Here is a 144,179-nt window from a genome sequence, read left to right on the forward strand (position 1 = left end):
GCATTTTGTGTGAGCATAAAGATGATGGTAATAGAGAAAACTCTTTTTCCATCTTGTGAACCATGCAAATGAATTTCCATTTTCATTTTAAAACAAAAAATGATTTCAAATCATTTTAATTCAAATTTTGATTTTCTTAAATTAATTTAATATCAAATATTAAATTAATTTGTTTCACAATAATCATTTTTATATATTTAAATATTTATACTCTTGTTCCGTTTAATTTGAACGTTTCAAATTGATTTCTCAAGCTACCCTAAAGCTTATCCATTTACGAGCTAGTAGGGGGACCTTGTGAACCTAGACTCCAACGATTCGAGATTAATCGGCTAAACTCATTAGTCTGATCTGACCCCCATTCGTTAACTAATGGGAAACTCCACTATTGCCCATAATTGAACTTCCCTCACTGTAGATATATTATGTCCTCTTAATAACCTTAATCAGTAATTCAATCATTCACAGGTTGTTCATAATCACAGCTAGGTCAAAATACTGTTTTACCCTTGTAACTACATCTCGTTCCTTAAGTACCTACTGATCCTCTAATGAACAATTCTAATTCATAATCTTTATGAATCAAATCCTTTCTCTATCATGAGAAGGCAGAGTCTCGATTGTTCAAGACCTGGAGTCAGTACTTAAGAGAACAACCTATCTGCTAACCCTAAATAGGGTAGGAGTGAATTCCATCTTGCAAGGCTATGTTCCCAGCTATTCATCTGGTCTTATCCTCAAAATAATAAGCTTATTGAGTAGTGTTGTTGGACTACTCTCACCGTTTGCAGATCAAAGGATAATCCCAAACAAACAAGAGTTCATAGCTAGCTCAGGATTAAGATCGAGTTAACCTAGGTTATATAATAAATGAAATAGTCAGTTTTAACAGTAGACGGTTATTATAAAGAAAAGTGACTATTTTCGTGGTCCACTCTATATGAAAACTCATTGCGTAAGATGTCCTCGTTCTCATGTCTCAACATGAACGATTTGTGGATCACATCGTTTATAGCACCTTACAACTTCTTGTAACAACTACAGAGTGAGCCGCATCCAATAGTGTTACCAGGATGAGATATCCAATTTCATCCATATATTTATTAGGCCATTTAGGCTATATACTGTCAGCTCGATCTTGTTTATGTCACTACATAAAGTTACAGCATTCAGACTATAGCCAATGATGCGTTTATTGGATTTTCATAATAAGATGCAAAATTAACAAGTCATTGTTATTGATAAAATAAAATGCATAACACGAACTGCGAGTTCTAGGACATTCCCAGCAACCCATTCATCTCTGCCACATTGAAGTGGACCATTATGTTAAGCACGTGTTCATGAATAGAGGTATCTTCCTCCATTTTGGAGTTGAAGATGTATTTCAGAGCCTCGTGCTTGAGCTGTCCAGACGGTTGTTCGAACATCCCCTGTAGAGACTCCATGATCTCACGTGCTGAGACCAGGGGCTCATGCTTATTGGCCTACTCATCGCTAAGACAGGCAAAGATATAGGTTCGGGCCTTCTCGTTCGCCCGTGTCCAACGCTCGTACGCCTCTCGAACATTTCGAGCGGCGTTAGAAGCTGGAATAGAAGGACGCTCCTCCATAAGGGCAAACATGAGATTCTCAATGATTAGTATAGCCGTGATCATATGTTTCCCACTAGCATAATTGTTGCCAGTTAACTTATCGGCGCTAAGCAAAGCAATTATGGCTGTAGCCATTTTAAAACCATTGCTGAAAAACGAACAAACTTTTACAAGTCTTTTGCTAAACCACGTTTTAACACCAATTAGTTTTAGCAAAATAATTACCAAGTACCCTAAGTGATAAAGATTTCTATTTCGCAATGATGCCCCAGCGAGGCAAAACAAACATCACCGGTGGGGTGATCAGATGCCCTTTCACTAGGTTGAGACACTCCATCAGGCAGAACCAACTCTTCGAACTGAACCTAACAACCACTATTTGTTCGGTTCATAACTGTTAACCCTTAACAATTTTGCGTAAGTGTAACCCCTCATTTTCGGCCCTAGAGTCCCGTTCTAATGCACCTACCGTAGGGAAAAAGCATATTAGGACCAGAGACTAAGTAACCTTATCCTATACAGAAGATAAAAAAAAACGTGCAAAACTGTCATCCTATAGGGGACACTCCTAGGGTGCCTTAAGGTGATGCACAAAAACTTTATCCAACTTAACGAGAGAGACCGTGGGATATGCTGTCGTACGTCTCGCTCCCATTTACAATGAACATTCTCTCCATCCACCTTGATATTGACCTACCCAAACACCATCTTTTAAGGGGACACACCTAGGGTGCCACGAGGTCGAGGATAATCAGGTGTGGACAATAAAAGGAGAAATGCGAGAGGTTGAAATGAAGCATCAGATGCCTCAAGTACCTCTCATTGAATATTCTACCTAAGGGTTCATTAACCTAGACAATCTGGCTACTGATTTTAGTCTAAGTCAGTTTAATCCGCTAAAAAACAACTCTTGTCTTTGAAATTAAACAAGTTCAAGTAGTCACATTAAACTCTTTAATGGATTATCCTTAACCTTGCATGCATGCATCAAATCTATCTAATTCACCTTTCCAGGTAGGTTCCCAGGTAGGGGTGTTCTGTTTCCATTGCCTTAAATACCCCAACCTAGATAGAACCCGTCTTAGACAAAAGGTCCCTTATAGAAAGATTTGCTACACTTTGAAACCTTTTATTAGTCAATTTAATCCTATTAAACTGATTAAAAGATTAAAGCCTAAGGTTGCTAATCACATTAGAACCGTGATCTTAGGTCTATCTCATCCAAGTTTTAAAACACTTTTAAAACCATGATTTAAACCTAAGTTAGCATCCATGTCTTCCTTATAGATTTTAGTTCTAATTTGCTTATAACCATTATAAAAGAAACAACTAAAACCACATTGCCACATAACTAGGTATTTATAACTTTTATAAATTTAACCTATGTGCCATGCTTCATGCAATGTCCGTTCATTACTATACATAACTTTTACATACAAGTAACGAACCAAGCACACATGCTTTCCATACCCCTTATACTATAACACTTATAATATAAAGATGATGCATGCCAATACTTTATTCATGCATAAATATGACTTTTATATTATATGATGAATGAACATGCTCTTACATAATTTAAATCATGCTTCTCTAAATCATAACACTTATAATAAAGAGATGATGCATGACTAATACATAACCTAAAGTGGGATTTCTTCTATATGACATACCATACGACTTATTAATAAACATACATCCTATGCACATTCACAAAGATTAATGGATCGGGATGAACAACCAAAAAAACCAAAAATAAAAATTCTATCTATTACATTTCCATCAAGCAAACCGGTTCATAGGCGAACTGGGTTTTGAACCATCGGGTAAAGCTCCCCATCGTTTAGTAAACGTGGTTAGGTATACGATCGTTTAGCTACGATCGAGTACCAGTAACTATGCGATGAAGCATGAGGTACCTGATCATTTAGCGCACAAGACAAAAACACGTGAGTTCTAAACGATCGTTTATACGACAACGTAACTGAGAAGTTCGATCGTCTAGACGATCACTCAACAAGCACTTAAGTAAACGATTTACTCCGTAGTCGTATAGTCAGTAACTAAGCAATGAAGCTTGCTGAGCTACACGACGTCTAGTGCGCACGCATAAACCAGCTCCCGAGTATTCGATATTCTACGATCATCTACCCCATCGCTTAGACGACCCGACCAACGTTTGGTCATCTTCATCCTCGAAGAATAGCAACCCTTGCAACGAAGCTTCTTCATAAACGACTCACAAACTCAAGCTCTTTGAAATTACAGACTCGATAGAAGATAATATGCCCAAAATGCAAAAGCCCTTACAATTAAATTCAAATGTAAAAGAATTTAAACAATCCGAGGCTTCATCCCAAGAACTCCATTAGTCCTACATCGACAAACAATTTAACACTTAAACATAGAGCAGACATGCTTTTACCCATTTAGAAAGTAAATGTAATTCTTTGCATCAATGAATTTGGAATATCAGAAACTAACTCTGATACCAATTGAAGAAACTCTTATACAAGAGTACCTCTGAGCGGAAGCGGATTGTTCTAAATACATTGGGAAAGAATTACCGCATTTACAATCCAATAGACAAGTTATGCAACATACAATAAATTATTGGCATGCTTTGAACAATTAAACAATAAGAGAACGAAATACGTACCAGTTGAAGAACTCTTCTTCAGAAAAATCTCGTTCTCTCCAAGGAATGCTCCTCTCACTCTCACTGGGAAAGTCCAAGCCAATCGTTCACCAAAACACCTGATCGTCTACTCACGAACGACCTTTATATGAACACAGCAATGGGGATGACACCACTATTGGGATTGGTATACTAATTCTTCCGGAGTCTCGTTGTTTGTAATGGTACACATTGTTTGATGAATAAAATAAATGTTATTTAATTCTGACATTTACTTATATCTAATAAACAAATCTCCTTGGTTATCTTATGTGAACTTAAGCATGTATATGTGATATACAAGTGGATCATGACTTAAGTGATAACCTAAATAGGTCTGTAGTATAAGGATTAAGGCTGGATACCTGATCCTTGTGACACTACGGATACGACCCCCTTTGTAGAGGTTTGCAAGTGTTGTAAACTACTATGGATAGTAGATTCTAACCATTCATGTGGAGACGTGCGAGTGAGGGTGTCCTATACAAAGAGTTTGTATAAGACCCGGACCACGAGATGACTAGACTCTGTATATAACGCTGTTGATACCAGAGACTTACATCTCATCTAAACGACCATAGGTGACACGATCTCAATCCTGAGTGTTTTGGGAACTCCCGCCTTTGAGGGCGGTCCTTTGATTAGTATGGGTGAGAGTGTCTAGATTGCCAACTCAACATGCCTACCTTTTTTAGGACTTGTCTGATCTGGGAGCTGGGAACTCAATCCACAAGATGGATTTTACTCATTTCCCGAAGTAGGGATAAGTAGAAAGATTACTCCTTTAAGGGTTGATTTCGAGGCTTGAACATAGTGGTCACAACTTCTCTTTGGAAGAGATGACTCAGTCTTAGTAGGACTATCTTATGTTCATTAGAGGGATCAGTGGTACGTAAGAAGTTAGATGTAACTACATGGATATGACGGTTATTGGCCCAGCTGTACTTACGAGTGACCTGTGAAGGGCTGTCGTACTTCTGATTAGTTAAGATGGACACATAATATATCTGTGGTAAGGAGAGTTCAGCTGTCGGTCTTTAGTGGAGTGCCTGACAGTTAACAGATGGTGGATCCCGTGACTAAAGAGTTTAGTCAGTTATTCACGTACCATTGGAGCTTCAAGCTACAGGTCCATAAGGTCCCTTTGGTAGCTCAATGGATTCAGTTGAGGATCAGTTCTTGGTGTTGATTTGAAATGTTAAAATTGACAAGAGGTAATTCGTTTATATATGATATGATCGGTATAATGTATGAGATACATTTATCGGATGATTAATGTAAATGAAATTTACATTAAGTACCATGGAATAGAAAAAGAACTATGGTTCATATGTTTTATGAGATGAAATATTAAAACTATAGGTTATAAATATAGTATGATAAGTTGGTTATCATTTATATTTATAATAATATTATTATTGGATAATTAATTCTTTTTCTCTAATAACCAATTGAGTGGGAGGTTATTGGTGGTTCATGGTAATCGTGAGATAAAAGGAAAATTATTTTCCTAATTTTAGTAATGTTGAATGTTGAATTTGTGAATTTTCTCTTAAAAAAGAATCTCGCAGAAGTTGTCAAGTAAATAAGATTTACTAAGTGACAACTTGATAAACGATCGTGTAATGTTTTGTAAGCGACAAACACGGAACTAAGCGATGAGCTAAACAATCGCTTAGCTTTTGCTAGATGATCGTTTAGCTTTTGCTAGACGATCATTTAGCTTTTACTAGACGATTATTTAGCTTTTGTTAAACGATTGGGCATCGACCTATATGATAGGTTTTTTTCTTCTCCCACTTGCTCAATTGTTTACACGATTGTAGTTTCCTCTGTCTTCTGCTTCAAACCAAGTCCACACAGAGCCCACCCTCTGGATTCTCACACCGAGAATACCAAGGTAGCCTTCTTGGTGGTGTCATACTCAACTCGACAATGTTGATGTTATGTGGAGGTTGTTCATGTTGTTGGGGTGCTCATGACCGAGGCGATCGCTAAGTTCGAGTGCGAGGTGTTCGTGCTGTGTAACGGTCATGTTGTTCGAGCGTTCGTGAGTAAAGAGCGTGGATATGAGTCTACAAACGTGCGTAGAGATTTCTCCTTCATTTCTTGTTGTATCATGCTGTAATTTTTGTAATGAATGCATAACCATTTGTTTCTGTTTTGACTATAATTGTAATCTTCATACATGATTGTAATTTGGAATGATCTTTTCTGCTGCTCATGGAAATCCTCGAGATCGATTTCCTTTACACTGGATAGACGATCTATATTTAATCTAAGTGCCGATGATGATAGTGCCAAAAATGGTAATAGGTCGAATAATGATGGGGGTAGTTCTGAAAGTGAAAGTGACGGTGATGATCATCGTGGAGATGACAATGATGAATATGGAAGGGTGGAAGAAGGGACATACACACTTAGTGATGATATGTTCCATGATGTGGTAGGGGACGAACGCGATGAGGACGAGTTGAACCCCCTGATGTCCATCTTGCGGACTCCCGTAGAGAGTGATTTATAGATGAGGAGTGTTCTGAGTATGCTGCTCGCAGGGAAGGAGCCAATCCCGGTGATTCTATTTATTCGTACCTGCGGACCATTGAAAACTCACTATTTTTTATGGCCATATATCGAGTTTAGAAATTCGTGTATCCAATTTGGAGGAAAACATGACAAACATGAAAGGACAATTGTTGGCCATCCTGTCACTATTGTAGTCTATGTGCAAGGTTTACATTTACTATCATTTTATGCCTTTACGTGTTTACTTTTTACATGTTCGTGAACTCATCATTTTACTTTACTAATTGAAGGGTTCCACGGTGAATGAGGAGATGACAAGGTCACCCATCCCATTTGAGATCCCGATACCAATAATGTGACTGCCTTTGATACTCTCGCCCCCCTGTAGAGCCTCAAAATACCACCACTTCACCTACTCTCATCCTTCCTTTAGAGCCCGATACCACAACAATATCACCAACTGACATCGAACCTATAAAGGCTGACGTCCCACAAATAGATCCCGACATGTATGCCTTACTCACCATGACACATACAGAGGCCGACATGTCTAACATCCTAGAGGTCGACACTTCTGGGATTGTTACGACCACAGAAGGAGTTACACTAGTGAGTAATTTATTGATCAGTAATCTTTGTTTATATTTTTTATATTTCTTGATGAGTAACTTTTTGTTATCTGTTTATGTAGGAATCTCGAAGAACTACTCGTAAGAGGAAAGCTATTGATAAATATACACCTTCAGCTCAAGTAAAGAAGAAAAGTGTGGTTAAGCAACCTCTCCCAGGTGTAGCTACATCACTATCCAGAGCGATTGTCACATACAACGTAGCACATGATGTTCCACACAATATCATTCCAGAAATGATGGGTTGGATCTCAAACGAGAATACCGACAACGAGGTTCGAGAGAACTCCTTTAAACCACTTGCCAAACAATTCTTCAAGGAATTGATTTCCCCAGTTTGTGGGTCGAGTGCAATGTAAGTTTCCTAGTCTTGACTTCTTTACAGTTGGATATCTTGTACTTTTATTGACATAGTAATTTTTTGTACATACCATAAATACTTTATTTTATTTTATGAAAGAAAATTTTTATACCCGGCCTGACATGTGCATGCACAAGTTCACCATCTTGCCAATTGGTGTAATAGTAAATTTTGATATATTTTGTTGTGCAAAGTCATTTTACTATGGTATATTTCGTTATTTAACTTCTCGTTTTATTTGGAAGAGTCACCTTAATGCTTGTGGTGGGGTATTTAAACGAATAAAGAATAAGACACTTCTGGAGGCTGCCCTAGCATGGGAGGATGAAAACACGTACAAGGACTACATCATCGGTAAATTTGATGTTAAATGGGCAAATATGGATTTCGTTTATACGACAATGAATATCAGTGAGCACTGGATGGTCCTTGCAATGGACATTAACAGAGGCCACATATTCGTGTTCGATTCACTTCCGTCATACACACCAATGACAAAGCTGGTGAATTGGCTAGAGTCATTGACTGTCACGGTACCATCTCTATTTCACCACTGTAACGTGGATCGTTCAAAGCCGGACCTATCCACAGCTCGTTGGAAAATCTCGGGACCTATGAACGGCGACGTACAACACTGGTCGCTTGATTTTGGCATCTTTGCAAAAAAATTACTAGAACACCTGCTGACTGGTGTTGATCCGTCCGTAATCACTCAGGAGAAGATGAGTGAATATATGATGCAATTAGCGTGTCAATCATGGGAGAACACTCCATATTTTTTATGTGTATAGAACATGTATTTTTTGTGTATGTAAAAACATGTATTTTTTATGTATGTAAAACATGTATTTTTTATGTATGTAAAACATGTATAAAATAATGTTATCAAAGTTCAAAGTTCAATATTATACCTTTTATCAAAACATGTATAATGGAGCTACTGCTCTATTCATTATATCAATGGTATATAAAACATTATATCAAAGTTCAAGGTTCAATTTGAGAGAGCGAGATTTTGAGAGAGAGTGATATTTTAAGAGAGAGCGAGATTGAGAGAGTATGAAGTATGTTATTGTTTTTTGTTACAAGTACGAAGATTCAGAGAGCAAGAATGAGAGAGTATGAAGATTGCTATTATAGAAATACTCCAGCTTGTTATTGTTTTTTTGTTTACAAGATGAAAGTATGAAGTATGAAGTGTTACAAAATGAAAGTATGAAGTATGACGTGTTACAAGTATGAATTATGAAAAAGTATGAAGTATGTTACAAGTATGAAAAAGTATGAAGTATGTTACAAGTATGAAAAAGTATGAAGTATGTTACAAGTATGAAAAAGTATGAAGTATGTTCTAAGTTTGAAAAAGTATGAAGTATGTTACAAGTATAAAGTATGAAAAATTGATCAATGGTATTTATAATAAATGAAATGTTACTAGTTAGTTATAAACTAAACTAGATGAGAGGTGTTTGTGTCACAGTTTTTAGCATTTTCAGCACGTCGTACGATTATAAGCGGTTCGTTACAATTTTGGCGGTTATGCCCATAATTCCCACACCGACCACATTTCATTTGTTTGTGAAATTCTCCTTTGGATGGTATTCTTCTCACTCTCCGTCGACTAACTTGTGGCACGTACTTCGGAGGAAGGATATTATTTTCTACATATCCAAAAGGTCTCTTCCATTCAGATATGTGGCCAAGTGGATTTATAGGCTCCGCATACGCAGTCATTAGAGAGTCCACTATATAAAATCGACTGCAAAGACTCTGGATGGGTATATTTCGTTCCTTGGCAGCAACAATTGCATGCAAACACAAGATACCAACTGAGTCTAATTCCTTACATGTGCATTCCTTCATGTGAAGATTGACAATACTGTCCAATCGATTATCTCGCACGTGAACCTGATAACAATCAATAGGCTCAACCCAATATCGTCTGCCCTTATCGGCCTCACTTGCCAATTGGGTTTCATAGTTGTCAAAGTGCAATGTCGTTCGAGATGTCCAGTAATTCCTCTGTTCGTAGAACCACGATTGAAGCATTCCTTTAACATGTTCAATCAAGCATACTATGGGCAATAGTCGATACTCTTTAGCTAACGAATTGAAACACTATGCATTGTTGGATGTCATGTTATCATATCTTTGTTCTATTTGATAAACCCGTGTCCACCTTTGAAGGCCAATGTCTTCCAGATATTTTGTGACAACATCGTTTCGAAAACTACGGAGTTCGTCCCATTTTGTCTAGAACTCTATTATACAAAATGCCCTTGATGCATCTCTAAATATCCCAACAACCATGCTATCCTTAAAGTTTGTAACAAGATTTTGTTCTATGTGCCATGTGCACAATCCATGAAATGTTGTGAGAAAAAATGAATGAATAACATTGTTGATAGATACCATTCGATAGTGCGACCCATCAACATTTATCACATGCCGACAGCTTGCGAAACCTCTAATACAAGACCCTAATGCCATAAACATATACTTGAAATGTATCTCATCTTCAAGTTCGATCTCAAAGACTGTACCCGAATTCTCTATTTTTAACACTTCTCTATAAGCATGTAGTATGGAGTATGAGTATTCTGGAGTACCTTTAGTGAGATTATACACGACTTCCTTTGCACGCCACACTTTATCATAATTTATGTTCATGCCATAATCTCTCCTCATATCCTCAACGATATGACAAGGTTTATAAATATGTCATATTCCCATGAACTTATCTTTAATCAACTGATAACAACCGTAGCAGTTGCTTGTCAATGGTCGTGATTCATAATTCCAATGGAACTGTGTGCGAACTGCAGTACTTTGTGATCTTTAATATATCAGACTCTTCCATTTTCACTGCACGAATGCTCCACTTACATGTCTCTCCAATACATTTGATAGTGAACAGATTTGGTTGACTTTCTGACCCTAAATTCAAATTTTTTATTGATGGACAGAATAGATAATCTCATTTTCAAGTCCTTTTTGCTCTAAAATAGTTGACCAATTTCAACGTCCTCTGTCCTAGATGAAGAGGTACCAGGCATAATCAACTATGCCCTATGACTTGAAAACACAGATGGTGGAACCACTGAAGCTACTGTAGAACGATGCATATCTCCATGATCACGATCCATTTCATTAAATCATGTTGGTTGCTCATTAACATCCACTAAAGAACCACAACTTTGCTCTGGATGACCACAATCCATATAATTGAATCTAGATGGTCTCTCATTACCAACAACTGAAGTACCGCCCAATTCTGAAATCAATCTTATTGGATTAGTGCGGTCGTTGTCTAGTGATAATGCTGATGGTACAACGTTGGTAGACAATGGAATAGCATCCCCTTCCTGACAAAACTGATATGATTCCTCTATTGTCTGTCCACAGTCGTATCATCATAACTCACATTTCTAAACCCCGTTCTAATATTTTCGTTCTCATTCGATTTCAGCATTACAGATGTTGGCTTTTTGGCCCTTAATCTCAAATTAATCAATCAATGTTTTGATGATAACAAACTCAATTTTTAATTACTGAAAATCTTAGTGTTTTAATATGTCCATAGAGTATAACCTGAAACAACGATTCCAACACTTCTTGAATCACTCAAATCGGAGCTAAAACGAAGACGATATGATCGAAACAAGTCTATAGAGAAAATACCGTGGTGGATGACGTGACATAACCATACCATTTGCATGTAGACATGTGGCAGCATATTGGTTGAATGGCGGATCATTAAGAGATTAACATATGATGAACATTTGTTTTTTTTGGATTGATTTAAAATAAAAAAACGAAATTTAAAAGAAATTTAAAAGAAAAATAAATTTAATATTATTTTATGTTTGTATCTAACGGCTAGTTTTTTACACATGGTATATTTTTTATTTTTGGATTGACTTTAAAAAGAATGAATTTAAAAAGAAAATGAATTAAAAGAAAAATGAATTTAATATTATTTTATGTTTGTGTCTAACGGCTAGTTTTTTACACATTATATATTTTTTATTTTTTGTTAATTTTAAAAAGAAAATGAATTTCAAAAGAAAATGAATTTAATATTATATTTTGTTTGTATTCAACGACTAGTTTAGTTTAAAATCTCCACCATTGATTTTTCTTTTCCAAAATCCAATGGTCCAAATTAATTGTGTTTCTAAAAAAATTTCCATCTCTATATAAACCATCTTCTTCTCCAAATTTTAAACCAACAAATTTTACATTTCATAATCCTCCAAAACTCAAAAGTTCCATTGTTGCTCTCTCTAAGTTCACAATTTTTTAATTTTTTTCATCTTATTCTTGAGAGAGTGTTATTGTATTGTGAGGATAAATTTGTTGAGTGCTTAAACTTGTAAATACACTCTAGTGAGAGTTGTATTGTATTCTTAAAAAATTCCAACATTTGTAACGGTTTGATCCTAAACCGTGGAAAGGATCGGGTTTGCTCTTGAACCCATAAAAGGAGCGGTGGTGTAACGGTTGGGCTCTAATCCGTGGAAAGAGTCGGAAAGATTTTTCAAATTCTCAAGATGCGCTTGGGGAGTGGAGTAGGTCGAGTTTGACCGAACCACTATAAAAATTACAGTGTCTTCTTCTCTAACTCTTTCCTTTTTATTTTTGCAATTAATTTAAGCAATTTATTGTATGTTTTAGTTTGTTCTTATTTATTTGCTAAAATTTGATAGAATTAAATTATCACATTTTTGTCCTCTTATTTGTTGCATAAATTGAAATTTTCTTATTATTTATAAAAAGTGTATTAATTAGTTTAATTGGGTTATTTAAAAAAAAAGTTTAATTAAACCTATTCATCCCTCTAGGGTTGCCATATCGATCCAACAACAGATAACTGAAGTCTACTAAGGTCTTCTCGGAAAAGAAGGAAGCGAACATCATCATCATTCCTTATGTATTTTGGAGGAGCTTCATATTCAAGCTTATATTTAACTTTCAGTATAAGATCAAACTCTGAAGAACTGACATTTGTAACCCTGTAAATGTGAAATTTAAGTTCTTCATACTTCAATGAAGCAGGCACAATGATTCCTATCAACTGTCCCCCAATATATGAACTTTCATTCTCATCCCAATCACCTCCATATCGAATAAGTAGACACTTTTCCGTTATCCTATAAAGCAAGAGAACATTTGTCATTAAGTTTTACAAGCAATTGAAGTGTAATCTTAATCTCGCTATCTCTCTTAATCTCGCCATCTCTTAATCTTGCTTTCTCTCTTACTCTTGCTCTTTCTCACTCTCGTTCTATCTCTCACTCTTTCTCTCCCAATATAAAATTTCATAATGTTAACTTTCCAGAAATAACATAGCAAAAATAATTAAACAGATTCAAAATAATGAAACTTCTTTCTGAAAAACTTGTTCCTTTATGAAAAAACCTCGTCTTGGAAATCCTTGTTCGAAAAATCTCCATTCAACAAAACACCATAAAAAAAGTAGAGAAGTAATCACCATTGAAATGAAGTTTAGAGTTTAAAGAAATCACCATTGTATTGTGTTTAGGTATTATTGATTTGAGGCTTTCGTCGTGAAAATTGTCAAATCATTCATACATTGACGAGCAATCACATTAAATCAGTGAATTTCAAACGAGAGCGAGAGTGTTCAATCAAACGAGAGTGAGACTTATCTCGTGAGGCTGGTGTAAGGGCAATTTACATAATTTGGTATGGCGATGATGTCAGTAGATGGTCAATTGACGTTATTTTTAAAAATGGGTCATCCATACAAATTTTCCAATATAACTAGAGTTCGAGAAAGAAGGAAGAAAATGAAATATTAAAGAAAAAAATATGTAAAGAGTTATAATTTTTCTTTTTCCAATTTTAGAAAACCATGTTTTGAAAAATCACATGAGATAATATTTTGACCCAAATTTTAAGGTCAAATTATCAAATAATCCCACCGATCTTTTTACCATGCACTCCAACTACACATTTGAATAAATTAAAAATATATTTATATTTCAAAGGTAAATAAAAATAAGCGTTTGTCATGTGATAAATTATAATTGATAACTAAATGGACTAAAAAAGCATGGTGGCAACCCACCAATTTGTTTCTTCCATATTTGGTGCAGAGATGTTCATGAGACATGAAGAAGAAGGGGATAGCTTCCTAACCACCTCATTCATTTCCCATCTTACTAGATATATTTATGGTTGGATTGCTATTCAAACTTAATTTGTGATTGTTGTAGTTTTTAGAGTAATCAAGGCAACTGTGCTTTTAAAATAATCATTTGCAATGTGAAGTAAATTAGTGTTAGGTAAACTTAAACATGAAAAAATTAGTTTGTAAATAAATATTAACTTGTTTGTTTTTGATATCTAACTAAAATTTATCTACTATTAAAATCTGCATTTTTGTTTATACTTTTTAATGTTGTAAATGATTGTTTAAAATGTCGGATAACTTATTTTTAAAAAGTTGATATTTTAATATTGTAAAGTTGATATCTATAAATAGTCTTACAAACCAACTTAGGTGACTAAGATTTTGTTTGAGATTACTATAGTTTTTAAAATAATTGCTGTTAACTATGCTTTTAAAAATATCATCTGTGAAATAAATTAGAATGGTGTTTGATAAATTTAATTTTTAATTAAAATATTAGTTACGTATTTAATAAATTAATATTTAATTTGTGTAGATTTACTTATATGAATAAAAAAGGCCCATTATTTTCGTTATTTTCATTTCGATAGTTGATGATGGTTTTTTATAATATGTATTTTTAAAAATTTTATAAATTTTGAATTTTAACTAATTTTGTTTAATCTAAAATATCGATAAAAGTTTGAGAACAAATAATCATTATAAAAATTGAATTGATGTGACAAAATATATTAATTTAGAATGATATTATTATAATATATTTATTTAAATGATTAACAAAGTAACGAAACTTTTTAGAAAAGTTGAATCTAAAATTTCTACTATTAACTTTTACACATTAGTTAAAATTTAAAATGATCATGTTAGATCAATTAATAATTTGATTTATCAAACAAGATAGGTGGTTAAGATTTTATTACAAGGGATTGCAAATACAATCACAAATGAAGCCTAAGTGGAAAAAGAAAAATGTGACACAAAGTTGAAGAATCAAATTTATAGTTCAATCAAGAAATTATGTCGAAAATCACTCTGTATAAATACATAAAAGACAAAGAAAATTGTCAGAAATAGTAAGTTTAAGCTTTCACCTTACAAAACTAGCATCTTTTTTAGAACTTAGAATAGTTTTTTTCGGTCCATTTCAGGTGAGATCTACCACGAGATTTTAGTTAAAAAAATCAATTTTTTTTCCAATTTATCGATTGTTTGGGCTTTCTCAGTACATCCCGCCAAATTATACACTGAAGTTTGAGTAAGAAATGCAAAAAAATCCAAAAATTATGTAATTTTCCTTAATCTTTCTAAAGCTAAAAAAATCACAGTAATTGATAAATTATCAATATATTAATTTAGAAATAATATAAATTGGAGGTAAGATTTGCAATATTTTATATAAGATTTGAGAAATATTGTAAGAGAAAATTTGGGAAGAGGTAACTAACACCGAGATTCTATATATTTAAGTTTTCTCGTTGGAATCTCAGGCAAGATTAACATTGAGATTATAAGTATATACCAAATAATAATAATAATATTATTATTATTTTGTAAAATTTGATATTTTCCAAAATTTAAAAATGTCGAACCAATTCGAAAAATGTAATTTGAAAATATATAATATATGATATAAGGGTGGGAAGATTACATAAAATAAATTAGCAAATGTTGGTGTAATCAAGCGAGATGTATCTAGAAAACCCAAAACAATCTACAACTTAGGAAAAGTTGATTTTTTAACTAAATCTTTGAGGTCGATCTTGCCCGAGATTAATCGGGAAAAACTATTCTTACGAGTTTTAAAAAAACGATGCTAGTTTTGTAAGGTGAAAACTTAAGCGTCTGACAATTTCCTGATAACATGTCATTTTCGAGAGATCAAGAGTTTGATCCTTATCCTTGCAGTTATTATACTAAAAAAAACAAAATTTTCCACTCGATAACTTTATTTTTCTGGAAATCTTTCTCATTTAAGGCTTCCAAAGTTACTAAAAAAGAAAAAAACGAATATGAATTTATATTCCTAAACTTTGGATTTTATCGTTTAAAATTTTAAATTAATAATTGTAATAATATAAATACTAACTATTATAATTGTTATCCAAAACATGAGATAGACTATAATAGTCCACTCCACTAACTTCAAAGTTGACCCAAACACCATTTAGCCTGTTTTGTTTCACAAGTTTTCCATTTGATTTCATATAGACATTCAATATCATCGTTTGTTTAACAAAATTTCGTAACATCGGCAACTTTAAACCCCATCTGACATGTGTTTTTTAATATTCAACAAAATGGTTGGATTTTTAGATAAATAGTAAAAATATAGCACAATTAATTAAATAAACCAATATAAATTATTTATTACTATTACTATTACTATTACTATTAGTTTATTATTAATTATAAATATATTACTTGTACTTAATAAATTTCATTTAATACATTTACAATTAATATTTTATACTATCTTAATCATGTAATATAAAATACTTTTATTAATTATAATATTATAATTATATCCATTGAGTTATTTTTAGTAATAAATTTAAATAATTTATTTATGTTTAACAAATATTTAATATAAAATTATTCATTTATTTTTTATTTTAATTAATTAAATAACTAATTAATATAATAATCAAATAAAGAATGCTAAATTATTTGATGATTACATTAATTGCTCATTACCTTTAATTAAATAATTATTTAATTTTGATTTTTATATACAAAATAGTATATTTGAATTATCATGCACATCTAAACACATTGATTAATTATTCAAGATATTTAAAACCTAAACACTCAAATTTTAAATATTCAATATCTATATCCATAAACAATATAAGTGATGCAAATGAAATTTACAAAAAAAATCCAATACTTTTGTGTTGGATAAATATTTATATATTTTTTTTCCAATTTTCCAGACCGTTGGATTATCTCTTCCCTCTGTAATCCTGACACGAGGTTGATTCCCACGAAAACATTGTACACTATACAAGTATTCCACGATTTGAAAAAGCCAATGACGGAAGCGAAAAATTTAAAATTGCATTCTATTGTGATTTGGAGTCCGATGCTCTAGAAACTTCTCTCCCCTCGAGGATATATATAGTGGTTAGCTTTGATACCCAAAATCTCTTCTAACGCGTCTTACATCTATTATCGAGCCTGAGAGCTAGCGATTATTGCCGCGAATCTCCGTTCTGTAGGTCGCTGTGATTGAGTGAGAGTCGAGAAGAACGCGCGGGTTACCTTTAGCTTTGATTTGGGTTCTGTCTTTGCTGATTTGTACGGTAAGATCTCTCTCTGTCTTTCATTTGATGATTTTTTCATGTCCTTTTGTTGCCTGAGATGAAAAGGTGGGGTTCTGATCTGCATTTGCATTCGATTCTGCTTTCGATGATTTTTACGGGAAGAATTAGGTCTGGTTAGTTTCTTCGATTGTTTCTTCTGTGATGAGAATATGCGTATGATACCAATGGAGTATTTTCTGTAATTTTCTTGGAAGTTTTAGGGGAAATTTGAAATCTGCATGACTTTTCGTTGTCTGAGATGATATTTTCAGGGTTCTGATCGACACGTGCGTTTGATTCTGCTCTCTATGATGTTTATGGCAAGAATTATTTTGTGGTTGTCAAGCCGATTGTTTTTACCCTATGATTAGTATATTAATAGGATGCAAATGGAGTATTTTCTATAATTTTCTTGGTAATTTGTTAAATTAGAGTATGATCGGAGAAGATGGTATTAACTATATTTCTTTTCACTGGAAGTCATGGGTCGGTTGAATTGCAAATTTGGTTCCTATGGGATAAAAGTTAGAATTTAGCCCATATGGTTTATAATTAGAATCTAGTCCGAACACTCATAAAAGAAAAAAAAAAACTATCTATGAGGTTTTATCACATCATTAGAACCAAATTCTAGCTTTTAGACTAAACTCTAACTTGATCAAATTTGCAATTTGACATTTCCTTTATTTTATTTTTATTTGCCTGGGTTCTGATGAATACTCAATTGACAGTTCCTTGTGCTGTTGTGTTCGAGATGATATTCATGCTTAATAATACTATTATCATTACGGTCTTCGTTGACTCTTGTGCTTTTCTTTTGTAAAACACCGTTGAATTTAGTTTTTTTCTTGTCTGGTCTGGTTGTAGATGTCGTGCTCCCGAAGGTCTAGGTATTCCCGCTCCCCATCATACAAACGATCGGTCTCAAGGTCCCTGTCGAGGTCAAGGAGCCGTTCAAGGTACTTCTTGTCAGGAACCATTTGCTTGCTCGGTTTTCCAACCTTCTCTAAATGTTATGTGTGATTCATTTATTCTTATTTTGTGGATTCTTAATTCGTTTTTCAGGAGCCCTTCAAGTGATGTTGAAAATCCTGGGAACAATTTGTACGTCACTGGGTTGTCACCTAGAATAACTAGACGAGAACTCGAGAAGCATTTTTCTGCTGAGGGAACAGTATGTTCTTGTTCTCCTTTTCTTTTCCTTCAAACTTTTTTTTTCTTGGTTTGTATTCTTAGTGCCCGTGTATATATTGTCTTTTGTGTTAGCGATTTAAATTATGGACTATTCTCAGTTCATGTATGGATGTTTTTATCCTCCAGGTGCTAGATGTTCATCTTGTGACCGATCCATTAACTAGAGAATCTCGTGGATTTGGATTCATTACCATGTCTAGTAATGATGAGGCTGATAATTGCATCAAATATCTAAATCGATCTGTACTTGAAGGTCGTATAATTACTGTGGAGAAGGTAAAAAAAAATTGAACCAAGTATTTCTTTCATAGACTTGTGGTGTCCCCAATTATTACTGTTGTTTTGTTCTGTAATCTCAAATATTTACGGCATCTCTGGATGGTTTGTTGTTAGATATTTGAGTTTTTTTGCTTCTGTGCACTTGAAGTTTTTTTGGCAGCAGGTTAGCTGTGTGTAGCAGCTCTTCATCAAACTCAAAACTACAACTAAACAAACAAACCAAACGCATGAAGTCTCAGAACATTGGGGTTGTATGCCCTGCATTTCTCTCTATTTCTGCCAATTGAATTATATGTTATTCTAGTATTTTAGCTTTTTTCTTGTCGTTCTAATGCTGGCTCTGGACACTGTGACTTGCACCTCTTCTGGTACTTCTCTTGGATGGATGATTGAGTTGTTGTCTCATTCTTTTATCTTTAATTGTTTGGCAGGCTCGAAGACGGAGAGGTAGAACTCCAACTCCGGGAAGATATCTTGGACTTAGAACAGTTCATGGTGAGATTTTAATATAATGTTTGACTTATTGCTGTCAAATATCTTGATGTTTCCGTCTAATCCTCACCATTCTAACAGTGAGGCGTAGGTCGCGTAGCTACTCTTCTCGGCGTTCTCCTAGCTACTCTCCATATAGGAGAAGCTCTAGCCGCTCTACTGATTATTCATCGAACCGTAGCAGGAGTAGATCCCATTCCGTTGACCGGCACCGTAGATCATATGGTTCCTCATACAACTATCGATCATACTCTTATAGCCGGCGAAGATATGATTCTCCAGACTGTAGACGTCATAAGTCATACTCTCGATCCCGCTCACCGTATCGTAGAAGGCATCGTGACAGGTCATACTCACCATATGATGATTATTCCCCTGATCCTTACTACAGAAGGCACAGGTATCGGTCAGTTTCCCGAAGCCTTTCACCAAAGGCAAGGATTTCTAGTAGACATTATTCCCGAAGTTACTCTCCTGAGCCTAGGAGAAGAACGTTGAGGAGGAGTTACTCTCGCAGCCTTTCTTGGGAATCAAGGAGAAGTTATTCACGAAGTATTTCCCCTGAACGAAGCAGGAGATCATGGAGCAGCTATTCATACAGTGTTTCTCCTGAACGAAGCAGGAGCTCAAGGAGTCGATCTCGTAGCAATACCTCAAGACGACATAGCTACAAGCTTTATGAGAGCCGACGCAGGAGTCGATCGAGAAGTCGAAGTGTGACTTCAAGGTCTGTTAGTCCTGCTTGATTCACTGTTTGGAATTTTTTATGGGAATCAATCAGCTGCAGTTCAGTCATTCTTTTGTAAACGACTATGTAAAAACTGTCTCCGGCACTGCGGTGCCTTCGTTGTGGGGTAAATACCTTTCCGTTTATGAGGGAAAAGTATGCCAGCGGGGATATTGGCTCTCTAACCATCTTGAAGGAGCTGTTAAGTTCTTAATAGGGGTGAAAAGTTCGGTTTAATTTGTAATTTTGATTCGGACTCACTTGGGTTGGAAGTTGTGATTGTGACTATCTTATATGAATTTTTAAGATTCCGAACATCTATGGTTGGAGGTCTGGTTAACCTCAATTTGGAATTTTGTTTTTCTGTAATAGCAGGTTGTCCTGTCCTGACCTTAGCTTTTTAGGGGTTTATTTAAAAGATTGAGCTTAGCTATGTAAACCATAATTCATCCGACATTCTGACCACCGAGTATTGTAGGTACTCAGCGATTGTCATTTGGTATAAAGCGGTATAAAGAGGTTCAAGGATAAAAGACATCCGAAAATAACATGGTTTGTAAAGATGTAGACGTAAATGAAGGGAATAAATTATGGTTTATTTACTTTATAAGTAACCTTATATGATTTTAGTTATATAAAAAAAAAAGCATTGATTTCAATTAAATAGTAAAAAGAAGTAAATTTTTATTAAGCATAAAAAATATGAATGTAGGAAAAGAGAGGACAAAAAGAAAAAAAAGGGAGAACACTATGATACTTTAAAAATAGAAGTTAACAATAATTACTTGAATCATGTTTTAAAATCATGTTATGTAAAATAATGAATGAATACTTAAAATATTATTAGTTAATTAATTAATAACTTTTGTAAATAAGTAATTACATCCCTTTAATAAATTTTTATGTGTAAAAATAGATTGAGTAAATATTTTAATAGATCATTACTAATGTTCAAAATAAAACTATAGATAAAATGAGAAGTGGACAAAATTGAAAACCCCGTCTTAAAAGGGAAGAAAAGATGATATATAAGAATGGGTTATTACCAGATAATGTATTAAAATTAACTGTGTAACAAATATAGATCTAAGCTTACATGCATTAATTTCCATCCAACGAAACCTTCAATCAAACTATCCCTAATCTGAATTTTGTATACATCACTTTCATGTTCGAATAAACGCAGTTAGAAATATTCATTATTACTTGGTTTCTCCCGAGTATTTTGCATATTCTTAAACGAATGGACAGAGTCAGTTACTAATATTCAAAGCCAGCGTGAAACTTCTATGCTATTTCCTACATCGGTGGGAAATTGTGTTATCTATAACAATCTTTCACAGAACCAAGCTCCTCTAATCAAAGGAGATAATCCTAGATAAAGCATTGTTACAATTTACAATCTCCACTTCACTTGGCTCGTTGGTGACTACAAAAATTGTATGATTGTCCGAGAAGAAAAGATGGGCTATACACGTAGAAATTTAGGACACTAACCTAGAGGCTGATGTGATGCTTCGGTTTTCCATCCCACCACAATTGTGCAAACAGAGTCCAGTATGCTAACCAGTTTCTTCAAAATTTACCCTCTTGCCCGTAGAGAAGAGGATGTAGAAAAGCGCAGCCATGAAATAGAGGCAAGAGGTTAGCAACAGAAATCCTTGGAAAGAGCCCACAAGTTCCACGAAAAAACCAACCCCAACTGTTCCAACAATAGCAGCAAATGTCCCAGCAGTGTTAGACATACCTGAAATACAATTCGGTGTCAATTTTGGATCCAGTAGTAAGCAATAAGCAAGGCAATTGTCTAGAAAAGGCACTGAAATAGGCAAATAAGACTTTGATTCAATGGAGAAATTATCTGGTTATATATGACGAAGTAAGTTCAAATAGTAACATACCGTGAAGCACACCGGAATATTGTGGAGCAATCTCCTGTTAAGCAGAGAAATGGAGGTAAAAGTTTAATTATAAATTGGAGGTTAATTAGAAATCTCACAGATTTGATTGTTTAGGGTCAGATTGCCCACCTGAAGGTTCACGAGGAAACCCGAGTGACTGAAAGATTTCAGCCCAACTGCCAAAGTCAGCCATGCGGATGCAAGTGATGCACTTCTGGCTGAAGCGAGGCCAATCAGAGCAATCCCAGGGCCAATGAAACCTATTGACTGGGGTAGGGAAAAAGCATGAATATGAAATTTTAGTGGCTGAAATTAAAAGAGGCAATTGAGGACAAATGGAGAAGTGGGGAGGGGAAATGAAGGCAACAGAGGCAAATAGAAGAGAAGGTGCTACTAGACTGTTTTTTCAGTTTCCATACTATCGTTTGATTGAAAACTGAACACTTCTGTTCTTACTGAGGTGAATCACAATTTTATACAACAAGCAACTGTTATATCGATAACAATTGAAATAAACACCAAAGGGGTGTTTGGTGGCCCGTAATGAGATGAGATTGTAATGTAATATAATAAAAAACTCATGTTTGGATTGAGCGTTTTGGGCCCGATTTGTAATACAAAACTTATTATGTTCCCACAGTTTTTAATCCAACTTTTTTTTTTTTTAATGTTTTTACACTTCACGATCTCATTTCATTCCGTCTTCGATTACTCACACTTTCCAACACTCTTCTGATTTCAGTAATCCTGATTATATTCCAGTTCTCCAAACAGTCTCTAACATCCAATATCCCAAAACCTGACCAACAAATTTCCATGCTGGATGGAAAAATATATTTTATCGAGGTAAATTTTGTGTAGTAAAGTCTGTCTTCAGGCTTGTGAGTCTCCCATTTGTTATGTTTTATAACGAACTTATTTGGATCATGAGGAAGGTAGAACAAATCTGTTTGCTTCAAGTCTTTTGCTAATCAAGAAGGGGAATGGAAACCACTAAATCCTGGTTTATATATATATGTGATAAGCCTAGAGTCCTAATTTGCATCTAGGAAATCGAACTTATTGAGAAAATTAAGATCTGAAAGGGTAGCAATAACTTACTACAACACGATATCACAAAAGAACAAGAAGTAGCTATCAAAATGCACCCAAGACTCTACTAAGTACCAAGTATTTCCTAAATGACTGGCAATTAAAAGGTACAGAAACGATGTAAAGCTAGCTTCTTAGGAAGCCAAAGCAAAGTGCTGCTTGCGTACATCATTCCAATTCTCGGTAAAATATTTCATTTTTAACTGAAACTATTTATCTTTTTTCTGAAAACAGACAGGTTGCTAGGGGTTACAATTTAATGAAAGTTGCTTGTATAGAAAAATAGAAAATGTTCACCTGCATAATCTTTCGAGTCAAAGTAACAGATGTACCACTTCGTATTAACCCATCTGACCACAATCCACCAAAATATCCCATCAGTGCCATCACACCCCATGGAACAGCACTAAACCATGCTGCTTGTCTGAGGTCAACATGGTACACCTGTTATGGAAAAACACTGATGATTCAAGAAATTCACAGAGAACTTGATATGTAGAACTTATAACAAGTTAGGTTATAGTTCCTCACTGAGTTGAAGTAGATAGGCATCCAAGAAAGAATCACGAAGAATCCCTGCAGGAAAAGAAATGACGTTAAAGTAAAAGTAGCACATAAGTTACATGTCCCAATGCCTAAACACTTGGTTTGCAATACACATAGAAATTATATGAAGATCATAAAAGTGTAGGGAGGTGGCATAAGTTTACTCTAATCAGGTATGGGTGTGTGGTATATAATAATAGAAATAATAATCATAAAAAACTAAAGATGTATCTATTGTAGCTAAGATGGACTTATCCATCTCTGTTATGTACAAGCCACATAAAAAGTTGGCTACTAGATCAGCCAATATTTTCAGTAAAAGCACAGCAGATGGGATCCTGGGTATTAAATGGACGGAAATGAGTTTGAGCAGTACCCAACTATGCATAGCATTTGCAACGATAAGAGACCATGTTGGCATTTTAGATAGTAGACGCTTGAAAGGAGGAATCACAGTTGTCTTGGGTACGTTCTCCACCACTAAAGGTTGTTGCCTCTTGTTCAGCACATATTCCAATTCGTATTTGGATATCTGAAGATTCCGATCAGGAGTACTGGATATTGCAGACAACCATACCAAAACCCATAAAAACCCTGACAACCCAAAAATGACAAATGGTCCAAATATACCAGCTTGAGACATTAGGATTGGAGAGAGCATGAGCCCTATTGCACTTCCTAACTGAAATCCAGCCATTGCTATGCCAACAGCCCTGGCTCGTTCTGTTGGAGGAAACCATCTACACAAGAAAGAAAAGAGTTTATACCATAATTTGGTTCTCGATCATCTTAAATTACAAATTAGGAAGCTGATATTCAAATAATTCATTGCTGGCCTAAACTCCATTGTTAGTTTAAAGTAAGCAGAAAGTTCAGAATCATTATTACCTAACAACCATGTTGTTCATACAAGGTAGGGCCACACCTTCAGCAATGCCGAGCAAAGCACGCATGGCAAGAAGTGCCCATAACGAAGTTTCAGCGGCCCAAGGAGTCAAAAATGTGGCCAGTGACCACAAAGCCACCCCCCAGGCCATGATCATCTTACCACCGTAGTAGTCCACCAGCGCTCCGCCAGCTATTGGTGAAACAAAATAACCCCAAAGGAACGATGACTGCATGAAGTCCGATCGTTAAAGAATTGCAGGTGATAACACTATTCTAATCATATACTCGCGATTCTAACAATCTAAGTGATGGCTATCCTGTTAGACTCCTATTAGAGCAAACTGGAGTCTAATGTAGAGATAAAAATCTCGTACTTACTGAGAAGCAAATCATAAATCAAGAAACGTAAAAGATCGACCAGCTAATGGTTAATTAGCGACGGCTGAGAAATTGTCATTAAATATCATATCAAGAAGCACAGTAGATGGAGAAATGCGCAATAGAATGTTGTTTCCGTTGATTCTGAATCATGAATAGAAGGAGAAATGTGCAAAACAATGACTATTTCTTTCAATTATATATCTTACACCTAGTGAACCATCTCGCGGAAATGAAAACAGAGGAAGAAAACAGAAACGGTTCTGCAGGAAAATCAATTATCGAGAAAAACAGCTACCTGAACTATGCCGGCGAACGATCGACTCCAGCCATTGGATAAAGACAACGGAACAATTGCAACCGACATCACAACCCGATCAGCGTTACAAAGCGCGAGAGCCAAAGCAAGCATGGCCACTACCTTAACCCTCTCAGACGTGATAAACTCGAAGAAACTCGGCGCCTCGATATCCTTATCGTCAGCAAACGAACCGAACTGAGCATCGTTCGAGGAAACACCGATTCGAGATGGAATAACGAATCCAGAAACCGGTGAAGAACCATTCCGAAGTCCGAAAACGGGGACATATCCCGTCGACGAGAGGCTTCCAGTACAATTTCCACTGGTCAATTGGAGAGAGCTTGAAGGCAATTTGAATTTCGCCGGTGCAGGTTTGATTGGCTTAAGGCTCCGGTCATCGGAGAAGCGCCGGCAGCGTACCGGCATGCTAAGAGCGATTGCAGAGTTCATAGTGATCGAGAGACGGAACTGATACTGAGACTAGCCCCGATACTGAGTTGGAGGGCGGACTCCGCTTGGTATTTGCAGTGATTACCGAAAATACCCCTCTAATGTTTCAGACTTATGTGGTAAGTATTGTAAATAAGTGGATTATTGAGGGGTGTAAGACTGAACATATGTATTTCTATAGTATATTCTATCATATTGACCTTGACGGCTGCCCTTGGTAGTTGGTTGATGTGTCGTCGAGGAAATGTAAATTCCACCTAAATTACATATCTAGTCACTTTTTTATCCCCTTTTCTCTTTAATATTTTATTTTCAATATTTTTATTTTAGCCAAATCGAGTATATCTCACAAACGAGTGTGTTAATACCTATAGGGTATGTGATCCGAATTCTAACTAATTTTCTTTAATATTAATTGGGGGTGAAGGGATTTGAATAATGAATCCGTTGTTCCTTAGTATATGCAGACGTCAGTTGAGGTAAATTCTTGTTGGTTAACTAAAAAGTTTATAATATTAATATTGAGGTCAAATGTTTGATTATCCAGTTTCACGAATAGTAAAAAAGAATAAAATCCATATGAACCTAACTTGGTAGATTAAATATAGTAACCATTCAAACGTTACACTTGTCAGAATATAAAAACGTAACCATCCCAGCCTAGTAACTGAGATAACATTGGCATGATCATGTGTTTTTCGGGTAATCCAGTCCAACCCAAAATGCAAGTTCGAGGAAACAATCCCAATACCCAATATAATCTGTCGAATGTGCACATGTCGAAAAAATCCCATTAGATGTGCTTGAGACACACTAATATTTTCCTAGGGTACAACTTCAGTTTCTAGTCAAATCCTTATAAACATGTTAGCAAGCAAAATCAAGGTTAAAACAATCATTCAAGTAAAACAATGAAAAAACGAGTGATTTAAATCCAAGAAGACACATTCCCGATTATGCCAAGTTTACCAAACCATACATATATATTCAATATCATATATGTATATACAACAAAAAAATATTTGAAAATAAACCACTCACAGTTCACCAGCAGGAATTTTTCTTTCCTGAGCCTTTTCCACTTTCCTAGTTCCTCCCTGATCCGAGCCTGTATTAGTCCAAGAATCAACTTAACATCCTAGGTTTAGGGCTTAAAATTAACTTTAGAATACCTTCTTGATCCTAGCCCTATCTTACCAATCTCAACAGACACTAATCTAGACCTTAGAACGAACCAAAACAACTATAGGTGCAGGAGTTGCCTTTCTGCAGATTGGTTGGGTGCTTGGTGTAACGGTCATGCTTGTCCAGGGCCTGTTGCCCATGGCCGCATGCCCAATCCAACCCCTTTCTAGCTTACTTTCATATCCTGTATTGTATTAGTGTAGTTAGCTTGCTTTCTTTACATTTTCATTGTAAGTGACCACTCGCCCTTTTGCATATGCAAGGGCGCCAGTTGGCTTTTTGTTCAGAATGCACTATATGGGGATAAGACTAACCATCATTTCCTCATACCCGGAGTAGTACTCTATAAAGCCGTTGTTGTTGCTTATTGCTTTCTAGTCTACTACAATCTTTCTTTCTTTATTCACACTCACAAATCTTCTTACGAAAACCTTTTCTCCAAACCCGTTTTCTAAAACCGTTTTCCCTAAAACGGGGGTGGAGGTTGCAAGAGGCACTCGGTGTGCCATCGGCAGTCCGTAATCGAGTTGGCTGGCTTGTTCGTGAGCGGGAACAAGTGCCGCACAATCGCTAAGAGAAGCTTCCGAAAGAGCGATTGTGACAGTTGGTATCAGAGCCAAGGTTGGCTTATAGAGAGAGATCAGTGATCATGTCGGCGACGAAGAACCTGAACAAGTCCCATGTGGACAGATTGGTAGAGATGGAAGAACAAATGCTCTACCTGAGAGAGGTCCCAGATAATGTTCGTTTCCTTGAGACTCGGCTACAAGAAGTTGCCGAGAAAGCCGATGGAATTGATGCGGTGGTAGGCCGCCTAGACGGATTACCCGTCAGAGAATTGATGATGAGGGTAGAGACCCTCGAGACCAAGACAGTACGGTCCGGCAGCTTTGAACGAGGCGATAGCTCCTCGGGCTCTGTTGCCCACATAGAGGAGCGTGTCGAAGAGCTGGACAGCTCCCAAAAAGCAATACTTCAGATGGTAACTGACTTATCTGAAGACTTTCGATCGGCCCTGGATGTCGTCAGAGCCGAGATAGCGGATGTGAGTGCTAGAGTGAATCTCACCATCCGAGCGGTAGGGAACCAAGCCCCACCTGGGGGAGCAATGGCAGTGAGCCGAATAAAAATCCTAGAACCGAAATCCTTCTGTGGGGTGCGAGAAGCGAAAGCCCTGGAAAATTTTATCTTCGACCTTGAGCAATACTTCAAGGCGACGAACACAGTGACTGAAGAGTCGAAAGTCACAATAGCAACGATGCATCTAGTTGAAGATGCGAAATTGTGGTGGAGATCACGATTTACAGACATACAGGAAGGACGCTGCACTATTGATACTTGGGATAGATTGAAACAAGAACTTCGTTCGCAGTTCTTCCCTGAAAATGTCGAGATCTTGGCTCGACAAAAACTTCGAGAGCTAAAGCAAACAGGTAACATCAGGGACTATGTAAAACAGTTTGCAGGACTTATGTTAGACATACGAGATATGTCTGAAAAAGACAAGGTCTTTTGCTTTGTGGAAGGGCTGAAACCGTGGGCAAAATCAAAACTATATGAACAGAGAGTACAGGATCTCCCCTCTGCCTACGCGGCAGCTGAACGGCTGTACGACCTTAGCACTGACTCGCAAGATGTGAGGAAACAATCAACTTCCTCCAATGGGGGAAACAGAAACAGCCGTTCCAGTCCTCCCCGACCTGGGGGAGGAGACAAGAACACAGGGGGGGACCGTAAATCATCCCAACCGAGATCAGGAAACAACTGGCGGGGGCCGCCACAACAGCATAACAATTACAATCGCCCCCTATCTTGTTTCATATGTAGAGGGCCACACAGGGCGGGCGAATGTCCAAATCGAACTGCGTTCAATGCTTTTCAAGCCACATTGGCCTCTACCTCCGAAGACAAGGCTGAACTGGAGGAGACGGTAACCGAGCCAGTGGCAGAAATTGAGAATCCCAGGATGGGGGCATTGAAATTCCTATCTGCACTTCAGAAGAATATGGGAAAGGCGACGGAGCCACTAGAGAAAGGTCTCATGTATGTGGACGCTTGGGTCAACCAAAGATCGGCCAAAACCACGATGGTTGACTCTGGGGCTACCCATAACTTCATGGCTGAAAGGGAAGCTCGCCGCCTGAACTTGAATTGGGAAAGAGATGCAGGGAAGATGAAAGCTGTGAATTCCGCAGCCCTACCAATTACGGGGATAGCGAAGAAAACTCCAGTGAAGTTAGGAGATTGGAAGGGCTTCGTTGACTTCGTAATTGTCAAGATGGATGATTTCGACGTGGTACTGGGAATGGAATTTCTGCTTGAACATAAAGTCATACCAATGCCCCTTGCCAAATGCTTAGTCATTACCGAATCTACACCGACCGTAGTCCAAGCCAGTATCAAGCAGCCAAATGGGGTGAGAATGATCTCAGCCCTCCAATTGAAGAGGGGCCTGGCCCACGACGAACCCACGTTCATGGCCATCCCGATAGAATCAGTTGAGTCCACTGAAGAGGAGATCCCCCAAGACGTTCTATTTGTCTTGGAAGAGTATCGGGACGTCATGCCGAAAAGCCTGCCCAAGTCCTTACCCCCACGAAGGGGGATTGACCATGAGATTGAGTTGTTGCCAGGGGCAAAGCCGCCTGCCAAGAATGCATATCGGATGGCCCCGCCAGAATTGGCTGAGCTTCGGAAACAGTTAGACGAGTTGTTAGAGGCAGGATTTATTAGACCGGCAAAGGCTCCTTATGGAGCCCCAGTACTGTTCCAGAAGAAGAAGGATGGGAGCCTCCGGTTGTGCATCGACTATCGGGCCTTGAATAAGCTCACAGTCCGCAACAAATATCCCCTTCCTATCATCACTGACTTATTTGATCAGCTTCACGGTGCTAAGTATTTCTCGAAGCTGGACCTACGGTCTGGATATTATCAGGTTCGAATTGCTGAAGGAGACGAACCCAAGACGACCTGTGTCACGAGATATGGAGCCTTCGAATTCCTCGTGATGCCCTTTGGCCTTACCAATGCTCCAGCAACGTTCTGTACCCTAATGAACCAAGTGTTTCACGAATACCTCGACAAATTCGTCGTAGTATATCTTGATGACATTGTGGTCTATAGTGCCTCGTTGGAGGACCATCGGCGTCACCTCCAACTAGTCTTTGAAAAGCTGAGGAGAAATCAGTTGTATGTAAAGAGAGAGAAGTGCTCCTTTGCCCAAGAGCGCATAAATTTCCTCGGCCACGTGATTGAGTGTGGTCGGATTGGTATGGAAGAGGGCAAGGTGGCCGCAATTAGAGACTGGAGGGTACCATCATCCGTGACCGAACTACGATCCTTCCTCGGACTAGCCAACTACTATAGGCGGTTCGTAGAAGGATTCTCGAGAAGAACAGGGCCGTTAACCGAACTGTTGAAGAAGGATAGCCAATGGAGCTGGACTCCTGAATGTCAAGCCGCCTTTGAGGGCTTGAAGAAAGTGATGATTGAGGGGCCGGTCCTCGGAATTGTCGACGTGACCAAGCCATTTGAAGTAGAGACTGATGCTTCTGACTTCGCGTTGGGCGGTGTTCTCCTCCAAGACGGACACCCCATCGCGTATGAGAGTAGAAAACTAAATGATGCAGAACGGAGGTATGCCGCCTCCGAGAAAGAGATGTTAGCAGTAGTTCACTGCTTGAGGGCCTGGAGACAGTATCTCTTGGGGGCCAAGTTCGTGGTCAAGACCGACAATAACTCCATTTGTCACTTCTTCAACCAACCGAAGTTGTCGTCCAAACAGGCACGGTGGCAGGAATGTCTAGCGGAGTTCGACTTCCAATTCGAACATAGACCGGGGAAGAACAACCAAGCGGCTGACGCTCTTAGCCGAAAGAGCGAACATGCGGCCCTGTGCATGTTCGCCCGCCTACAAGCAAGTACGTTGAGTGCAACAGTACGAGAAACTGTCAAAACTCACTTGACAAATGATACAGCAACGCAGGCCATCTTACAGTTGGCCAGGGAGGGGAAGACACGCCAGTTCTGGGTGGAAGATGATCTACTATACACCAAAGGCAATCGCCTCTACATCCCCAGATCCGGGGAGTTACGAAGGTCACTGATGAAGGAGTGTCACGACACACCGTGGGCAGGACATAATGGTTGGCAGAGGACTTATGCCCTTCTGAAGCAAGGCTACTATTGGCCAAGTCTTCGAGACGATGTCATGCAATTTACCAAGACTTGCCTTGTCTGCCAACAAGATAAGGTTGAAAGGGCGAAATTAGCGGGTCTGCTGGAACCCCTACCTGTGCCCTTTAGACCGTGGGAGAGTGTGTCTCTCGACTTCATCACCCATTTGCCCAAGGTGGGAGAGTTTGAATCGATCCTTGTTATCATCGACCGGTTCTCGAAATATGCCACGTTCGTCCCAACGCCGAAAATGTGCACAGCCGTGATGACTGCTCAGTTGTTCTTCAAACACATCGTGAAATTATGGGGTGTCCCCATGAGCATTGTTAGCGATCAGGACGGAAGATTCACTGGGACATTCTGGACAGAATTGTTCAGAATATTGGGATCATCACTGAATATCTCCTCTAGCTATCATCCCCAAACCGATGGACAGACGGAACGCTTCAACAGTATGCTCGAGGAATATCTGCGTCACTTTATCGACGCTAGGCAGAAGAACTGGGTCCAGTTGTTAGATGTGGCTCAGTTCAGCTTCAATAGCCAGCAGAGTTCCGCGACCGGAAAAACACCCTTCGAAGTCGTGTGCGGCAGACAGCCACTCATGCCACACTTGGTGGACCACCCTTATGCAGGCAAAAGTCCTCAGGCACATAACTTCACTAAAGAGTGGAGCGAAACCTCTGAGATCGCTCGCGCCTACCTAGAAAGAGCATCGAAGAGGATGAAGAAGTGGGCTGATAAGAAGCGGAGGGCCCTTGAGTTTCAAGCTGGGGACAAGGTCCTGATCAAGCTACGACCGGAACAGTTTCGTTTCCGAGGCCAGAGAGACCAACGGCTAGTAAGAAAATATGAAGGTCCAGTGGAGATAATTGAGAAGGTCGGGAGAACCTCATACAGGGTTCAGTTACCCTCATGGATGAAGATTTATCCTGTCATCCATGTGAGTATCCTGAAGCCCTATCATTCCGATCCCGAGGACGAACAGCGAAACATGCTAAGGCGCCCACCGGTCACGATGAAGAGTTCTGCTGAGAAATAAGTTGCACAAATCCTGGATAAACGTACGCGCCGTATTGGAAGACCCAGACGTGAACTGACAGAGTTCTTAGTGAAATGGAAGGATCTCCCCGACGAAGAGATCAGTTGGGAGCGGGCCGAAGACTTGAAGAATGCAGCTCCAGCCATTGCAGGTTTTGAACAAGGTCGGTTGACGGGGACGTCAACCAATTAAGTGGGGGAGAATGTAACGGTCATGCTTGTCCAGGGCCTGTTGCCCATGGCCGCATGCCCAATCCAACCCCCTTCTAGCTTACTTTCATATCCTGTATTGTATTAGTGTAGTTAGCTTGCTTTCTTTACATTTTCATTGTAAGTGACCACTCGCCCTTTTGCATATGCAAGGGCGCCAGTTGGCTTTTTGTTCAGAATGCACTATATGGGGATAAGACTAACCATCATTTCCTCATACCCGGAGTAGTACTCTATAAAGCCGTTGTTGTTGCTTATTGCTTTCTAGTCTACTACAATCTTTCTTTCTTTATTCACACTCACAAATCTTCTTACGAAAACCTTTTCTCCAAACCCGTTTTCTAAAACCGTTTTCCCTAAAACGGGGGTGGAGGTTGCAAGAGGCACTCGGTGTGCCATCGGCAGTCCGTAATCGAGTTGGCTGGCTTGTTCGTGAGCGGGAACAAGTGCCGCACAATCGCTAAGAGAAGCTTCCGAAAGAGCGATTGTGACACTTGGTACTCCTCTTCAACGTAAGGTAGGCATGCTCAACGCATGGTGAGCTCACTTTAATGCATAGGCCCTCCCCGAACACCTCAATTCTTTCAAACTCTCTCTTTGTAAGTCTTCTTGATGAAACTTTGAGTTGTGAAATGAAATAAGGCCTCTTTAGGGTATTTATAGGCATCCAAGAGGGTTCTTGTCATCCCCCTATGTCCCAACACATGACACTTCACTTGCATGAAAAGTTTATGTGTCAACACCATGTAAAGCCCAAAGCATCACCCTTGTCACCTCCTCTTTGCATGTAGGGCTTAAGTGTCTTCATCATGCATAGGCCAACACGTAGATTCCCTTGAGGTGGTACTCCAACCTTTTGCATATCCCCCCATGTGTCCACCTCATTCTTGGCTCGATTCAAGACTTCATTTGGTCGAGCCACATACCTCATTTAATTGTCAAATTGATTTTTAATGCTCAAGAAACTTTGGTCAATGCATGGTATCTTCATGTTGGGCACATGGTGTCTTCACCATGCCTCTAACTCTACTTAAGTCGTCCTTCCTTGACTCTTGTTTAATTTTCATAGCATGGTTTCCTTCAATGAGAGTCCATAACACTTTTACTCCTCCTTAGTCTCTTCTGTGCGTCAACATAGTCCCCTATGTGCCCACTTTATTCTCTATGCACCCAACATTCCAACCCGTAGGGTTTCCTTCATTTGTAGTGCCATATGTTGTTCAACACTTAGCCCAGTTCTCACCACAACATCCTCATACACTCAATTCTTCCTCTATGCGCCCAACTCTTCCTCAACTTCCTTCTTCCTTAGTTTTCATCTCCTCCTCATAGCCTAGTTCTCTCTTTTGAGCTCATAACATAGTTATACGTCCACTTTACCTCTCCTCACTTCAAGGTATACGCCCAACCCTCTTTCCTTATGTGCCCAACCTCTCGTGGTTGTGCATAGTTCAATGCATGGTTCATTAAATACTTAACCAACTCTTTCTCTAGAAGTCCACCTAATCCTAATTCTCCTAATGAGATCCTTCCATGCGTTAAACACCTTTTAGTATGCGCCCAATCCACTTTTCCATCTCCCACAATGTGTTCAACTTAAGATAATGTATCTAAGGTTAGACCCCTACTTCTCATAGCATGATGCTCATATCATTGTTTTTTATTCTCCTAACATTGTTTCTTATTCTCATAGCATAACTCTCTATGTTCATAGTATAACTCCTCTTTCTTGTAGCATAGTTTCCCTCAATCTCATAGTATAGCTTCCAAGATGTCTTCCATGCATCCTAGGTGACTTCCTTCCCCTTATAATACTTTAAGGCAAAGGTTTTCTTGGAAGTCTCTTATGCGCCCAAGTTGCCGCATGCATCCAACATTATACGCTCAAGATAGTGTTCCTATGCTACGAGTTGAACTGAGTTTATGCTATTATGCTATGACATCACTTGCTATGCTATAAATATACCAATTATGCTACGACTTTTTTGTTGGATTTTATGTCCTAAAACTCGTAGTTTGTAAATTAATAAACATATTCTATTTTGTTTTTCGATAAAGTTGTTATTGAAATTGTAATCTTGAATCCAATAAACTAAGGTCCTGAGGCTATTTAATATAGTTTGAACTTTATGTAGTGACATAAATGTGGATCAAGTTCAAATATATAGCGAAAATGGTCTATAGTATATGAATAAGGTTGGGCACCTTATTCTGGGGACACTATGGATGCGGCCCACTTTGTAGTTAGTACAAACGATGTGATCCTGAATCGTTCATATAGAGATTTGTGAGTGGGGGCATCCTATGTAATGAGTTTGCATAAGACTGAACCATGAAATAGTCACTTTTTACGTTCTAAATGTCGTTTTATGTATAAAACTGACTATTTCGTTAATTGATGACATAGGTAACTTAATCTTAATCTTGAGCTAACTATGAACTCCTGTTCACTCGGAATTATCCTTAGATCTGCATAGGTGAGGGCAGCTCATTATCGCTGGCCCAATAAGCCTCCCATTTCAGGGGTAAAATCAGGTGGATAACTGGGAACATATGGTGCAAGACGGAATTCACTCCTACCCGTTATAGGGATAGTAGATAGGTTGTTCCCTTTAGTACTGAATCCAGGTCTTGAACAAATGGCCCCACTCTCTCCTTGGCCCGAGAGGGATTCGGTTTATAGGTTGGACCTTAAACCAATTGTTTTAGAGGATCAGTGGAACTTAAGGAATAAGATGTAGTCTCGGGGGTAAAACAGTTTTTATGACCCAGCCGAGATTACGAACAACCTATGAAAGATTAGCTTACTAATCATGGTTATATCAAATGGACACAAATATATCTACAGTGAGAGGAGTGCAACTACGGGACTATAGTGGAATGACCCGTTAGTTAACGAATGTTGATTAGCTCCGTCTAAAGAGTTTAGCCAGCTAATCTCAGATCGTTGGAGCCTATGATCTATAGGTCCATTAGGTTCCCCTACTAGCTCATATGGAATTAACTTAGAACAGTAGGATAGAATAATTCGAATTGTTCGAATTAGGTGAAGAGAGAGAAACCGACAAGTATATGCGATATAATGGTCGGTTTTACAGTTTAGAGATATAGCTTTAATATTTAAATATGATTTAAATATCAAGAATATGAATACATTCATATTCGGAAGCTCGAAAATAATGAAAATGGTCAAAGATGTAAAAAGTCAACGACTTTTGACTTTGAAAAATCAAACTTTGACCGACCTTATATTCAAATGTGATTTGAATTTCGAGAAAATGAATGTGGATTCATGCTCGGGAGGTCAAAATTAGTCAACACGAAAAAAATCATAAAAAGTTAAAATGTTGACTTTTTGGTCAAAGTTTGACTTTGACAAAATGACTATTTTGCCCTTTGACTAAAGTTAGTGGGAAAATCCAAACTTTTGTTGGATAATTCCACTAACAAAATAGTGGGCTAGGTGTTGGCTTATAGTGGAGACATTAAGCCCACTTAGATAGTGGATTCTAAGTGTTGGGTTTTATGAATTGATTTCATGCAATTTTGCATGGTCTTTTTCTATAATAAATATGAGCTTTTCAATTTAGTTGAAATTTTTTTGACATTTTTGCCAATTTTAGTTTTCAAAATTGGGCTGGAAAAATAAAAACCCAAACTCAAATTCATTCTTATTTTCCATCTCTTTCTCTTTCTCGATTTTCTTCATTTATCGGGTTCCACAATCCGGTTCTGAGTCCAGAGGATAGTAGGTCAACTCTAGTGATGGTCCGAAAGAGTTCGGGTCGAGATTCAACGAGGAAGAGCGGTTTTTTGGGAGCTTCAAAAGTTGTATGCTATCCATTTTAATTTACTGTTTTTTCCTTCAATTGCATGCTTTTTTCCTTTAAATTAAAAGCAATTAGAGTGTAATTAGATCCTTATTCCGCTGCGTATGTCTCGTGTTCCATCATTTTTCACCTATGCTATGACTTAATTCTCCAACTATGCTATGAGTTGAGTCCCTCTAATAACACTTAGCCAAAATTCTCCATTCTCTTCTATACTAATGGATTCAACTCCCGTTCCCATAGTATAGTTTAGACACTTTGCCAAATTTTAGTTTTCTTAACTTAGCCTACAAGTCCTTCTTAATTTCATGGCTCAAGTGTTGACTTGGCTTACTTTTTAGTTTAGATTGAGGATTTACATATTGTGAGTGCATTGAAAGCATGATTCTATTTTGTTGGGTTGAATTGCTATAACTTGCTATGGTTGGACCGTTGAGAGTGTTCTAAAAACTTGTGTTTATGTTATAGAAAATATGATATCATGTGAAAGTTTTGTTATGTTTGATTGATGCTTAAACTGTTGAGACTGTTCTAAAAACTCATGAAATATGTTACTATAATTATTATATTATTTTGTGGCTTGATATGAACTTGGACGATGTATGCTGCATGTAGACTGATGGTGGCTGTTAGCACCCTTATCAGATCGTGTTCATTCCCTGAGTATGTTTTGGTATTCTTATGGGATCGCTACCTCGATTATGTTATTGTGTCTCTTTGTAGTCACTTCCTATGAAAGCGTGCCTTCAAGTTCGCCCTTTATATCTATGCCTATGCCTATGTCGGGATGCGCACATTTGTCGTGATAGAGATACTAACCTGTACACCTAGTGGGCCCAATAGTGGATCCCTACTAGGTATTTTTATACTCACTCTTTTATTTATATTTTTTTAGGTAAAAGAAAGGACCAAACGGTGAATGACAAGAGGAATCCGTGACTGGGTCTTGGGACTTGACATCGCTTCCACACTTATTTTCTTAGATTTACATGCTTTGGTTTAGGGGTCAAACATTTATTATTCTTTGGTTATTTATTTATTTATTCGTTTATTTATTTGTTTAAATAATTTATTTCAAACTTGAGTTAGGAGTACCCCAAACAGTGAACTTATGTTTTTTGAGATTTTATATTAGAAATTTATTTTATGAAATTCATTTGGATTTAGTTGGATTTTGTGAAAAAGAAAAAGTCGTTTTGAGGTTTATGTATGTATGTAGTAACAATCCTATATGTCATTACAGTTGGTATCAAAGCTTAAGTTTTTAGGTTCTATAAACTGACTTATTATATAAGTCTAGAGTGTCCTATTGGCCAACAACGAATTCTTCATTGTTGCCAGGTACGTTCTTAAAAAAAAATATAGAATACTATGCACAAGATTATGTTGGGTTTATGATCGTAACTGGCATATTCTCTTTAGGAAGGATTTGTTAAAAATTGGTTGCGTATGATTGTCAGAAATGGTATGAACTAGAGGAAGAGGTAGTCGTGGTCGAAATCCTAAAGGCCAGAATCAGGACCTTGAAGTTCAGAATATTCTCGTACTAGTGAATCCACCGCCTAGTGACCCTTTTGGGTCAGAGTGGCAAGGTTTCCAATAAGAAGTCGGACTCGGAATAAGACTGCGCCTCCACAAGCATAAGATTCCCAAGCTTAGGACTCTTTTGCATCGGGAGCGTAGGAGGGTGGAGTCGGTGGGAGTTAGAAAGTTCTGGAAGCTTCAACCCCACTTGATGGCCAAGTTGATGAGGAGGTAATGAAAACACAAATTGGGGAACCTGTTACATCATCTTTGTTGGGGAGGATGCAAGAACTAGTTCGCAGCGCAGTGGCAGAGCAGGTAGCTCAAACTAATCGGACTCATCAAATTCAGACACAACAAGTATCACCCTCGCAAGTCTAGTCAACACAGGTGTAGGTTCATAATCAGAACTTACAAGACTTGCCTTTGAAAGTAAAGCATTTGCAAGATTTTAGAAAGTATAACCTTCCTACGTTCAATAGGCCACTGAAGAACCCAACTAAGGTGGAGTTGTGGTTGTCCACAGTGGAGACAAATTTTCAATATATGAAGTTCCCTAAAGATCATAAACTTCAGTGCGTCGTCTTCTTACTCATTGACAATGCACAATATTGGTGGCACTCGGCAGAACGAATGATAGAAACTAATGGTGGGCAGACAACTTGGGACCAGTTCAAGGAACGGTTCTAAGAGAAGTATTTTTTCGCCTATGAGGTACAACAAGCAAATGAAGTTTATGAATTTGAAGCAAGAAGTTATAACCGTGGAAGAATATGAGGAGGAATTTGATAAGCTTTCTTGCTTTGCCTCTGACCTAGTGCCCATGGAGGCGAAGAAGGCCGTATGAATTGTAAATGGACTAAGAGATAGAGTGCGCGACATAGTGCAAGCTTTTGAGCCGACTACCTATGCGACAACATCTCGTTGTTGGGAATGTTCTGGAACTTGCAGTTTGTAAATTTTGTGTTAAGCATTCTATTTATAAATAAAATATTATTGAGTATTTTATTCAAATAAAGTTGTTGATATTTCATTCTATTATGAAAATCCAATAAATATATCCATAGCTATAGTATGAATACTTTAACTTTATGTGGTGGCATAAATAGGATTAAGTTATAGTATATAGCCTAAATAGTCTATAAGTATATGGATGAAGTTGGGTATTTCATCATGGTAACACTATTGGATGCGGTCTATTTTGTATATTGATACAAATGATATGATCCACAAATTATTCATGTAGAGACATGTGTGAAGGAAATCGGATTCGAGATTTCCATGAGCAGTGGAAAAAAAATTATTCCAAATTACAATCATGAATGAACATTTCATTTATAGTCGTACAGAAACAAGCGGTTATACAATTAGTACAGAAATTACAACATGAATAACTACAAATGCACAAAGGGAAAACTCTACGAACATTTGAAGATGCGTCTCCACGCTCCTTTACGCATGACCACTCGAACAATAGCAACCTTGAACGCTCGATCTACACGACCACAACAGAGCACGAACACTTCGCGCTCGTCCTCAACGATCGCCTTGGTCACGAACTCCTTAGCAACACGAATGACCTCCATAGAACCTCGACGGTGTCGAGTTGAGTATGACACCACCAAAACAAAGCTACCTTGGTATTTTCAGTGTGAGAATCCAGAGGATGGGCTCTGTTCGGACTTAGAATGAGGTAGACGAAGGAGGAAATACCGATCGTGTACGCGACTGGGCAAGTGGGAGATGGCGGAGACCTATCGTATAGGTTGATACCCAATCGTTTAGTTAAAGCTATGTGATCGTCTAGCAAAAGCTATCTGATCGTTTAGCTCATCGTTTAGATCGATCTGTCGCCTATAGACACTACACGATTGTTTAATTTGGGCAAGTGATCGTCTAGCAAAAGCTATGCGATCGTTTGGTAAATACTGTACGATCGTTTAGCTAGCTCAAGCTGTCGTTTTGTAAATCTATATTTACTTGACAACTCCGTTAGTTTCTTTTTGCCAAGAGAAATCTCAAAAAACTTTTATGAAAAACTTTTCAACAGTTACTAAAATTAGGAAAACCATTTTTTTTTTATCTCACGATTACCATGAAAATCCAATAACCACCCACTTAATTGGTTATTAAAAAAAGAATTAATTATCCAATAATTAATATTATTATAAATATAAATGATAAGCAACTTATCATACTATATTTATAACCTATAGTTTTAATATTTCATCTCATGAAACATATAAACCATAGTTCTTTTTCTATTCCATGGTACTTGATGTAAATCTCATTTACATCAATCCTCTACTAGATGTAACTCATACATCAAACTGATTATATCATATATAATCAAAATACTTATTGTCAATTTGAATATTTCAAATCAACATCAAGAACTGATCCTCAACTTAATCCATTGAGCTACTAAGGGGACCTTATGGACCTGTAGCTCGAAGCTCCAACGGTACATGAATAACTGACTAAACTCTTTAATCACGGGATCCACCATTTGTTAACTGCCAGACACTCAACTAAAGACCGACAATTGAACTCTTCTTACCACAGATATATTATGTGTCCATCTTAACGAATCAACAGTGCGACAACCCTTTACAGATCGCTCATAAGTACAGGTGGACCAAAAACCTTTATGCCCCTGTAGTTACATCTGTCTCCTTAAGTACCACTAATCCCTCTAATATACATAAGTCATAGTCCTACTATGACTAAGTCTTCTCTTCCAAAGAGAAGCTGTGACCATTATACTCAAGCTCTGGAATCAGCCCTTAAGGGAGCAATCTCTCTACTTATCCCTACTTCGGGAAAGGAGTGAATTCCATCTTGTGGATTGAGTACCCAGCTCCCAGATTAGACAAGTCCCCAAAAAGGTAGGCATGTTGAGTTGGCAATCTGGCCACTCTCACCCATACTAATCAAAGGACCGCCCTCAAAGCCAGGAGTTCCTAAAACACTCAGGATTGAGGTCGTGTCACCTATGGTCGTTTAGTTGAGATGTAAGTCTCTAGTATCAACGACATTATATACAGAGTCAAATCATCTCGTGGTCCAGGTCATATACAAACTTTTTGTATAGGACACCCTCGCTCGCACGTCGCATGAATGGTTAGGATCTACCATCTGTAGTAGTTTACAACACTTGCAAACCTCTACAAAGCGGGTTGTATCCATAGTGTCACTAGGATCAGGTATCCCATCTTAATCCTTATACTACAGACCTATTTAGGTTATCACTTAAGGCATGATCCACTTGTATATCACATATACATGCTTAAGTTCACATAAGATAACCAAGGAGCTTTGTTTATTGGATATGAGTAAATGCCAGAATTAAATAACACTTATTTTATTCATTAAACAATGTGTATCTTTACAGAACAACGAGACTCTGGGAGAATTAGGACACCAATCCCAATAATGTGAGTGGGGGCATCCTATGTAATGAGTTTGCATAAAACTGGACCTCGAAATAGTCACTTTTCTTTATAACAATCGTTTACTTTTAAAACTGACTATTTCAAACTAAAATGACCTAGGGTAACACGGTCTTAATCCTGATCTAACTATGAACTCCTGTTTATTTTGGGATTATTCTTTGATCTGCATAGGTGAGAGTAGTCCAACAACACTGCTCAATAATCCTTCCATTTTGGGGATAAGACCGGGTAGATAGCTGGGGATATAGCTATGCAAGATGGAATTCACTCCTACCCGACTAAGGGTTAGCAGATAGGTTGTTCTCTTAAGTGTCGATGTCTAGTCTTGAACAACGGGGCCCCGTCTTCTCTTGGTAGAGAGGGATATGATTTATAAATGGTATTAGAATCAGTTGTTCAATATTGAGTCAGTAGGAGCTTAAGGTGCAAGATGTATTTGCAGGGGTAAAATGGTAATTTTGACCCAGCTGTAAATACGAACGACATGTGAATGATCGACTTACTGATTATGGTCGAAATGGACAAAAATATATCTATAATGAGGAGAGTGCAACTATTGAGCTATAGTGGTGTGCCTTGATAGTTAACGAATAGTAATTAATTCGGTTTAAAGGGTTTAATTGATTAATTACAAATCGTTGGAGTTCATGATCTGTAGGTCCACTAGGTCCCTCTACTGGCTCATAATTAGAATAGCAAATTGAGTATTAATTGAATGAATTTTGGAATTAGAGTTATGAATTTGAAATGTTCAAGTTCAATTATTAAGGTTTTTCAATTTATTGTATTTAATACAATTAATTAAAATCGTTTAATTTAGTTGAAGTTAAACAAAATTGGAGAATCAATTAATATTCAAATTATGATTTAAACATGAAATTGAATCATATTGGTGGAATTAGTGTTTTATTGATTTAATATTAAGATATAAGTTAATATTATTTTAATTAAAAGGTTTAATTGAAATAAAATAAAAATTACTTTTATATAAATTAATTTTTAAATAATTTGTAAAAATGATTTAAAATAAACTTGTTTTATTTAAAATAAAAATAAAAATCAATTTTTGAAATTGATTAAAAATCAAAGAGAAGTGGAAAAATCCATTGTCTCTTATTGATATATCATCAAATTCCACCAAATTAACTCCAAGGAGGAGCTGCCCTCCTTGCAGCCTTGTGTGTTTGCAAGAAATCAGTCTATAAAATGCATCTTCATGCATGGATTTGTACAGAGCAACTGGGATTTCTAACTGTTATGCTGAAGAGTTGAAAGCCCTTCTCAACCCACCTAAAGTTCATCATCTATTCAGCTTCATTTGAGTGTTTCCACCATATATTCCTTCTCGAGCCTTGTGGAGAAGATCTTGGTGGTGGTCTTGTTGAAATTTTAATCTCAATCTTGAAATAATTTTACTGAATTCGTGGATTAAGTCTTTAAAGGTAATGTTTGCTTTAGACCCTCTTTGAATTTTACTTGAATAACATGTTTAAAACTTAAATTAAGTATAGTTAGAGTGCTTATTGATTCTGATTTGTTCCGCTGCATGTTAGATTACTTTTTCATTCATGTAGTAGCTCGGGTAGGTTGCCCATTAGGGGAGGCATTCTTGAAATCATTGGTAATGGAATCTAGCTTGGGCCAGAAAAGAAATGTAGATTTTAAAGCTCCCTAAGTCACCACGACATTTTATGCAACAAATTTCTTAAATTGGAGGGATCTGGAGGGGTAGACCCGTATGTGTAAGAGTTAACTACTAACATGCGAAAGCATTCTGAATTCTAAGCACTCTAACTACATTAATTTTAAGATTAAAACATGCATGTTTAAAAAGGAAAAATAGGGTTTCAGTAAACAACCTTTGTAGAAACACCAAATTGATGCAACCCTTGCTTGAATTTGATCACGAACTTGTCGTGGACTATCACTAGAGTCTTCTCCGCTATTCTCCGACCTTAGAATGGATTGTGGGATCCTTTTTGTACCAAAATTTGAAGGGAATTTAGAGAGGAGAGAGCCTTTTGGTGTAGGATTTTGAGAGAACTTGTTTTAGCTTCAAAAGAAAAACTATTCAACCCTTTTCTCAACTAATTTCTTTCTTATTTAAAGAAGAAAGACATGTAACTCAATTGCATGTAATATTGACACCCAATTAACACAAATTTAGTGGGATTCATGGTGTTAATCAAAGTGGAGAATGTGAGAACTTTCCACTAAGTTGAAATTCATTTATAAATTGAATTTCACAAATTCAATTTAAATGAATTTTAATTTTAATTTAAAAATAAAAATAAATTCTAATTAATTTTTAAATAAAATTAACTTCTTTTAAATAATTTTAAATAAATTAATTTAACAATTAATTTTAAATAAAATTAATCTTAAAAAATTAATTAAAAAATTTAATTAATCAAAATAATTTAATATCAAATATTAAATTAATAAAACACCAATCTCAAATGTGAATTTCCATTCACATATACAATATTTAAATCAAATTTAAATATTTACAACTCTCCAATTTTGTTCAATTCAATAATTAAGCTATATAATTACGTTAACTATATTGTATATAATTAACTATAATTCCCTATTCCGAATTTGAACGTTCCAAATTCTCATCACACAGTTCTAGGGTTTAGTCCGATATGAACTAGTAGAGGAACCTAATGGACCTACAGATCATGAGCTCTAACGATTCGAGATTAACCGTCTAAACTCTTTAATCTAATTAACCAACATTCGTTAATTATCGAGACACTCCACTAAAGCCCAATAGTTGTACTCTCCTCACTATAGATATATTTCTGTCCACTTGATTTAACAAGGTTAGTAAATCATTCATAGGTTGTTCGTAATTATAGTTGGGTCAAAATTACCGTTTTACCCTTGTAATTATATATTGCTCCTTAAGTTCCACAGATCCTCTAATGAACAATTGGTTTATGGTCCAACCACCAAACTAAGTCCTTCTAAGGCCAATAAGAGGGTAGGGCTCCTTGTTCAAGACCTAAAGTCAACACTTAAAAGAGCAACCTATCTACTATCCCTAGAATCAGATAGGAGTGAATTTCGTCTTGTAGAACTATGTCCTCAGCTATCTACTCGGTCTTACCCCTAAAATGGGAGGCTTATTGAGTCGGTGATGTTGAGCCATTCTCACCCATGCAGATTAAAGGATAATCCTGAATAAATAGAAGTTCATAGTTAGCTTAGGATTAAGATTGAGTTGCTTAGGTTATCGAATTGAAATAGTTAATATTAACAGTAAATGACATTATAAAGTAAAAGTGACTATTTCGTGGTTTGGTCTTATGTAAACTCATTGCATAGGATGCCTCATCTCACATGTCTCCACATGAATGATTCAGGATCACATCATTTGCATCAAATACAAAGGGGACCGCATCCATAAGTGTCCCCAGGTTAAGGTACCCAACTTTATCCCTATACTATTGACTGTTTTGGCTATATACTCGAACTTGATCTACTTTTATGTCTCCACATATAGATCAAGTATTTATGTTATAACTAGGGGTTCTTAGTTTATTGGATTTAGGGTTAAAAATGTGCAATTCACATATTCAATAATATTTTTACTGAATAAACCTCAATAACAACTTTATTGTAAAATAGAATATTTTTAATGTTTACAAACCACGAGTTTTAGGACATACAACTCAACAGTATGCATATTCTATGGAAAATGCCACTAAGGGCGTGGTTTGGTTGGCACAGAGACATGTTGTAGATGCAAGCAAGCGAGGCATATAGTTGATCAATGCCTTGGTGTTCAGATTGGAGGTGGTCAGTCTTCAAGTATGCCTCATGGGAGATCGAGTAGACAGAAACAACATGGTCGAGTCTATACTACGACTCAACTAGAGGTTGATATGCCAGGCATGGTGGTGATAGGTATGCTCCCAGTATTGGGACACTATGCCTTGCTGTTATTTGATTCTGGCTCATCTTGTTCATTTATATCATCAGTGTTTGTTAAGCATGCTATGCTAGAACTAGAGTCTTTAAACTATATTTTATCAATTTTTACTCCATCTAGAGAAATTATGTTAGCAAATGAGAAGATAAAAGCATGTCAGATTGAAATAGCAAACTATGTATTAGATGTGACTTTAATAATGTTGGACATGCGAGATTTTGATTTGATAATAAGCATCAATTGGTTGGCTGCCAACCATACCAGTATTGATTGCTCCCTAAGAACGTGGTTTTTAACCCTTCTGCGGAAGCTAACTTTAAGTTTAGAGGGGTCGGGACTGTGGTCTTGCCCAAGGTAATTTCTGCTATGAATGTCAACAAGTTGCTTAACAAGTATCTTGACCAATGTGCTTGATCTAGAGGCTCTGAGGTTACTTTGTCTCCTAGGATTGGCACCATATAGAGAGATAGACTTCACTATTGAGTTAGAACTAAACACTACTCTTATATCTAAAGCTCTGTATAGAATGGCTCCAGTAGAATTGAAAGAGCTTAAGATTTAATTGCAAGAGTCACTTGACAAGGGTTTCATACGTCCAAGTATGTCATCATGTTGTGCACCAGTGTTGTTTGTAAAGAAGGATAATCCGTTACGCTTATGCATAGACTATAGAGAGTTGAACAAGGTAACCATCGAGAACAAGCATCCTCTCTACAAGATTGATGATCTGTTCGACCAATTATAGTGGGCTACAGTTTTCTCCAAGATCGCTTTACGTTCAAGGTATCATCAGTTGAGGATAAAAGCAATGACATTCCTAAGAACGCTTTTCATTCTAGATATGGATATTATGTGTTCATTGTGATGACGTTTGGCTTGTTCAATGCTCTTGTTATATTCACGAATCTGATGAATAAGGTGTTCAACGATTTTCTTGACACTTTTGTGATACTCTTTATTAATGATATTTTGGTATATTCCCAGATAGAAATGGAGCATGGGGAACATCTTAGGAAGGTCTTGGGAATGCTGAGGGAAAATAAGTTGTATGCTAAATTCTCCAAGTGTGAATTCGGGCTACGATAGGTGTTCTTTCTGTGGCATGTGGTGTTGAAAGATGGAGTTTCGGTGGATGCCATGAAGATCGAGGTAGTTATGAATTGGCCTCATCCTACCACAGTCAGTGAAGTGCGTAGTTTCCTGGGGCTAGCTGGTTATTATCGTCGGTTTGTAAGGGATTTCTGAAAGGGAGTTTCTTTTGTTTGGAGTAAGGCTTGTGAAGAAAGTTTTCAGGATCTTAAATAAAAGTTGGTTTTTGCACCAGTTTTTACAGTGTCAGATGGATCAGGGAGTTTCGTTATTTATAGTGATGCCTCTAAGATGAAGGGATCGAATCCCAAGCGGAAGTGTCTAAACGCCTTACATTTAGAAATTTTATTTTTAAAGAAACAAAAACAATAAAATAAAACATGTAATTTTAGGATAAACATTCAAAGAAAACATAGGCATGCTTGAAAAAGGAAGAATAGGAGAAATCACAACATACCTTTGTTGATTCCTCTAATTTTCTTCTTCCACCATTGTTAATAATCTCAAACTTCTCTAACGTAGAAGGACACCACCAATGAGGTCACCTTGCTATTCTTTAGGATTCAAAGAACTTGGAAGTGTGGTCTCCAAGAACTTTGAGGAGAAAAAGGGTAGAGAATTCTAGGAAAAGTTAGAGAGAAGGTGGAGTCTAGTTTTTGTATGATATCATAACCTTACCTAAAATGGCTATAAAGATGTATTTTTATGGAGAAGGGTTAACCCCCTCTCCAAGAATTTCCTTTTATGCCTTTAGTGTTAATTAATTAAATAACCCTTATTTAATTAATTGACACATTAATTAAATAACCATATATTAAATCCTATTTAATATACATTTAATTAATCATCATAAACATCATATATTCATGCTAACCTCCAATCTCCATTATTTCTTAATCAATTAATCAACCATTAATTAATTAATTAACTATTTTAAATCATATTTGATATGAAGTTAATTAATATATAAATATCACATATTTATATGTATACATCTCTTTATGAATCTAATTCATACGTATCTAATATTTGAATCTTATTCAAATATCTCTCTCTTACATAATTTGGATTATAGATCATATCTATAGTTAACCATAATCATTCCTCGTTAATATCCTTTTGTGAGCTAGCAAGGGGACCTTATAGACCTACAGATTAGAAGTTTTAATGATATGAGATTAATTGATTAAACTTCTTTAATCCAATTAATAAATATTCATTAACTACCGATCACTCCACTAAAGACCGTAACTGCACTCTTCACACTATAGATATATTTATGTGTCCATGGATATAACCAATTAATAGAGCGATGACCCTTCACAAATGCTTATAACTACAGCTGGGTCAAAATACCGTTTTACCCCTATAGTTACATCAACTCCTTAACTACCACTGATTCCTTTAATGAACAAACAGTTTGTAGTTCAACTATAAACTAACACCTCTTAGGCCAGTGAGAGGTTGATACCTTATTGTTCAAGACTCGGAATCAGCTATTAAGAGAACAATTTATCTATTTTCCCAAGGAATGGGAATGAGTGAATTCCATATTGTGTAGTCATATTCCTAGCTTCTTAATCAAACAAATTCTCAAAATGGTAGGCTTAACGAGTCAGTTATCATGGTCACTCTCACCCATACAAATCAAAGGACTGCCGTTATAAATAGGAGTTCACAACTCACTTAGGATTAAGGTCAAGTCTCCTATGGTCATCTTAGTGAAATATTAGTTTCTTCAAGTAACGGTGTTATAGAGAGAAATTAATTATTTCGTGGTTTGTTCTATGTATAAACTTCTTTATACAGGATATAGGATCCCCCACTCACATGTCTCTATATGAACAATATGGTTCATATTGTTTTTAACACTTACATCTCATGTAACAATTACAAAGTGGGTCGTATGTGTAGTGTTACCAGGATAAGACACCCAACCTTCATCCATTTACTACATACCTATTAGGTTATTACTTGAACGTTAACCACCTGTATGTCAACCACATACTGTTCAAGTGACATCATATAACCTTGGATCTTAGTTTATTGGATTGAATTAATGTTGTCTAAATGTTAAATAAAATACCTATGATTTTATTAGATAAATAATTTGTATAGATTTAGGACATCAATTCGAACAATCTTCCATTTGTCCAAAGCTAGTGAAATGTATCAATATATAATAAAAGATGAGTGGGAAAGTAAAGTGTCAATATACAATACAATAAACTAGGACATACAATATACCCAATAAAATCTCCCACTTGTCCTAACTTAGGTGACTCATATCTCGTAGACCTAGACCTTCCAAGTGACCCTCAAATACTTTAGCCGTGAGAGCCTTTGTAAATGGATCAACAATATGTGCTCTGAGGCAATCTTTGTGACAATCACATCTCTTCGTTGTACAATCTCTCTAATAAGATGATACTTGCGCTCTATACGCTTTCCACATTTGTAGCTAGGAGGCTCCTTGGAGTTTGCCACAGTACCACTGTTATCACAATAAAGTGTGATAAGCAAGGACATATTTGGAACAACTTCCAAATCTGTGAGAATTTATTTGAGCCAAACAACTTCTTTAGAAGCTTCGTAGGTAGCTACATACTCAGCCTCCATGGTGGAATTTTCAATACAACCTTGCTTAATGTTGCGTCATATTATAGCTCCTCTATTAAGAGTGAACAATGATCTTGATATGGATTTCCTTGAATCTTTATCACTATGAAAATCAGAGTCAATATATCCTGTAAGGATTTCCTTGAATCCTTATCAGTATGAAAATCAGAGTCAGTATATCCTATTTGTTTCTAGTATGTATTTACTGCCTTTTTAGTATTTCTCTTTATTTTGATACATTTACATTATGACCTCAATGATAATACTTGTGCTAACCAACATTTAGATTTGTTAAGATAGGCATTTAGAACTCAATTTTAGGATCTCATCCTTTGGATACATTACTTGAAGTTAGTATGCGCGTAAGCTTTACCTTAAACCTCATTTGCAAAATTTTTCTAAGGATACCTCATAACTTGATATCAATAATGAAGACCTTGTTACCTTCAAAATTTAGGGGGTGGGAGAGGTTTAAGTTAATGTGTTTAAAATTTGAAAATTTCCTTATTACTCACATTCTATAAAAAAAAAGTTTAGTTGTGATTAACACTTGCTCGCATGAAACTTATGGAGGCAAGCCAAAACGAAGGTGGGTAACCATGATAAACACAAGCATCATAATAAATAAATTGCAATTCCAATGTCTAGGCTCAAGAAAAAATCCGGCTAAGACAAGAGTTGAGTTGTAAAGGGTACTCATTCGTAGTTGGATGTCTGCATGACACCTGTGGGAGTAAACCAAAATGAAGGCGAGTTACCCAAATCAACGCATAGATTCTAGAAATAAACATAATATACATACAATAAAAGTAGTAAAAAGGAGCCTTTTTATTTTTGAAACATTAGCGCATCGCTAAAAAGAGAGATAAGATTGTCTGGAAATAAGTAAGGGTGTTTTGAAAAATAAACTTGTTGCATTTAAATTAGGGAAATATTTTCATAGGAGAGTGAATAGAGCTTTGAGGTGGATTGCTAGTGTGATAAATTTTAAAACTAAGAAGCATGTTGAGAGGTCAAGGTAATGCATCAATTTGAGTTGAGATATATGTTAAGACTTTAAATATATGCTTTAGGACCAGGATTGTTCTAAATTTAGGGGTGTGATAACTTGTATAAATACAAGTTATTGTATCTTTTTATTTAGAATAATTAGAAAAAATTAGAGGAAAATGCATTAACTCGATATGAAACTCATGCAGATAATTACACATTGCGTTCATGCATTACAAAACTAAAAAGTTTTGAAATTATAAAATCTAACATCTTTGAATGAAATGAAGTAAAATGTTGACCAAGGAAATAAAAGTTGCAGCTATTGACGCATTGAAAGTGATTAGATTGATGCCCAATCTTGCACGCAGAGGACCACACATTAAGCAGACAACATAAAAGAAAACGACAAAGCGCGTGAGCGGTGGATGTCAAATCAAAATGCAAGTTGGTAGCTGATTTGAGATATTCACAGTAGAGTCAATGAACTTATGACGAGAGTAGTTGTCGTAGCAGAGCATGGAATTAAATGCAAAGGTATCGGCGAATCATTAGAAAGAGGCAAGGAAACCTCCCTTCTTGATGCCTATAAATAGCCCATAAAAAAATGGCTAAGGACAATAGACTTCCCATCGAGAGATAGGTTGAAGCTCTGCTCAAACTCTACCTCAGTCTGCCATTATCACCACTCCTTCAAGCTTTTCCTTGATGAATTCCGAGTTAGAACTCAGTCTTCTTCTCTGAAAAAAGAGAGAGAGCCCCATCGCCATCATTACAGCCACCATTCAAGCTGTAGGAAGCAAAATATTGTGACTGGCGACTTGACACTTTCATTCTATGTTCTTTATCATATTTTTCTTTTCATTTACATTTGTATTAAGTAATTGGGTTTGAAAACTCATTCTTCTTAATATAAATATGATTTCCTCCACATTCCATCCATTCATGTCTATTCTCTCTTTCATCACGTGCAACTGATTTCCTAATGGGTCGAGAAGATTGCAACTAGCATTTTCACAAGTTATGCATGAGTCAAAGTTCATCTTGTTAATGTGTGTTTATTACATTGCTTAGATCTATATGATAAATTAATTTAACTAGAAATAATCAATTGCTTGAAAGAGTAAGTGATTATGGATCTCATTGACAAGGAGAGAAGTAGCTTTAGAGATAAAGTCAACCTCTTTTGTGAAATTAACCATCACATGCACTCTAGAGATAAAACAAATGTGGCATAAAAACATCGAGAGATGAGTGATTCATTTATGAGTTAATACATGGATGCAGACTCATGCATTGCTTAAGAAAATACCAATAAGCCTTCTCAACCCTGTTTTAGTTAGTTGTACGAAACATTCTCAATGCATATTTGAAAAACTCATCGAATTAAGATCAAACATTAATTTCAACATATCTCAGTCGACAGTCCCTATGTTCGACCCTGGACTCACCAGGATTCTATTTAAGCTTGCACTTGGGTCTTAATAGATAAAACATTTAAGATTCATTATTCATTTCCATTAGTAAGAAAGACACGATATAAGACTCTAAAATTACTTACCACTCTGAAACGCAACAAGTTTTTGGCACCATTATCTGGGACTTCAATAACTAATCTGTGTTTGAAATTTTTGTTTTTGATTTTCGCAGCCACTCAATAGCAAGGGTATTGTGCATTTGACCGAGAAGTGTTGCAAAACATTATATGAGTGAAGGAACCACGCCTGAGCCATTGTAAAACCTTAAATTGAGTGGACTTTTCATAGAAGAATTAGAATAAATCGAAAATGAAGACAGAAGAACAGAACTAGACTCATGGAAGATCAGTAGAACGATCAGAATGCGGTCAACAATGCGGCCAACGATGCAGTCAACAACAAATTGGCACAAGCTAATCCCATACTTCTTGTAAATAATAGGAATTTATCTATAAGAGAGTATGTGTCACCTAATTTATACGATTTTTCACCTGGAATTATGCGACCAATAGTTGGAAGGGTCAAGTTTGAAATGAAGTGAGTAATGCTCCAAATGATCCAAGCAGCTGAACAATTTGGAGGAGCGCCAAACGAAGACCCTCACACCCCTTTAAAGACCTTCATTGGGATATAACACATTTGTGATCCTAAATATCACTGCAGAGGAGATTTGGTTGTTCTTGTTTTCGTTCTTTTTAAAGGACGAAGCAAGACAATGGGTCTATGCTTTAAAACCAGACAAAATTACTTCTTGGGAGCAGATGGTAGTGAAATTTATGAAGAAATTCTTCCTACCTACTGAAAATGCAAAAAGATGAAGAGAAATTACCAACTTTCAACAAAAGGATTGGGAGACTCTGAGTGACGCATGGGCAAGATTTAAGAGATTAGTGAAAAATTGGCCGCATAATGGTCTATTGGATTGCGTGTAGATGAAGATTTTTTATGATGGACTTACTAAAGCGTCAGACTGCAGCAGACTCTGCTACGGTAGGGGGCCTATTAGAAAAGACATATACTAAGGCAAAGACCATTTTTATGATGGAAGCTCTATAGCAAATGTCAACCTACATTAAATTTCTGAAAGACATATTGTCCAAAAAGAGGAAGCCCTACTCAATAGGTGGAATAGATGTAGGTCGCGTTTGTGTGACCTTGAAGCAAACATTAATTTGATGTCTTTGTCAATCTTCAAGAAATTGGGGATTGAAAAAGCTCAACCTATAAACTCTTCAACTCATTGATCATTCAATTACATATCCCAAGGGCAAGACTGAAGATGTTTTAGTTCAAGTAGACAAATTCATTTTATTATCTTGGACTATGAGACCGAAAAAAATATCCCAATCATTCTTGGCAGTTCTTCTCTATCCACCGAGAGGTTTTTTCTTATTTATTATTATTTTTTTAAATTTTTATTGATGTTCACAAAGGTGAACTCACCATGTACGTAAATGACCAACAAGTAAAATTCAATGTATTCAACGCATTAAAGTGTCCTGACGAGCTGAAATCATGCAATCTGAAAGAGGATGTGGAATGGACCAGTGAGGTGGATGGAAGTGAATCGGAACTATCAGTAAAAAGTGAAGAAGAAGAATATTTGGATCAGTCTATGCGTTAAGCGACCTAAAAAGAAAATTTGAATCCCTTGATCTTGACAGTAGAGAAAACCAAGAAGACAAAGTCATCTTTGGAAGAACCACTAATTCTAGAACTAAAAGCACTATCAACACATTCGAAATATGCCTACCTAGGAGAGAACAATACGTTGCCAATTATTATCTCATCCTAGCTGAGCACATCAAATGAAGAAGCACTTATGAAAATCTTGAAGAAGCATAGCAAGGCTATAAGATGGAGACTCAAGGATATTCAAGGTATAAGTCTGACGTACTGCATGCATAAAATACGACTTAAAGAAGAACATATAGGATCTGTACAATGCCAACGAATGCTAAACCCTGCTACGGAAGAAGTCAAAAAGAAATAATAAAATGGTTCGATGCAGGAGTCATTTACCTTATTTCTGACAACAAATGGGTCAATCCTGTGCAGTGTGTCTCTAAGAAGGAGGGATGATAGTAATTGCCAATAGTAACAACAAGCTCATATCCACAAGGACAGTTATTGGGTTACTGAAAGCTCCATGCATCTACAAAAAAGGATCACTTCCCCCTACCTTTTATGGATTAAATGTTGGACCGCTTAGCTGGCAAGGAGTTCTTCTGCTTTTTGGATGGATATTATGGAACCTTCGTGTTTCGACGCATGCCTTTTGGCTTGTGTAACGCATTGACCTTCCAACGGTGTATAAAGGCCATTTTTCAAAATTCTTGGAGCACTCGGTTGAAATTTTCATGGATGACTTTCCAGTATTGGGAATTTTTATGATGAATGCTTGATGAATTTGGAGGTTGTTCTCCAACGCTGTAGTGGAAACAAATTTGGTGCTGAATTGGGAAAAATGCCACTTTATGTTAATCGAAGGAATAGTTTTAGGACACAAGGTTTCAAAGGATGGGTTGGAGGTCGATCCTGCCAAGATCGATGTGATTGTTGAACTTCCTCCTCCAACGAACGTTAAGGCATTGAGAAGTTTTCTAGGATATGCCAGATTTTACAGGAGTTTCATCAAGGGATTTTCCCAAATAGCTAAGCCTCTGAACGCGTTGCTTGAGATTAACAAAACTTATCATTTTGATGAGAAGTGCCATCAAACCTTCCATACTTTAGCTAATGCATTGACGACTGCCCTCATTCTGATTACACCTAATTGGACGCAAACTTTTGAGCTGATGTGTGATGCCAGCGATGTAGCAGTGGGAGCAATGCTGGGTCAATGCAAGAAAGATTGGTTCACCTGATAGCGTAAGCTAATAAAACTCTAAATGATGCTCAGGAAAAATACACATCGACAGAAAAAAAGTTACTAGCCGTAGTTTTTGCAGTGGAGAAATTTCGCTCTTACTTATTAGGGTTCAGAGTTGTTATTCATATGAACCACTCGACTATCAAGTACTTGATGACAAAAAAGGATGTGAAGCTAAGACTTATTCAATAGGTCTTGTTAATACAAGAATTTGATATCGAAGTGGTTAATCATAAAGCCATTGAAAACAATGTAGTTGACCGTTTATCTAGACTTGAGAATGATGCGACCAAAAGAAGAGAACTTGAAATTAATGCTCAATTTCCAGGAAACATTGTTGAAAATTGATGACTTTGCACCCTAGTTTGCAAAATATAGTAAATTACTTGGTATGCAAGCAGTTCCCAGAAGAATTCAACGCTCAACAGAAGAAGAAGCTAATACATGATTGTAAATTTTATTACTGGGATAAGCCTGACTTATATAAGCGAGGATCAAATCACATTTTTAGACAATGTGTACCAGAGACTGCATACTTTCACATTCTATCGCAATCTCATGATTCTCCATATGAAGGCCATTTTGGAGGCCAGGGAACTGCTGCCAAATTCCTTTGGAGTGAGTATTACTGGTCCACTTTGTTCAAAGATGCTCGAGAATATGCGGTGAAATGCGATCGCTGTCAAAGAATAGGGAATATATCAGGATGCAACAAAATGACTTTAACAATGATCTTGAAAGTCGAATTATTCGATATATGGGGTATTGATTTTATGGGGTCATTTTCCCCATTTCGTGGGCATCAATATATTCTCCTAGCAGTAGATTACATTTCCAAATGGGTGAGGCCATCTCATGTGCCAATAATGATGCGGTGACTGTTTGAAAATTTCTCCCCAAGTGCATATTCACTCAGTTTGGCACACCGCGTGCACTAATCAATGATGAAGATTCTCACTTTATTAATCATATCAATGTGCAACAAGGGGTAGTAACCACTTATCATCCTCAAACCAATGAGCAAACTTAAGTGTCCAATTTCGAGATCAAATCAATCTTAGAGAAGGTAGTCAACGCCTCAAGGAAACATTGGGCGCAAAAGCTTGATGAAGCACTATGGGTTTGTCGCACGACATACAAGATGCCTATCGAAATGCCCCCCCTGAAGGAGTATATCAGCATGCAGCAAAATCAACAAGGATCAATAAGCATTCTAGTTCATTAATTTGGTTGTAAATCAAGCATGCTCATACAATAATAAGAGGGTTTCAAGTCATACCTTTGTAGAACCTCTTGAAACTCGAATTCAACTGCAAATTTTCTCTAATTCTTCTTGTGAACCACCTCAAGGTCTTCCCTACTATTCTCTTGGAGCCTTAGGTTGAGTTGAAAATAAGCTTAAATGAAGGAAATTTGGAGAAGAAGCTCACTGATGCAACTTGAAGAACACTTCTTCAACCTTACAAGTTTTAAACAAAACTTCAGCAAGTTCATCAGCTATTGCATGCCCGATCTCCACTTCCATCTTCTCTATTTATTGCAGGACATTCATGCAAAGAAGAAAGTTGCATGAGGTGCAGCTTATGCTTAAAGATTGAATCAAGATTCAAGTGGACAAATGAGTGAGTTATTTGAAGGCGTCAATGGAAAAATCCAATTTTCCACTTTGTGTTTTTCCAAACTTTTCCAATTTTCAAATTGATTTCCAAAATCAATTTTGATTTCAAAATTGAAATTATTATTAATTTTAAAAAATTAATTTCATAAATTATTTTTCTAATAAAATTAATAATAAATAATTAATTAAATAATTTAATTAATTCTAATTAATTTAATATCAAATATTAAATTAATTTTACACAAATTCTACCTTTATGAATTTAATATTTAAATCATATTTATATATTAATTAATTCTCCAATTCCATTTAATTCCAAAATTAAACGCGTAGTTATATCTCATATAATTACTAATTCCCTTAATTCTATTTTGAATTTTTCAAACTTATCACACTACTATAAGGCTAATCCATTTACGAGCTAGTAGGAGGACCTCGTGGACCTACAGATCATGGGCTCCAATGATCCGAGATTAATTGGTTAAACTCTTTACATCGAATTAATCCTCGTTCGTTAACTAATGGGTCACTCCAATAAAGCCCATAGTTGCACTCCCCTCACTGTAGATGAGTCACTAATGGGCTTCACATGATTTAACCATAATTAGTAAGTCGACCTTCACAGGTTGTTCGTAATAACGGCTGGGTCAATATGTTGTTTTACCCCCGATATTACGTTTTGTTCCTTAAGTTCTTACTGATCCTCTAATGAACAATTGGTTTGTGATCCAGTCACTAAACCAGATTCCTCTCAGCCCAGTGAGATGGTGGGGCCCCATGTTCAAGACCTAGATCCAGTAGTTAAGAGAACAACTTTTCTCCTATCCCTAAATCGGGTAGGCGTGAATTCCGTCTTGTACCCTATGTCCCTAGCTATCTACCCGGTCTTATACCTGAAATGGGAGGTTTATTGAGTCGGCGCTATTGAGCCAACCCTCACCTATGCAAATCTAAGGATAATCCCGAATAAATAGGAGTTCATAGTTAGCTTATTAAGATCGAGTTAACTAGGTCATCTAAGTGAAATAGTCAGTCTTATACAATAAACAGCATTATGAAGTAAAAGTGACTTATTTCTTGGTCCGATCTTATGCAAACTCATTGCATAGGACACCTCCACTCCTTATGTCAGTACATGAATGAATCTGGATCACTTCGTTTGTAGTATCTTTACAATAACTTGAAACAACTATAGAGTAGGCCGCATCCAACAGTATTACCAGAATAAGGTATCTAACCTTAGTCATGTACTATAGACCGTTTTGGTTATTTACTCGAACTTGATGCATCTCTATGTCTCTACATAAAGTTCAAGTATTCATATAATAGCCACAGATTTTAGTTTATTGCATTTAGACTTTTACGTATGCAATTTATAGATTCAATACCTCTATTGAAGAAATCTTGAATAACATCTTTATTGATAATAGAATATGTTTAACTTCACAAACTACGAGTTTTAGGACATAAAACCCAACACCCCCATGCTCTTATGTTTAGGAAAACCTGCAACTTACCACTTGAACTTGAATACAAAGCACATTAGATCTTGAAGAAGTTGAATTTTGATCTGGAAACTGCAGGAGAATCACTTAAATTACACTTAATGAACTAGAAGAATGGAAACTGAATGGCTACGAGAATGCCAAAATTTACAAGGAGCGAACAAAGTGTTAGCACGACCAACACATCTATAAGAAATCATTAATTATAGGTTAGAAAGTTCTCCTATTCAACTCATGTTTGCACTTATTTCTAGGAAAACTTAAGTCCAGATGGCCCAGACGTTTCATCATTAAAGAAATTTTTCTTCATGGTGTTGTGGAATTGACAAATGAGGATGGAGCCAATGTATTTAAAGTAAACGTTCAAAGAATTAAGCTCTACTATGGAGGAAAAGTAGATCGAAACAAAGCTTCCATAGACCTTGCAGACTCAGAATGAAAAGGAACTCATGGTCTCTGCATTGAAAATAATCGCATCTTTTGTCTCTACTTTATTGTATTTCTTTGCTTTACTGCTTGATCTTTTTTTTTTTTTTTTTTTTTTGGAATTGGCTGCTTTGTGAATTGGTAGTCATAAATTGTGTTGGTAAATTTAAACTTTGATTTATGGGGAAAACAAAATCGAGTGTTGCGTTGGGCATTGGTGCATTGAGTTATCATTCAGCGCATCCACATTGCTCAACGCAGGAGAGGGTTCCAAGGATTTTTGAACCGTTAGTAGAATTTGAAAGGATGTCAAGGCATGCGCCACCTGACAAGGGGTCACGTTTGCCTTCATTTAATGAGTTATCGTTACGCTGACATCGTGTGCCTAAAACCACGCACTCACTAATATCTTTAAAAATATCATCCCTCTCTTTCTTTTCCTTTTTCATGTTCCCTTTTTCAAAATTTCTGAGCTCTCACATCGTCTTAATCTCCAACGACTTTCCGACGATCTTTTAGGCACCATCCCCTCTGTTTTTCTTCAACTCTCTCACCACAAGCTCAGATGGAAATCCAAGGTAACATTCTTAAGCCCTTTTCTGCCCTAACCAAGCCCTCTTCTACCTCAACCCCAAATCCATCCTTTTTCACCCTCCCAATCTCTTCTCTGTCGATTTCAAGTGACAATTTCGACGAGTAGAATCTGTTTTCCTTCAACCCAACCACAAAACATCCGATGGATTTGTACATTTACACGCCCTAATCGCCGATCGTTGGAAATTTCCACCATTCGGTTATCTTCCCCTACCTCACTCATCCAACCTTCTCCCCAAATCGCTCATTCTCCTGCCTTACGTCTACCTTCCCCTCATGATCTTGAACCCCTAGCCATTGTTTTCCCTCCAGAACTAGCCCTATCATGTTCGTCTTCACCTAAGGAGGAAGTAGGGCAAACTAGACTATCCACAGGACCACGCGAGGAGAAGGTCCATCCCAACAGTCTTGATTTGGGAATACGTCCATTTCCATCATCTACAAGTGATTTGGTGGGCACCAGCAAGGCAATGAGAAGAGATGAAAGGGATGTCTTTGGTTAAATCCTTGCAAACATGAAACCGCTAGAGAACTTGGATGATGAAGGTGTAATGAATCTGCCAAGTAAAGAGGTGACTGAGAAGAAGAATTCTGAGAAGAAGGAAGAAGTATCATTGCATGGGTTTGTCCATACGGCGAGTTGCCTTGAAGAGCTCCCATCTAGCAAGTTGAGCCCTATTCGCTGTAAGGATGGGCATGTCATGAGGATGTTTTCAGTGTTTGAGAAGAATTGGGCTGAGAAAAAGAAAGCTACTGAAAAAGAGAAACTGGCCGCACAGTCAACAAAGAAAAGATCGTTTGAAGAAGAAAAGAAAGGAGCCAAGGCGACAACATCTGACGCTCACCTTATGGAGTTAGAAGAGGAAGAGGAGGTTGTGCCCCTACAAAGAAAGATAAAGAGAAATAAAGACGCTAAGTCTTCTAATGAAAGCATCAAAGTAGAGAAGATGAGGCACAACCCTGAAACAAGAGAAGAGATGTCCTCCCTACATCCTTTGTGGGGCAGATAGTGGCCGAATTGACTGAAAAGAAAGAGAAGGTGAAGGTAGACATCCAGACATTAAAGAAAGATGTCCAAAACTTCATCGTGACAACCAATTTCGAAAGAGAGGTCTGCTATGAGGAAATTGAGGAAGCAGACACTGTGGCCAGAACTTGGCCATATGTGACAAAGGACAAGGCAGATGAATATGCCAAAGAGTTGGACCTCGAACTACGCGAGGAAGGTGATGTAGAGAAAAAGGATAAGGCCCAACGCATTGCGAAGAATGTCAAGAAGACAAAGGCAGAAAAAAAATAAAGAATTAGAGAAGGATAAGAAAGAGGCTACCAACAAAAAAGAACAAAGAGAAGCAGGTGGTGAGTAAGAAGCCTGCGAAGAAAAAGAAGAAGAAAGAGGAAAGAGAAGGACGCATGATGTCTGCTAGCCTTGAGAGAAGGAGAAAGGAGGAGAAAGGAAAAAGGAAAGGAAAAGATAGATGAAGAAGATGCACCGAATGGGGCGAGCAAGGGTTGAAAAAAAACAATTTAGTGACCTATTGATGGAAATGGGGTTCTTCCCCAAAAGTACCCTGTTGCCCGCCTTCATCACATACATCATTGACACATTGGGATGGTGAGACTTCTGTATAAGCCCCTAAGTAATTAAACTTAACGTGGTGCATGTATGCCCCACCGAGTAGATCACCGCGTCAAAATTAATGACACCAAGCTGTCCTTCGGCGCCAAGGAGGTGAACGCCCTATTCAACTTGCCTGGTAACCCTGAGGAAGAGGGAAATAGAATTAACGATGAGCCAACACTAGAAGAAATGAAAGATGCACTGAAGGTGTTGGCCAAACCTGGGTCAAATTAGAAAACCTCCTCCAAGGGAATCAAGACGCTAACCCCAAGTTGCCTGACTAATAAGGAAAATTTATGGTTATATTTCATCAAGAAGAAGTTGATTCCAACGCATGACCACTCTATATCAAGGGACCGAATGATGGTAATCTACTGCATTATGCGATGCATCCCCATGGAAGTTGGCCATATCATCGCTTCCCAAATTTGGGCTATGTTCTTCAAGCCTAGAGGTTAGCTTTTCTTCCTTTACACTGTGGTGGGGCTGTGTGCCAATGCAGGCTTGATCGAAGATGAATAGGGGGTGCCTGTCAAAGGAATTATCACTAATAACATCATCTGGCAATTGTTAAAGGACTCACCATATCAACCTAAGTTTGTTAAGCCTGAAGCGATAAAGAAACGACCTTTTCACTCCGAGACCATTTCCTCCCCACAACCTCCACAGCCCAAAAAGTGGAGGAGATTGATAAAGAGGGATTTTGAGATCCAAGCGTCAAGCATTGTGTTAAAAGTAGTTAAAGAAGAAGATCGGCTCCGCGCACCTTCTTCACCAATATAGGAAAGCAGAGATATCATCTCACTGCCTCCTCAGGCAGATGATTGTATATATATAATCTTCTTCTCTTCGAATTGAAGTACAAGAAGAAAAATCTCCTTCGTTGCAACCTAGGCAAAAGACTCATTCTCCGCAACAAGAAGATTTCGGGGTTGAGATACTTTCTCCCTCTCATGAAAAATTAAGAGAAGAGTCCCCACGGCTGGTGGTTGACCTCAATGCACTTCCTCCTCTCTTTCTCTTGGAAGAACACATACCTTCTCCCCCGCATCCTGATTTGCAATAAGACTCCACCTCTGCCTCCAATAGAAGAAGAGAAAGGAAAGACTTTGATCTCTGAGGAGACAGTGCATCCAGCCCCTCTTCTGCCTACCCTTATTATTGATGACTCAAGCTTTCGCAACCCCAATACTTCACAATCAGGTCGTTGGGCAGGCATTGGTGAAACAAGTAGGCATCCATCGAACATCCACAACGAACCTCAACGTAGCACACCAATGCTTGATGAGCCTATCGATCTGGACCTGATGAGTTATACAGATTCTTGCATGATGATGTCCAAGAACCAATCTTGGGCATCTTAGATAAGTTGTCGCGCACCAACCCTTGAGGAAACTAAATTTGGGGGTGTTGTTAGTTTTTGCTTTTTCATTCAAAGTTTTGAGATTCTTGAACGCATTGTATGAATTAACTACTTTGAATGAATTATCAAGTTCATTCCTTTTTCTCATGACTTTTCCTTGCATTTGTTTCTTATATGTATTTATTTCCTTCTTAGTGTTTCTCTTTATTTTGATGCGTTTACATTATGACCTCAATGGTAATATTTGTGCTAACCAACAATTAGATTTGTTACGATAGGCATCTAAAACTCAGTTTTAGGATCTATCCTTTGGAAACATTACTTGAAGTTAAAATGCGTGTAAGCTTTAGCTCAAATCTCTTTTGAAAAATTTTTCTAAGGATATCTCATAACTCGATTTTAGCATTGAGGATCTTATTGCCTTCAAAATTTGGGGGTGTGAGAGGTTTGAGCTAGCGTTCAAAATTTGAAATTTTCCTTATTACTCACATTCCATTAAAAAAAAAAAAGTTTAGCTGTGATTGGCACCTACTCGTAGTTGGATGCTTGTATGACATCCGTGTGGGCAAGCCAAAACGAAGGTGGGTAACCATGATCAACACAAGCATCAAAACAAATAAATTACAACTATGTCTAGGCTTAAAGAAAAATTCGACTAAGACAATTGTTGGATGTCCGCATGACACCTGTGGGGGCAACCCAAAACGAAAATGGGTTGCTTGAATCAACGCATAGATTTTAGAAATAAAACATAACATACATATAATAAAAGTAGTAAAAAAGAGCCTTTATATTTTTGAAACGTCATCGCTGAAAAGAGAGATAAGATCATCTGGAAATGAGTAATGGTGTTTTGAGAAATTAACTTGCTGCATTTAAATTAGGGAAATATTTTCGTAGGAGAGAGAATAGAGCTTTGAGGCAAATTGCTAATATGATAAATCTTAAAACTACGAAGCATATTGAGAGATCAAGTTAATACGTCAATTTAAGTTTAGATATATGCTAAGACTTTAAATACATGCGTGAGGACAAACATTGTTCTAAATTTAGGGGTATGATAACTTGAAGAAATACAAGTTATTATATCTTTTTATTTAGAATAATTAGAAAAAATTAGATGAAAATGCATTAACTTGATATGAAATTCATGCAAATAATCACATCTTGCATTCATGCGTTTTAAAACTCATAAATCTTGGAAATTATAAAATATAACATATTTGAATGCTGGATTTGAATGAAATGAAGTAAAAAATCGACTAAGGAAACAAAAGTTGCACCCATTGACGTATAGAAAGTGATCAAATTGATGGCAATCTTGCACGCAAAGGACCACGCGTTGAGCAGACAACATGAAAGAAAACGATAAAACGTGTGGACGGTAGATGTCAAATCAAAATACGAGTTGGTAGCTGATTTGAGATATGGCAGAGCCAATGAACTTGTGACAAGAGTAATCGTCGCAGCAGAGCATGGAATTAAATTCAAAGGTGTCAGCAAATCATTAGAAAAAGGCAAGGAAGCTTTCCTTCTTGATGCCTATAAATAGCCTATCAGAAAAATGACTAAGGACAACAAACTTTCCATCGAGAGATAGATTGAAGTTCTACTCAAACTCCACCTCAATCCCATTGCCACCACTCCTTCGAGCTTTTCCTTGAAGAATTCTGATTTAGAACTTAGTCTTCTCTCCAAAAGGAAAGAGAGCTCCACCGCCACCATTACAACCACCATTGAAGCAGTAACCATTCAAGCCACAGGAAACAAGAGATTGTGACCAACAACTTGACACTTTCATTCTTTATTCTTTATCATATTTTTCTGTTCATTTACATTTGTATTAAGTAATTGGGATTGAAAAACTCATTCTTCTTAATATAATTATGATTTTCTCCACATTCCATCCATTCGTGTCTATTCTCTCTTTCATCATGTGCAACTAATTTCCTAATGGGTTGAGAAGATTTCAACTAGCATTTTCACAAGTTGTGCATGGGTTAAAAGATCTTGTTAATGTGTATTTATTACATTACTTAGATCCATCTAACAAATTGATTTAAGTAGAAATAATCAACTGCTTGAAAGAGTGAGTAATTGTGGATCTCATTAACAAGGAGAGAAGTAGCTTTAGAGATAAAGTCAACATCTTGTGTGAAATTAATCATCGCATGCATCCTAGAGATAAGACAAATGTGACATAAAAACAACAAGAGATGAGTGCTTCATTTATGAGTTAATACATGGACATAGACTCATGCATTGCTTAAGAAAATCCCAGTAAGTTTTCTCAACCCTGTTTTATCAATTGATATTTCCTTCCTATTCCACGTTGTTTCATTGTGATTGTAATCAACATCATCATTTTCACTAGCAACATTCGATGCATCATCACTCACTATCACTCACACCTATCACCATCATCCTCCCGTCACACTTGTAATTTTGTCATCTAATTAGTTGCACGAGACATTTCCAACACATTTAAAAAACTCATCGCGTTAAGATCAAACATTAATTTCAACGCATCTCAATTAACAATCATTGTGTTCGACCCTAGATTCACCAGGACTCTATTTAAGCTTGCATTTAGATCTTAATAGATAAAAATTTGCATTTAAAGTTCATTATTCATTTCCATTAGTTAGAAAGACACAACATAAGGCTCTAAAATTACGTAACACTCTGAAACGCAATACCGACCGAATGCAAATATCAATTTGTTAACCACACTGAAAGTTGCTTGCAACTTACTCATGAACCACGTTCATGACTCATCATTTTCTTTATCCCCAAACCGAAATCAAGCAAGTACATTTGCTTATTGGCATCAATCGAAAGAACTACAAGCATAATACCTTTCTACTTTCCTTTCATGTAGGTTGCATCAACTACAATCATCGGCTAGTTGCAGTTCAAAAAATCCCTTATAGAAACCACAAGGGCTTTATGCACATACTTGAAGTGTTCTTCAGGGTCCAACTCTAATTCATACTGCGTATCGAGGTTAGCAAGTCTCAAGGCCTCCCCAAACCGTGGTTAACAGAAGAAATTATTCTCTAGGAGATCCTCTAGTTAAGGTTAGTGCATCTTCCTTAGCCTGTCACACCGTACTCATGTCGAATGTCTTGAATATCCTTTGGCTTATAACTACAACCAACATCCTGACACTTCGACCTTATCAATGCAATAATATCCCAACTTCTTTCTTGTTTATGATAACGTTTCCTCTATGTTTGTGAGAATGTGTGAACAATAACATATTTGGTGATCTTAAACACACGAGTTTTTAATTTTAATTATCCCAACTTTTCATTTGCATGATTTGTATACACATTTTACAACATATAGTTTCGTTGTAGATTTATTGACAACGAAATTCAAAATTTTTCTTCATAATAATGATAGACAGTTTCTTACATAAATCTTTTTTCGCATAAAACAGGTTACCAACCTAGACATTCTCTACAGATGAGGTGAACTTAAATGTGATGACGATGGGGTTGATCGATCCCTGTGGGATACGCTTCCTTTTTCTACGATTGGTGTTCACCACTTGCCATTGAATCTGTACAAGGTTCACCTTTAATTGTCGGGTGATTCTGTTCCAACGATCCTTTATCAATATGTTATTCTTCGTTCATCATCGACTCTATCTCTATGATCATCAAATGTTGATCGTTGAGTGAGTCACCTTGAACGACATTGACCTCTACCTCAGATATATTCATATTCTCCACACTAACATCAACATTAGAAACCATTGGCATATCTACATCGAAGACTGACTCCTTATTCAACAATCCATCAGTATTGTCACCTAGTTCGAGTGGGACCACATTATCATTTAATGGACATAGGGATCGCAGGTCAATCAGACTCAGGTTGTATTCAAGAATAAAATCAAAGTGAAAGGGAAACGGGGTTACATTCTGGACCATGAGGCTTAGAAATGACAATACCATATTCCTTGCATTTTGCACTACAGTTGGTAATTTAGACACTATAAGAGTCATTCGAGTAACAAAAAAAAAAGGAAGTCTTGTTGATTACTAATCATAAAAGTAGAAACATTTAACCTAATATTATACAGACACCATATAACTAGCTCAAACTCGACCAAATTTATCTCACTTATTCTATATATTTGACTTAAAAAATCCTTATATATTATCCCAACATCAACAATCAAACATTCCAACTGGCCCCTAAATATTCTTTCTCAGTCTTCTCCCATTTGCCACCAAAACAAATAAATATACGAGGCATCCAAAATAAAAGCAAACAAATATACTGAAAAAGTTATAGAAAATAGTCCCGAGGATAAGTATGCATCTTGGTGAAAAAATGTCAAAATCTCACCTGAGATTTAAATCATTTAGGCAATCTCGAGGTAATAAGGTCTAATATGGGCCGAGATTACATATATGGTCACGCAAAACATTTTTTTGGGACCAACAACATGCATATTAGAAACCAAACATCTTTAAGGAAGAGAATAGTAAGATAGTGATTTTTTTTGGGACCAACAACATGCATATATAGATATATATATATATATAGATATATATCTTGTTTTTGTGATTTTGTGTAAAGAGTTGTGTTGAAAAGAAAAGGAAGACCAAAAATGTGAGAGTGAGGATATTATAAGACCCTAAACTTGTTGAGCAAGCCAAAATGTGAGTTTCTAAAACACTAATTTAATAATTAAAAATAATAATATAATAATTGGGGGCACAAATGTAAGATCAACATTTTATTAATGAATCTGAACATGTGACTGGATTCAAATTTTCACGTTTTTAACTCAATCTCTATCCTAATCTAGATCGGGAAGCACGGAAAAAATCTATTTGACCGAGTTTCTCAAAAGTAGGCTAGTTGTGAAATGGAAACGCTTTAGGACTATTTCCGACCATTCGTTTTTCCCCCTCTAAATGCTGTCCTTTATTTGGAACAATTTGGACATTTTATTTCTTTTATAACAACCATGGTGAAAACCTATATCCATTGAGTTGCTTATATTGAAAAATCTTACCCTAAAGTCTGCAATTGAGTTATATGAATTAGCAGATAGTTGAATCACCTTAATAACATAATGAATTATATCAGCTTCATCCACTTGCCAAAATATTATGAAGAAAAGAAATCAATCAAACTTGAAAAAGTTTATCTCAAAGATTTAGACTTTAGACCTGTTTACAACGAAATCATTATCAAGCATAGCTTTAATTGTAAGAGATCTCAAAATAGGACTACGTTATAAGCAGAAAAGCACATATATTTCAACTAAAATCTTAAGGTACATTTTGACGTGATTTTGAAAGGATTAAAATCAATTTAATGTTACATTTTTAAAGTTTCATGCTACCAAAATTGATTAAAACCGAACATTTGAAAAAATTGATGGAACAAAAGTAAAATGCACAGAGACTGATATGAGGAAAATCACAAAGTTTCAACGCTACTACTAATCCTTGCACATACAAAGTAATTTATACACGAAAAAATAAATGCATCAAACATGAAAGATTAAAGCAGATGGCTATTTCAGAACTTTCTTAACAAGAACACATACACAAATCAGGCAATCATAATTTTCCATGCTTGCATTCAAGAGTTACCTCACTCGACATCGTAGCCCTTCTCCTGAAGCTCTGAAATAACCTCATTCCTCATCCTGAACCATAGCTTCTGGGCCTCTTGCTCAAGCTTCTTGTTCTGTAGTTCTTTCTGATAGTTGTAAGAATCTTTATCAAAATCAAGCATCCCCTTCGGACCGATGGCAGTTCCGATCATTCCACCCTTGGCAATGAACTCCTCCATAGCTTCTTCATCACCTATGTTGATAACATATCACAAAGATCAAACTCAATGTTTATGACAAAAACAAAAGACAAGCAGCGAATCAAAAAAGTATAGAATATTGAGATATATGCAGGTGAGGGTTAGAGAGTTTATACATGTCACTCTTAAATCCTAAACAAAATATGCCCAAAAATAAAGCCCAAAACGAAAATAAAATAATTTTAAATCACCAATTGATCCAAAAGCTTTTTTTTAAAAAAAGTAATATAAAGGAGCTAAACAAAGTTCAACACACTCGCCTCCTCACCAATGGCGGAGGAGAACCATAACGACAGTCCAAAAGAAACCACACCCACCTCTTCAGAGAAGGAAGAAGAGGGATTAACAAAACAAGTATCAAAATTACTGAAAGACACCGCCTCCTGAGCTAGACAGTGCACCGCTCAATTGACCCAAAAGCTTAAGCTAGTGGGTAAAGGTAAAGTTAATCTTATATCATCTAACAATCCCCCTCACTTGTAAGTTTGAAATATTGAGAATGTCCAACAAGTGGAAATCAATTATAATTTAGGAGAAATAACATTGCAGGGTTTGAACACAGGACCTCCTCAACCATCCTACTTTGATATCATCTTAAATCACCAATTGACCAAAAGCTTAATCTAGTGGATGAAGGAAAATTTAATCTTATATCATCTAACAAAAATAACTCTATATAAATTAGGTTTCCATGTGTGGTTATTTGGAACGCAAAATAACTTATTCAAGGTATTCCAACTCTTAGTTTAACCAATGACCTTAACTAGTATAACAATCACACCCTCAAATGTTTAATTTAAGTAATCACCTAATGAACCCATTGCAATTAAACATTTTTGTCATTACTCCATACTTTGGAGCTGTCGTCAAAGACTGTTTAAAGTTAAGCCTAAACTCACTCAAACTATGGGAGTTTTTAAACAGTACCAATACCCATCCATCAACAGACCAGAGTTTAATTGCAACAATTTCATACAACTATGGAAATAATGGCTTAAAATACAAGTTTTGAAGTATCCTCTATCATAGTTACAAACATGAAACAACCCTCAAAGCTCAACTTGGTTTTTAAGATTTTTCCTAATTCTTTCATCTTTAGAAGTCAAGGACACGGTTGTACAACGTATGGAACAGATCCAGTTCAAGTAAGTTCGTCCCTATTCTTTCATCTAGCAATGAAAGTTAGGAAACTTCTTAATTTCACATGATAATGAACTTAAATTTTTTGGGGCACTGCGATGATTAAACAACCTGGATATGGAAATTCCCGCCGCTCATAGAGGTGAGCCAAATCTTTCTCTGCCTTAGACCGTGGCTTCAGCGTCCACCAACCAAATGGTGATGTTTCGTTGTAAAGCCATGCAACGCCGATCAGAGTATACGTACACAACAGAGCCTTGCCAATTTGCTTCCAGAAGTAACGATCCTCTCTACCCAATCCAACTTTCTTCAAGAACCTCTCGGCTCTCAACGATTTCACCAGTTGCATACCTGATATCCAATTCCAAGAAAACTGTATATATTATACACATATATCGCTTTCAATCATTTTATCAAACAGTAAGTAGGCAAGTTCATAAACCAAAGCCAAAAATGGAAGAAATGAGGTACAAGAAATTCAGGGATTACCTGTTTTAGCCTCTTGGAACCGTTTTCGAATCATTGAGATTTTCTTAACGCAAACTACACAGATTGATTTGTGCTCAGCAATACCTCATTCAATATCAGTCTAACATCCTAAGCAAGGTCACAGTAAAATATCACCATTATATCCGACAACGATCGATGAAGAAGCAAAATGATCAAAATAAAAGGAAAAATCAGCGCGATTGTGAGCTTACCGTTCAAAATCAACAACAGCGAAATTGCAAAACCTAATCTCAACAGAAATTGAAGAATTTGATTCTCCCTCTTCCGGTACTGTTCTTGCAGTAGACGGAGGAGACGGGGGAAAACTGATGTGCCATTAGATTCCCTTCTCCATTGCTCTCTCTTCGCACGGGAAGAAAATTGGGAAACTGTAAAATAAATATAAGACAAATTTTAGGGGACAGAAGAGGTTTAAGACCACTAAGCTTCACTTCTAAACCTCATCCCAATCCCATAATTGTTTTAAATGTTAAAAATGAAAAATATTTTTAACTATTATAAAATGTTAATAGATATCGATAGATTGAAACTTCCCTAAATTAATGATAGATATAAATGATATTTTTCTATATTTATAAATAATTGGTTTTGATAATAACCCAAATTAAAAACTATAATATTTTTATAATTAATTTCGAAACTTTATATTTGACTACTTGAACTTTTATATATATATATTTTATAGTTACTTTTAATTATTTTAATCTTTTACTTTTAATAAATCTCTAGTTAGTTTGTTTTTCATTTCTTCCGAAACAAATTTAGTATGTAATAACATTTTCATTATAAAATTTGAAAATTGTATTCTTACATTGTCTTTTCTCATCTGAAAATTATCGTTATTATTATTTAACCAATTTTGATAAAAACTAACTTAAGATTTATTGAAATTGAAAGTACTAAATTTGAGATTCTTTGAAAGAAAGCATGGACTAAAATGAAATAAAATTTCAAAGAAGAAGAATGAATTGTAACCATGCATTTAAACAATTAGTTTTTTATCATAATTTTAACCATACATTTAAATAATTAGTTTTTTTTATCATAATTGTTCACACAAGATTTCAAGCGAAAATTATTTTGTGGAACTTGAACTTTGTATTTGTATTAATTTTGTAGAAAGTGAATACAATCTCTAATACATATTATTTCAATGCTTTCAAAATAAATTATAATCTTTAAGTTGGTTGATCTTCTTGAATGATCGGCCTTTGGGCTTGTTGATCTTCTTGGTTCTTGGTTGATCGGCCTTTGGGCTTGTTGATCTTCTTGGATGACCAGTGTCAACACGAGGCTTCCGGAGAAACTTGTTTCATGGAGTTGAACTTGAGTTGGTGTTGATGTTGAGGTTGATTTGATGCGATGTGGTTCGATCTCTAGTACTTGATCCTCTGATTCTCTCTCGGTTTGGTAGATGTGCTTGACTTGAAGAAGAAAAACACTAAATGTTCTTTAAGTAGAAGTCTTGGCAGAGTGTTTGTGTCTTCAAGGGTCTTCTGTCTTCTAGGAGTGTAGCTTCAGGAATCAATCTTCTGCTTGTTGATGAATTCTCTCTGGGCTCTCTGAATATAGAATTGCTTGTATCTTTAAAGAACTTCAGTCTTCAGAAGGCTTGTATCTTCAAAGGACTTCAGTCTTCAGAATGCTTGCATCTTCAAAGTACTTCAGTTTTCAGAATGCTCTTCAGGTGTGGTCAACTTCAGGAGTCACAAGGAGTCTTCTGATAGAAGTCTTCTGATTGTAGAGAATTTCCTATAAGCTCTCTGGAGTATAGAATTGTTGACCCCTCCAAATGAGGAGAGCTTCTCTATTTATAGAGTTCACAGGTGGGCTTGGGCTTGGTTGATCCATGGGTCTGGCCTTTAGGCCCAATTAGTTAGATTTAGGCTTGGTTGGTCTGGCCTTTAGGCCCAATTAATCGAATTTAGGCCTGATTTGACATTTGGGTCAAATTCAGCCTATTTTTGGGCTTAGTTGGTCTTTGACCCAAATAATAATACCAAACTGGGTCAAATTAATCTTATCTGATTCAACGGTCATGATAAAACTATGTGGCGTCATCGAAATTTGTCTCAACTTCAATTCAGGACATATGTCAACTCCTAATTGAGCTCAAATTTAATGATTTGAAATTTCGTCATTAATTTAGTAAATGACATGGCAACTTGTGATTGGTCCAGAATTTCTCATTCAACAATAATTCTAACCATACATTTAAATAATTAGTTTTTTATTATATTATAAAAAAACATCTATTTTTTTTTTAATTTTTAAGAAAGCAATCAACAAAAAACCAACTACAGAACTACATCAAGAGAAATAAGGGATCCAAACCACTTAGAGTGAGAAGGAAAAAAAAAAAAAAAAAAAAAAAAAGAAGTTTGCTCTTCCAATGCCTTGGAAGCCAATGAATGAGCCAAAACATTGTTCTAACGACGAACATGGATAAAGAAGACATCGTCCAACTTTTGTGCAAAAGACTTAGCGTCACGGGGGAGAATCCTACCATGGAATTTTTCACCCCTTTATCCCGTGCGACATCAAATTACACTTGACAGGCCTACATGAACTTGCCTGAAAGCACCCACAGAACACTCAAACGCTTGATGAACTCTCAAAGGGCATTTTGACTCACACCATTACAATACAACCCGACTAAAGAGAGGGAGATGAGAGATACATATGCATATATGTATATGGTACAAATATAACACTTTTATTATCAAGGCACTATCAAAACCACATTTACAAGACTTGAGACAAGAATTCTCCCACCGTGGGATAACTTCCTTTGCAATAACTGATTCAATGAATGAATGTATCACTAAATGCCTTGGACAACCCCCAAGGTCATCCTTTTATATGTGTGGGAGGAGTAATAATAGGAGAGAATCGTGTGAGTGGCCCTAGTAGGGTAAAACCTCCAAATACCCATGAAATTAGGGCCACTGTCCTATGTCTACATTTATCTCCTATATTTTAGGAGGACAAGACCATTTCTTCCTATTATTTAGTATCCACTTTCCCCACTTACTATTTTTAGGGCCACAATCACAATCAAACAAACTAGTTATGCATTTAACAATAAATTACGGCATGTTTTGAACTTTAAACAACAAAGGAACGAGATACATACCAGTTGAAGAACTCTTCTTCGTTTTAAATTATGCTCTCGTCAATCCAGCCAATCTCGTTGTCGCTAAGATCGTCAAGGCTATCATCTACTAAATCTTGTTGTCGTCTACCACCGAACGGACTTCTCACGAACAAGACAACAATGGAGGACACAACCACTCGGAAACCTCGGTATTTTCGGAGTGAGAATCAAGGAGGTATGGGCTCTGTTGGATTTGGTAGAGGGAAGGAGGAAGGAACGATCGTTTACCACGACCAAGTAAGTGGGAGAAATCAGAAGTCTATACTTGATCGTTCAGTAAAAGGTGCACGATCGTGTAGTAAATTAGGGCTGGTCGTTTAGATGATTGTTTAGGAAAACGTTCGGATGCGCGGTCGCTTAGAAAAAGCTAGACGATCGTTTAGGTAAAACTATGCGATCGTTTAGGAAAAGCACAGGTATACACGATCGTTTAATAAACTTTAAGCTGTCGTGTATGCTCTCGTTTGCTAGCGATGGGCAGTGTACTAATCGGGGAGTGATTAACCGATCTCTTTGCAAAATGAAAATCATTTTCATTTTATCCTTCAATTACGAAAATTGATTGCAACCTCCCACTATCTCATTCGGTTACGGAGAAAAAAACCACCAACAATTATCTTATAATTGTTAAATTAAAAAATAAATATAATCATATTATATTTGTAACCTATGGTTTAATATCACATCATATACAACATATGAACCATAGTCCTTTTCTCCTCCACTAGATATAAATCATATTTATATCCTTTTCCTCCAATTAATGTATCTCATACATCATGTCAACTATATCATATATAATTGACCAGTTCAATCATATCATATATAGTTGAACTCCCTCTTTTCAATTTGAACACTTCAAACTGACCCAAAAACTTATTCTTAACTTGAATCAATTGAGCTACCAAGTGGATCTTATGGACCTGTGGCTTGAAGCTCCAACAGTACGTGAATAACTGACTAAACTCTTTAGCCACGAGATCCACCATCCGTTAACTGTCAGGCATTCCATTAAAGACCGACAACTGCACTTTTCTCACCACAGATATATTTTTATGTCCATCGGATATAACCAATCAACAGTATGATAACCCTCCACAGATGCTCGTAAGTACAGTTGGGCCAATTTACCATTTTGCTCCTGTAGTTACATTTAACTTCTTAAGTACCACTGATCCCTCTAATGAACAATACAACATAGACCTACTATGTATGGACACCTTTCGAGCCATGAGAAGGTGTGTGGTATCACATCGTTCAAGCCTCGAAATCAGCCCTTAAGGGAGCAATCTATCTACTTACCCCTACTTCGGGGAAAGAGTAAATTCCATCTTGTATAGCTAAGTCCCCAGCTCCCAAATTAGAAAAATCCCCAAAGTGGTAGGTTTGAGTCGGCAATCTGGCCACTCGCACCCATGCAAATCAAAGGACCGCCCTCAAAGACAAGAGTTCCTAACTCATTCAAGATTGAGGTCATGTTACCTATGGTCATCCTAGTGAAGTGAAGTCTCTGTCATGAACGGCGTTATATAACGAGACTATAACACTTCGTGGTCCGGTCTTATACAAACTCCTTTGTATAGGATGCCCCTGCTCGCATATCTCCACATGAATGATTTGGATCAGACCATCTGTAGCAAGTCATAACACTTGTAACTATTCTATAAAGCGGGCCACATCCGTAACGTTACCAAAATAAGATTTTCCTCCTATATCCATATACTACAGACCATTTTTATTATCACTTAAGGCATGATTCACCTGTATGTCTCCACATACATGCTTAAGTTACAATGACAACCATGGATCTTAGTTTATTGGTTTGTGGTAAAGCAATTGAAACATCCAATATTCTATAGACAATAGTGAAGAAAATATCATATATTATTACATCACGGGCGTTTGTTCAATACTGTGTTTTCAAACTACAGGACCCAACGAGAGTTTAGGGCATCATCTCCAAAAATTCCTACAAACTAGGGAATAACTATCCATGATGCCCATGATCATGAATTTCCACCATTATCGCATACATTTATGCTTGCTAGGTTATTTGGTCAAACACACTTAATAATATTCTTCCATTATTAAGTGCCTCATCAAAATGCCCGCCACGTGTCATGTATACAAGCTATGTAGCTAAGCTCTTGATGGAATGCCCTTCTTTTTGTCTCGAACTAAGCTTGCCTCCCCTTGAGTACAAGCTTGATCGCTTATGCCAGAATGGCACCAAGATCGTATCACTTGCACACCATATGCATGATGCCTTGCCGCCCATTGCCTAGCGTGCGTCTGTGACACCCATGTGTCTGCCTGGCGTTGTGTGCGCTCAGTGCGTCGCCTCTCATGTGGGCTGCACATGCACGCGCATTTGCTGTTGTCGTGAAATGCGTCCTGCTAGCCCTAATCATGCCTCAACACTCTCGTATGTGCCACCTGCCCAACGAGTGCTTGTGCTAACCTTTAAGCATAAGGGCATGGGCCGCCTGCCTATGTCGTGCCTTGTGTCACGCCAACCTCCCGTTAGCTAGTTATGCGTCTACTCGCATGCCTCGACACTTTGGGCACGTGTCTTGGCTAACCTCTTGTCAGCCTTGAGTGTGTTATTCGCTCACTCGACATGACTCGCCTACCATGTCATATGCTTCGAGATTTAAGGGTCTGACAAACCTCCTCCACTTGAGCTAGCCGACGTCCTCATCTTGGTCCCTTCATATCCAATGGTCTCATTGCTGACTCTCATTAGACTGGCTTCACTATGCACCAACTCCTTAGGTATTGCTTGGAATACCTTCTGAGGCTCTCTAGTCGACTGATTGTCCTTTTAACTAAGTTACCATTGCTCGTGCCACTTGATTTGTGTCATCCTCTTGCGACTTGTACCTCGATGCACATCATCTGTAAAAACCTCTAAACTTGTTTTACTAGTTAATTACACTTAAGTCCTCTTAATTATGTATTAATTATCTTAATTATGGGTATGAGCTCTTGTAAGCATGTGATTATAATGTTTGTAGTAGTTGAAAATTATGGAAGTTATAATGGGTATGCATGTGAGGTGGAGATGAGGAAAAATTTCTAAGTCTTGAAATGGGGTGCTCTCAAGTAGTAAAGAGCAACCAACACTTAGACAAATTTTGGAAAACTAAAACAAGTGAGGAACGTATGGGCGTTTGTGGGCTTAAGAACCTAAGAATGGAAATTGACTAAGTGTAACTTGAGGTATGGGTCAAGGGTCTTTAGAGGTCAGTGAAGACCTAGGATAGATAGTATGCGGGCATTTAGGTTTGCCTAAGTGAATGCATGGTAGACGAGGAATGTTGAGACATGTTAGAGGTAAGGGATGCGTATGAGTTACGTGTGCCAGCTGTCAATTTAAGGAACTCCATGAGCATGCAACCTTAGTATAAAAGTGAGTTTGAAGTTGAAGAGCTCAGTTTGGGCATTTTGAACGTGCTAAGGGATGAGAGTTGCCATTGATTTGAAGCTTAAGCTGTGAAGAAGCTAATTCAAGGCTACTGAAAGAAGATTTCCATGGAATTAAGCTGAAGGTTGAAGAATTTCTTCAGGTGTTCGAGAATCCAAGGCCACGCGAACGAGTTGTAAGAATTGTTGAATTCTAAGCTTGGGGAAAAGAATTATAAGCTGGAATTTTAAGGTAAGGTAGTAAAGATGTTTAGGAATAAATTCTTAGAAGGAAGTTTCATGAGATTGTACCTTAAATTTAAGTTATTCAAGTTGAAAATGAAAATATGAAAATTTGATTGGATGAACAAGCAGGCAGTTACAATCCACGCATAAGCAAGCAACTGACCACCAAACGTTATGTGTGGACAAGCCATTGCCGCATAGGCAAAGCCAACACATTTTGACGCATAGAGGTATCTTGTCCGAGCTATCATACACACTAGTTAGTCGCAAGGTAAAAATTTGGTTAAGTGTGGTTATGCGTTAAATACAATATACTAAGGATACGTTGCATACTAAAGGAAGGGAACGATGAGTCGAACTAGGTTTAAAGTTCAACATGCGATATTTTGAATAACAAGATAAGATTGAGAGGAAGCTAAGGCATTAACCAAAGGCTCTTAATATTCTTACAGGACAGACGCATATAGGGGAGGCTTATAATCCTTTAAGGAAGTAACCCAAAGACTGTGAGTGACTAGTTTCCAAAATATTTTCTAAGTATTTTACTGATGATTTCCCAACGCATAGTCAGATTTATGTTGATTTTTCCAACGCATAGTTGTTTTAATCATTATATTTTAACGCATGTTTTAAGTCAAGGGAGTTGAGCATGAACGCATCTTAATGATTTAAAGATTGTTTTTACATATAATTTTTCATGCATTCCACTTGAGTTTTATACAATGACTTAGCATTTAAAATGAGCTATTTATTAACTCTCTTAAGCATGATAATGAGTATGATGTTTTACGATGCTAATATATATATTTGTTATGTAAATCCTACTCCTAAACATCTGGTACTGAAGGTATGGTAAGGTACCGGTTATATGATGATCCTAGCTACCGAAGGTATGATAAAGTGAGCAAGATCCTATTTAGTTCTATGTGCACATAAATCTATGTTATTGATGTTGATATGATCAAGCAAAAGAGTTCTCTCTCAACTAAGGTTACTAGGGATCGAGCAAAAAAGCTCTCCCGCATGTTTAGGCAATGGAGGGGAGGAATTTTACAGGGAATATTAATGAGTTCGGTCCAAGGTTTTTCATGCTATGATTATCATTTCAAATTCTTATTTCTAAACCCTGGAATGTGAATGTAAATGTTTTATTATACACTTATTTACATCAAGAGTTAATGAATGTGTGTTCTTTAAAAAAAAAATGTCACTCGTTGAGCATTTTAAGCTCATCCTTTTTAATGTTTTGTTCTCCAGGTAGTGACGGACACCCCGAAGCCTAGCAATTATGCCAGTCAGTCACGAATCAAGATATTATCGAGAGTTGAATTTAGATGGTCCACTAAGTCCTGTTTAAACATTAGCTTTGTCTGTACATGACAGGTTAAACTTGTATCGGTTTATTGTAGGTTTGATTTTCTAAAACTGTTCTGTGTGATGGAGTTGATAGTTTGATTAGTAGTCAACTGTATGCTTGAACTGCTGTTGATTTTATGTATTAGGTCATAAATTACTAATCATGTTTAATTGGTATTATGGACACAGGTTCACAGAAGTATGTTGAGTAATTGTTGTCATAAGAAGGTTGGCAACTGCTGTCTTCATATCTCTTCTCGGGTTAAGAGGGTAATCTAAGGAAGGGTATGAAAATGTGCATGCCCCTCGTTTGAGCCACGCCCGGGCATGCACATGTCGGTCTATTGCACACACCTTGGTGGGCACTTACAGGACCTCATGCACTGGTGTCGCACACACCTACCTTGTTCTTCACCCATGCGCTGCCCATGCACACACCTCGATACTGTTGCTTGCAAGGCTCTATCAACTGTGCCAGTGCTGAAGAACTAAGGTCCTGACAAATGTCCCGCGCTTGAGTTAGCCGATGCTCTTGTTGATTATGTCCTCTTTGTTGGATTGTATCAGCATGCAGCGGAAGCAACAAGGATTAATAAGCACTCTAATTCATTAATTTTGGTAGAATCAAAAGCATACTCTTGCATAAACAATTGGGTTTCAAGTCATACCTTTATAGAACTTCTTCAAAGCTCGATTTCCAGCTGTAGATTTCTCTAAATCTCGTTGTAGACTATCTCAAGATCTTCTCCACTATTCTCTTGGTGCTCTAGATTGAGTTGTGGGACTCAAAATAAGCTTGATTAAGGGAACTTGGAGAAGTACTCACAGCACTACAGCAACAACCCATTTGAAAAACACCTTCTTCTTACGAGTTTTTCAGCAAAAACTCTACAAATTGCATGCCTCGAATTCACTCCAATCTTCTCAATATATTGCAGACAATCATGCAATGAAGATGGCTGCTCTCATGCTTGGAGTAATTGAAGCCTTAGTTTATGTGTTTTGTGTGAGCAACTTGAAGGTGTAATGGAAAATCACATAATTCCAGTTATGTGTTTTTTTTTCCTACTTTTCCAATTTGATTTTAAAATCACTTTGATTTCAAAAATCAAAATTTATTAATTTTACAAATTAATTTTCTAATAAAATTAATAAATAATTATTTAAACAATTTAAATGATTCTAATTTAATATCAAATATTAAATTAATTTTACACAAATCCACCTTCATATGTTTAAATCATATTTAAATATTAATTTTCCAATTCCGTTTAATTCTTAAAATTAAACGTATAATTATATCTCATATAATTACTAATTCCTTTAATTCTAATTTGAACATTTCAAATTAACTTATCACGCTACTCTAAAGCTAATTCATTTACGAGCTAGTAGGGGGACCTCGCGAACCTACAGACCATGGGCTCCAACGATCCGAGATAAATTGGCTAAACTCATTAGACCGTTATTAACCCCCATTCGTTAATTAATGGATCACTCAACTAAAGCCCATAGTTGAACTACCCTCACTGTAGATATATTATGTCCACTCGATATAACCATGATTAGTAAGTTAACTCTTCACAGGTTGTTCATAATAATGGTTGGGTCAAATGTCTGTTTTACCCTCGAAATTACCTCTTCTCCCTTCAGTCCCACTGATCCTTTAATGAACAATTGATTTGTGATCCAATCAACAAACTGAGTCCCTCTCGGGCCAATGAGAGAGTGGGGCCCCTTGTTCAAGACCCAGAACCAACACTTAAGGGAACAACCTCTCTACTACCCCTAAAAGCGGGTAGGAGTGAATTCCTTCTTGCACCCTATGTCCCCAGCTATCTATCTGGTCTTACCCCTGAAATGGGAGTTTATTGAGTTTGCATTGTTAAGCCAACCATCACCTACGCAAATCTAAGGATAATCTCGAATAAACAGAAGTTCATAGTTAGTTTAGGATTAAGGTCAAGTTACCTAGGTCATCGCTTTGAAATAGTCAGTCTTAAATAGTAAACAACATTATAAAGTAAGAGTGACTGATTTCATGGTCCGATCTTGTATAAAACCTTTTGCACAGGAGACTCCCACTCTTTATGTCATAACATGTGCAAATTAGGATCACTTCGTTTGTAGCACTTTACAACTTTTTGCAACAACTACAGAGTAGGTCGCATCCGATAGTGTTACTAGAATAAGGCACCTAATCTTGTTCATATACTATAGATCATTTTGACTATTTACACGAACCTGATCCACTTTTATGTATTCACATAAAGTTCAAGTACTCATGTAATAGTCAAGGGACTTTTACTTTTATTGGATTTCTAATAAGCAATACATATATTCAATAACAACTTACTGATTTTTTCAGAATAAGTTTTATTGTTTACAAACCACGAGTTTTAGGACATAAAATCCAACACTCTTTGAGTAGTCTCCCATTCATTTTTCAAACAACAAGCTGCCTTGTTTGTCTGTTGCCAATTTTGAAGGGCTTATTGTGAAGGATGTGCGAACATCCGATGCAGAAGAGGATCCTAGCTTAATTTTTATTTTTATAGAAATTATAGAGGACGAAAACATTTCATACACATTTTAATACTGTAGGATTTTATCAACCACAGCGGAAGCACAATGATCATCTAAGCATTCAAATTTACTAATTTTGGTAAAATATAAAGCATGCTTTTGCAGGAAAAATGAGTTCCAAGACATACTTCTTGTAGAACTTCTTCAAAGCTCCATCTCCAGCTGCTATCTTTTCCATATCTTGTTATAGACCACCTCAAAATCTTCCCCACTATTCTCTTGGTGCTCTAGATTGAGTTTTGGGACTCAAAACAAGCTTGAATCAAGGGTAGAAGGAGAAATGCTCACTACAGCAACCTTGTTGAAGAACCTTTCTTCAAACCAATTTTTCTCTCAAAACTCTATGAATTGCATGCCCGATTTTCACTCCAATCTTCTCATTATATTATGGATCAACATGCAAAGAGAAAAGTTGCATGAATTGCAGCTCATGCTTGGAGAAGACAATGCAATGTTAATGCTTCATGTGTGAGCTACTTAGGTGATGGATAATGGAAAAATCCATTTTTCCATTTTGTGTTTTTGTTTTCCAATTTTTTCAATTTTATCTAAAAATTAAAATTTGATTTTATAAATCTATTTTGATTTTAAAAATGAAAATTTAATTAATTTCATAAATTAATTATTAAATAAAACTTAATTAATTTAATATCAAATATTAAATTAATTTTAACACATACCCATCTTTATATATTTAAATCATATTTAAATATATAAATTCTCCTATTTTGTTTAATTCTAAAATTAAACATAATTATATCTCATATAATTACTAATTCCCTTAATTCTAATTTGAACGTTTCAAATTAACTTATCACACTATTCTAGAGCTAGTCCGTTACGAGCTAGTAGGGGGACCTCGCAGTCCTACAGATCATGGGCTCCAACGATCCGAGATTAATTGGCTGAACTCATTAGACCAAATTAATCCTCATTCGTTAACTAATGGGTCATTCCACTAAAGCCTATAGTTGCACTCCCCTCACTGTAGATATATTATGTCCACATGATTTAATCATAATCAGCAAGTTGACCCTTCACAGATTGTTCGTAATAACGGCTAGGTCAAATGTCTATTTTACCCCCGAGATTACGTCTTATTCCTCAAGTCCCTACTGATCCTCTAATGAACAACTGGTTTGTGATCCAATCACCAAACCAAACTCTCTCAGCCCAGTAAGAGGGTGGGGCCCCTTGTTCAAGACCTGAATTTAGTACTTGAGAGAACAACCTTTTTCCTATCCCTAAATCAGATAGGCGTGAACTCCGTCTTGCACCCTATGTCCCTAATTATCTATTCGATCTTACCCCTGAAATGGGAGTCTTATTGAGCCGGCACTGTTGAGCCAACCCTCAACTATGCAAATCTAAGGGCAATCCCGGATAAACAGGAGTTCATAGTTAACTCAGGATTAAGATCGAGTTACCTAGGTCATCTAGGTGAAATAGTCAATCTTAAACAGTAAACAGCATTATAAAGTAAGAGTGGCTTATTTCTTGGTCCTGATCTTATGCAAACTCATTGCATAGGACGCCCCCACTCCTCATGTCATAACATGTACGAATTAGGATCACATCGTATGTAGCACTTTACAACTCTTTGTAACAACTATAGAATAGGTCGCATTCAATGGTGTTACCAGAATAAGGCACCCAACCTTTTTCATGTACCATAGATCATTTTGACTATTTACTCGAACCCGATCCACTCTTATGTCTCCATATAAAATTCAAGTACTCATACAATAGTCATGGGTCTTAGTTTATTAGATATAGACTTTCGTACAATTTATGAGATCAATAACAAGTATATTGATCATAGAAAATTTTTATCATTTTACAAACTGTGAGTTTTTAGGACATAAAACCCAACAATATTCCCACTTGGACTAAAACACTAGTGGATCAATATATACAAATATATACAATGTTGAGTTTACATGGAGAGAATAAAATGTACAAATACAATAAACTAGGGCATCACAATACCCATCAAATTTCCTACTTGCCCTAGTGATACAAAACTCGTAGACCTAGTCTTACTAGGTGACCCTCGAACACTTTAGCCGAGAGGGCCTTCATAAATGGATCAGCTTGTTGGGTTTTATGTCCTAAAACTCGTAGTTTGTAAAATGATAAACATTTTCTATAATCAATATACTTGTTATTGATCTCATAAATTGTATGAAAGTCTAAATCAAATAAACTATGACCCATGACTATTGTATGAGTACTTGAACTTTATGTGGAGACATAAGAGTGGATCGGATTCGAGTAAATAGTCAAAATGATCTATGGTACATGAATGAGGTTGGGTACCTTATTCTGGTAATACCATTGGCATATTCTACAGTTGTTACAAAGAGTTGTAAAGTGCTACATACGATGTGATCCTAATTCGTACATGTTATGACATGAGGAGTGGGGGCGTCCTATGCAATGAGTTTGCATAAGATCAGGACCAAGGAATAAGTCACTCTTACTTTATAACGTTGTTTACTATTTAAGACTGACTATTTCACCTAGATGACTTAGGTAACTCAATCTTAATCCTGATCTAACTATGAACTTCATTTTATTCGGGATTGCCCTTAAATTTGCATAGTTAAGACTCCCATTTCAGGGCTAAGACCGGATAGAAAGCTAGGGACATAGGGTGCAAGACGGAGTTCAAGCCTACCCGATTTAGGGATAGGAGAAAGGTTGTTCTCTCGAGTACTGAATCCAGGTTTTGAACAACGCATCCCACCCTCTCACTAGGCTGAGAGAGTTTGGTTTGGTGATTGGATCACAAATCAGTTGTTCATTAGAGGATCAGTAGGGACTTGAGGAATAAGACGTAATCTCAGAGGTAAAACAAATATTTGACCCAGCCGTTATTACGAACAACCTGTGAAGGGTCAACTTGTTGATTATGGTTAAATCATGTGGACATAATATATCTACAGTGAGGGGAGTGCAACTATGGGCTTTAGCGGAATTACTCATTAGTTAACGAATGGAGATTAATTTGGTCTAATGAGTTTAGCCATTTAATCTCGGATCGTTGGAACCCATGATCTGTACGTCTGCAAGGTCCCGTACTAGCTCTAGAATAACGTGATGAGTTAATTTGAAACGTTCAAATTAGAATTAAAGGAATTAGTAATTATATGAGATACAATTATGTTTAATTTTAAAATTAAACGAAATAAGAGAATTTATATATTTAAATATGATTTAAATATATAAAGATGGATATGTGTTAAAATTAATTTAATATTTGATATTAAATTAATTAAGTTTTATTTTATAATTAATTTATGAAACTAATTAAATTTTTATTTTTAAAATAAAAATAGATTTATAAAATCAAAGTTTGATTTTTAGATAAAATTGGAAAAATTGGAAGACAAAACACAAAATGGAAAAAAAGTTTTTTTTCCATTATCCATCTTTTGAAGTAGCTCACACATATTGCATTGTCTTGGCTTTGTCTTCTCCAAGCATGAGCTACAACTCATGCAACTCTTCTCTTTGCATGTTGATCTGCAATATCATGAAGAGATTGGAGTGAAAATCGGGCATGCAGTCCATAGAGTTTTTTAGAGAAAAACTGGTTTGAAGAAAGGTTCTTCAAAAAGATTGCAGTAGTGAGCTTTTCTCCTTCATCCCTTGATTCAAGTTTGTTTTAAGTCCCACAACTCAATCTAGAGCACCAAGAGAATATTAGGGAAGATCTTGAGGTGGTACAACAAGATATGAAGAAGATAGCAGCTAGAGAAGGAGCTTTGAAGAAATTCTACAAGAGATATGTCTTGAAACTCATTTTTCTACAGAAGCATGCTTTATATTTTGCCAAAATTAGTGAATTTAAATGCTTAGATGATCCTTGTGCTTCCGCTTCTGTTGATATAATCTTACACAACCAAGTTTTTTTGGGTAGCAATCTGAGTAACAATGATGTCTCCTTTGTGTACAATCTCCCTTATGAGATGGTACTTCCGTTCGATATGCTTTCCCCTTTTATGGCTTCGTGGTTCCTTTGAATTTGTAACTGCTCCACTGTTGTCACAATAAAGAGTGATAGGCAGGTGCATGTTAGGAACTACTTCCAGATCTGTAAGGAACTTTCTGAGCCATACTGCTTCTTTTGTTGCTTGCTTGCAGCTACATACTTAGCTTCCATTGTGGAGTCCGCAATACAACTCTGCTTGATGCTTCTCCACACAACTTCTCCTCCGTTCAGAGTGAATACTAGCCCCAAAATTGATTTCCTTGAATTAATATCAGTCTGAAAGTCATAATCAGTGTATTCAGTAAGGATCAGATCCTTAGGACCATACACGAGTATATAATCTCTCGTTCTCCGAAGATATTTGATAATGTTTTTAACAGCAGTCCAATGGTCGTGACCAAGATTGGACTGAAATCTGCTGACAATTCCTACAGCATAGCATATGTCGGGACGTGTACACAGCATTGCATACATCATACTCCCAACTACAGATGCATATAGAATTCGATTCATCTCCTTAACTTCTTGAGGTGTCTTAGAACTTTGCCCCTTAGACAAGTAAATCCCATGCCTGAAAGGTAAAGATCCTTTCTTGGAATTTTGCATTTTATACCCAACATCTTGTTTATATAAGATGCTTGAGATAATGCCAATGTTCTCTTCTTAAGATTCCGAACTATTTGGATTCCAATAACATATTGTGCTTCTCCCAAATCTTTCATTTGGAATTGTGAAGCCAATCGTCTCTTAACGTCAGCTAGATATTCTACCTCATTCCCAGTGAGTAGAATATCATCAACATACAACACCAGAAAAGCGACAGTTTTGTTGACGATTTTCTTGTACACATAGGGTTCGTCAATATTTTTTTTAAAGCCATAAGATTTGATCGTAGCGTCAAATCTCATATTCCAGGATCTAGAAGTTTGTTCTAATCCATAAATGACTCTATTGAGCTTGCAAATCTTTTGCTTTTGACCCTGCTGTATAAACCCTTTTGGTTGAGATATATAGATATTATCTTCAAGATAGCCATTCAAAAAAGCTGTCTTGATATCCATCTGCCATATTTCATAATCATAAAATGTAGCTATGGACAAGAGTATTCTAATAGACTTTATCATGGCAACTGGAGAGAAGGTTTCTTCAAAATTTAACCCCTCTCTTTCGGTAAACCCTTTTGCCACAAATCTAGCTTTGTAGGTTTATACCTTACCAGCTTGGTCTCGTTTTCTCTTGTAGATCTATTTACAACCGATGGGTTTTATTCCTTCCGGTTTATCTATAAAATCCCAGACAAAATTGAAATACATAGATTCCATTTCAAGGTCCATGGCTTTAATCCATTGGTCTTTGTCCACATCATTCATTACTTGATTAAAAGACAATGGATCCTCTAAACCATCATTTGGTATGATGATTTAAGTTTCAGTTAAACCTATGTACTGGTCAGGCTGTTACACAACCCTCCCACTATGACGAAGCATTCTCAACTCTTCAGAAGGATGTGAAATATCAATTTCATCAGCAACTCTTATTGATGGACCTGCTCTATCAACAACTCTTGTTGAAGGACCTACTCGATCAACAACTCTTGTTGATACATTTTTCGTTTCTTTTGACATTTCTTCTATTACTAGCTTACTGTGAGGTTGATGGTTCTTTATATAATCTTCCTCCAGGAAGGTTACATTTGTCGATACAAATACTTTATCTTCCTTGGATCATAAAAGAGACCACCTTTAGTTTCTTTTGGGTAGCCTACAAATAGGCATTCTTTTGAACAGTGTTCCAGTTTTTTAAGATTTTGCACCAACACGTATGCTGGACAACCCCAAATTTTGAAGTGATATAAATTTCCTTTACATCCTCTCCAGAGCTCGTAAGGTGTTTCAGAAACACTTTTCGAGGGAACCGTGTTCAAAATATACACTGGAGTCCTAACTGCGTGTCCCCAAAAAGAATTTGGTAACTGAGCGCAACTCATCATGGAACGAACCATGTCCAACAAGGTACTTCTCCTCTCTACCACACCGTTCTGCTGAGGTGTGCTAGGAGCTGTGAGTTGAGACTGAATTCCATGTTCTATCAAATAGTTCTAGAATTCTATGTCCATATACTCACCACCTCGATCCGATCGAAGTGTTTTAATCTTTTTACCTAATTGGTTCTCAACCTTAGCCTTATACTCTTTGAACTTTTCAAAAGTTTCAAACTTTTGGTGCATTAGGTAAATATGTCCATACCTAGAATAATCATCTATAAAAGTAATGAAATATTCATACCCTCCTCTTGCTCTAACATTTAGAGGCCCACAAAGGTCTGAATGAATCAGCTCTGGGGTTCTTTGGCTCTAAGATCTTTTTCAGAAAAAAAAAATCTTTTTGTCATTTTACCCTCAAGACAAGACTCACATGATGGTAATGAACCGTCTTCCAACTTGTTTAAAAGACCGTTCTTAACCAATCACTCAATCCTGTTGAGATTTATGTGACCCAGTCTCAAGTGCCAAATATAGGCATTTAGAGAAATCTTCCTCTTCTTATGAGTCCCAGTGTTTTAAACATCTCTATGTTCAAAACAGCTTTGACCTCAGTTGGTTTTAACATGTACAAGTTATTTTCTAATTTTGCAGAGAAAATTTGTTTATTACCCAATTTGATGAACACTTCACCATTTTCAAAATAAACTTTATAATTTTATTCTAGCAAACAAGAGACAGTTATTAGATTCCTTTTCAGAGAAGGAATATAATATACATTTTTCAAATAAATGTATTTATCTCCTATAAATAACTTCAAATCTCCCACTGCTTTAGCTGAAACAATCTACCCGGTCCCTACCTTAAAGATTGTTTCACCTTCTGTAAACTGTCTCCAGGAACTTGTTTCCTGTGAGATAGTACATATATGATTAGCGGCACCTGAATAAATTATCCAGATTTTATCGTTTTCCACTAAACAGGCATTGATAACAAGTAAACCATATTTATCTTGTTGTTTGAGTTCAACATCCTCATCTACATAATTCATAATTTTAGATGAGTTAGGAGATAGAGGACAGTCCTCTGTTAAAACTCTGTTGGTATTATCCACCACTAGTAATTTGTTTGTTGATTTGATTTTATTGTTATGTACATCTGAAGTGAGTATACTAGAATTCGACATGCTGATAAAATTCAAACAAATTCTAATTAGCAAATTGTAACTAAATCCAAAGTCAAGTTTTAGCAAAAAGTAATAATGTACCCATAACCATTATTGATTTGCAACGATATTTTAGTGGGTCAGAATATGTGCTATCGAGGGGCAGTCATATACTCCTTCGCTAAAACAAACAATTTTGACCAAACACTATCCCCGGAATAACTCTTATTCCTATAGTCGTTTAGTTATCATTTTCGGTCAAGATCTTTACTAACAACTTAGTAATTCTTGTAAGTATGACCCGCCATTTTCAGATCCTATAGGACGGTATGAATTTGCCTCCGAAATAGAAGACAACATCTAAAACGGAACTATAAGACCCTATTCATTTTACTGAAGCCTGTGTTGTTCTGAATCCTATGTTACAACCCTCCGAGGGGATAGTCGTTGCTAAATGACTAGCAAAGGGCCGCTTAAAGCAAACCAACAAACGCAACATAGGAATCTCACGATTCAGACTAATGGAGGAGATCGTAGAATATATTGACGCATATCCTTCACCCACTTACTATGAACTACTTCCTCCGTTTACCTTGATATTGACTCATACAAAATACTTTCCGAATAGAGGCCACTTTCAGGGTGACACGAAGCGTCATATGAATCTCACGGTGTAAACTATGTGGTGATGTGGCAGTTGAAATCTATATATCGTATAATAGACTTATATTTGAACAACTTCCTCTTATTCACCAAAATTTAGATTTAAGCTAAACCGAATGGAGGTCACTTCCAGGGTGACACGAAGTACCGCTTAAATCTGGATTGTGAACTCTTAGAGACATGAGAGCTAAAAATAACGTATCGTATATGTTATTAATCTCCCACTGAAGTTTTCTAATAATTCTATCATATAGAAGTTATTAAACTGCCACTGAAGTGTTCTATGTTGGGTAGATTTATACTTAAGTTCTTTTCGGCTAATAAAACAATCCTAAGTCTATGTGGTTTATCTAAGTATAACTCTTATAATTGGATTTTAACCTACGATGTCTAGGTGATAAACCATTTTATTACCTCACTTCACTCACGTATGCTCATAAAACTGGTTACCAACGCTCAATTATTTGGCCATAATCCCCAGGTAGTAGGTGTTCCGTAACCCATCAACTTAAGTACCCCCAGCCTTAGACAGGATTATATATCGGTTGAGTTTGTAACCTAGGTTTTATAAGTTTTAACAATTAAAATAGGTGGTCAACCTACGTGAGCATGCAGTTGTTGTTTATGGATTTTAAATGTCTAACCCAATTTTATAACAACTTATAAAACTTTAGACATGTTATTCATCCATAACATACATGAGGCATTCAAATTTAATATAACATTTATATTAAATACAAGAAACCCTAACATACATACTATATATTATAACAATTATAACATACATTCAATGCATGTTACATGCTTCCTATGGTGGCATACTATATGCACATACAAGATTTATTTAATTATAACATACATCAAATGCATAAATAATTAAACATAGACTGATATGGTTTTAGTTTTGGAAAAAAAAAAAAAAAAGCAAACAGAAGCCTAACTATTACAAAACAGCTTCTGAATCGCTCGAACCGCTCCAAAACGAACTCAAGTAATTTGAACCGGTCACGAACTGTCTGAACTGAACCGACCAAGAACCATTCGAAGCTGAACCGGACCAGACCACAAGAGAACCGATCGAACCGGCATCCCTTGCACATGTTCAACATTTCACTAAGTCTCATCGTTTAGCAATGACGACCATCATCTTGCATTTTGCCAGATCATTTAGTAAATACTTGATCGTTTAGAGCGCGAAAAGGTAAACGATCGTCTAATGCCATCGCATAGCATTCAACGCATCACCCAGCTGCCGCACAAAGGTATGCGATCGCGTAGTGCTATCCCATAGCAACTCAACGCATCGCTTAGCTATTGCATAGACGTAAACGATCGCATAGTGTTATCGCATAGCAATTCAACGCATCATTTAGCTCCCAATTAAAGATAAACGATCGAAGTAAGCGATCGCTCAGGGCTATCGTATAGCTCTTCATAACTATCGCTTAGTTCTATCGTATAGAACCAAACGACCGTTTAACACCATCGTCTAGCGTTGCATGTCATTGTTCAGTATTCGTCGTAGCTAAACGATCGCTTAACTCCATCGTATGGAACATCATCATGTCGTTCACCATTGTAGGTAAGTGATTTGTTTAGTTCCAACGCATAGAAACTTCAACGCATCGCTTAGCACTTCGTCTATACAATCGCTTAGCTCTGTATCTAAACGATCGCTCAGTGTTATCATATAGCACTCCATCACATCGCTTAGAGCGCATCGTTGCTAAACGATCGCATAGTACCATTGTATAGTAAATTCGACATATCGTTTAGTTCCTACGCCAAAACTAAACGATCGCTTAATGCAATCGTATAGTAAATTGAATGCGTCGTTTAGCTCTCGTAGGTACACGATCGTCTAGCGTTCAACATCACAACGACCAACACCTATTACTATATGATCGTCTAGATTTTCTTCACATCGTGTATCGTCTGAAGCTAGACGATCGTTTAGCAACTGGAACCTCAGCATCAATAAGAACAAAGGCTGATTTTCTAGAACTACAACTCGGCCTCTTTGCTTGTTTCTTCAATTTACAGCTTAATTTCAACTCTAATGACTCCAAATAAATTACAGACTCTTGGGAACACATTAAAAGCTCATCAAGCAAGAGCCAATTACAAATTTAAATAAAGAGAATTAAACAGCTAAAACTTAGAAAACCATATCAGTGCACCAGTTTCATATTTCTCATATAAAACACCCACCAAACCAAAATTAAACCGAATTGAATGCTTATTTGATGTTCTGATACCAATTTTAGAATTGTATCAATAGCAATGGAAGTACAAGGATCATCTAAGCATTCAAATTTACTAATTTTGGCAAAATATAAAGCATGCTTTTGCAGGAAAAATGAGTTTCAAGACATACTCTTGTAGAACTTCTTCAAAGCTCCATCTCCAACTGCTATCTTCTCCATATCTTGTTGTAGACCACCTCAAGATCTTTCTCACTATTCCCTTGGTGCTCTAGATTGAGTTGTGGGATTCAAAACAAGCTTGAATCAAGGGTAGAAGGAGAAATGCTCGCTGCAGCAACCTTGTTGAAGAACCTTTCTTCAAACCAGTTTTTCACTCAAAAACTCTATGAATTGCATGTCCGATTTTCACTCCAATCTTCTCATTATATTACAGATCAACATGCAAAGAGAAGAGTTGCATGAGTTGCAGCTCATGTTTGGAGAAGACAAGGCAATGTTAATGCTTCATGTGTGAGCTACTTAGGTGATGGATAATGGAAAAATCCATTTTTCCATTTTGTGATTTTGTTTTCCAATTTTTCCAATTTTATCTAAAAAAACAAAATTTGATTTTATAAATCTATTTTTATTTTAAAATGAAAATTTAATTAATTTCATAAATTAATTATTAAATAAAACTTAATTAATTTAATATCAAATATTAAATTAATTTTAACACATATCCATCTTTATATATTTAAATCATATTTAAATATATAAATTTTCCTATTTCGTTTAATTCTAAAATTAAACATAATTATATCTCATATAATTACTAATCTCCTTAATTCCAATTTGAACGTTTCAAATTAACTTATCACGTTATTCTAGAGCTAGTCCGTTACGAGCTAGTAAGGGACCTCGCGGACCTACAAATCATGAGCTCCAACGATCCAAGATTAATTGGCTAAACTCATTAGACCAAATTAATCCTCATTCGTTAACTAATGGGTCATTCCACTAAAGCCCATAGTTGCACTCCCCTCACTGTAGATATATTATGTCCACATGATTTAACCATAATCAACAAGTCGACCATTTACAGGTTGTTCGTAATAACGGCTGGGTCAAATATCTGTTTTACCCTCGAGATTACATCTTATTCCTCAAGTTCCTACTGATCCTCTAATAAACAACTGGTTTATGATTCAATCACCAAACCAACTCTCTCAGCCTACGTCCATCTTGCACCCTATGTCCCCAGCTATCTATCCGGTCTTACCCCTGAAATGGAAGTCTTATTGAGCCCGCGCGTTGAGCCAACCTTTAACTATGCAAATCTAAGGGCAATCCCAAATAAACAAGAGTTCATAGCTAGCTCAGGATTAAGATCGAGTTACCTAGGTCATCTAGGTGAAATAGTCAGTCTTAAACAGTAAACAGCATTATAAAGTAAGAGTGACTTATTTCTTGGTCCTGATCTTATGCAAACTCATTGCATAGGATGCCCCCACTCCTCATGTCATAACATATACGAATTAGGATCACATCGTATGTAGCACTTTACAACTCTTTGTAACAACTACAGAGTAGGCCGCATCCAATGGTGTTATCAGAATAAGGTACCCAATCTCATTCATGTACCATATATCATTTTGACTATTTACTCGAATCCGATCCACTCTTATGTCTCCACATAAAGTTCAAGTACTCATACAATAGTCATGGGTCTTAGTTTATTGGATTTAGACTTTCATACAATTTATGAGATCAATAACAAGTATATTGATAATAGAAAATGTTTATCATTTTACAAATTGTGAGTTTTTAGGACATAAAACCCAACTAATACAACATGCTTTAATCAACGAAAATGATAAGAAACTTAGGGTTGGAGAACACTTACCCTTGAAAAAATAATTCTTCACAATTCCTCTCTAAATGATCTCTACGTTCTCCTTGGAACACGAACATGCCAAAAATTATAGCAACACCATAATAGACACCACCAGAGCGAAACCAAGGTATTCTCAAGGTTGAGAATCGGAAAGAGTTTTGTGGGCTTCTCGTAGTAATTTTGATAGAGGGGGAGGAAGAATTTGAGAGAAAGATTTTTGTAGAAGGATTGCCTGGGAGAGCACACATTGTTCTGTGTTGAATGAAGGGGGAAAATGAATTTCTAGAAATCAACTATCCCACTTCCACATAAAGAGAGAATTAAGGGATAACTCTCTCCTTTTAATTAATTTAAAAAATATTTTTAGAAGACTATTTAAAACTAATTTTCAAAAATTAAATTAATTTAATATATAAATATATATAATAACTACTTTACTATATATACTATATATTAAACTATATGTTATACCTAATATAACATACAACCTATAATTGATATTATATCACATATAATATAACTTAAACTTTAACATTCTCTCATTTAATCTATGGTAATCAATATGAATAAAATTCACATAATTATAATCTATAGTTTTCATATATGAATCACATTCATATAATTAATATTTGAATCAAATTCAACTATTTATTTTCTCTCAAATAAAACTTTATATTATAATATATCAAATATATTATATTAATTATATCATATATAATTAATTTCCTCAATTAATTTGAATAATTCAAATTAATCCAAAATTAATTCGATTCTTACTAATCCTCGTCGAGCTACCGAAGGAATCTTATGGACCTATAGATTGAAGCTTCAATGGTACTTGATTACTTAATTAAACTCTTTAATTAAATTAACCAACTTCTATTAACTATTAATCACTTCACTAAAGATCGGCAGCTGCACTCTTCGCACTACAAATAAATTTCTGAGTCAATTGCACATAATCAATCAATGGTTCGTTGACCCTCCATAAATTGCTCGTAAGTATAACAGAGTCATAATTACCATTTTGCCCATGTAGTTCCATCTAACTCCTTGAGTACTATCGATCCCTCTAATGAACAATAAGTCATAGTCCAACTATGACCAAACCCCTCTCGAGCCAGGAAAGGGTGTGGCGCCACATTATTCAAACCCTGGAATCAGCCCTTAAGCAATTTCTCCACTTGCTCTAACTACAAAGTAGGAGTAAATTCCTTATTGTGAAGTTACGTTCCTAACTCTCCACTCAGAAAAATCCCTAAAATGGTAGGCATATTGAGTCGACGAAACTAGCCACTCTAACCCATGCAGATCAAAGAGCCGCCGCAAGAGTTCACAACTCACGTAGGATTCAGGTCAAGTCACCTATGGTCATCCTGGTGAAATACAAGTCTCTTCTATCAATGGTTTTATATAGAAAGATTATTCATTTTTGGTCCGGTCTTATACAAAATCTTCGTATAGAACACACCTACTCACATGTCTTTACATGAATGATCAGGATCAGATCATTTGTAGCACTTTATAACAACTACAAAGCGGGTTGTATTCGTAGTGTCACAAGGATAAGATACCCAATATTATCTATCTACTACAGTCCGTTTAGGTTATATCTTAAACATGATCCACCTGTATGTCTCTACATATATGTTTAAGTTACAGAAGATAACTTTGGATCTTAATTTATTGGTTTTGTAGATTAATGCTATTAAATGTCTAATACTTCTTATTTTATTAGATAAATAAATTGTTTGTATAGTACAATTATAAACTACAAAACCCACGAGATTTAGGACATCAACCCCAATACACTGTCCGTTTACACTAAGCCTTGATGGACATCTTATCCTCTTCCACACCTGAAAGGAAAGATTGGGTAGTGCAAGTCTTCCACTTCAAAATCTGAAAGTCTCCTGCCTTCAGCTGCGCACAATCTTGGCTAGACTGTCTCTAGTCACATCTATCGTATCTGTCAGAACCTCTGAGGACAAAGAGGTTGCTATTCAGTTGCCACCCTGCTAGACCCTTACCAATTTCCGTGAAGTTCCAAAAATTGAGCACTATATAATGGATTTTCTCGTTCTGCTTCTGGTGACTCCTCGACAGGCCAATGTTGAAGTCCATTGAAACCATTGCTTCAGGTTTTCTCGGTAATGGGAAGAGATCATAATAACTCAACCTTACTCCTTTTTTTTCCTTGTCATGTTAGCTGGCATACTAGACTTTGATTTGACAAAGCCTCCATATATTCGTGTATTTTGGGCCAAGAGTAAGAACAATATAAAGGCGCCATCATTCGTTCTACTCATGAGTGTCCTATCTGTTGAGGGTTGTGATTCTCCCCTCAATCTTTACATGAATCAAGTCATCCTCAAGCAAATATCTCCTCGTTGTCCTTTGTGTGTGTATCTCAGCGTAAGGTCAACTTGATGAAGAAAGTTGCCTTAGACAATGTGGTAGGACAAGTCCTACAACATTTGGGTTTGGAAATCTATTCGATGCACCATGATCCACCCATCTTTTTGGACTCCTTTTGTTTATTCTGATACTTTTTTGGCTGAAGGACTTTCTTGTTGTGGATGGCTACTTGATTTTTTGCCCTCACTTGATCTCGTGGTTAGTGGTTCATCAGGGAGGAAGATCCCTTGGTAGTTCTTGAGGCATCACTAAGGATCTTCTGCCACAGTGTCTGGCACTTTCTCATACTTATCTGGCTTTTATCTTGAGGTTGCCAAATAAGCAAGCATCCTTTGCTGTAATCCGGCATGGGTTTGTTGGGCAGACACCACCTTATGTCTAGTTGAACCATCCATTTTGACCATCATTATTGTCACGAAGCTCAGGGTCATCTCCACTGAGATTAGTGTTGGTGTTGACAATCAACAAGCGGAAGCAATTTGGATCTTAAGTACTCTAACTCCATTAATTTTAGAAATCAAGTAAGCATGTTCATAATAAAGAAATAGGGTTTCAGTAACTTACCTATGAAGAAGTCTTCAATTACTCTAATTGCAGCTCAAATCTCCTTTGCAACACCTTGTAGACCACCACTTGATCTTCCCTACTATCCTCTAGGACTTTAGATTAGATGGTGGAATCCAAAATGAGCTTGAATTTGAGGAAAATTTTTGGAGGATGACAAAGAGGTTTTCTTAGACCTAACTTCAGTTGCATGAACTCAAATCTCAGAAAATTTCCTTTTCATTTATTAAAAGAACATGCAATTTTTAATTTCATAAGAGTTAACACCAATAACTTCACGCCTTTAGTGGAATTAGATGGAAGAAAATGATATTATCCCATTATCTCAATTTTTCAATTAAAATTGATTTTTCATAAAATCTAAAAAATTTGATTTTAAAATTAATTTATGTAATTAATTTTAGACAAAATCAAATTCTTTCAAATTAATTTCGTATAAAAATAATTCAAATAATTAATTAAATAATTTAACTAATTAAAATAATTTAATATCAAATATTATATTGTTAAACCACCAATTCCACGATACACGAATCTCTATTCATACATTTAACATTTAAATCATATTTAAATATTCTTCAGCTCTCCAATCTTGTTTATTTCGATAGTTAAATATTTAATAATTCTCTTATTCGAATTTGAACGTTTCAAGTTTACTCATCACGTTATTTTAAGATTTAATCCTTTTGTGAGCTAGTAGGAGGACCTAATGGACCTACAGATCATGAACTCCAACAATCCGAGATTAATTGGCTAAACACTTTAAACTGAATTAATCAACACTCATTAAATACTTGGTCACTTCACTAAAGCTCAATAGATGCACTCTTCTCACTATAGATATATTTCTATCCATTTATTTGACCATAATTAGTAAGTTGATCATTCATAAGCCATTCGTATTAACAGCTAGGTTTATGGTTCTACCAATAAACCGAGTCCCTCTCAATCATACATCTTGCTCTTTAAGTCTCCATTGATCCACTAATGAACATTTGATTTATGGTTCTACCAATAAACCAAGTCCCTCTCAATCATATAGAAAAGGTAGGGCCCCTTTGTTCAAAATTAAGAGTCAGTAATTAAGGGAACAACCTATTTACTTGTTGGGATTGGTGTTCTAATTCTCCTAGAGGGTCGTAGTTTGTAATCTGTACACATTGTTATGAATAAAATCCTAGAACGGGTAGGAGTGAATTTCATCTTGTAGGACTATGTCTCCAACTATCTATCCGGTCTTACCCCTAAAATGGGAGGCTTATTGAGTGGTGGTGTTGAGCCACTCTCATCCATGCAGATTAAAGAATAATCCCAAATAAACAGGATTCATAGTTAGCTCAAGATTGAGATCGAGTTACCTTAGGTCATTAGATTGAAATAGTAAGTTTTTAACAGTAAATGGTAGTTATAAAGAAAAAGTGACTATATCGTGGTCCGGTCTTATGTAAACATCTTTTGTTTAGGATGCCTCCACTTGCATGTCTCCACATGAACAATTTTGGGATCACATCGTTTGTACCAAATACAAAGCAAGTCGCATCCATAGTGTCCCCGAGATAAGGTACCCAATCTTATCCTTGTACTTATAGACCGTTTAGGCTATATACTCAAAACCTAATCCTCTTTTATTTCTCCACATAAGGTTTGAGTATTTATACTATAGCCAGGGGTTCGTTAGTTTATTGGATTTGGGCTTTACAAGTGCAATTTACATTTTCAATAACAACTTTATTGAATAAACCTCAATAACATCTTTATTGCAAATAAAATATGTTTAATTTTACAGACTGCGAGTTTTAGGACATATAACCCAACAACCAGCACCTCACTTTGATAAGGCATAAGGGACACTCTTGCCGTGACTAGGAACTCTAATCCTAGTGTCATATTGAAGCCATCATGAGTATTGTTGTGTGTGCCACCCATATACACATAGACGTTATCCTTTGTGCATCATTCCTTGGCGTCAGTCCGTGTCAGCAACTTGTGTAATATACACTTAAATTCTTGTATTGTTTGATGTCTACAACACGTGGCACGAAGCATACTCGGTGCTTTTATGCATACCTTACAAGTTCAAAATTCAACGAATGAATGTATCACTAAATTCCTTGGACAACCCCCAAGGTCATCCTTTTATAGGCGTGGGAAGAGGAATAATAGGAAACAAATGTGGGAATGGCCCTAGTGGGGTAAAACCACCCACTACCCATGAAATTACGGCCAATCTCCCATGTCCACATTTATCTCCTACATTTTAGGAGGGTATGACCACTTCTTCCTATTATTTAACATCCATTTTCCCCACTTACTATTTTTAGGATCACCTTCCTACAAACCAGGGAATAACTACCCATGATGCCCATGATCATGAATTTCCACCATTATCGCCTACATTTATGCTTGCTAGCTTATTTGGTCAAGCACACTTAATAATATTCTTCCATTATTAAGTGTCTCATCAAAATATTCACCACATATCATACATACAAGCTATTAGTCAAGCTCTTGACGGAATGCACTCCCCTTTGTCTCGGACCAAGCTCGCCTCCCCTTGAGTACACGTTTGATTGCTTGCATCAGGATGGCACCAAGACTGCATCACTTGCACACTGAGTGCCCATGCTAACCTCTAAGCATGGGGCACAGCCTGCCTGCCCATGCCAAGCCCTGTGTCATGCAAACCTCCTGTTAGCTTGCTGTGCATCCGCTCGCATGTCTCAACATTTTGGGCATGTATCTTAGCTAACCTCTTGTCAGTCCTAAGTATGCTATTCCCCCGCTCGACATGGCTTGCCTACCATGTCATATGCTTCGAGATTTAGAGGTTTGACACTTAGCCTCTAGAATGAAAAAGGAGACTTTTGTAAGATTTTTAAAACCGTCGGACAACCTCTCTAGAATTTGAAACTTTTAGTGTCCTAGTCTTTAGTGTAACGTTTGAGTTATAAATCATTTTTTTGTTCTGAACTCCCGTGGTGATAACGATTTAGTCCATAAAATTTGATTTGTGATCATTTAGTCTATGTATTCCAATTTTGTAATAATTTAGCCTATGACATTTATTATGTAACAACTTAATCCCTATATTTTAAATTTTACGATTTAATCATTGTCATGAAAGTTATTGTAAAAACTTTAATGAAATTTCTTAAATAGGTAGATCATTAAACTAGGGACCAATATGCTTTTATGACTACAAATTTAAATAACAAAAATTGGCTGTTAATTTCGATGGAATCTTTCACAATAGTGATTAAATTGTTACAACTTTGAAAATACGGAGACTAAATTGTCTTAAATTAAAGTACAAGAAATAATTGTCTCACAATTGAAAGTTGTTGCAAGGTTAGCCTAGACAAGGCCCAATGCCCATGGGAGAACCCACGTCCAAAGAAAATTAGGAGGTGGCATGGGGAAACATGTATCCCAAAAGAAAAAAGTCAGAACCTTGGATTCTATCCTAACTAGCCAAGTCAAAGGAAAAAAACTAATCGAAAAATAACTTAGTTGAACTCGGTCTAGCACTCTACAATCTCTAGGGTCGTAATCCTCCCGACATCACATTGACATTATACATAACTGCAAGCGGGTGTCAAAGGAAGGGCATTACAAATAACCTCATTCAAGAACCCTAAGGAAAAGAAACAAGTAAATAAAGGAGAACTCTAACTTTATCTTAGCTAAACTATATACTTCTTGTACTAACTTAGATATTGAAGTGTGGTCAGTTCGACACTACACTGATATGAGTACTCTTTCACACAATCTCATTAAGAGTAGAGAAGCTCGCCACCAAACAACCCACGAAGGGCCCATGGCGACAATGAAGGCGTGCAAGTTTTTGCATTAGCAAATTAAAAAAAAAAAAAAAAACAAACAAACAAACAAAAAACTATATCGTTAAAAACGAAGGTGTAGTGATAAAAAGTAATTTGCAAAACTAACTAAAATATATTTGAACACCGTCTCTTTACCTACTAGAGGTAAGCAACCATATTATATGCATATGTATATGTATATGCATATGTATATACATACATATTAGTGATAGTATGAAAATTTCAACATCTATCCTTGAATTATGCTTATTTTGAGTGTACTGGTTCAAACCCTAGAATTTAAAAATGTAAGAGCCTTTAAAATTTGAATTGATTGGTGCCCCTATCTTTGAAAGGAGTTCTAAAAAAACTATAGCATGGAGAATTGTTCACATTCATTGTTGCCATGATATTACCATTTAATAATGTGACAAATTATAAATGAAAGTAATAAACAAGGGAGTCCCTCCGCCTTCGGTGATAAATAGCAAACACATCAACATGTCAATTTCCATGCTTCAAAATTTCCACATTCTCCAACGATTTGATCCCTGAATTTTCCATGTTGATATCATCGTCCCCAAACAGTCCTAATTAATCTTTGATCTAAATCCTATTTTAACTTCTGAATTTTGAATCTTGTTTTATTTTGATCCATAAACTTTTAAAAAACGTCCATTATAGTCCCTTAACTTTAAAAAGTGCTTACTTTGACTTCTGCTATTAAAAATTTAAAATTATGTTAACTCTTATACATAATGATGAGATGACTTGTATTTTTAGATGACTAGGTTATCAAATAAGTTAGTCATGCTAAAAAATCTAAAGGTTTCAATTTTGAATTAAGTGGTAAAGCATATGTCTATAAGAAATCTCAAAAGTCATTATGCGTCCAAGATTTTGACCGTTCGCTATTTTGAGACGTTGATTGTTGATATTTTATTTCACCTTTATCTTGCTCAACCCATGCTAAATGCAATTTCATCCTTAATATATTTCATCTTTAAAATGTTAACATAATCTTTATAGTAGGAACCAAAATAAACACTTTGAAAGTTTAATGACTAAAACGAACTTTTTTTTTAAATTTAGAGACCAAAATAAAACGTAAGTCAAAGTTCATGGACCCAAATAGAATTTAAACCATAATCTTTTTAAGTAGCCATTCACAATCATACATATGTTTTCTTTTAAGTATCAATTACTACAAATATATGGTGAAACAATAGTAACTAAACAGCTCGATAGTTTATCAAGCAGAAAAATAAATTTTAGTTATTGAAAAAGAAAAGTTAAAAACTATGTTTTAAAGAACCAATTATCTGAAAGTATGACTAAACAGCTGCTTAGAAACTTATAGATATAAACCTCATACTCCAGAATGCTTGGTATTTCACAGCTAACTTCCTCTCCAAATCACAAAACTTGCTGGTTAAAGTTAGGAAAACAATAAACACACACACACACACAAAATATTTAGTATCCCCTATTGTTCTAATGTTTCTAGCCTGATGAAACAAGTAGAGAAAATAAAAGAAACAGCACTGTGGTCGGAGTCGTACCGTGTTGTCAAGGCATGGGAAAGAAATCGTATGGAGTTCAGAAAAATTGAGGTATAAAACAAACAAAAAATCAGCACGCTGCCCTCCAATCTTCACCAGCATAAATTCCTTGATCTCCAAGCTCTTCTTCAATACGGAGCAACTGAATTAACCTCATGGAATATTAGTAACGCATCTTCCTTGTAGTTAACGAAATTGTAATCTCATCATTTTGATAAATGAAATCAAAGATACCACGCCGTAAAAGTCTACTATCTTTTGATTATCAGCTAAGGTAATGCAATGCAAAAAGCTTTTATCAGGTATCGTGTGATTAAAAACCATTGAAGATTATCGAATTAAGTTGCATTAAATTTAACGCCATTCCTTTCACTAGCTTGTATGTATTGTTGGTACGAAGAAGATTAGGCAAGCGAGGCAAATGTTCAAGAAATTAGACCTGATTATATTTGGCTAGCCGTTCTCCTCTACACGGTGCGCCTGCTTTGATCTGACATGTGGAAAGTCCAACAGATAAATCGGCTAGGAATGTATCGTCTGTTTCTCCACATCTATGAGATGCCACAACTGCCCATTGAGCATCCTTGGCAACCTTCACGACTTCAATGGCTTCTGTCACCGTACCAATCTGGTTTACCTACATTTTGTCCCATGAAATTATCAAAATTGAAAAGCCAAATCGGTGAGATTTTAGGGGTTATATTTGGAAGTGACTTTGAAATGGTTAAAATCACATATTCGAAAATAGTCAAAACATGCTTTTAATTTTAATTCTTCAAAATCAAATTTGATCGTATCAAAATTGCATTTAAAGTGTGAAATCAAACGTTAAATTAATTTTGAATAATTAAGGACATGCTTCAAAATGTTAAGTGATTTAATCAATGAGAAGTAAACACTTCTTCAGATTTCTATCAAATCAGGCTTCCCTATGGAACGTAGCTTTTTGCACCAGAAAATATGCTTGCAAAAAACCAGTATGATATTTTAGTTCCAATTCTGAATTCTCCATAGCCTCGTAGGATTAATGATATTATGAACAGACTTCAGACATGAGAATATTCCACAGCATGTCGAAAAGAAGATGCTCAAAGAAATGTTACGTTTGTAAATTTTCTTCTTTTTATTTTTTTTTTTGAAAAAAAAGGTTTTTACCTTGAGGAGGAGGGCATTACAAGTGAACTCATCAATTGCTCTCTCCATTCGCTTTTTGTTCGACATTAACAAGTCACCTCCCACTACCTACATAAAATCAAAATTGTTGAAGAAGCATTGGGCAGTGATACCAGTTTAAAGAGTACTACGGGATTGAGTGAACTTATAAATAAGAAAATTAAACAGAAACAGAAACAAAAGCTTCCGGATTCAAAAGGTCAAGAAAACATTTAACTTGAATATAATATAAAGGATATTATCTTCTTCTTCATTTTTCAGTTAGAAAGATCAAGAAGCCTCCTCAACTGCTATAATAGGCACAGCAACCAAGTTGTCTGATTCTTTGACAGTTTGGTTAATTGTATTCTACAAATTTGCTAGCAATTTGATGCTAAAAAGTGTAATCAAATTGATGTTCTACACAATTATCAGGCTCAAAATGAAGGAGAATATTCTGACACAATAGTAAGTTAGTAACATACATGGCCAGGCAAGAAACTAAGGGCATACAGATATTATAAATTTACCATCAGGGAATTTGAACTCATAAGTTCTTGGGTCTTGCTCATACAAATATCTTTTAACTATTATATTCAACCCTAGACCCCAGACTTTTGACCACCGTCTCCAGTCGTTTGATTTAAAATAAATATTCTTCCATTAGACACTTCAGAAATGAGTACGAGGAGAAACCTGACAAATTCCAAGGCTAGAAAAATGTTTGGTGTGATCCCAGTCCTCCCGGTCAAATGGATCTTCAATTGATACAATCGGATAGTCTAAAAACAAAAGAGCAGAGAACATTAGCCCATTGTTGGAAACAAGCAGCAAAAATGCATAATCATAAAGCTGTACAAGTAACACACATACCAGCACATAGCTCTTTGTACATATCTATCATATCCTTTCCTGACTTGAAATTTTGAACCGACTTGTTTGGAGCTTTGAAGTCAAGATCATATTTGGTACCTATAGTGAACGAAAGGTGTAATTTTAGGGGAATGTTGATGCAGGTCAGTAAACATTTATTTAGCATAAGCAAATTAATGGGTTTTATCTATGGAGACTGTCAAGTAAGGAAAAATAATTGGAGAGGGGGTGATGAACGTGGATTATCATCATCAGCAAGTAGTACACATATTGATCATCTTGTGATTCATTTCTCCAGTTTTTCAAATCCAATTGTTCAAGTTAGGCTCTTATTCAGGAAACTTGTCTCTCTCACCCATGCAGAAATTAGTAGCAGCAACATCTATTGCTATCTTGATTCTCTCGTTATACCCTGCTCTGCCAATAGCCTCTTCTACAAGATCCAGGGCTTCTTTAAAACTGTCAATAGAAGACAACTAATTAAAACATGTTTTTGACTCAGTTCTATCTCAAAAACTCAACAATGCGGCCAACAACCATAAAAGTACACAATATGCAGGGTTCTGTCAAACATGTAATCCATCCTTCTCATGCTAGAATGTTCTTCATCATGGCTTGGGAAAAACTAGTTCAACAGATCCATAGAAGCAAAGCAAAAGAAATTGGTACTTGTATCTTGCCTGGATATATTTGGGGCAAATCCACCATCTTCACCAAAATTACATCCATGGGCACCATGCTTTTCAGTAATTACAACCTGCCATTTTTCCAAAGAAATTACATTCTTAATAATATATGGCATAATTAAGAATGTCGCTTCCAAATAAAGCAAACATTTTTGCTTGGAGTTTTAGCAAAAACCCACAGGAAAATATTATGACATTATTTTTTTAATAGATTGATAAGTGGTTAAGTCTTGCAGAACTCTGCAACATGTTTGTAGTTTTGGCATTTTGAACACACTTGGCAAGCTACAATAATGGTTAAGGAACCTAACACAGCTAGGAAAACAAAAATAGAGCATGCCATGAGACAGATAATGCTTTAAGGTTTCAGACATGTATATGGACGATTATGAATCTCTAAAATTGGTGCTATGCATGCAAAATGCTTTAGATATTCAATGAGGTGTAATACTTAACAACCAACACACCCCCCCCCCCCCCCAAATTAAAATAGCAATACTCGCTATTGATAATATGAATATACATATTCATGGCATGAAAATGTTAAATCATCATGTAGAGAAAGAAGAAGACGAACTAAGATATTCCTTTTACAAAATATTTGAACTGATATAATTGAATGCATTGACAAGGTGAAGTTAAAATCCCAGAGACTGGGCAGTTGAATGAAATCAAACCTTTAAGTGATGGAAAGTTTCAGAGCCCATTTTTAGTGCCTCTTCAAACTTGCAAGCTCCAATTGGAAGAATCATGATTTCCTGATAACAATTCAAGTCAGTCTAAATCAATAGACACAGTACACAACAATGGGAATCCTTCAATACCAATATAAACTTGTATAGTTGCAAACCACGATGGCTTCCATTTATACAGTTCTGTATAGAATGAATTACTAGACACAATGAGTACATTCAGAGTCAATGGTTTCTTGGACTGATTGTTTGCTATAGCTTATATGCAGTTTAAAGAACCCTCACATCTAATAGAAAAAGAAGAAGAAATAGAAGAATGATCCCAACTACTTTGATCCTTACCACAGCATACCTGAATGGCCAGATTATTGCCAGCATGTTTTCCTCCACTAAGTACAGTGAAGGCTGGGACAGGAAGTATCAAGTTTGTTTTGCCAGCAAGGTCTGCAATATGCTTATAGAGTGGAACCTGAAAAAACAAAGTTTAAGAATACAGGATTCTACTACTCATGTGGGGGTGGGGGACAACAATTAAATCTAGGCATGCCTCCTTTTCAGCAGCACCAGCTCTGCATACAGCAATTGACACGGCAAGTATAGCATTTGCTCCAAGTTCACCCTGCATTATTATCGCCAAAGAAGACTACTAACTTAAAAGGCATCACAATAGACCACCTTAGGAAATAATTTTTTTGTGAAAGGAGGAACAATCCAATGAGATTATCTTCTATTCATAAACCATCCATTATACAGACAAACATGCACATTACCATAATGAAATGTCCAAAATAGCAAAGGGAGTAGAAATTTTTTTTATTATTATTATGTCCCGTTTCAAGAAAAAAGAATAACATTGATCCATGAGACTTTAAATCAATATATATGCAAAGTTTTTCTTCTTTCATATTGAGTTGAGAATCTGAGATATCAGAGCCACACTCTTTAACTCAGAATTGATTGTACCAACAAATTTAGCAAATCAGTATCACCGTAAGCGAAAACTTTGCTAAGAGAATCTTCAAGGTAGACTGGAACTTAGATTTATGACAAAATGTTAACTATGATGCAGATGCACATGATAAGAATTCAGCATAAAAATAATTTGTCCAATTTCCCAATAGATAGTGCAGAATAGGATCTTAACTAAATTCAATCTTCTCCATCCATTAACATTTCATTAATGCTCACAAGCACCAGATATAGCAGAGCACAGTAATGAAGCAGAAGTTAGCATACAAGTAACACTCACATCAAGTTTGTGAGATCAGGAAAATAGATGAACTACCACCTTCTTTTCTGTCGTATCCAAATCTTTCATGGCCTGGTCAATTTCATATTGTTGCGTAGGGTCCCTACCAATCAATGCTTCCGATATCTTCTCGTTGATATTTTTGACTGCTTTAGTAACACTATTTCCAAGATATGTCCCCTTGTCTCCATCGCGTAGCTCTACAGCCTCGTACCTAGGAAAAGCAATTATACTCTCAAAATCTAATTGAAAATAAATGTATAGGAACTCGAGAGGTATAACTTATAAGAAAGCCATTCGTTGAAATGGAAAATGCCACCAGAACAGTTCACAAGACATCCTCTAACAAAAGCTTTTGATATGAAGATAGTTGTGATAATTGTTTTCTTTCAAATTGAAGCTTATGCTAATATCCATGGAACCTTACATGCCAGCCGGATCGCCACTGGGCACGGAAGCGTGGAACACTCCTTTATTGGTGTATAAATCAACTTCAACAGTCGGAATTCCTCTGCTATCGAGGATCTGCCGGGCTTTAATTTTTGTAATCACTGAAGGAATTGCTTTCTTCATATGATTCGACTGTTTGAAAAAAAAAGGGTAAACAGAGATGAAGAATGAACTACGATACAAATCAATTGAATACAATTCCTTCCAGTTTCAATGATTGGTATAAGAAAAACAATGATTCAATTAAATTATATTTCCACCAGCATTTTCTAAGAAGCCAAAACAGAAAGACAGAGAGAGAGATTACGATGAAGAGAACGGGATCGGGAGTTTTCGCCCTAACAGCAGCATTGACCGCTTCCTCGATCTTCCGGGAGAGCATGAACTTGTCAAGATACTCTTGAACGGACATTTCTTTCAGCTGCTTCTTCTCCATGGCGAATTGGTGGAGAAAAACACAGGGATTGGATCTTGGAGTGAGCTTTGAATTTTCTTGCTGCTCTCTGTTGTTGTGTTGCCGCCGGACTTGGAGTAACGAGACCTTGCGTTAAACTATGGACACCTTCGCAGCATCGGGCGTTGCCGTTCCACTGGTAGCCTGTAATGCGGCGTTGCGAATATCTTTTTTTTCTTTTCTTTTCTTTTCTTATTTTTTTCTTCTTTTTTTTAAATTCTAGTTTTCTATTTTCTAACCAATGTTGTATTGTTTTTAATTTTAGTACACAGCTACTCGGGATGGTATCAACATTCGACTTTTATTGTTAAGTTCAGTTCACTTTAGTACTTTTATTGGTATCATGTTAAAATACATACGGTTTAAATATCATTTTGACTTTTATATTTTTAAATTTATTTAATTTTAATATTTATACGATCAATTGTTCAATTTTAATAATGTAATTCCAATAAATTTTAAATGTGATGTTCATGACTAGTTTATTGTTGATTTTCTTTTTAAAAAATTATTATCTATTAATATTTTTACTATCAAATTTGAAAATACATTCACATGTTGTAATTACTTATAAGAAAATTATTATTATTGTTATTTAATCAAATACCATATAAATTAATTTTGATGAACTAAATTTAAGATTTGTTAAAAGTATAGAAACTAAAATTAAACAATTGAATATATATATAAACTAAAATTGAACATACTTTAGAATATAGGGACGAAGATGATATTTCAATCTTATATAAAATACTCTTGTTTGAGAAGATATAAAATATCCCCTAAACTTTTTTATTTTCTTTAGTCCAATGATACTCCAACTTTAAAAAAAAAATAGATATTTTTAATTATTAGTTTAAATGAAAATTATTAATATGTTGCTTCAAACTACCATGAATTAAAAAAAAAAAGAAAAAAAAATCGTAAATTGACTAGTCTACGATAGAATAAAAAGACCTTAACGCTAATAAAAAGACCTTAATGTTGAAAACTAACTATTATGTTTAATTTCACCTCACAAACAATGTCTCAAACAACTGCTTGGGAGACTCAACAAACTAAAGGGACATTTAGCCCCTAGGTTGAGTTAATAGTCCACCTAGTGTTTTCATCCTTTTATTATAACCGAAGACTATAATTATTTTAACCTACAATTAGATGTATGAAGACTATTTTGAAACTCTCATTAGCTGTAGCGAACTCTATTTAGAGATCCTCTTTAATTATAATGAAACCACAATCAGTTATAGTAAACACGTCAAGAGTGTTTGAGACACCAAGGCGAAGTTAGTGGAGTGAGTGTTTGGAGATTCTCTTTAACTCACTTCATATTTAGGGCTCCAATTATAGTAATTATTGTTTCCAACCATTATAGTCTACCATTAATTACATTATTACTATTTCAATATCTTTTTGTTAGGTGTTTACTATTCATTTACTCGTACTAAAATAGTAGATTATTATAACCTACAAACTATTATAATTTACTGACTACAATAATCAACTCAACACCCCAAAAAAATGAAAAAGTTTCAACTCTTACTTTTTTTTAGTATAGTTATAAAAAAACGAAGTATATAATAAATGTTTTTTTTAAGATTTTGTAATAAAATGTGAGGTGGGGGAATCGAATCTCAAACCATGAAATTGATAGTATGAACAATTTGTCAATTGAGCTACGCACTTGTTGGCCAAATTCCTTTAGTATAGTTATTAAATACATTATTGGGGTTCATGATGTATGCCAGATTGTAATTGGGGTTGATGCCCTAAATCTCATGGATCTTGTAGTTCGTAATTATAATGTACAAATAATTTATTTAATAAAATATGAGATGTTTTATTTGACATGTAGTAGCATTAAACCCACAAAACTAATAAACTAACATCCAATGTTATCGTTTGTAGCCTAAACATGTTTGTAGAGACATATAGGTGGATTAAGTAATAACCTAAATGGTCTGTAGTAGATGGATAAAGTTGGATACCTTATCCTGGTGATACTACGAATAAGATCCGCTTTGTAACTGTTACAATTGTTGTAAAGTGTTAAATGATATGATTCTGATCATTCATGTAGAGACATGTGAGGGGGTGTTCTATATAAAAGAGTTTGTATAAGACCAGACCACGAAATGACTAGTCTTATTATATAATATCATTAACAATAGAAGACTTACATTTCACCAGAATGACCATATGTGACTGAACCCTGAGTGAGTTGTGAACTCCCGTCTATGAAGGCGTTTATTTAATTTGTATGGGTGAAAGTGGCCAGATCTTAGACTCAATAAGTTTACCATTTTCGGGATTCTTTTGATTAGGGAGTTAGGAACACAGCTACACAAGACGGAATTACACAGCTACACAAGACGGAATTCACTCATTCCCTGATGTCGAGGTAAGTAGATAAATTGCTCCCTTAAGGGCTGATTCAAAGACTTGAAATGTGGCATCCCAAAAATTGTAAGGTGAAAATTAATTTGTTTTGTTTTGGGTTTAAAATTATGTGTCAAGTAGTTTATAGATTTAAATTTGAGTTTGGAAGTTATTGGGTTGAGAGATTTAAGAGATTTACTTTTTCGAAAGTAAAATGGAATAAAACATGTATTTATACAATAAATAAATAAATAAATAGGAGAGGGTTTATTGGAGTTCTTGGGATTAGGGTTTTAAAAGGAGTTTATTTATATGTTAGGGTTGCCTCATTAAGCATGCAAGAAAAAAAGAAAAAAAAAAAAAAAGAAAAAGAAAAAGCTTTTCCTTCTTCAAATCGTGAAGCACCCCCCTCCCCCTTCTGTTTTCTTTTCCCTTATTTTTCGTCTGTGGCGTTCAAAGCTGCTCGTGCCCAACTGCACCGCTGCGTTAGCCTTGTCGATGCTAACCCAAAGCTGCTCACTGTTCAGCACCTAAAGCCGCTCGCATACGTCGACCCAACCCTCATTGTCGTTTGTTTGCGTTGCCAACCAGTGCCTGTCGCTTTCAATCGGAGGACGCCGAGACCAAGCCAGGCGTCGTTCTTCCTCAGTTTTGTCGGTCACGAAATTCTATGATTTGGGTAAGTTTTGGGTTTTGGAATGCCCATTAATATTGCTTTAAATTTTTTTTTTTTTTTTTTTGCCGAACTAATTTACCTATAATTTTTTAGGTTGGATTCAAGATTTTGAGATTTTGGTTTTAGGACGTTGCCCAGCATAGTGGAGGTTCGATTTCGACTGCTTAATTGAACTGTGGTGGTGGTTTTGGAACAAACAACGTGTTGGGTAAATGATTTAAATTTCTGTAGAATGAAATTGTGATTTAGAATGTGAAGTTAATGTTAAAAGTCAATTTGGGTTGTGCTTTAGGATTCAACTCAAAGTGTGTGGAACTTGGTGGTTGGTGTGCTTGAAGTGAATTTTATGTCTAAACTTGAGGTAAGTGATTTACTACCGGTTTGGCCTCAAACCCAAGTATGTGTTAAGTTATGGTTCCTACATTGGCTTGGAATATTTTGACATGTGTCAGTTAGAATTTTGGAAGCTTACGTTTATGTCATGGAGTTTTGATATTATGTGTTGTTGCGATGTTCGTTGATGGATAAATTGTGAAATTGGTGTGAAACCTAAGCATGATTTAAGACTTTGATTGAATGCTTATGCTTATGTGAGACTATTAGTGACTGTTAGCACTTCTATCGGGCTATGCACATCGCATGTTGTGAGTCTTCGGGCTCATACCTTATGCCTATGTACACTGTTCCCTTGGGATCACCACCTATATTTATGAAAGCGTACATTCGGGCTCACCTCTTATGCTTATGCCTATGTCTATGCCTATGGTGTTGTTGTGCACTTGAGTCCCAATGGGAAGACTAATAGTTCGCTTAATGGGTTCAATAGTGGGTCGCTTACTGAGTATATTTATATACTCATTATTTTCCTTTCATGTTTTTAGGTAAAGGTAGAGATAGACCGGTGAATGATAAGAGGGATTCGTGATCCCAACTATTTTGACATGTTGTCGCTTCCGCACTTAGGGTTCATCTGGTAGGGCTTGATTTAGGAGTCTATCATTTTTTAAAATTTATGGACATTCCCTTCATTCATTTGTTAATTTGTTTAATTGATTTTCAAGGGTACCCCGAACGACGTTTTTAGGATTTATCTATTATTTAAGTTTTATTTAATGAAATAAAAGTTTTAATTCTTTTATTTAATTTTTTCCTCGAGGATTTTATCGTCAAGTCTATGCATGTACATAGTAGCGTCCTAAAAACATAATAGAAATTTGGGTCGTTACAGTTGGTATCAGAACCTAAGTTTCAGGTTTTATAGACTGACTTACATTGTGAGTCCAAAATGTTTCTTATGGCCACAAATGGATCTCTTGTCATCGCTAGCTATGTCTCTTAAGTCCTCTAGGGAATTATGCATGAAACTTTACTTGTTGTATAGTCGTATTTGATGGGTTTCCCTACAAGCGTTTTGTTAAAGCGTTCCATGTGGTTATCAGGTATGGCACTACGAACTAAAGGAAGGGGTAGTCAGGTAAGAATGTTATTGGGGAGCAGGACCCGGTTGTGCAAGACCTTGAGGTGCAAAGCTAAGAGACGGGGGACCCACTGCCCCTTGACCCTTTTAGGTCAACCTAGCAAAGACTTAGACCAAGAAGCGAGCCTCGAAATTCGACCATGCCCCTGCCAGGATCATCTCCCTCAGAGATTTCAATAGAGTATACTGCCATGGCTGCAGCAATCAGGAATGTCGTCACGTAGGCTATGGTAGGGAAACTAAGGGATATTGTGATCGAGTAGATAGCTCAGCACGTACAGTCACAGCATGTGCCACCCCCGCCAGCCTCGACACCACGAGTTCATAATTAAGACAGGGTACCAAATCAAGTTGTGGCAGGTTCTTCTTTGGAGGATATCTGCAGGACTTCAAGAAGTGTGACCCTCCAATGTTTAATGGGTCCCTGAAAGACCCAACTAAATTAGAATTGTGGTTGTCCACTGTGGAAAGGATTTTTCAGCACATGAAGTGCCCAGAAGAGTCGAAGTTGCAGTATGTTGCCTTTGTTCTCATCAATAATGCCTAGTGTCGGTGGCGCTCAGCTGAAAGAATCATAGAAGCTAATGGGGGCTAAGCAACATGGGACTAATTCAAAGAGTGGTTCTACGAAAAGTACTCATTGTTCACGTGAGGTACAACAAGCAGACTGAGTTTATGAACCTGAAGTAGGGGACCATGACAGTAGAGGAGCGAGGAGGAGTTTGACAAACTATCTTGCTTCGCCCTTGATCTGGTGTCTACTGAAGTGAAGAAGACTAAAATTTTTGCAGGGACTTTAAGATGGGATACGAGGTATTGTGCAAGCTTTTGAGCCTCCCACATATGTAGCAGCATTCCGAGCGGCAGCACGAGTGGGTTGTCCCTCAGGGATAGAGTTCTTGAAGTCCTTGATGGTAGAACCCACCCCCATATCAGAAGAAGGAAGCTGAGCAAAAAGCACCGGAGCCTCTACAGAAGGTCTAGAGCACGGACAGATCGCTAAGGCACAACAAGCAACAAACTGCTGTTTCAGGAGAAGTCTGAAGGGATAGGCTGATGTGCAAGTCGTAAAGGAAGCATCATTGGGGACATTGTCTGATTGGTGCAGGGACTTGCTTCAATAATGCTGACCAATGCCCTAGTAGTGGTTCTAGGAGTGCAGGGGGTCAACCCCCTGAAGGAACTCTTATTCAAGAGTATCTACGAGCAGAAGCGGATCTTTCCAATTCATTGTGATAGAATTACCACATATACATTCAAACATACTAAAATGCATTCATAATGCTAAAGAGATCTAGAGATCATACCAGTTGAAGACTTATTCTTCACAACAAATCTAAAACTCAATCGTCCACCTCAAACAATCTCCACACGAATAGAAGAAAACGAAGATGACACCACCACTCAGAGCCCTCAGTAATCTTGGAGTGAGAATCCAAAGTGTGGGCTTTGTTTGGATTTGACAGAGGGGAGAAGGAAGAGAGATCGTACACAACGATCAAGAAAATGGGAAATGAGTTCGTCTATCGTATAGACAATATGCTTGATCGTTTAGGTGAAATAAATGATCGTGTAGGAAAAAAGGGTAAGCGATTGTCTAAACGATCGTGTAGGAAAAACTAAGCGATCGTTTAGTAAATATTGGGGCTAAACGATCGTTTAGTAAATAGCGCACGATGGTGTAATGGGTAAGCGATCGTGCATGCACTATCGTATAAGCACTGATTTTCTAAGCGATGACACACTTTTTAACACAATGTTCGTACATCTCATGCTTAACACACTGTGAGCTATTTATGCGTCTCAAAGTGATCTTTCAACTCACTCATCCATTATTAAAACAGAAGAGACTCCATCCCATTTCCCTTTTAACCGTCCAATGAATGTGATCTCATCATATTCATAACATATAAATTAATATCCCATATTAATTATATTATTTTCTTCTACTAAATATAAATCATATTTATATCTAATTTCGTCCAAATTAATGTATCTCATACATAAAGTTAATAATATTATATATAATTAACTAGTTCAATTATATCATATATAATCGAACTCCATATTGTCAATTTGAACATTTCAAACTGACCCAAAAACTGACTCTCAACTTGTATCCAAGCTACCAAGGGGACCTTATGGACCTAAAGCTCGAAGCTCCAACGGTACGTGAATAGCTGACTAAACTTTTTAGTCACGATATCCACCATCCGTTAATTTCCAGGCATTCCACTAAAGATCGACAGTTGAACTTTCTTGCCATAGATAATTTCTATGTCCATTAGATAAACCAATCATCAGTACGATAACCTTTCACAGATGCTCGTAATTATAGCAGACCAATTTACCATTTTACCCCTGTAATTACATTTTCCTCCTTAAGTACCACCGATCCCTCTAATGAACAATACAACATAGTCCTACTATGTGTGAACACCTCTCGGGCCATGAGAAGGTACATGGTGCCACATCGTTCAAGCCTCGGGATCAGCCCTTAAGAGAGCAATCTATCTACTTATCCCTCCTTTGTGGAAGGAGTGAACTCCATCTTGTGAAGTTGAGTCCTCAGCTCTCAAATCAGACGAATCCCCAAAATGGTAGGTTTAAGTCGGTGCTCTGGCCACTGGCACCCGTGAAAATCAAAGAACCGCCCTCAATAGCAAGAGTTCTCAACTCACTCAGGATTGAGGTCATGTTACCTATGGTCATCATAGTGAAGTGAAGTCTCATTCATGAACGGGAGTTATATGACAAGACATTAACACTTTGAGGTCAGGTCTTATACAAACTTTTTATATAGGACACCCCCACTCGCATATCCACTACATGAATGATCAGGTTCAGATCATCTGTGACAAGTCACAACAGTTGCAATAATTTCACAAAGCGGGCCACGTCCGTATTGTTACCAGGATAAGGTTTCCTTCCTATATCCATATACTACAAACTCTTTTGGTTGTCACTTAAAACATAATCCACTTGTATGTCACTACATACATGCTTAAGTTACATAAAGACAACTAGGGATATTAAGTTTATTGGTTTATGGTAAAATAAAATGTTAGATCAACACCATCACGCAGCGGAAGGTAACAGGATCCATAAGCACTCTAATTCATTAATTTTGGTTGAAAAGAAACATGCTAAAAAAAGAGTATAATGGGTTTCAAGAACATACCTTGGCCGAACCAACGAAATCTCTATTTCCAGCTGCTAAATCCTCTGAATCCTTGTGTAGACCACCACAAGATCTTCCCTACTATCCTCTTGGTGCTTTAGATTGAGTTGTGGGACTCAAAATAAGCTGGAATCAAAGGGAATATGGAGAAAGCTCACTGAACCAACCTATTGAAGAACACTTTTTTCATCCGAATTTTTCAACAAAAATTCAATCGGTTCACTACTACTTTCTTCACTCCAATATCTTCAATATATTGCAGACTATCATACAAAGATGGGTTCCTTGTAAGCTAGTTAAAGATGAAAAACTCATTGCGAAATGGAAAACGATATTGTCCATGTAGGTGTCTCTTTTTTGTTTTGTCCCTCTAAACTGTTCCAGAATTTGAAACATGTCAGCATTCGTCGTAGTTTCGTTTTTTCCCTTTGAAGTTTTCTTGATTGAGTCAGGTGCTGAAGAGTTGACTTGTTATGTTCATATGCGTTTGGTTCCCAAAGTAATTCTAGAGTTACACTGCATGATTGTGTTTGGTTCCCAACATACAGCTGCGTTTTAGTCAAAAAAATTTCTTTGAGACTTCTTTATTCTACAGTTTAGCAATTAAACTGCCATCTCATACATTCCCCCTTTTGCAGGCTCATCAAGATGTACTGCGCCAATTAGTTGATTTAATTGGAATTACATCTATTATGGAGGTAATGTCGGCCTTTGAAGGCTTCCCCATAAAAAATACTTTAAATGCTGCTTAGTTTGCACTCTAATAAGAAATGGAGTTTTCTCTGCAGGTTTTGGTGCGACTTGTTGTTGCTGATGATCATGTCTATCCAAATTTTATGGATGTGATGCAATGGTTGTCGAGAGTGATATGCTGGAAATGATTGTTGATAAGCTGAGTCCATCTATGCATGACAAATTGAAGGTAGGTGTTTAATTTGTGTTGTATAAATTTATATGTTCAAGGTATGACTCTTTGCTAGAAGTTAGGTTTAAGAGAATTTTATTTTAGAACTTGATATTGTTCTTGTGTGTTGTGATGTGTGTTTTCTTAACTCATATCCTAATTTCAATTTTGCTTCTTTGCAATAAACTTTCAGGAACTATTGACATGGATCTGATTACCACGGGAGTATCGACAAGCGAAAGGATGCGAAAGGAGAGTTTATCATCGGCAACTTGCAACATTATTATGGAGAAAATGCAGCTTGGAGGACCCTACATGCGCCTGGCCGAGGTTTGCTGCTAACTTTTACTGTGTGCAGTAACTTTACTTGTTAAGTTGAAGTTAAATTCTAAATCTTTCCAATTCTTCTGTAGTTGCTAGAGGAGCTGAAGAAGAAGAATCCTGATAATGAAGTCCTTCTCAACAACGTATATTACATCTCTTAATCTCTCAAACCCTCCCAAATTTGTAGACAAATAAAATTGTGTTGCCCTTACACGAAAGATTTTGTTGCCCTTGTAAAATCATAATCTTTGTATTACTTGTAATTTGTGTTTTCAAGGCCTGAATTATTGTACGCCTTTTAAATTATAATTTTATAGCAGAATTTGCGGATTAAATGTAATAGATTTACAATCCATACATGAATAATATGTCATAGCCATAGCGTTCGATGATGATGTATCATGTTATACTTTTTTATCGAAAAAAATGGATTTGGCAAGGGAATTTAAAAAACGGACAATAATCGATAAAACGGATAGATTCGGGCTTCAATGTCGGTTAAGAATTAAAAAAAAAAAACAAGCTTTAACGTTAGTTGCAACCGACATTGAAGGTTGTGTTATTGGTGTTATTAAAGCTCTTTAATGTCGGTTTAGGCAACTGACATTAAATGGCTTTAATAACACTATCTTTAATATCGGTTGCTAACCGATATTAAAGCCCAAAATTTCTTCTAGTGGTGGCATTTGAAATCATACACTTGATTTATGTTCGAACAACTTCTCCTTATTCACCCGAATCTAAATTTAAGCTAAAAATACTCTCCGAAGGGAGGTCACTCCAGAGGTGACACGAAGTACCGCTTAAATCTAGACTGTGAACTCTTAAGGACGTAAGAGCTAAGAATAACATACCGCATATGTTATTAATCTCCCGCTGAAGTTTTCTAATAACTCTATCATATAAAAGTTATTCACTACCACTGAAGTGTTCTAATGTTTGGGTAACTACATACTTAGGTTCTTTTCCCGCAAAATAAAAATAACCTTAAGTCTAAATGGTTTATCCATGTATAACTCTTATAAATGGACTTAAACCTACGATGTCTAGATGATAAACGCTTTTATTACCTCACATCGCTCATGGATACTCATAAAACTGGTTATTAACGCTCAGTTATTCGGCCATAACCCCAGGTAAGAGGTGTTCCGTAGACCGTCAACTTAAATACCCCCAACCTTCGACAGGATTATATACTGGTTGAGTTTGTAACCCTAGTTTTATAAGTTTAACGACCTATTTTAACTAATTAAAACAAGTGGTTAACCTACATGAGCATGCAGCTGTTCTTCGTTATGGATTTTAAATGTCTAATCCAATTTTATAACAACTTATAAAACTTTAGACATGCTAAACATTCACAACATATAAACATTCAATATTTAATATAACAATTATATTAAATACAAGAAACCCTAGCATGCATACTATAAATTATAACATACTTTCAATCTAAATGGCATACTATATGCACATACAAGATTTATTTAATTATAACATACATCCAATGCATAAATAATTAAACACGTACTGATATGGTTTTAGTTTTGGAAAAAACAAGCAAACAAAAGCCTAACTATTACAAAAACAGCTTCAACATTGCTCAAACCGCTTGAATCGGACCTGAATCGTTTGACCCGAACCAACCACAAACCATTTGAAGCTGAACCAGACCAAACCTCAAGAGAATCGATCGAACCGACTGATCTTGCTCTCGCCCAAAATCTCGTTAAGTCAGATCGTTTAGCATTGATGACCATCGTCATGCGTTTGGCTTGATCATTTAGCAACCAACATCTATCGTTTAACAAAGCTACACGATCGTATAGTGTTCGCCTTCTATCGTATAGTGTCATTATCTAGTGCCAGAAGATGCTATATGATCGCTTATTGTCAAACACTTTCACATAGCTCCATCGTTTAGCACCGCGTCTTGATCGTTTAGCGTGCGCCTAAGGTAAGCGATCGCCTAGTGCTATCACATAGCAATCGATGCATCACTCAGCTGCCACTCATAAGTAAACGATCGTGTAAACAATCGCTCAGTGCCATCGCATAGCTTTTCGCCGCATCATTTAGCTCTTGATCAAAGGTAAATGATCGTGTAAGCGATCGCTTAGTGCCATCGCATAGCTCTTCGCCGCATCACTTAGCTCCTGATCAAAGGTAAAGATTGTGTAAGTGATTGCTCAGTGCCATCGCATAGCTCTTCGCCGCATCGCTTAGCTCCCACTCGAAGCTACACGATCGTGTAGTACCATTACATAGCAAAACAACGTATCGCTTAGCTCCTGAGGTAGACGATCGTCTAACGCACAACACCTAAACGATTAACACTCGAAGCTACATGATCGTTTAGATTTTCCTTTATATTATCTAACGCATGAAGCTAAACGATCGTTTAGCTACTGAAGCTTAACGAATATATGAACAGAGGCTGATCGTCCGAAATCTACAACTCGGCCTCTTCTCTTGTTTCTTCAAATTACAACTTAATTCTAATTCTAATGACTCCAAATAAATTATAGACTCTTGGGAAGATATTAAAGCTCATCAAGCAAGAGAAAATTACAAATTTAAATGGGAAATCAAAGATAAATTAAAGGCCAAAACTCAAAAAACCATATCATTACAACAGTTTCATATTTTCATACAAAACACCCACCAAAACCAGAACTAATCCGAATTGAATGCTTATAAGATGCTCTGATACCAATTGTTGAATCAACATCATCACGCAGCAGAAGGAAATAGGATCCATAGGCACTCTAATTCATTAATTTTGGTTGAAAAGAAACATGCTAAAAACAAAGTATAATGGGTTTCAAGAACATACCTTGGCCGAACCAATGAAATCTCTATTTCTACCTGCTAAATCCTTTGAATCCTTGTGTGACCACCATAAGATCTTCCCTACTATCCTCTTGGTGCTCTAGATTGAGTTGTGAGACTCAAAATAAGTTGGAATCAAAGGGAATATGGAGAAAGCTCACTGAACCAACCCATTGAAGAACAATTTTTTCATCCGAATTTTTCAGCAAAAATTCAGTCGGTTCGCCACCCGTTTCTTCACTCCAATCTCTTCAATATATTATAGACTATCATGTAAAGAGATGTGTTGCATGGGATGCAGCTCATGCTTGGAGTAAACCAAAGGAGAAGGTGGGTTCCTTGTAAGCTAGTTGAAGATGAAAAACTCATTTTCAATTTTGTGTAATTTTTCAATTTCCAAAAACTATTTTGATTTTAAAATCATATTTTATTTCTAAAATCAAATTTTATTAATTTTACAAATTAATTTCATAAATTAATTTTCTAATCAAATTAATAAATAATTATTTAAACAATTTAAACAATTCTAATTAATTTAATATATAATATTAAATTAGTTTTTACACAAATTCATCTTCATATATTTAAATCATATTTAAATATATTTTCTCCAATTCCGTTTGATTCTAATTTGAACATTTCAAATTAACTTATCACGCTACTCTAGAGCTAATCCATTTCCGAGCTAGTAGGGGGACCTCATGGACCTACAGATCATGGGCTCCAACGATCCAAGATTAATCGGCTAAACTCATTAAACTGATCTAACCCTCATTCATTAACTAATGGGTCACTCTACTAAAGCTAATAGCTGAATTCTCCTCACTATAGATATATTATGTCCACTCGATATAACCTTGATTAGTAAGTTAACCCTGAAATGGTAGTCATGTTGAGCCGGTGCTGTTGAGTCAACCCTCACCTATGAAAATTTAAGGGCAATCCCAGATAAATAGGAGTTCATAGTTAGTTCAGGATTAAGGTCACGTTACCTAGGTCATCGCTTTGAAATAGTATGTCTTAAACAATAAACAACGTTATAAAGTAAGAGTGACTCATTTCGTGGTTCGATCTTGTACAAACTCTTTTGCACAAGGACACCCACATTCCTCATGTTCAACATGAACGAATTAGGATCACTTCGTTTGTAGCACTTTACAACTCCTTGTAACAACTATAGAGCAGGCAGTATCCAATAGTATTATCAGGATAAGGTACCCAACCTTATCTATATACTATAGATTATTTTGACTATTTACTCGAACATGATCCACCTTTATGTCTCCACATAAAGTTCAAGTACTCATCCAATAGTCAAGGGACTTTTAGGTTTATTGGATTTCTATTCAAGTAGTAGATCTATTCAATAACACCTTTATTGAATTTTCAGAATAAGATCCATTGTTTACATACCACGAGTTTTAGGACATAAACCCAACATAAAAAACATCTAAATGTGCAAAGTCAATAAGTGAAGTAAATATCATATATATTATACATCCAAGTGTTCTCACAAAGTTGTTTACAAACTACAGGACATGAGATTTTAGGGCACAAATCCCAACACCCCCGAATTCTCATCAAAGTAGTTCAAACTGTCAACAACAACACAGTCCAGTCTATGCCACCAACTGTCGAGAAGTTGAACGTTCTGGAATAGTAGTGACAGGTACATTCCCAATCTTGGGGCACTATGCTTTAATGTTATTTGATTTTGGATCATCTCATTCTTTCATTTCGTTATTGTTTGTAAAGAATGTCATGCTAGCTTCAGAGCCCTTGGGTTATGTTTTATCGGTGTCTACTCGGTCAGGAGAAATTATGATAGCAAGCAAAAAGATAAAAGCATGTCAACTAGAAATAGAAAATCGCGCCCTTGATGTGACTCTAATAGTGTTGGATATGCGGGACTTTTATGTGATTCTAGGCATAGATTGGTTGGCTGCTAATCATGCCAGCATAGGTTGTTCTCGTAAGGAGGTTATTTTTAACCCTCCTAGGGAAGCTAATTTTAAGTTCAAAGGGGTCGGGACTGTGGCCTTGCCCAAGATGATTTTAGCCACGAAGGCTAAGAGATTGCTTAACCAAGGTACCTGGAGTATCTTGGCTAGCGTAGTTGACACCAGAGAAACCGAGGTTGCCTAAACCTCAGAACCAGTTGTGAGAAAATACCCTGATGTATTTTCAGAGGAACTTCCAGGTTTGCCTCCACCCAGGGAGATCGATTTTGCGATCGAATTGGAGCCATGCACCATTCCCATGTCAAAAGGTCCGTACAGAATGACTCTGGTCGAATTGAAAGAACTTAAAGTTCAATTGCAAAAACTGTTTGATAAAGGGTTTATACAACCCAATGTATCCCCCCTAGGGTGCACTAGTGTTGTTCATCAAGAAAAAAGATAGATCATTACGCTTATGCATAGACGACAAGGAGTTGAATAAAGTAACCATCAAGAATAAGTATACGTTCCCCAAGATTGATGATCTGTTTGATTAGTTACAAGGAGCTACTGTATTCTCTAAGATCGACCTACGGTCAGGTTACCACCAACTGAGGATAAGGGACAAGGATATCCTAAAGACAACATTTTGATCTAGATACGATTATAAGTCCATTGTAATGTCGTTTGGGTTGACCAATGCTCCAACGGTGTTCATTGATTTGATAAACAGAGTGTTCAGGGATTTCCTTAACACCTTTGTAATTGTTTTCATTCATGACATCTTGGTCTATTCCAAGATAGAGGCGGAGCACGAGGAACATCTTTGGAAGTCCTAGGAACGCTGAGGGAGAATAAGTTATATGCAAAATTTTCAAATTGTGAATACTGGCTACATAAGGTATCCTTTCTTAGGCACCTGGTGTCGAAGAACGGGGTTTCTATGGATCCAACAAAGACCGAGGCCGTTACGAATTGGCCCCGCCCCACAACAGTCAGCGAGGTGCACAGTTCCCTAGGTTTGGCTGGATATTATTATAGGTTGTAGAGAATTTCTCTAGCATAGCCACACCATTGACCCAATTAACTAGGAAGGTAGCTTCGTTTGTTTGGAGTTAGGCTTGCGAGGATAGTTTTCATAACCTCAAGCAGAAGTCGGTTTCAACACTGGTTCTTACAGTACCTGGTGGCTCCGGGAGTTTTGTGATCTACAGTGATGCTTCTAAAAAGGAATTGGGTTATGTGCTTATGCAACACGGTAGTGTGGTTGACTATGCCTCCCGCCAGCTGAAAAATCATGAGTGAAACTATCCTACTCATGACTTGGAACTAACAGCGGTGGTTTTTGCCTTGAAGATCTGGAGGCACTATTTGTATAGGGAAATGATCTAGATTTTCATTGACCATGAGAGTTTGAAATACTTCTTCACTCATAAAATTAACAGCGGTGGTTTTTGCCTTGAAGATCTGGAGGCACTATTTGTATAGGGAAATGATCTAGATTTTCATTGACCATGAGAGTTTGAAATACTTCTTCACCCATAAAATTAACAGCGGTGGTTTTTGCCTTGAAGATCTGGAGGCACTATTTGTATAAGGAAATGATCTAGATTTTCATTGACCATAAGAGTTTGAAATACTTCTTCACCCATAAAATTAACAGCGGTGGTTTTTGCCTTGAAGATCTGGAGGCACTATTTGTATAGGGAAATGATCTAGATTTTCATTGACCATAAGAGTTTAAAATACTTCTTCACCCATAAGAAGTTAAACATGAGAATTTTATTGTATGATTTAAAGTTTAAAAAAAACATTGTAACGGTTGGATCCTAACCCATGGAAAGGATCGAGTTTGCTCTTGAACTTGTAAAAGAAGCAAGGTAGCAGTTCGACTCTCCTCCGTGGAAAGAGTCTAAGAAGATTTTTTAATCAAAATCTCAAGAGGTGCTTGGAAAGGTAGATGTAGGTCGTGTTTGACTGAACCACTATAAAAATCACGGTGTATTCTCTAACACTTTCCTAGTTATTTTTGTTGGAAATGTCCTAGAATTCGCAGTTCGTGTTAAACATTCTATTATTAATAATAATAAATTGTTGATTTTGCATTCTATTATGAAAATCTAATAAACATATCCATGGCTATAGTTTGAATATTGTAACTTTATGTAGTGACATAAATAGGATCAATTTAATTATATATAGTATAAATGGTCTAATAAGTATATGGATGAAATTAGTATCTCATCCTGGTAACACTATTGGATGCAACCCACTTTGTAGTTGTTACAGAGAGTTGTAAAGTGCTACAAACGATGTGATCTACAGATCGTTCATGTTGAGACATGTGAGTGGGGCATCCTACGCAATGAGTTTGCATATAGACTGGACCACAAAAATAGTCACTTTTCTTTATAACGATCGTTTACTATTAAAACTGACTATTCATTTATTAAATAACCTAGGTTAACTCGATTTTAATCCTGAGCTAGCCATGAACTCCTGTTTGTTTGAGATTATCCTTTAATCTGTAAATGATGAGAGTAGTCCAACAACACTGCTCAATAAGCCTCCCATTTTAGGGATAAGACTAGATGAATAGTTTGGGACATAGTCCTGCAAGATGAAATTTACTCCTATCAGATTTAAGGTTAGCAGATAGGTTATTCTCTTAAGTACTGATTCCAGGTCTTGAACAATCGGGGCCCCGCCTTCTTGTGATAGAGATTATGAATCAAAATTGTTTATTAGAGGGTCAGTGGGAACTTAAGAAACAAGATGTATTCACAGGGGTAAAATGGTTATCTTGACCCAGCTGTGATTACGATATGGCTATATAAAGTGGACATAATATATCTACAGTGAGGGGAGTTCAACTATGGACTATAGTGGAATGACCCATTAGTTAACGAATGGGGATTAGTTCGATCTAATGAGTTTAGCCGATTAATCTCAGATCCTTGGAGCCCATGATGTGTAGGTCTGCGAGGTCCCTACTAGCTCGTAAATGGATAAGATTTAAAGTAACTTGATAAGTTAATTTGAAACGTTCAAATTAGAATTAAACAGAATAGGAGAATATATATTTAAATATATAAAGATGGATTTGTGCAAAAATTAATTTAATATTTGATATTAAATTAATTAGTATTATTTAAAAATAAATTTATGAAATTAATTTTATAAGATTAATAAAATTTTCAGTTTTAAAATCAAAATTGATTTTGAAATTGGTTTTGATGGAAATTGAAAAGTTGGAAACATGCACAAATGGAAAAAACAAGTTTTTCCATTACCCATCTTCTACATGCTCACACAAACACCATTTCCTCCTTTTCATTTACTCCAAGCATGAGCTGCAACTCATGCAATGTTCTTCTTTGCATATTCACCTGCAATAAATAAAGAAGATTGAAGTGATTTTGAGGTAGGCATTCAATAGAAATTGTAGAGAAATTGAAGAAGAGTTCTTCAAATAGTGTGGTGCAGTGAGCTTTTCTCTGATTTTCCATTGCTTCAAGCTATTCTTGAGTCCCATAACTCGTTCTAAAGCTCCAAGAGGATAGTGGGAAAGATCTTGAGGTGGTTCACAGTATTATTTGGAGAAGACAACTGCTGTTGATCAAGATCTTGAAGAGTTCTACAAAGGTATGACTACAAACCCTCTTATATTTGATGAGCATACTTTAGTTTATGCCAAAATTAGTGAATTTGAATGCTTATTGATCCTTGTTGCTTCCGCTACATGTTGATACACTCTTACAATTGGTATCAGAGCATCATATAAGCATTCAATTCGGTTTAATTTTGGTGTGGTGGGTGTTTTTCATGAGATATATGAAACTGATGCACTGATATGGTTTTCTGAGTTTTGGCATTTTATTTCTCTTTAATTTCTCAATTAAATTTGTAATTGGCTCTTGATTAATGAGCTTATATGTGTTATCAAGAGTCTGTAATTTATTTGGAGTCATTAGAGTTGAAATTAAGCTATAATTGAAGAAACAAGTGTAGAAGGTCGAGATGTTGTTTCCAATTTTTCGAGCTTCTGCTTAAAATCGTGGTTGAGGTTCAGATGCCAAATGATCGTCTAGCTCCAAGCGTTACACGATGTAAAGAAAAGCTAGATGATCGTATAGCAATGGGTGTTGGTCGTTGTAATGTTAGACGCTAAATGATCAGGTACCTGCGGGAGCTAAATGATGTGTTAAGATGTTATGTGATAACACCACGCGATCGTGTAGCTTTGCGTGGGAACTAAATTGTAGGTGCTATACGATGGCACTACATGATCATGTAGCTGCAATGCGAGCTAAATGATGCATTTAAGTTCTATGCGATGGAACTGAGTGATTGTGTAGGTGCGACGCTCGACGATGCGATGAAGTTCTATGCGATAGAATTAAGCAATCATGTAGCTGCAGCGGACACTAAACGATGACAAGAAGTGTTGAGCGATCGTGTAGTTCTACCCGAAAGCTAAACGATCACACTATGCGATAGACAGAAGACACTAAACGATTGTGTACCTCTGCCCAACACTAGGTGATGACGTTAGATGATAGCCTTCAGTGTTACACGATCAGCCTTAGCGAGATTTTGAGTTTAGATCAAGAGCAGTCGATTCGATCAGTTTTCTCAAGGTCCAATCTGGTTCAGTCTTAAAGAGTTTTTGGTTGGTACGGTTCAGACTTATCCAGTTCGGTTCAAGATGCTCGGGTCCGGTTTGGAGCGGTTCGAGTGGTTCAAATATGTTTTTGAAGTTGTTTGTAATAGTTAGGTTCTGTTTGCTTGTTTATGCCAAAACTAAAACCATATCAGTTATTATTTAATTGTTTATGCATGTGATGTATGTAATAATTAAATAATTCATGTATATGCATACAATATGCCATGTAGAATTAAAACCCCACCGTAGGAAGCATGTTACATGCATTGAACGTATGTTATAAATGTTATAATATATAGTATGCATGTTAGGGTTATATTTAATATAATGGTTATATTAGATATTGAATGCCTTTGTTGAATGTTGTGGATGTTTAACATGTTTAAAATTGTGTGAGTTGTTATAAAATTGGGTTAGACTTTTAAAATCCATAACAAATAACGGCTACATGTTTACTTAGGTTAACAACTAGTTTTAATCGTTAAAATAGATTGTTACCTTGTAAAATCTGGTTACAAACTCATATCGGTTCATAAACCTGTCTAAGGCTGGGGGTACTTAAGTTGATGGATTATGGAACACCTCCTACCTGGGGATTATGACCGAAAGATTGAGTGTTGTTAATTGATTTTATGAGCTTGCGTGAGCGATGTGAGGTAATAAAATGGTTTATCACCTAGACATTGTAGGTTAAATCCATTTATAAGCGTTATACTTGGATAAACCTCTTAGACTTAGGTTGTTTAAATTTAACTGTTACACCCAAGTTAATACCCAAACACATAGAACACTTCAGTGGGAGATTAACAATACATTCGATATATAGTTATTAACTCTCACGTTCTCAAGAGTTCACACCGTGAGATCCATGCTTGGCTTCGTATCGCTTTTACTGCAACTGCTCCATTCGGAAAGTGTTTGCATGAGTCGATAACAAGGTGAATGAGGGAGGTAGTTCATAATAAGTGGGTGAAGGAAATGTGTCAACATTGTCCTACGGTCTCATCCATTAGTTTGAACCGTGAGATTCCTATGTTGTATCTGCTGTCGTTTTTAGGTGGCACTAGCTAGTTGTAAACCGCGGTGATCCTCTCGGAGGGTTGTAACATAGGATTCGGAACAACCTAGGCTTCAGTAAAATGAATAGGGTCTTATAGTTCAGTCTTGGGTATTGTCTTCTATTTCGGAGGCATATTCACACCATTCTATAAGATCTGAAAATGACGGGTCATACTTACAAGAATTACTAATTGTCAGTAAAGATCTTGACCGTAAACGATAACCAAAAGAACTATTGAAATATGAGTTATTATGGAGATAGTATTTGGTCAAGAGCTGTCTTGCTTCTGTGAAGGAATTCTTGACTGCCCCTCGGTAGCAATTATTCTAAATCAATAAAGTATCGTTGCAAATAAATAAAGATTTATTGGGTACTTTATTATTTTGCTAAAAATGGATTTAGATGCATATTTAATAGAGTTTGTTTAAAAATGTTTCAGCAATATCGAATTCAATCATACAACTGCTAGCTTCTGATAAATTTAATGGTGAGGGATATTCGAACTGGAAGTCAAACATTAATACGATATTAGTTGTGGATGATCTGAGGTTTGTGTTGACGGAGGAATGTCCTCCGGTTCCCAGTTCAACAGCCAACTGAAATGCTTGGGACATTTATGATAGGTGGGTAAGGGTGAATGAGAAAGCTCGGACCTATATCTTTGCAAGTATATCTGATGTACTCAATAAGAAGCATGAGGTCATGCCCACTGCCTGTAAGATAATGGCATCATTACAGAAGATGTCCGAGCAACCATCATCTTCTTTTAGACATGAAGCCATTAAATATGTCTATGTTACGCGCATGAAAGATGGAACCAATGTAAGATAACATGTTCTCGATATGATGGTTCATTTTAATGTTGCCGAGGCTCACGAGGTGATGATAGATGAGACGAGTTAAGTAAGCATGATATTGGAATCTCTCCCGGAGAGTTATCTGCCGTTCAGAACAAATGTTGTTATGAACAAAATCACTTGTAATTTGACCACACTTTGAATGAGTTACAGACTTATCAATCAATGATGAAACTGAAGGAAAAAGAAATAAACATTATTTTGAAACCTAAGAAGTTTTATGAAGGGTCTACGTCAGTCATATCCTCAAGTTCAGCCCAATTTGTAATAACCTGTGCATATGCCTCAATATCAGCAGTCTCATTCCTAGATACCAAATTCCCAGGCTCAAATTCAACAACAGATGCATCCTCTTTTCCATCCACCTCACTATTCTGTTTCTCAGCCACCATCCCAGTCACAAGCCCCCGTTCAACACCATTCTCAGCTTCCTAACCCATAGATCAATCAATCTCTATCCATGACGCCTAATGCACAACCCCAAACACAGAATCCACCAACGTATGCTGCAACGGGCTATCCTTCTTATCCCCAACCACAACATCACCAGTAAATGCAGTTGGGAGTTCCTCAAAATGTCCCATCGCTGCATGCACAAGGTGGGGCTCACGAAGAAGCCCAACCACTGGTTTAGATGCAGTCTCAATTGCCATAACCACCTCCCATGCACCCATCCTAACCGCCTCTGTGCCAAAACCAGTAACAACCACAAATATTGCCATCCTCAATCAGGTTCAAAATGTTTCCGCAGCATAACTGCATATACATTAATCTCAACAGGATTGAAAGATTGATAAAAAATGATCATCTAAATCAGTTAAAAGACAGTTCTCCACCTTCATGTGAATCATTTCTTGAGGGAAAAAATGACTTAAAAGATCTTTTTCTGACAAAGCTCTTCGTGCCAAGGAGCCTCTCGAACTTATACATTCAGACCTATGTGGTCCGATGAATGTTAAAGCGAGTTAGCTATCAGTATTTCGTCAGCTTTATTGATGATTACTCTAGATATGGCTACATTTACTTAATCAATCATAAGTCTTGAACTCTTGAAAAGTTCAAATAATTTAAGGTTGAGATTGAAAATTTGTTAAGTAAGAGAATCAAAACACTTCGATCTGATCGAGGTGGTGAGTATATGGATTTACAATTCTAAAACTAAATAGTAGATCATGGAATTCAATCCCAACTCACAGCACCTGAAACATTACAGCAAAATGGGGTTGCAGAAAGGAGAAATCGAATTTTGTTGGACATGGTTCGGTATAACACGATCTTCAATGTTAGTTTTCAACCAACATTCTACCTCTATAATGCCGATTTTAAACCGATATTAAAGCCTAGTTTTGTAGTAGTGGTAGCTTAACATTTTTAAATTTAAACCTTTAACTTTTATTTTCTTTTAAATATCCTCGTATTATTTTAAAGAATAAATTAAATGTTCAATGAAAATATACATGACAATTGATGTTTAAAAACTAGAGGCATGATTAACATGATTTAAAATATCATTCACGTAAATTGATATTATAGCTCAAGTATAAAAACTAATTATGTGAATTATGTGGTAAATGAATGATAACAACAATTTTAGTATTTTATATAGTTAAAACCAAGCCGTAAGTGATACTATATATGTGACATTTAATTCCTATGGCCATATTTTGTCATTCATTTGAACAAAAACCTCTTAATAGATATTTTGTTTGAATAATTACATTTATGAGTAGATTTACAGAGATGGGCAAGATCAAGAGTTTAAAGAGATATGAGGTCCAATGACATAGATAGAGGCTTAGGGGACATGTTCGATCAATGGGTACCTATGCATGATCTTAGGAGACCGATTCGAGTTGATTGGCTGGTGCTCGTGAGGGAGCTCAAAAGACCCATGGAAAACCTCAATACGATACATGAGGAAGCTTAGAGGACCGATGATGGAGCTAAAAGAATCCATGGGGGAAGCATAGAAGACCTATGGGGAACCTCAATATACTCGAGAGAGAGCTTAAAGGGAGTTTAGATGATTCGTGAGGAAGCTTCATTGACCCATGTGGGAGCTTAGAGGGAGTTCAAATGACCTGTGAAAAAGCTTGAAGCACTTGTGAAGGAGTCTAGATGACTCACAATGGAGCTCAATGAGCTCATGGGGAACCTCATGAAGGCTTATAAAGGAGCTAAAAAGCTAAGAGAATCCATGGAGGTCCTAGTAACCCATGGAGGCCTTGATACATATTACTCATAGAAGACTTGGTAGTCCCATGAACAACCTTGGACGGCCCACAGAAGATCTTCATGTACCCGTGGATGACCTAGTAGTACCACGAAGGATCTACGGAAGATCTTTATAGATGATCCTATTTTAGTACCTTGGAGAACCCAACAATACCATGAAGGTCTTGGTAATGTAATGGAGGACCTTTGCAGAGAGAATACCAATATGATGCAGGTCCAATCATACCATAGAGGTCTTAATAATATCATGAAGGACTTATGCACAAAGTCTAACAGTACCATGAAGGCACTAATAGTACCATAAAGGACTTCTGCAGAGGACTTGACAGTACCATGAAGGTCCTATGGGTACCATGAAGAATGTAGCGGTACAAAGGAGGACCATGAATTGAACCTTAGCATTAGGTTGAGTAATAGTGGTCAAAATTCCTAGTGAATAGTTCACAGAGGAGCTAGTAGAAAATCGAGCAGTTGAGGCGTTGACTACTATTTTTGGTGGTGGTGTCTAACCCAGAGTAACAACTAACAGTTAAATTTTTAAAAGTTTCATTATAATCTTTCAAGTTCAAGGTTTGTTTAAAAAATAACTATAATAAAACTTTGTAATTAAATTTATGGACGAAAACTTATGCATTGTTTTATGTGAACAAATTTAAATACATACATGAAAAAATAAAGAAACATGTCAAAGTGAAGCATAACTCAACCATAATTAATATGATCTTTCTGACTTAGAGATTGAATTCGACCTCCATCCTCGCAATAAAAAAAAGGAAAAAAAAAAAAGGACATATGACCATCTATAAACTTGGAGAATTGAAATAAAAATTTTAAAGTTTAGTATTATGGTAAACACCTAGAATTTAGGAGGATCTTTTTGATAATTTAACCTTAAAGTTTTTAACCACAGTGACGGAAGAATCACAAAACGCCGTCCAGCCGTTAAGCTGCTAGGGCATTTGCAGCATTTCCACAAACGCCGTCAGCAGGTCAAGGGGGAACTTGGCATCCCATTTCCACAGCCCACGGCCTAGTTTAGGGCTGAAGAGACTCACATTTCTTTCTTTTCACCGCCATAGCTCTTTCCTTCGAAGTTCCTACACTGGTTTCTGTCAAGCTTGAAGGAACCTTTTTCCATTTCTAGCCATTTCCCCAATCTGAAATTGATTTCTTCAAAATTTTCTTTATATTTCCCCCCTCCAATTTGATAACTTGTTCGGTAATCCAAACCCTAATTTTTTTTCTTCTCTATGACTTCTAATTTGCGGCCTCAGCAGTGTTGATGATGTTTAAAAGCGGTTGTCGAATCTGAAATCCCGTTTCTTGTTTCTTGGGGTACGAAATAGTTGCGTTTGAAATTTATGCATGACTTCGTTGTTTGATCTTTGATCAGGCCCTCTCATTTTATTGGTTTTAGTGTTGTCAATTTCCAGTTTCCTGTGTTGTTCGTAGTTTCATGTTCATTTACTCGTCTTCTGCACTGATTGGCTTCTCCAGTCTCTCATTGAACAAAAGTTTTGAAAATGTGGTTTGTAATCGATTTCAATATTTAGTGTTTATTCATCCACAGCGGACACCATGGGAGTTCATTTTCAAAGCTTGTGGTTAAGTGACTTTCATTATCATTTATCACACACGATTGATTGGTTTATTTAGTTTCTGAATAATTCTTGCTTCTTCTATTAATTGTGGGTTCTTATGTTGTACAATGAATTCCATTGATTTCAGGTTGATGCGGTAGGGATTGCGGCAGAAAGTTAACTTCAGTATGGGGTTTGACAACGAGTGCATATTGAACATTCAGTCTCTTGCTGGGGAATATTTCTGTCCAGTTTGCCGCTTGCTTGTTTACCCACATGAAGCGTTGCAGTCACAGTGCACTCACTTGTATTGCAAGCCTTGTTTAACGTATGTAGTTAGCACCACCAGGGCTTGCCCATATGACGGATACTTGGTTACAGAAGCTGATTCTAAGGTTATATCTTTTATTTCTGTGGCCATGAACTCTAGTACTCGTGCTACATCTATCTATATTGATACTCACAATTTCACTACTTCTTGCAGCCACTTGTTGAATCAAATAAAACTCTTGCTGAGACCATCGGCAAAATAGCCGTTCATTGCCTGTATCATAGGAGTGGATGCACTTGGCAGGGCCCATTGTCTGATTGCGTAACTCATTGTTCTGGATGTTCTTTCGGTAATTCCCCTGTTTTATGCAATCGGTGTGGAATTCAACTTGTACACCGGCAAGTACAGGAGCATGCACAAACTTGTCCAGTGAGTTCAATGTTGCTTTTGTTTTAAATTACCTTTCAGCTTTGAGAAGTAAAGATAATAATGTACATATTTTTAGTTTTATTATTGTTTGTTGATTTTCGATTATATTGTTAACTGTTAGGGTGTGCAGCAGCCTCAAGCACAACAAGCAGACGGTGCTCAAGGCACCGCAGCCAGTGGCACGGTAGCTGCTACTGATCAGGCCCAGTCTGCTGGAATGGGAAAGTCTCAAGCCCAATCTTCGCAGAGTGTAGCGGTTAGTGCTCCTGCACAGGATCCTAATCAGCAGGCTAATGCAATTTCCCAGGGTTCAGCTGTTGTTCAAGCTGCTGTGCCGACTGCAGAACAGTGGTATCAACAGCAGCAACAACAGTATCAACAGTACTACCAGCAGTATCCTGGATATGATCCTTATCAACAGCAGTACCAGCAGTACTACCCTTACCAGCAGCAAGCTGGTGTACCGTATCAGCAGCCACAACCATCTCAGGCCCTTCCTTCACACGTAGCTACCCAGCATCCATCTCAGGCTTACGTTCAGCCCCAGACTCAGCCACTGCCACAGCCTCAATCTCAAACCCAAGTTCCGGTCCATCACCAACCCCAATCCCAACCCCAGCCCCAGCCCCAGCCCCAACCCCAACCTCAATCTCTATCACAGCCTCAACCATTAACTCAGCCACAGTCTCAATTACATATGCATGCCCAAACACCTGCGGTTGGTCAATCTCAGAACCAGGGACAGGTCAACCCTCAACAGCAGATTTATCATGCTGGAACCCTGCATTCTCAGATCCAACCGCAGGGTCACCCACCTGTGCCTGGCCAAGCACAACCTCAACCTCAACCTCAGTCATATCCTCAAGTTCAGCCCAATTCGCAGCAACCTGTGCATATGCCTCAATATCAGCAGTCCCATTCCCAGATACCACATTCCCAGGCTCAAATTCAGCAACAGGTGCATCCTCCTTTCCATCCGCCTCAACATTCTGTTTCTCAGCCACCATCCCAGTCACAAGCCCCCGCTCAACACCATTCTCAGCTTCCTAACCCACAGATCAATCAATCTCTATCCATGACGCCTAATGCACAACCCCAAACGCAGAATCCACCAACGTATGCTGCAACGGGCTATCCTTCTTATCCCCAGCCACAGCATCACCAGCAAATGCAGTTGGGAGTTCCTCAAAATGTCCCATCGCCGCATGCGCAAGGTGGGGCTCACCAACAAGCCCAACCGCTGGTTCAGATGCAGTCTCAATTGCCACAACCACCTCCCATGCGTCCATCCCAACCACCTCTGTACCAAAACCAGCAACAGCCACCAATATTGCCGTCCTCCAATCAGGTTCAAAATGTTTCTGCAGCACAACTGCATATACACTCCCATGGCCAACAAACTGGAGGCCCTGGACAGCCAGCCAACCAGCGTCCTGTCATGCAGCTAGTGCAACAGTCTGCATCTCAGCAAGTTGTGCACCAACACCAGCATTTTGGACAGCAAGGGCAGTTTATGCAGCATCAACTGCATATGACACCCCAAATGCGTCTACCTGGACCCCCAAATTCTCTGTCACAATATAATCATGGCTATGCGCACTTGCAGCATAATGCTAATTTACCTCATGGCATGCAACACAATCCTTCTCAAAGTTCTGACGGGAGGCCTTTAGTGCCTAACCAAGGAGTACAATCTATTCCTTATTCACAGTCCATGGTTTGTGTTCCAGTGAGGGCAATACAGCCTGGTGCTAACCAGCCTACTATAAAACAGGGATACGCATTTGGTAACAATAGTAACCAGGTGCAGTTGCCAGATGGATTTGGTGACCGCAAATTAGAAAAAGGCCTGGATGGACGAGAGAGTCTATTATCTTCTCAAAAGGATGCCAAAAGAGCTGCAAATCATTTGGATGTGTCATCTAATCTGGGGGCGGATGCTGGTGAGTTGAAGACTGAAAAATCTGAAGCTAGTTTGAAGGTGCCTGATGATAAAGGTAGATATGCTATGGGGGATAAACCATTTCATGCCGATGCATCTACTGAACGTACTCCACAAAATGGGGCAATGGACTCTAATTTGCATGTAGGTGACAGTGGTAAGACCAAGCAGGATGAGCTAAAGGTAAAGGTAGAGGCAACAGAAAGTACTTTTGATCATTCGAGAAATGATAAGTTGGGGGAAGTCAGTATTCAGGACCAGAAAGATCTTGGCACTGAACCTAAGAAAATGGAGGATCTTGTTATTGAGAATAAAGGAAACCAGGAAGAATCCCTTCAGAAGATTTCATCACAAGGCACTGAACTACGTGAAGAACAAAGCAAGAGGATGCAGAATGACACTAGTGGAACTCTGCACCCTTCCTCTGGTACAAGTGAGGGCCAACAAGGTGCCACTACTACATCATCTTTAATACTTGGTAGTCCTGGCATGTTGAATCAACATGGCTATCAAGATAAAAATCCACCTCAAACTGGGGGTACTCAAATTGGGGCAGCAGTGACTTCTCATCCAGCTTCTCTAGTTGCTCATACAAGACATCAGACACCACCGAGTAGTTATGTGTCATCTGCACTTCAACAAGGTGCGGCAGCACCTTCATTACCAGGACCTCCTCCAGGACCTTATCATCAGGCACAACTTTCAAATAATCCGTCCATGCAAGTTAGGCCACGGGCCCTTGGCTTGGTAGCTCATCCTGGACAACCTTTCAATCCATCTGAACCCTTTCTTCCGGGTGGCATTCCAGAATCTGGTTCGGCCCCTTCTTTTGGTAGAGGGCTAGGCCACTATGGTCCTCAGCAAGCTTTGGAGCGATCCATTGGTTCTCAAGCAACCTATAGTCTAAGCCAACCATCTGCTTCTCAAGGGGGTTCAAAGATGTCTCTTGGTGATCCAGTTGGAGCGCACTTCCGTTCAAAGCTTCCTGGGGCTTTTGATTCAAGGGGACTACTGCATGCTCCTGAAGCTCAAATTGGTGTTCAGCGTCCCATTCATCCTTTGGAGGTGGAGATATTTTCAAATCAAAGGCCAAGACTTGATTCCCATCTTCCTGGGACCATGGAACATCGTCCACCACATCTCACAGGAATCCCTCCTAATGTGTTGTCTTTGAATGCCCCTGGTCCTGACTCCTCTTCCAAACTTGGTTTGAGGGATGAAAGGTTCAAACTGATGCATGAAGAACAGTTGAATCCCTTTCCGCTAGATGCAGCTCGCCGTCCTATTAATCAGACAGATGCTGAAGATGTTCTCAGGCAATTCCCCCGGCCTTCTCAATTGGAATCTGATCTTGCTCAGAGAATTGGGAATTACTCTTTGAGACCCTTTGACAGGGGAATGCATGGGCAAAATTATGATACTGGCTTAACCATTGATGGTGCTGCTGCTTCAAGAATTTTACCTCCTCGTCATATGGGTAGTGCATTACATCCTACAGATGCTGAGAGACCAATTGGTTTTTATGAAGATTCTATTGGACAAGCAGACCGATCTCGTGGACATTCTGATTTTCCTGCACCAGGAAGTTATGGTCGGCGTTTTGCAGATGGATTTGGTCCAAGAAGTCCTCTTCATGAATATCATGGACGTGGGTTTGGAGGTCATCCAGGGTTTACGGGTGTGGAGGAAATTGATGGTCAAGACTTCCCACGTCATTTTGGTGATCCACTTTCATTCCGCGAGTCTAGATTTCCTATTTTTCGAAGCCATCTGCAAAGAGGTGATTTTGAGAGCCCTGGTAATTTTAGGATGAGTGAACATCTGAGAACTGGTGATTTAATTGGACAAGATAGACATTTTGGACCTCGAAGCTTGCCTGGGCATTTACGTTTGGGCGAGCTGACTGCTTTTGGTTCACATCCTGGTCATTCTCGAATAGGAGATCTGTCTGTGCTTGGTAACTTTGAGCCATTTGGTGGAGGGCATAGGCCAAATCATCCACGGCTTGGTGAACCTGGGTTTAGAAGTAGTTTTTCTCGTCAGGGGCTTGCAGATGATGGTAGATTTTTTGCAGTTAAGTTTCATGTTCAAATTTATACATATTTATTATTTTTTTTCTGCATTTCTATTCTATCCCTTGTTTTCTGAAAATGAAAATTTTCAGGGAGACGTTGAATCTTTTGATAACTCAAGGAAGAGGAAACCAACCAGCATGGGATGGTGTAGGATTTGTAAAGTTGATTGCGAAACAGTTGAAGGCTTGGAACTGCATTCACAGACTAGAGAGCACCAGAAGATGGCTATGGATATGGTGCAGAGCATCAAACAAAATGCAAAGAAACATAAAGTGTAAGTATGACGTCCTTTTGTTATAATTGCTGCTGTCTTATTCTTCTGAGTTTATGTTAATTATAATTTGATGTATATTACTTCCTTGTAGAACTCCAAATGATCATTCCTCTGAGGACAAATCAAAGAATGTTGGTCTTGAGAGCCGTGGGAAAAAGCATTAAATTTGCAACTCTTCTTGTTACACTCATGGACTCCGTTTTACAGAGGCCAATTTTGTTTCCTTGGTCTTGTTACATCTAGTGATATAGGTGATTCCCCATCTATGCTTCTTTTCTTCATTTGGGTGGTTTATTCTAGTTTTGTTATTTCAGGTTGATCTGCCATGTATGAAGATGATTCTTGAGGATGAAGTTCTCTGGCAGTTAAGTTTGTTGGTTTTGTCTCTAGGTTATATATTTGGCTCTGGGATGGATTCGTGTAGACATCAACATTAAGTAGTAGAAGTTTAGTATATGACTATCACTTCATTGTGTTTATCGTTGTGATGACATGTTCTTTTCATATTCCCCTTTTAAATGCCATTTCATCTGAAACCATAATGTTCCTTTTATCAGCATTATTGGAAACATATTTTGTTTTTCACTTAGGTTTTGTTTTTGGCACTGAAATGAAAAAAGTTTGTCTCTGTCAAAAAGATTTCCTAGCAAAAGAAGCTATATAAGTTGTCCGGACTTGTGGGCGTTTAGCATTAGGGTAAGTGATTCTTGTCTGGGAGAGAGAGTCCTTAAATGAGTAACTAACCTGGCTATGCTTGTTACAACTCATGTCGTGTATCATTGTATGCCAAGTATACCTTGTTTAGACCAAATTTTCACTAGGAAAGCGCTTTCAATCATCTACTTTAGTTTTATTTTTATTTTTTTATTAATTGGTGGAAAGAAAAACTATGGAGGGTAAAAGCTGAAGTGTTGCTTCATAACAGGTTAGGCATCTTTGAGTTTAGTTAATCTGAGTGGCATGGATATACAAACTGGCAAGCCCATGAAATACTGATTAAACTTATTGTAAGCGTAAACTGTATCATTTTAACCAGTTTTATTTTGTTTACTCATCGGGGGTTGGCACTAGTTTAGAGGAGACACTAGTTATTATACAATCCCTCCTCAATCTCAATCTCAATTTCTGAACATAATAATTCATGTTTCTAACTTTAGAGGAGACACTAGTTCTCTTGGATGATATGTCTATCAAGATAAGATACTAGTTTCTTTTGAAACTAAGCACCCATCCTTGACATAAGCACTACTGTGTTTTAGTGGATTAGATCTGAGTGAGGTATGAGCGGAAAAAAATTCATCAAGAGGAACTTTTCTTTCGTGAGAGTTATATATTTAGAAAATTTAGATGACGTTGTAATGAACAAAAGGGACGATTGGAGGCTGATATTCAAGAAGATTCTTCTTCTTCTTCTTCTTATTATTATTTTGACGAGATGATAAGAAATGATGTATTGGATTTCAAAGTCCTCCCAAGACTACAAAAGAAGAGCCTTTCAGTCAATCATTAATGATCCTAAGAAGATGATAATTACAACAGAACTGCTTAGGGTTAGAACACCCTCAATTAGTCGTATGCTGTACACTACTACAAAAAGACTCCAACTAAGTCGATTTATCTTAAAAAATCCTATGGTTTCTTTCCTTCCAAATATGCGGAAGGGGGGACTCAAGCCACACAACTCCAGAACCTTTGCTTTGCCTTTGAAAAACAGACCCCCTAAAAGACATGTAACTATCCTCTTTTCATTATTAATGAAAAATTTACGGAAAGAAAGATTCATATATAATAGTTACTCAAGTTATTCAGAATGACATATGAAGAAAGCTTGCTGTAGGAAGCCTGTTAATCTCGCAATACTTGTTGAAATGGCATATTAGATGTATTAGCGGGTTCTTATCCATAGACTGAACTATAGCTGACAGTCAATTTGAAATTACAAAAGAAGAAGGATAATAACACCTTTCTTTTCTTAGATATTGTAGGAATTATGGAATGAGCTCGTGTAGATTTTGTTGTTGAAATTCTTTACCATTTCCAATTTTTTTATGTTCTTATTGAAGATCTGATAATTATTCCATCATAACTATTTAAGCTTCCACGGTCAATATTTAGAGTTGATTTTCTATTTTCTATTTTTTTGGTGAAATTTGTTTTTCATAATAGATCTTTCAATTCAACCTGTACTTTTCTGGGCGAAGCAGACTACCAAAATGCTGAAAGTTCAGTGGAAAGGGTTAGCAAGTCATCTTTGTTTGAGGTGGTAAGAATGTGTTTGATGTAAAGATGCATTAGTTGCAAATCACTTTGCTGTATTTCTATTTATTAACCTTGCACTGATGCTTAAATTCTGTTTCTTGCACCATCAATTCTTTTTTCACATTAATGTCATAAAATTTAGGTTTCAGCCATAATTTTCATTATTAGGGGAGGAGCTTCTTTTTATTATTATTATTTTTATTTTGGCTAGAAAACTGAAATACGCCCTAATAGTGAAAAGGAGTGAGGGGTGTTAACCAAAAAGCATTCTGCTGGTACATCAATGAAATGGACGTTATCTTAGTTCTGGAAGTGCACACTTGGAATAAGATAAAATTCTACACTATTCCCCATATTTCTTCTGAATCTATAGCGGTGTCCTAAAAACTTGTTTGGTTTCTTATTAACCAGAAAAACCAAAAGATGACATACATTTCACTTTATCCATAGATTGGAAAAGGACGTCATACAGCAATTGCTAATAAGTCCCAAGTACCAGCTTATTCATCCTCTTACAGATTTAATTTTGAGGAAGCAGAGGATCTATTGTATGTATTGATTTTATGAAAAGCTACAACCAAGATGTATTTATTACCCATAGGAGTTTGCAAGAAAAACCACTCCAATTGTGGAGGTAACTGCAGAGGGAGCGTAATTATGGTGAGAACTATGAAATGCACCCTACAAATGTCCGTCTCTTGTCTTTTGCTTCTCCTCCTCCTCTTCTTCCTTCCCAAGTCTGTGGAGCTGGCTTCACTGTCTTCTTCTTGTGACTCCTTTGCTTTCATTCCAAGTCAAGCACAATTCAGATATGTGGTCCATACCTTTTGCACCCTATCAAATAAAAAAAAGAATCTCCTGGGGAATTTTGATTTCTAGTTTGTTTGCACGCTCGATAAAAATTTTGTGATGATAATTAAATTTATGAAAACAACAAAATGAGGGGGAATGAGCATGTAAAAAGAAAAATAGTATGTATAGAGAGAGTATGTTAACTAAATTTATGAAAACAACAAAATGAGGGGGAGCGAGCATGTAAAAAAAAATAGTATGTATAGAGACTATGTTAACTAAATTTATGAAAACAACAAAATGAGGGGGAGCGAGCATGTAAAAAGAAAACTAGTATGTATAGAGAGAGACTATGTTGTAATTAGTGTGAGAAAAATAATATGTATAGAGAGAGACCATGTTGTAATTAGTGTGAGAGTTCTATGTTGCGATGAGAGAAAGTTCAGTGGGAAATTGCTGAGAGTTAATTATGAGAAGTTAGTGAAAGGTGTGTCAAGAGAGATTAGTGAGAAAAATGTGTATAGAGTGTAATTAAGGAATAATGTGTAAACCAAAAGCACTTGATTAGAGCATCAATGATTTGTTTCTTTCAAAAGCACTTCTAAATGTGCATTTGGATTTTTTGATAGGCACTTTCAAATTGTATTTATAAAGCACAAACTTTTGAGGTAGGAAGCACTTTTTAACGAAGTACTATTGCAATGGTGAAAAGCACTCCCAAATGGACCCTTCACCCATATTTTCAGCATTTATTATCTCTAAGGTCTTCAAATTCCAAGTTGGTTAGTTTCCTTTTTGCCTCAAAGTTTCAAACCTTAATTTGTTCACCCTAGTATTCACTCACCCATTTTTGCTTAAGGCTCCATCACATAAATTGGAAAATCTAGCAGCAGGGAATTGATTGTCGATCCAGGCTTCTTCCCATGGATTTGCTTTCCATGACCTATTTTGGTCTGGGAATGGTCTGAGATATTTCCTTTCAATTTAGCAATGTTTCTCCTTTGGAAGGTAGTGGCTGAAGTTCGTTCTTGGTGGAATAACTTATTATTTTGGGGTGTTTCTTTGAGAAATTCTCTCGTTTCATATCATAGTGGGAGATGGAAGGTGGGGCCTACTTTTAGGAAGATGTTTGGTCAGAAATTAAGTGTCTTTCTCAGTTTACAAGTATTTTTGGATGGTTTCTAGCACTCTTTGTTTTATTTATGATGCTTTGATAGAACAATGAAGTCTTGGAAGTTACTAGAAGAAATCTTAAATTCAGGAATTTAGTTCCTTGCTTTGGAGGAAGGTTTACCCGATTTTCGAATGGTATATCCAAAGGAAAGGAGTATTTGCAGTGTTTTCTGTAAAGGTCCTAGTTAGATATCTTAGTATGACATTAGTAAGAGGGCATAAGTATAGTTAGTTAGGAAGTTAGTGTATTTGGTTATAAATAGAGGGAGAGTGATTGAGAGTAGATGGGGAATTGTTGAGTGATCTAGGGCTTGGGTTAGCATACTTAATAGGGGAGGTTTTGAGTGCCTTTATACTGGGGTTATCATGTAGTTTCATCTTTATATGTCAATATATTTCAGATCCTATTTTGGTTAGGAAGTACCCTAACATTTTCTTGGTGCTTTCCTTGCTCACTGAGCTTAGCTTTCTCTTATTATCCTAGTCTGTGTGCAAGGTTTGCTGGAAGTCTAGAATTCCCAATTAGTTCAATGTGTTTATTTGGATCTTGCTAAAGGGTAAACAACACTCAAAATTTATTAATGGAAGTCCTTTTGCTTGCTTTACAAGCAGCTGTTCGTATCCAGTTTATGAAAGTCAAAAGGTAGGGAAGATCAAAATCATATCTTATTTTCATTGTTGCTATTCTGGAAATCTGGCAGTACCTTGTGTAATTGTTTTCGAGTTTCTTAGGTTTTTGACAAATGTTCCATAAACTATATCTTGCAATGTCTTTTAGAGACGTGAAGTTCAAGAGTTGATTTTAGTGAAACACACCCTTTCTTCATTCGTATAAATATTGCCGCTAGATCTGATCTATCAGTTCCTTAAGAAATTGCCTAACTGTTTTGACACAAGACTATCATTCCTTTCGCTCAAAGGCCCAATTCTTGCAGACCTCCATTTTATTTATATATGGTCACCTGTCAATTTGTAGCTGATTGCCTGGGCATGGGAAAAATAGATGTGATAGGTTTAGAAATATGTCAGAACGACTTTGCTTAATGCCAATTTTAGACTTTTAGGAAAACATCTTGTAAATTTCTAACTTGCACGTCTCTCTGTCCACCGTTGGTTTTTTAGAAAGAAATCTTTGCTTACCTTCATCACCCAAGCAAGTTGAAGTTAAGACACTCATTTCCCGATCACCCTCTACTACACCCTTCATTTGATTGGTTGGTATATTGACTCCACGCATTAGAGTTTTCTCTATTTATCTATAGGCAGATGTTGGGTACCTTTAACATGTGATGTAATTTCCCTTTTAAGATGAGTAAGGAAACATTTGCATGGTTGATGGAAGCATTGTAAAGGTCTTCGACTTTTAATACTAGTTCATGTATTTTCAATAAATGTTAAAATTAATTATTGTCGTTAGTTTTTTTTCCCCTTTTTTTTTTTTTAAAAAAAAATAGTCTTTATGAAAGTGTCCTTTATAAAATTCATTCTTTATTGTCTTTTCAGACCAGAGGTCTTCCAAAGCCGATTTGAGCATTGAATGCTCAATCGGTCATTCCAATAAGTCAAAACTTTTGAATCCCACTTCTGCATGGTGTTCAAACTCAAGAGATATATATACATATTTTTTAATTTTATTTTTATAAACCACTTCCCAACTTCTAATAACTAAATCTTCCAAACAACTGCCATCATTGATTTATTGTTAAATCATACCTTAGCATGTCGCCCACAATGAAGAAGAGGAATGAGAGTGGATCCCCTACCTGGCTCCGTAGATGCTTTTATTTGCCTCCTTGGTTTTCTGATCAGAAAACTTGAATTTTAATTCCATGAATGCATCCTCCCTCAAACCATTGGTTACACTTCTGCTCAAAGCCTTTCCTTCCCAGTACATCAACAAAGAGAAGTTTACGGCTTAACTAGTGACTGTCCCGTCTCTGTCGCACTTAGTTTCAGAAGATCTACTTAGCTTACTGACCTATCTATTGTAAACCTGAGTTGATAAATGAGATTGATGTTAAGCTTATTTAGTATGCTTATGCAATGTTATGTTACTTGGTGATTGCCTTTGGCCACCAAAATTGAGATTATAATGTTTTAGTGGCTTTTGTAGACGCTCTGAGACAGATATTTAGTTCAATAATGAATGACAGCTGCCGTGTTTCTAATTTCTAGACAAAAATTTGTAGTGTTTCAATTAATTAATTATTATTATTTTCTTTTTTCTTCTTAGCTGTCTTGTATAGATTGCAGAAAACATTACAAAAATGTTTGATGGGGTTTAAAATCTAGGGGCTTCTTCCTTAAGAACGATATTAAGAATGTTAAAGAGGTGGAATTGCAGCAGAAGTTTAGCTAGAAAATCCTTGCATGTTTAAAGCCCACAATACACTTTTTTGAATAATGGGAGGGAGTTTGAAGAAACAGCCTAGGTGCAGGAGAAGAGAGCTTCCCCTACCAAAGATAACTACTTTCAAGAAGGTCCACCAATTCAAAAGGATGAAAGAAATAGGGTAATACACCAAATCAAAAGGATAAAATTCCAAAAAGTAGTAAAAAGGAGGTGGCTCGCATATCTTAAAAAGTCTCTTTTGTTTCTTTTAAGCTGAAGACCCCAAATCAAAGCCCTAATGGAAACACCAAAAAAGGCAACATTCCTTTGATTCTTAGGCTCTTAGGCATGGTTATGGATAGTGGCCATCGTGAGGGACTTTTTATTTGTGCATTTTTAGAATTTTGTTCATATATACTTTTGTGTGGGTGGCCTGAGTTTCTTAGTGACCCATGGGGTTGTAGGCTGCCTGATTTACCTCAGTTTTTGGGTAAAATCGTACTTGGACCATTTATTTATTGAAGGAAAATGAAAAATGGAAGCTGAATCACCCACCTGTTATAACCATGCTGACCGAATCACGCAGACCATTGGTTTGGTCAGTTAGGTTAATGGTTCACCACTTAATGAATTAGTTGCTTGAGGGATGGGGTGGATACGAAGCGGTTAGGTGTAAAAAAGTAAATTAAGGAGGAGGAGATGAGACTGCTTATTGCCCTTCACTCATGTTTGTGCGCTGTCGATTGGTTGGACTGCTCGCTGCTGTGCTGTCAGCAACTCAACTTTGTGTATGCAACACTGATCGAGTTGACAAGATTGATGTGTGTTGTTGCCATTGATGTGATTGTTGTGGATTTTCAAAGTTCTACTTCAATCTTCAATCAACGATGCCCAAATCAAATGGTGTGGAGAATTAGAACTTTCAGAGTGGTGTGGACTATGGACTAAGATATGTGATTGCAATGCAGACTACGGCTTCTTTCTGAAGAATGTCAGACTGATGAAAATTGAAGTTGAAATTGTTAAATCAAATTAGAAATAGATTTTTTTTTTTTAAAAAAAATTCCATGTCTTAGGGATTTGAGATTAATCCATTCCAAATCGGTTGGCTTCCTTTATTTGAATGGTAAATCTAAATGCTATACAGTAAACATACTATGAAGGACATAAACTAAAAAGAACAGAAAGAAGATTATGCTAATTGGTTGATTTGGGTGATGTTTGGTAGGTCGCACCCGTAATCATGACTAACCGATTAGCGTTCGATGTGCTACACTCCAAGCCCTGACTGCTTGAGCCCAATTGGAATCTAACCAGCCACCTACTGTTTTGGGTGGTTTTTCGGTTTTGATTGCACCCCTAGTGACCTGCAGTAATCTATCTGCTGCTCGTTGAACATGATTATTTTTTAGGTTTTCTGCACTTCAGGATAAGGTGGGATGGAGTTAAATCATATCTTCATTAATTTTCTGGATATAGGTAATGTCCTCTTTCGTAACTATCTTAAATACAAGTAATTCTGTATCTTCTCAGAACCGTCCTGGTTAAGCTGTTTGTAAGTTTACATTCTACTTCTCAAGTTTGTGTTTTGGTTGTTACGATCACCATACATTTTTCTGTTAAGTTATGTTTAATTTGTTTCAATTGGAAGCAGTTAATTTTCTTCTGGGTTAGAAATAGAAATTTGAATCATTTATATCTTTTTAAGATTTCAGGTAGTAGAAAATTATAGGATCAGGATTGTGGCCTTGGCTCTGAACCTTGAGAAGATATGAATGGTGGTTGAAAAATCCTAGGCATGACAAGAGGATTGCTTATGGTTATGGATCAATTCAAAAGTAGGATTTTTTTTTTCCTTTTTCTTTTTGGGTAGAAGACTTGGAAGAAAGTAAAATTTTGGAAGATCATAGATATTTCCCATATTTTAAAGCCTCAAATGTAGTCCAATGCTTTTACAATCTAAAAATACCTTGGGAGTAATCCTTTTGCAATTAGGACTAGTTAGAGATTGGAATAATATTTCTTGCCATGAATCTTCAACTGGCCTTTTCATTTCATTAATTTTCGTTAGATTCCCAACTTGAAAAAGTAGCAAAAAGAAGAGGGAAAAAGAGGAAAAAAAAAAAAAAACTCAGAACTTGGTCAAGAATCTTGCCATAGATTTTGGAGAGTTGACATGAAACAAAGAGTTTTGGTACCTTTTTTCCCCTTAAAAAAAGAAAAAGATGTGAAAAAAAAAATATGAAAATAAAACAAAATTACATGGGGATTCATCCAATCGGCCTGTAAAAAGAAAAAAAAAAAAACACTAGAGAAGTTAAATAAGGGACTTTGAGAAGAAAAATGGGAGATTAGTGATATGGATCTATTATTTGTATGATTATATGAACTAACTGTTTTAACATATTTGATTTAATGAACTAGTAGGTGGCTTCAAAATCATCTCTGCACTCTTCAATCTCGGTGTTGCTGCCCTCACTCTCTTTTTGTAATTTTGGTGTTCATTTTGGACCATATTTCCCTAATGAGGCTGTGTAATAAATCATTAACCCTTATATTCATAATTTGAATTTGAATTTTCTTCTTTCTTTTTCTTATGCTTTCCTCATCCCCCAAATGTATAATGATCAATGTCCATGGCAAATTTTGTTGACATTTCGGCCATTAGTTCACATTTATGTTGTCCTTTTGCAATTATATTTTGAGTTAGAACTTGAATCCTTGATAAACATTCTATCCAATTATGGAATTAAATAATGGAATTTGAGAGAATGTACGAACGTTTTTACTGTCACTAATGTGAACCCAAATGGTGAATCTTATTTTATTTTTTGAAAATCAGTTTTATTTAAACTTATTAAAAAAGTGTAACATATATGTATATATATGGGTTGTCTTTAAATATAGAAAAATGAAATAAAATATTTACAAACATAGAGCAAAATGTCATTTGTAAATATTTTGGTTCATTTTTATTAGTGTCGAAGTCGTTGGTAGACATTAGGGTTTATTCGTGTCTATTAATATCTATCATTGATGTTTATTAATGTTTATCAATGTCTAATTGATAGATAAATTTGTTTGTCACTGGTGTTTATTATTGTCTATCAGTGTTTAATTGATAGATAGATTGTGAACTGATAGACTGTGATATTTTGCTATATTTAAAAATATTTTCAACAATTTGACATTTAAAACAATTTTTTATATATATATATTAACTTGAGATATGACATTTTAATTATGAAGTAAAATTTCTACATGTTTAATATTCTTATTGACATTTCTATATGTCTATAAATTCAACAATGATATTAGGAATGAATTTCACTAGTGTTGCTAATGTGAATTTATGAATATGTGAAAATGTAGATGGAAATATATCAAATGTGGATAAATATTTAATACTGTAATGGCAACAACCCTTGAT

General features: G+C 36.6%; 7 protein-coding genes and 1 long non-coding RNA gene across 25 annotated transcripts; 4 read left to right on the top strand and 4 right to left on the bottom strand.

Annotated features, from left to right (window-relative positions):
• Positions 1-9,237: 9,237 nt before the first annotated feature.
• LOC150034410 (uncharacterized) lies at positions 9,238-9,837 on the bottom strand. Its single transcript, XM_090316715.1, has one exon. The coding sequence runs from the start codon at positions 9,835-9,837 to the stop codon at positions 9,238-9,240; it is 600 nt and encodes a 199-aa protein (XP_090172841.1).
• A 7,242-nt stretch (positions 9,838-17,079) lies between these two features.
• On the top strand, positions 17,080-20,259 carry SR45A (RNA-binding (RRM/RBD/RNP motifs) family protein). Its single transcript, XM_039038589.2, has 6 exons — positions 17,080-17,250; positions 18,118-18,209; positions 18,316-18,424; positions 18,571-18,720; positions 19,155-19,218; positions 19,297-20,259. The coding sequence occupies exons 2-6, from the start codon at positions 18,118-18,120 to the stop codon at positions 19,959-19,961; spliced, it is 1,080 nt and encodes a 359-aa protein (XP_038894517.1). The 5' UTR covers positions 17,080-17,250; the 3' UTR covers positions 19,962-20,259.
• A 944-nt stretch (positions 20,260-21,203) lies between these two features.
• On the bottom strand, positions 21,204-25,558 carry PHT4;3 (phosphate transporter 4;3). The gene is made up of 8 exons (XM_039039695.2): positions 25,046-25,558; positions 24,370-24,596; positions 23,858-24,221; positions 23,467-23,511; positions 23,233-23,379; positions 21,973-22,110; positions 21,844-21,877; positions 21,204-21,689 (listed from the first exon to the last, which is right to left on the bottom strand). The coding sequence occupies exons 1-8, from the start codon at positions 25,496-25,498 to the stop codon at positions 21,505-21,507; spliced, it is 1,593 nt and encodes a 530-aa protein (XP_038895623.1). The 5' UTR covers positions 25,499-25,558; the 3' UTR covers positions 21,204-21,504.
• Positions 25,559-26,775: 1,217 nt separating this feature from the next.
• Positions 26,776-53,902, top strand: LOC150034411 (uncharacterized). Its single transcript, XM_090316716.1, has 3 exons — positions 26,776-31,034; positions 45,844-45,905; positions 53,452-53,902. The coding sequence occupies exons 1-3, from the start codon at positions 27,333-27,335 to the stop codon at positions 53,900-53,902; spliced, it is 4,215 nt and encodes a 1,404-aa protein (XP_090172842.1). The 5' UTR covers positions 26,776-27,332.
• A 10,418-nt stretch (positions 53,903-64,320) lies between these two features.
• Positions 64,321-68,980, bottom strand: LOC120083675 (homeobox prospero protein). 2 transcript variants are annotated; one of them, XM_039039514.2, is made up of 5 exons: positions 68,723-68,980; positions 68,511-68,618; positions 68,133-68,372; positions 66,659-66,874; positions 64,321-64,854 (listed from the first exon to the last, which is right to left on the bottom strand). In XM_039039514.2, the coding sequence occupies exons 2-4, from the start codon at positions 68,542-68,544 to the stop codon at positions 66,660-66,662; spliced, it is 489 nt and encodes a 162-aa protein (XP_038895442.1). In that variant the 5' UTR covers positions 68,545-68,618; positions 68,723-68,980; the 3' UTR covers positions 64,321-64,854; position 66,659. The 2 variants fall into 2 exon arrangements, with proteins under 2 accessions (XP_038895442.1, XP_038895441.1); XM_039039513.2 differs by lacking the exon at positions 64,321-64,854 and having other exon boundaries at positions 66,474-66,874.
• A 30,241-nt stretch (positions 68,981-99,221) lies between these two features.
• On the bottom strand, positions 99,222-105,416 carry ENOC (cytosolic enolase). The gene is made up of 13 exons (XM_090316589.1): positions 104,945-105,416; positions 104,615-104,769; positions 104,227-104,401; positions 103,486-103,557; positions 103,291-103,407; positions 102,924-103,004; positions 102,241-102,317; positions 101,916-102,019; positions 101,561-101,659; positions 101,384-101,469; positions 100,691-100,777; positions 99,975-100,172; positions 99,222-99,677 (listed from the first exon to the last, which is right to left on the bottom strand). The coding sequence occupies exons 1-13, from the start codon at positions 105,071-105,073 to the stop codon at positions 99,606-99,608; spliced, it is 1,452 nt and encodes a 483-aa protein (XP_090172715.1). The 5' UTR covers positions 105,074-105,416; the 3' UTR covers positions 99,222-99,605.
• A 2,335-nt stretch (positions 105,417-107,751) lies between these two features.
• On the top strand, positions 107,752-114,424 carry LOC120080822 (uncharacterized). Of its 2 annotated transcripts, XR_005482650.2 has the most exons (8): positions 107,794-108,149; positions 108,240-108,354; positions 108,439-108,507; positions 109,028-109,119; positions 113,443-113,502; positions 113,593-113,726; positions 113,902-114,038; positions 114,122-114,424. It is a non-coding gene; the product is annotated as an uncharacterized LOC120080822 (long non-coding RNA). The 2 variants fall into 2 exon arrangements; XR_005482649.2 differs by lacking the exon at positions 109,028-109,119 and having other exon boundaries at positions 107,752-108,149.
• A 14,151-nt stretch (positions 114,425-128,575) lies between these two features.
• On the top strand, positions 128,576-143,333 carry LOC120081450 (uncharacterized). Of its 16 annotated transcripts, none has more exons than XR_016531341.1 (9): positions 128,632-128,957; positions 129,351-129,597; positions 129,687-129,902; positions 130,024-133,917; positions 134,009-134,193; positions 134,285-134,557; positions 135,119-135,200; positions 136,360-136,453; positions 141,978-143,333. XR_016531341.1 is itself a non-coding variant. In XM_039036327.2 (6 exons), the coding sequence occupies exons 2-6, from the start codon at positions 129,391-129,393 to the stop codon at positions 134,355-134,357; spliced, it is 4,575 nt and encodes a 1,524-aa protein (XP_038892255.1). In that variant the 5' UTR covers positions 128,576-128,957; positions 129,351-129,390; the 3' UTR covers positions 134,358-134,670. The 16 variants fall into 16 exon arrangements, 1 of the variants encoding a protein (XP_038892255.1); XR_016531342.1 differs by having other exon boundaries at positions 134,285-134,444; positions 134,508-134,557; positions 136,360-143,333; XR_016531345.1 differs by lacking the exon at positions 135,119-135,200 and having other exon boundaries at positions 134,285-134,444; positions 134,508-134,557; positions 136,360-136,456.
• The last annotated feature ends 846 nt before the right edge of the window (positions 143,334-144,179 follow it).

This window comes from Benincasa hispida, chromosome 8, assembly GCF_027475165.1.
Source record: "Benincasa hispida cultivar pf3 chromosome 8, pf3_genome.v1.1, whole genome shotgun sequence".
Lineage (NCBI taxonomy): Eukaryota > Viridiplantae > Streptophyta > Magnoliopsida > Cucurbitales > Cucurbitaceae > Benincasa > Benincasa hispida.

What these genes read in the sequence shown, in the direction of transcription:
- LOC150034410 (XM_090316715.1), bottom strand. Translation starts at nt 9,837, where the DNA reads ATGCTTCAATCGTGGTTCTACGAACAGAGGAATTACTGGACATCTCGA.
- SR45A (XM_039038589.2), top strand. Translation starts at nt 18,118, where the DNA reads ATGTCGTGCTCCCGAAGGTCTAGGTATTCCCGCTCCCCATCATACAAA. An exon ending in ATTTTTCTGCTGAGGGAACA is followed by an intron (nt 18,425 to 18,570) that starts GTATGTTCTTGT and finishes TTTATCCTCCAG; the next exon opens with GTGCTAGATGTTCATCTTGT. An exon ending in TGGACTTAGAACAGTTCATG is followed by an intron (nt 19,219 to 19,296) that starts GTGAGATTTTAA and finishes CCATTCTAACAG; the next exon opens with TGAGGCGTAGGTCGCGTAGC.
- LOC150034411 (XM_090316716.1), top strand. Translation starts at nt 27,333, where the DNA reads ATGTCGGCGACGAAGAACCTGAACAAGTCCCATGTGGACAGATTGGTA. An exon ending in TCATCACCCATTTGCCCAAG is followed by an intron (nt 31,035 to 45,843) that starts GTGGGAGAGTTT and finishes GTATATTCCCAG; the next exon opens with ATAGAAATGGAGCATGGGGA. An exon ending in ATGCTGAGGGAAAATAAGTT is followed by an intron (nt 45,906 to 53,451) that starts GTATGCTAAATT and finishes ATGAATTTGGAG; the next exon opens with GTTGTTCTCCAACGCTGTAG.
- LOC120083675 (XM_039039514.2), bottom strand. Translation starts at nt 68,544, where the DNA reads ATGATTCGAAAACGGTTCCAAGAGGCTAAAACAG. An exon ending in GTTCCAAGAGGCTAAAACAG is followed by an intron (nt 68,373 to 68,510) that starts GTAATCCCTGAA and finishes ATTGGATATCAG; the next exon opens with GTATGCAACTGGTGAAATCG. An exon ending in GCGGGAATTTCCATATCCAG is followed by an intron (nt 66,875 to 68,132) that starts GTTGTTTAATCA and finishes TTATCAACATAG; the next exon opens with GTGATGAAGAAGCTATGGAG.
- ENOC (XM_090316589.1), bottom strand. Translation starts at nt 105,073, where the DNA reads ATGGAGAAGAAGCAGCTGAAAGAAATGTCCGTTCAAGAGTATCTTGAC. An exon ending in AGTGGCGATCCGGCTGGCAT is followed by an intron (nt 104,402 to 104,614) that starts GTAAGGTTCCAT and finishes TGCTTTTCCTAG; the next exon opens with GTACGAGGCTGTAGAGCTAC. An exon ending in GTACAAAGAGCTATGTGCTG is followed by an intron (nt 101,470 to 101,560) that starts GTATGTGTGTTA and finishes TTTTGTTTTTAG; the next exon opens with ACTATCCGATTGTATCAATT.
- LOC120081450 (XM_039036327.2), top strand. Translation starts at nt 129,391, where the DNA reads ATGGGGTTTGACAACGAGTGCATATTGAACATTCAGTCTCTTGCTGGG. An exon ending in AGCATGCACAAACTTGTCCA is followed by an intron (nt 129,903 to 130,023) that starts GTGAGTTCAATG and finishes GTTAACTGTTAG; the next exon opens with GGTGTGCAGCAGCCTCAAGC. An exon ending in ATGATGGTAGATTTTTTGCA is followed by an intron (nt 133,918 to 134,008) that starts GTTAAGTTTCAT and finishes GAAAATTTTCAG; the next exon opens with GGAGACGTTGAATCTTTTGA.